The sequence below is a fragment of the Dipteris shenzhenensis genome, chromosome 1, assembly GCF_047967505.1.
Source record: "Dipteris shenzhenensis isolate YYH24624 ecotype China chromosome 1, Dip_SZ_1.0, whole genome shotgun sequence".
In the NCBI taxonomy this organism is placed as follows: domain Eukaryota; kingdom Viridiplantae; phylum Streptophyta; class Polypodiopsida; order Gleicheniales; family Dipteridaceae; genus Dipteris; species Dipteris shenzhenensis.
In genome coordinates, this window is record NC_141596.1 from 7,854,339 (window position 1) to 7,998,517 (window position 144,179).

The 144,179-nt window shown below is 43.6% G+C and overlaps 2 protein-coding genes across 3 annotated transcripts; both read left to right on the forward strand.

Moving 5' to 3' along the window:
* Window positions 1-30,272: 30,272 nt before the first annotated feature.
* LOC147905322 (Mitochondrial ATP synthase D chain-related protein) lies at window positions 30,273-102,758 on the forward strand. 2 transcript variants are annotated; one of them, XM_087379486.1, is made up of 8 exons: window positions 30,273-30,575; window positions 32,120-32,606; window positions 54,748-54,819; window positions 54,951-55,034; window positions 56,660-56,740; window positions 90,051-90,218; window positions 101,526-101,663; window positions 101,965-102,758. In XM_087379486.1, the coding sequence occupies exons 1-8, from the start codon at window positions 30,535-30,537 to the stop codon at window positions 102,472-102,474; spliced, it is 1,581 nt and encodes a 526-aa protein (XP_087235612.1). In that variant the 5' UTR covers window positions 30,273-30,534; the 3' UTR covers window positions 102,475-102,758. The 2 variants fall into 2 exon arrangements, with proteins under 2 accessions (XP_087235612.1, XP_087235619.1); XM_087379493.1 differs by lacking the exon at window positions 30,273-30,575 and having other exon boundaries at window positions 31,718-32,606.
* Window positions 102,759-122,471: 19,713 nt separating this feature from the next.
* On the forward strand, window positions 122,472-131,779 carry LOC147905323 (putative 26S proteasome non-ATPase regulatory subunit 3). The gene is made up of 8 exons (XM_087400449.1): window positions 122,472-122,673; window positions 122,769-122,959; window positions 129,206-129,349; window positions 129,446-129,582; window positions 129,666-129,720; window positions 129,844-129,954; window positions 130,051-130,290; window positions 131,008-131,779. The coding sequence occupies exons 1-8, from the start codon at window positions 122,574-122,576 to the stop codon at window positions 131,521-131,523; spliced, it is 1,494 nt and encodes a 497-aa protein (XP_087256575.1). The 5' UTR covers window positions 122,472-122,573; the 3' UTR covers window positions 131,524-131,779.
* The last annotated feature ends 12,400 nt before the right edge of the window (window positions 131,780-144,179 follow it).

The following is a 144,179-nucleotide window of genomic DNA, read 5'->3' on the forward strand; positions in this document are numbered from 1 at the left end:
GTGAGACTTATAGAAGACAAATACAGTATCCATGCAATTGGATTGCCACAACACTTGCTTAGCTAATAGTTTATTGAACTTGAATCATTATAGCCATCATATTTGTCAGAAATGGACCAACAAAGGGTATGCATGGCGGAAGATTGATAGAATTGCCTAGGAACTCACACAGTGTGGCATGGGGTGTGGAATCACAAACTTCTTAAACTTATATGCATATCCCGTTTTTCTTTTAGTTTCAAAAGAGAGTTTGATTGAGTATGCTTGTGCTTTCTAAGTTAGGAATGTAATTTTGCCTCTTTGTAGGAAGTAATACATATGTGTAAAGGGTAGTGAGTGAGAGACAGAAGAGAGAACGTTAATTCCAAAATTTTGGAAGATTTTGTTTTTTGTTTCTTGACTTGATTGTTTATTTTTGCTTAGTCATCTTCTTTCTTTCTTCTTTATTTTTTGTTTTCTTTCTCTTTTGTTTATCTGACGTATTTTAGTAAGCATTGGGTTTGGGTTTGTCTAAGAGACTCTGCGGGTCTTTAGAAACTTGGTATAGTTGTCTATGCTTGGGCACTGATGACGACATAAGTGTTGCTTTGCTTGATAAGTATGTCTTCCTTTTGTTTTTCATAAAAGTTTTTGTTTACCTCTTTTTTCTTCTCTTTTATTTTTTCTTTTATTTTTGGTGTATATTTTTTGTCTTTAGAACAACAAAAAATCTAAATTTGTATGATTGGACTTATTCTAGTCTTACAAAAGTATATAAACTTATGTGCATAGGATAAGATGTGCAGGCTCATCAATAGACAATGAGCCACCAGATTTAGAAGACACTATAATATATTTATGTTCAAAGCTATGGACACAATACAAAAGAGATAGATCTAGAGTCCCACCAATGGTGTGGTTCTGTGATCTACCACAAGGTCCTTTAGCCATCTGTTGGCTATCTCTAGACTTGAGCCCGCGTGCTCCATCTCGAGCACCTTTAAACTTTTTGTACAGAACAACCCTCTCCACCTTACTGTTTGGAAACCAGCCTAGGTGGGCTGTCACTCAAGCTCAGTCTGCAGCACCTTCACCTCCTATGGATAGACCCAAGGCTTGCCTTCTTGCTGCTCCTATCCGTTGTCACAGGGTTGCTCTAGATGATGAAATATGAGGGCACAAGGCCCTCCCTTTTATAGGCCTAAAGGGTTCAACTAACCGACTCAATTAGGCCCAAAATGGTCGACCTATTGGTCGCTCATTTTGCCTCCTCTAGCCTATCAAATGTGCCCCTTCTGGGGCTCAAAACATGAGCCCTCTGTTAGATATCAATGCTCCACTCTCGTGTAACTACACGGGAACCAGTTAACTCTACTTGTAAGCCCCCCATATGAGGAGAAGGTATTTGAGTAGCTCGGTTATTCGGTAGGTCCTAGTTTGGACACCAGATGGGGGCCATGTGTGGCCTGATGGTTGGACGGCTTCAAATAGAGTTGGCACACTGCCAACTAGGCCACATGCAAGTGCGGGAAGGTATCCCATGACTCGGATGGCTCTGGGTCGAACACAGACCGTAGGATAGTTGCTCTATTTTACGCCACGGTTCTATCGTGTGGTTAGTGGCCTATTTCGGGAACGACTCCCAGTCGATCGTTTTGGGCGGACTGGGTCGGTCACCCAATTGGGTCTAACCGACTATGACTGGTGGCTATATAAGAGCAAGCTCGTGAAGCCCATTTCATCACTGGCTATAGCAACCTTGATTCCTTCGCATCCAGCCTCTGTCCTCTATTGTTTCCAGCACACCATTGCAGCTTCTCTCACAGGAGTGCACGGTTGGGAGGCAGCGCCATCTATTGTATCAGTGTTACAGTGATCAAATTTTTTATTCTCCATACTATCTGTTTTTCTCTCTTGCGTACGAGATCATGTTATCTGTTGAGCACAGACGTTGTATTGTTTTCTTACATGGTATCAGAGCCTGGACTCTAGCAAGAAGATTTGGTAGTGTGTTTCTATTTGCGAGTAGATTGTGAGGGATGGCCCAGCCCGCATGACTGCGAATCCCACCGTTCGGCGAAAGCGAAAAGTTGGACGGCACTAACTATTCACTTTGGAAGTGCAAAATGAAGACCATCCTAAGTGCATATGAGCTTTGGGATACTGCTACTAGGGTGGACCTAAAGCCGGTTTCGAGATCGAATCCAGCCAATGTAGCACAACAGATAGTATCAACTGGAGATGAGATTCTCGCGTGGACAAGGAGAAATGTAGATGCGATGTGTTCTATTATCTGCAGTGTAAGTGATTCTGTCATGACATTAATTCAACATGTCACCACAACGAAAGAGGCATGGACGATCTTGAAAAATCAGTACGAGACCACGAATCAGACACAGATTTAGAATCTAGAGATTCAACTCGCGAACGAGAAACTGTCTGAGTCTGAAACAACAGAGAAGTTCATCCCTGGGGTGAAGAAGCGCGATCAGATGACTGCAACTGGCATCACCATCACCAGCGAGAATCTACTAGCACGAAGGTGCATACAGATTCTCCCACCAAAGTACGACGGTCTTGTTACGGCGTTGAATACGCAGATCAAAAATCTGTCCCTCAACTTTGAGGATTTCAATGCAATGCTTCTCGAGGAGGAGATGCATCAAAAGACGAGGACTGGAGAAGATTCGGCTTTCTCGGCTGGATCAAAGAAAGGCAAGGGTAAGGACTCTTGTAACCCATCTTCTTCTGATGATAAAAAGAGAAAGAGGAAGAGCAAGTGCTTCTATTGCAACAAGGCAGGGCACAAGGAGAATGAGTGCTAGAAGAAGTTTGCAGATGAGAAGAACGGAGTAAAGAAAGAATCCAGCAACAGCGCGCAGGCAGTACCAGTAGAGCTATTTGTAGCAATTGAGGAGATTTGCATGGAGGCAGTTCATGTACCTGCAGAAGAACCTTGGATTATTGAAAGTGGTGCATCGCGCCACATGACCGGTCGGAAGGATTGGTATACCTCTCTACAGCCAGTAGGGAATGACATCTTGATAGTAGTCAACAATGATGCAAAATGTCCAGCAAAAGGAAAAGGTATGATTGCTCTCAAGTCAGATGGAGTTGTAAAACAGTCTGATGTTCTTTATGTGCCAGATATCAAGAGGAACTTATTGTCCGTTTCTGCGATCACGGATCAGGATCTCAAAGTTTAATTCGATAAGAATGGTGCACAGATTTTGGATCTTCAAGGAAAGGTTGTTGGTAAAGGTACATGGCGCAACAACATCTACGAACTCTCATCTTTCAGTGCTCGCGCCGATGTGAAGAACACTAAGCTGTGGCATGAGAGGTTTGGTCATCTAAACCTTACTTCTTTAAAGGAGATGCATAAAAGTTGAATGATTGCAAACCTACTAGAAATTACAGATCTACCCGATGTATGTGAAGCTTGCATGATGGGCAAGCAGCATTGGCAGCCCTTTCCTAAAGAGGCCAACAAGGCAAAGGCTCCTCTAGAGCTCGTTCACACGGACCTCTGCAGAAAGATGGAGATGGAAGCTTTGGGTGGTTCCTACTACTTCATGACGCTGATCAACGACGACGACTACAGTAGAAGGATATGGATATACTTTTTAAAGACTAAAGACGAGGCTTTTAGTAAGTTCAAGGAATGGCATGTAATGGTCGAGAAAGAATCGGGGAGAAAGGTGAAAAAGTTGAGATCAGACAGAGGTGGAGAGTTCACATCAAGTGAATATGAAAGTTACTGCAAAAGTCACGGGATCAAGAGGCAAAAACCCCCGCCACATACATCACAGCAAAATGGACTAGCAGAACGCAAGATGTGCATCTTGTGCGAAATGGGCAGGAGTATGATGAAAGGGAAAGATTTGCCAAAGACTTTCTGGGCTGAAGCATGTAACACGGCAGTTTACATTCTGAATCGTAGCTACACGAAGGCCATGAATGGGATGACTCCACTGCAATCCTTTTTTGCTAAGAAACCTTTAGCTGCACATTTCAGAGTTTTTGGATGTGACCGTTTTGTGCATGTCCCTGATGCTAACAGGACCAAATGGGAACCGAAGAGCCAGAAGTGTATTTTCTTGGGCTATAGTGAAGAGGCGAAGGGTTACCATCTCTATAACCCTATTACCAAGTAGGTTATAGTAAGTCGCGATGTGGTCTTCTTAGAACAGCTGCATCAATTGAAGGAGGATGCTTCCTTTCCAGACAACCAGGACTAGGATATCCATCCAGTACAACCACAACAGCAGACCGAACTCCCCCAACGATGCTTGGGAGGATTCAAGATAAAGAAGATGAAGAAGAGCTTGCGGAACCACAATGGCAACAGCCATTCCTGAAGTGGGTAAAGCAGCTTTTGACGGCAACGAACCTCCTGTCGTTGAGGAGGAACCATCCGAACACTACTAGTCCAAGAGATTAGAGGAGCAAAGAAGGGCGCATGAACACTTGGTCAACTATGCTTGAATGACAAAGGTGATCCACGCTGATAAACCCAAGTGTCTTGAAGAGGCACAGGGTGATGATAGGTGGATGGAGGCTATGCAGTCGGAGTATCGCTCCATAATGAAGAACAACACTTGGGACCTTGTGGATCGTCCACCAAAATGCAAGGTAATCAGCACCAAGTGGGTGTACAAGACCAAGTACAAGTCCGACGGCACATTGGATAAGTACAAGGCTCGACTCGTGGAAAAAGGATTCGCATAAGTACGTGGTTTTGATTATCAGGATACTTTTGCTTCCACAGCTCGACTAACCACAATTCGCAGTGTTTTGGCTTTAGTAGCCAGGGAAGTTGGCATGTGTTTCAGATGGATGTCAAATCCATCTTTCTAAATGGAGATCTCAAGGAGGAGGTATACATGGAACAACCACCAGGTTTGCTGATCCCCGCTTCAGAAGGTAAAGTCTATAAACTAAAGAAGGCACTTTACAGGTTGAAACAGGCCCCACAAGCATGGTACCAACGAATTGATGCCTACTTTCTACAAAACGGGTTCAGGAGGAGCCCATCTGATGCAAATTTGTATATCTTCAGAGAAGGAGGCAGGTGTATGATCGTGGTCCTTTATGTGGACGACCTTGTCATAACAAGGAACCATGAAGAGAAGATCTCGTAGACAAAGCATTTGCTATGAAGAGAGTTTGAAATGACAGACCTCGAACTGATGCATTTCTGTTTGGGGATTGAAGTTTGGTAAGAGCCAAAGCAGATCTTCATTTCACAGCTGAAGTATGCTGGAGAGATACTAAAGGCATTTGGCATGGTTGAGTACAAGACAGTTGGTACCCCTATGGAGGTTGACGTGAAGCTCTCAAACGAGGATTCATCACCACTGGTGGACGAAGCGAAGTACAGAAGTCTTGTGGGGAGTTCGATTTACTCGTGCAACACACGGCCGGACATCAGTTTTGCAATTGGTGTACTAAGCAGGTTTTCCAATAAGCCCTGGGAGAACCATTGGAGAGTAGGGATGCGGGTGCTGAAATACATCAAAGGCACACTTGATTATGGCATCACCTATATCAAGGGCAACATCTTGACCTGATTCTGTGACTGGGATTGAGCAAGAGATGTGGACAGCAGGAGATCAGTGACAGGTTACTGTTTCTCACTTGGATCTGGAGCTGTGTCATGGGTTAGCAAGAAGCAACCCATAGTTGCTCTTTCTTCTACTGAGGCTGAGTATAAAAATTAGCATGTTTTGCTTCTTGTGAGGCAGTGTGGTTAAGGAGGATTTTAGGGGACATGGGTGCAGTGTAGAATAAGCCTATGCAGTTATCATGTGACAATCAGAGTTGCATGGCGATTGCAAAGAACCCTGTGTTCCATGCTCGCACAAAACACATTGAGATTCAATATCACTTTGTACACAAGCTCATCATGGATGGAGAGGTCGACTTGGTATATTGTTCGACTACAGAGAATGCTACGGACATCTTCACGAAGGCTCTTGGAAGAGACTTGTTGGGAAGGCATCTTCATCGACTTGGCATTGGGCCAAAAAAGTAAGTTCACTTGCGGGTGGACATTGAGGGGGGGTGTTAGATATCAATGCTCCACTCTCGTGTAACTACGCGGGAACCAGCTAACTCTACTTGTAAGCCCCCCATATGAGGAGAAGGTATTTGAGTAGCTCAGTTATCCGGTAGGTCCTTGTTTGGACACCAGATGGGGGCCATGTGTGGCCTAATGGCTGGATGGCTTCAGATAGAGTTGGCACACTACCAACTAGGCTACATGCAAGTGCAGGAAGGCATCCCATGACTAACCGCACTGAGGGTAGACGGAGCATTTCTCAGGGCAGCCCACCCTCAGGTTGCGGGGCTTGCTTGGAGCCTCAGATGATCCTGGATGGCTCTGGCCGAACGGACACCATAGGTGAGTTGCTCTATTTTGTGCCACGGTTCTATCGTGTGGTAGGTGGCCTGTTTCAAGACCGACCCTCAGTCGACCGTTTTGGGCATCAGTCACCCAATTGGGTCTAACCAACTACGACTGGTGGCTATATAAGAGCAAGCCCCTGAAGCCCATTTCATCACTGGCTACAACAACCCTAATTCCTTAGCATCAAACCTCTGTCCTCTACTGTTTCCAACATGCCATCGAAGCTTCTCTCACAGGAGCGCACGATTGGGAGGCAGCGCCATCTATTGTATTAGTTCTATAGTAATCAAATTTTTTATTCTCCATACTATATGTTTTTCTCTGTTGCATACGAGATCCTGTTATCTGTTGAGCACAGATGTTGTATTGTTTTCTTACACCCTCTTGGCCCACAAAACTAGGGTAGGAGCCCTCATTTCAAGGCAAGGGCCTAGCCCCTAGGTCTGCCCTATATAAGGCCTGGTTGGTTGTCCCCAAACAGCCTCGACCCATGTGCTAGTCTGTCTTGCCTCTACCGTGTCCTTTCTTAGCTCCCTGATCCTGCCCACACGTGTGCGCCTCAGCTTCGTATTGTTCGGTACTATTGTTGTCATCCGCGAGCTCATATCCTCTTCTCTTGGGTCCTTATTGCTGTCCTCTGCTCCACCTTATGCTCCTGCAGATCAGCCAGGTACCTTTCCAGCACCCCCTCTCATCGACACATCTCGGCCCAATGCCAACACGTCGATGATGATGCTCCATTAACTCCCTAGTCATAGTCATTTGGAACATTTTGATGATGTAATCTATTCTTGGCTTTTCATCCAGTGGTTCCTTCACCAGGTGTGGTTCTGCTTTTGCACGCCATCCTCCATCTCTGGTAGCACCTCCTGGCACCACTACCTCCAGTCACATTCCCGCCTTCGAACTCGAGCAATCCAACTACCACGATCTTCTAGTTGTCCACCTTATAATGAGTGAACAACCTTGAGTCTTCTACGCATCATACTCTGAGGGTCTATTTCAACCCGTCCTTCCTTTGGCAAGGTCTACAACAAATGAATATCTCCAGATTACCTGGACCACGAACTCTCATTGAGCTCTCAAATAGATACTCTTCCAGCTTCAGTACACCTCGTCCATCACCTTCCAGCAATTTGTGTCCAAATTTTGCAGAAGTCCCATACTTCCCCTTCTGCTTTCGAAGAAGGCCAATTCCTTTCAATCTCACATTACCTAAGACAAATGAAGAGCAGAGTCTCTCCACAGCATGCTATAAAGGCTCAAATGAAGAACTTCAAGCACATATCAGATCGTCGTACTGCTTGTGTGGTTGCTTTGAAAGCAAAGGATGCACCTCATCAAGGCACATACCAATAGCTTGTGTAATCATGTACTGTCCCCTTCTAAAGTATAGCATCCATCTGAACATGAAACCCCAAGGCACTCCACGGAATCCACCCTTGTTTCAGTACCAATAGCCATGCACCTGGAAGATACCAAGCACTCCATGCTAGCCTTTATCTTCACAAAGGCATCTGACTCCTCGTCGACCCACATCTCAATGTCATACATCATCACTGTGGTTTCTAGGTCAACATATCTGACCTGAGTAACACACGAAGATGTCACCAAGAACAACTCTTCAATTATCACATTTGCTTTGGCCTTTGTATCACCCTCTGAATCTGAGTCACGGACTCCTTCCTATTTTTTTGATCCGCCTTCTTCTTTCTGCAGTCCTTCACAAAATGACATGGCATGTCAGAATAGAATCACTTCTTCTTCTACTTCCTCTTGGAAGTGTCCTCATCATCAGAGTCATCCTTGGACTTGCCACCATTAGGCTTGTCCTTCCCTTTTCCAATGTAATCCTTCGCCAGTAGTGCCTTGTCATCTTTGTCAATGTTGATTATTTTATTTGTAGTCGTGTTGATTATGGTAAAATATACCATAGAACTGCATGAGACACAAGGGATCTCCCTAGCTTCTTCCTGTAGCTGTAATGGACCCAATTCCTCAAAAGTTAGAGGTTTGGTCCTCTGTCGTGATGTCACAGTCGTAACAAAGCTTTTGAAACTCCAAGGTAGCCTCCTAAGTACCATCAAGGCAAATGGCACGAGTCCACCTTCTAACCAATTGATGCCAATTGATCCCTCACCACCTTGACCTTTGTCCAGTGGTCATGTACCGAATCTCCCTCATCCATATCCAGGTTGTAGAGTTGATGTTGGAGAAGCAAGATCCGAGATGTGTTATCTGTCTTGTATAGATCCTTCAGAATGACCCACGCCTCTATTGACATCTCGGCCATCTGGATGTGAGGAAGCACAGAGTCCTCTATAGTCCCTATGATCAATGCCAAGGCATGGGCATCTTTGTCTTCCCAAGCTTCAAGCTCCTCTCCATCTACATGCATGAGTACCTTCCCCTCTTGTTTACCATATCCTCCGGCTTTGCCTCCACTCCCGTTGTCAGTTTCCATAACTTTCGAGGATTCCCAAGAGCTTCTGAATTAGCGTCATCCTTCAGCAAGGTCCCTACAATCAAGCTCCCACACCTGTGAGCCTCCTACTTGGGCTCCGATACCATGTTAGAAATGGACCAACAGAGGGTACGCACAGTGGAAGACTAATAGAATTGCCCAAGATCTCACAGTGTGTGGTGTGGGGTGTGGATCACAAACTTCTTAAACTTATGTGCATAGGATAGATGTGCAAACTCATCAATAAACAATGAATCAGCCAAATATAGAAGACACCAAAATAATATATTTCTGTCCAAAGCTATGGACACAATACAAAAGAGATACATCCAGAGTCCCACCAATGATGTGGTCCTCTAATCTTACCACAAGGTCCTTCTCCTATCTCCTGGCTATCTCTAGACTCAAGCCCACGTGCTCCACCTCGAGTGTCTGTACACTTTCCATCCAGAATGATCCTCTCCACCTTGCTGTTTGGAAACTAGCCTAGGTGGGTTGCCACTCAAGCTCAGTCTGCAGCTCCTTCAGGGTCACCTTCACCTCCTATGGATAGGCCCAAGGCTTGCCTTCTTGTTGCTCCAGTATGCTGTTAGAGGGCTGCTATACATGATGAAAAATGAGGGCACAAGGCCCTCCCTTTTATAGGCCTAGAGGGCTGGCCAACCAACCGACTCAATCAGGCCCAAAATGGCCGACTTGCTGGTCAGTCATTCTACCCCCTCTGGCCTATAAAAGTGCCCCTTATGGGGCACAAAACTAGGGTTGGCCACAAAACTAGGGCATGAGCCCTCATTTCAAGGCAAGGGCGCAACCCCTAGGTCTGCCTTATATAAGGCGTGGTTGGCTGCCTCCAAGTAGCCTAACCAACCTCTCTCCTCGTCGACCCATGTGTTGGTCTGTCCCACCTCTGCCCCTTCTCTTAGGTCCTTGTTGCTGTCCTCTTCTCCACCTTGTGCTCCTACAGATCAGCCAGGTACCCTCCTCTCTTCTTTTGGGCACATCCTGCCCTAGGTCTCCCTCCCCCACTCTCTCCTCATAATATGGGGCTTACAAATGGGGAGGTGACCTTTCCAACAATATTTGCACAACGTTTGCAATAAAGTGCCCTTTACTTTGAGCTCCCTTTGGCCAATGGGTCAAAGGTCATAAATTTACTTGACACTCCTAGCTATCTCAAAACTCTTGCACTAATCATGTAAGATACAGATTTATATTTTTCGCTTATTTTTGTATTCTATTATGAGGATGTGTCCCTTATTTATAGCAAGCCTTGGTAGAATGCTATAGTTTAACATGATCAATACCTAATTGCACAAAATGCGCCCCAAGGAGCAAATGGTGTGGGTTGGCTTAAAGCTCTAACCAAATTGCTTTTACGTGCTTTTAAGACTTCCGTCCTAACAAATGCACAATGCTCTATCCATCAAACAATTTCAATGACACCAATACATAATCTAAGCCAAGAAAATGATTAATGCATGTATTTAATCCTGGTTATCATATAGGCATGCTTTGCAATACCTTGTTTCATTGAATATCTATCATCGTTATATGGCACATGTTGATCACCATTGCAAGCACAATCACATGGTATCCTCTCGTGAGTAAATATCACCATTTCTTTTACTTCCAATCCCCCTTTAGAGTATGATATCTATCATCATTATATGGCACATGTTGATGATCACCATTGCAAGCACAATCACATGGTATCCTCTCATGAGTAAATACCACCATTGCTTTTGCTTCCAATTCCCCTTCAGAGTCCGAAGTTACAATATCTATCTTCATTATATGGCACATGTTGATGATCACCATTGCAAGCACAATCACATGGTATCCTCTCATGAGTAAATATCCACCATTGCTCTTTCTTTCAATTCCCCCTTAGAGTCAAAGGAGGGTACAATATATTTATAGGTTGCAGGCATCATATTAGTGTTGGAACAAGTTTTCAATATCAAGTGTGTTAGAGGCTTTACCTATAAAACAATGGTTGGAACAAGTATCTTAGAGGCTTACCTATAAAACAACACTTTCCTTATCTCATGAAAATCTCTTTGATTCTCAATCCATCCCCTCTTCCTCCAACCAACCCTCCACCACAAAGCTCATTTCTCTTCAAGATAGTCAAGGCACCACCAAGGCTCAAGCAAGGACACCATAGGTTTGGAGTAAGATGCAAGAATCCATGTTGCCTCCCCTTTTCATCATTTGTGCATTCCTCTATGGTCATTCATACATATTAAGGGTTGAATTATATCTTCCCTAGCACCTTCTTTGCTTCATCCTCATGAAAAAAGAAGGGAGTGTCATTTGAGCATAAATAGCCTCCACCTTTGGGTAGTTTGCTTGTTTTATAAGGGTTTTCATTCTTATACTTGCATTTTCCTCATTTTTGCACTTGTACAGGTTTTATCTTGTATGTTTGGGGTTAATTTTTCTCTTCCCCAACTTGATCCACTCTCTTTGCTTCATTTTCATGCACAAAACGAGAGGACCATTTTCCTTGTTGATAAGGATGTCTTTATCTATCTCACCTTTTTATCTTTTTTGCACTTGGCAAAACTCCTTGCAAATTTTCCACTAGTTTGGATCTCCTTCATTCAAGGCATGCAAGGAATATTCCACTAAGTCTTGGCTATTTTGCACCCTAGTGATCTTCTTAGAAGGAAAGGCCACCTCCCTTGTGTGATTTTCTTTCTTGAGAGTGGAGATAAGACAGCCGTAAACATGATTGTCGATTGCAAAAGCAATGTTTCTACTAACCTTATACAATCTATTAGGTCTATTCACTACTAGGAAAATAGAAATTGACTTCTACAAGGTGGTATGCTTGTTTGCTATGTGTCACCTAGCAATGGACTTCTGGAAGCTAGTAGGCCAAGTTAGATCTAATCCAAGTGGGGTTTCTTTATGTGGGTGAGTTCTTTCCACCACTAACATCTTCCTAATTTGGAGGATTGTGTAACTTTTTTGTGGCCCTAAGGGCCACCATTTTGTCTTTTGTTGTGAGTTAATTAGGTGGGGGCTCAATCCTTTAATGGATGAAACTCACAAGGAGTCATGCAAGGTACTTGTTGAGAAAATCACAAGAATGTCAAACTTGCAAGACTTTCTAAGATCCTTTCAAAGAATCACAAGGGCTTTGGAAATTAATGGATTTGTATTAGTTGCTTTGATGAAGAGGGGTTAGATAAGTTGGGAAAGAAATTTAAAGAGGGTAAGATAATCAAGTGGTGGTGATAAGTGGCTTACCTATGGTTTGATTAGGGAAATCATTGAGAAGAAGATAGTCATGATGAAATAGACCAAATACCCTATTTTTCACTCCTTTCATAAGGACAATGGATGGAAAAGGCTTTTTCTAGAGAGTTGGGAGGGCAATCGGTGAGGTCTGTAATAGTAGAGCAATGTAGCATAGAAGCAGGAGTGAAAAGTGTGAAGAGATCAAGGTGAATGAACTTGGGCATAAGAAGTGGAGGTAGCTTATGGATGGCTAAGGAGGAAGGATTAAGAGATGAGCTCTAGGAGATGGGCAACCAAATTTTGAGGAAAACTCTTATTTTTTAATTTTATTGTGGGAGGTTCATTTTTGGTTTAGGGTTAGGGATGGCCCCCATCATGTGTGACATGGAATGTTGAAATCTCGCATAAATTTGTGTGCATTTTTTAGTTGGAACAAACTCTCAAGATTTTAAACAACTTGGCAGATTTCTTTTGAGTGTTGTCTTCGAATAGAGTGCATTGTCAAACTCACAAGAAATCTTGCAAGTACCTTATCTTATGAAGATTTCTTCTTTTGAATTTTTGAGGGATCAATGTCGGTAGCATAGCCGTATATGGCTTCAACAATAACTTGCATGATTTTGTACAAGTTTCCATTTTAGCTTCTTTCAATGTAGTCCGTTCACAAGGGATAGGACTTAAGCTATTAATTTTGAGCTTTCTTGTGGGTTTCCTTGCAAACTAGTAGCATTTGTCTCTAGTGGTAGTCAGTCACTCTTTTCTTCTTTCTTTGTTGCTTCTAATGAAGGAAAATTACCAAAGGAATGTGAGGGTTTGGAGATAGAGAGAGCTCAAAAACATGGAGATCCATTGCAATGAGATTAATAATAAAGTACAAAAGGGTTGTCAACATTTAAAAACCCTAAAACCCTAGGGTGAGCCTAATGTGAGTCAAAAATAAGTGTACCACAATTATTAATTGTGGTTGGGGGGAAATACCTTAGAAGGAGGAACTGCCCCTAAACATCCTAACTAACTAGTACATTGGTCAATACCTTAAACATTACAATATTTCCAATACTCACTACATTGACAATGTCTTGGTGTACAAGTAGTGGTCTCAATTACCTAACAAAAGTCATCCCAAATCTTTGCAAAAAGATTCAAAATATTCTTTGGATATGGCCTCGAAAAAAGAATTTGCAACTAGTAGACTTCTCTTTCATGTACCTTGTGTCTGACATAATGATAGTGGATCTCAATGTGTTTCATGTGTATATGAAACACAAGATTCCATGCCACTACAATAACACTATGACTATCAATGAGGATGGGAGTAGATAGATGCAAAACAACATGAACATCTCTTGAGCCATACACATTAAACTATAGTTGTGAAGGTTGCCTTGTACTCAACTTCACAAGGTGAAGTTGACCTCTAGTTTGTTTCTTGCTCAACCATGAAATGCATGAACTACTAATAAAGAAAGGCTTTCCACTAGTGGAATGTCTAGTGTCATAATCATCTGCCCACTCTAAATCACTAAAATCATGCAAGTTATAGGGACCCCCTGGCATAGAGTAGACCAAGAGGTTGAGTACCCTACAAATATCTAAAAACATAGTTTACAATACACCAATGCCATGCCTTTCGGCTATGCATATACCTACTCCACTAGAAAACACCAAATTAAATATCCGAATGGATATTGCATAGATAAATAAGGCATCCAATAGCCTAAATGTATATAACAACATCAAAGGGTTCACCTACACCATGCATGGATAGCCTCAACCTAGGCTCCATGGGAGTTGGAATAGGCTTGCAATCCTAAAAGTTGAACCTTTGCAATAGTCCTGAATATATTTTGACTATTTGAGCATAATGCCTTCATTTGTTTGCATAAATTAAATACTCAAATAGTAATATAACTAATCCAAATCATACATCTAAAAACAAAGCTTCAAGATCCACCTTGAATTTTCATAAATTTTTCTTCATTTTAGCCTATGAGTAGCAGATTTTCCACAAACAAGATGGTAATCAGAAAATCCTTTTTGTGTTTCTTGACATAAAGGCTACTCTTAGTTGGGTTGTTCTATAGACCTTGATTGGTTGAACATGTGTGAATTTTCTCATACCAAGCCCATGCAGCTTGTTTCAACCCATAAAGTGCATTATGGAGTCTGCATACTTTATGATCCTGACTAGGCATATGAAAAATTACAGGATGACTCACATACACTTCCCGCAAGGACCCATTGAGAAAATTTATTTTCATATCGGATGTACTTTCTAACCAAAATGATCTACGACTAAAACAACACACCTAATGGTGGCTATCCTAGAAGTGGACGTAAATGTTTCATCATAATCCCTTATCTTGTATCCAATACAATATGCAATTTGTGGCTATCTTGTATCCAATACGATATGCCGATAGTGTTGTAGCGAGCTTATGCTCCCAATGATTATGGCTAGCTTTTACCATGTAGGTCAAGTGTTGCACAAGGTTTTGTTTGTGCTCTTGTCTTGACCATTGGCTTTATGATAATACAATGTGGACTTTATAGGTGATCATGAATTCACTCATTAGGACTACAATTGTCTTATTGATGAAATGAGATCCTCTATCACTAACAAGTTCAAAAGGTCATCCATGTGAAGAGAGTGGGAGAGAAGTAAGGAGTCTCACTTGCAGCTTTCTCACATACACAATGGGGGAATACACACAAAGGTGGAGGCTAAAAATAGTTTTCCTCTTCTTAGTTGTTAAAGCCAAAAGAATCTCTCTTAGTACAAAAGGAATAGGTGAACCCTATATGTGGGTCTTAAACCAAACTCAGCTAACCTAGGTGGCATACTAACTGAGCCACTAACTAGAGTACATAAAGATAGCAGTCATCTAGCTATTATTCATGGGTGGTGTACCAATTGCATCTGCAGCTAATAAGTCGGTGAAATAAATGCACAACAGTCACCTTGGCATAATTCCTGCACACCAAGCAGGTCTCTAAACTTGCATAGCTTCTCTATGCCCAATGCCTTCGTGAATATGTCAGCTACCTGATCCTCTTTGCTGACATAAACTAGACCAATAAAACCTACTAGAACCTTCTCCCACACATAGTGATAATGCACCTCAATGCGCTTTGTTCTAGCATGATAGACAAGGTTATTTGCTAAGTGTATACTGCTCATGTTGTCATAATAAATGACAACTAGCCCATCTATAGACTGATGCATATCATAAAGTAGCTTATGCAACCAAGCTCCCTCACATGCAACCACTGCCACACCCTTGTATTCAGCCTCTATGCTCGACAAGGCAATTGTAGGCTGTTTCTTGCTGCTCCAAGTGACTACAGCACTCCCAAAAGAGAACACATATCCACTAGTAGATCGTCTATGAAAAATACTACCAGCCCAATCAGCATCAGTGTATCCATGCAACTGTATCTGAACCCCAGTCTCATAAAATAGTCCATACTACAATGTGGACTTCACATAACTTAGTATGTGTCTAGCCGCATCCAAATGCAATTTCCTTGGAGCCTGCATAAACTGACTTACCAACCCAACAGCATAGCTCTGGCCTGGTAATAGTCATATAAATCAAACTTCCTACTATGCGTTTGTACATAGTAGGGTCTTCAAGAACTCACCTGCATCTACATTCAGCTTCACATTCTACTCCAAAGGAACTAAAAATAGGCTTACAGCCTGTCATCCCATATTTGGACAGCATGTCCAATCCATACTGCCTCTGCAAGAGCCATATCCCACTTCTGGATCTAATCACCTCTATGCCCAAGACGTAACGCAGCTCTCCCAAATCCTTCATCTCAAACTTCTACTTCAATAGCATTTTCACATGAAGGATATCTTCATCACTATCACCTGTGATGATCAAATCATCAATATAAATGACAAGCAGCATAATGCCTTTCTCTATTTTTCTCACATAAAGTGAGAAATCTGCCTCGGAAATCTGAAAGCCAATAGTGACAAGATATTGTCCTATCTTGTCTGACCATGCTCTGGGTGCTTGCTTCAAGCCATACAAGGCTTTCTTCAACCTGCAAACAAACTCAGGATGAACAGCATGAACATAACCTAGTGGCTGCTCCATATAGATCTTTGCTTGCAAATCACCATGCAAGAAGGCATTCTTTACATCCATCTGATGTAAATACCATCCCTTTGATGCAGCCATAGCAATGACTACTCTTATAGTTGCCATCCTTGCAACCGGACTGAATGTTTCTTCATAATCAATGCCATATATATGTGCATACCCGTTGACAACTAATCTTGCCTTGTATCTGCTCACAGAACCATTTGCATTGTGCTTCACCTTATAAACCCACTTGCAGCCATTTGCATTCTTGTCTTTAGGCATAGGCACCAATTCCCATGTAGCATTTGCTTCCAAGGCATCCATTTCTTCATCCATGGCTTTCTCCCATTTTTCTTTTCCCATGGCTTGCTCAAAAGAAGTGGGTTTTGGTTCATGTATCACTTTGACCATATAGGCATAGTGAATGGCTATAAATCCATCATATTTTAGCCTATCCATAGAATACTTAACTCTGGTAGACTTGCACAAGATAGGCTCACTACCAGGTGCTCTCAAAACATCCCTTGTCTTCCTTACTCCAGGTGTAACAATAGAAGGAATACCCCAACTCATCATCAAGGCTCTGTTCTGAGCCACTGGATTCACCATCCACATAAGAGTGACCTGCATTCACATCAACCATGAGCTGATCTACTTTGTCTTTCCTTTTGTGATACTTGCATACCACTATCTGCATTGCTTTGAGGAGATTCTCTTGATCTCAATCTGTGTGTCCACGGCAAAGTATGTGAACACTGCTAGAGGACACTATAGGTCCACTAATATTTTGTGATTGCTGCTATGAATTCTGTGCAGCATTACCATTTTGTGCATCTACATCATCAATCACATATACTAGTTTATACCAATTGCTCATCTCATCAAAAACAACATCTCTGCTCACTATAAACTTACGAGTAGAAGGGTTATAGCATCTATACCCTTTTTGCTGCAGAGAATAACCAATAAAGATGCACTTCTCAGCTTTTGGATCCAACTTGGATCTCAACTCATCTGGCACATGAACATAGGCAATGCAACCAAAAACTTTCAAATGAGAAATATCTGGTTTCCTACCAGTATACCTCTCCTCTAGCGTCATGCCATGTATTGCTGCAGTGGGAGTCCTGTTCATTGTGTAGACTGCTATAGCAACTGCTTCAACCCAATAATAATCTGGCAGGACTTTTTTGTTGAGCATGGCATGAGATACCTCTCCAATATGCATGTTTTTCCTTTCTTCAAGTCCATTTTGCTGTGGGGTATGACTGCATGAATATTACTACTTTATGCCATGCTCCTGCAGGAACCTTGCAAACTCATTTGAGAGATACTCTCCCCCTCCATCTGACCTTAGGCATTTTATTTGTAGGCCTGTTTCTTTCTCACTCATAGCTTTAAAAGCTTTGAAATTCCCAAATACGTCACTTTTCTTTTTCATGAAATACACCCAAACTTTTCTGCTATAGTCATCAATAAAAGTGACAAAATAATGACAGCTTCCAATAGATGCATTTTTAGTAGTCCACAAATCAAAGTGGATTAATTCCAATGGCCTCTTACTCTCTTGAACATGTCTAGGAAATGGTTTCTTTGCCTGTTTTCCAAATTGACAGGCTTCACATACCTTATGCATTTTTGCAACCTTGAACTTAGGCAATCCTGCAACAATATTTTGGGCCTGCATTAATTTAAGTCATCGTACATTAACATGACCAATGCGTTTATGCTAGATATCAATATCTGCAACTACACCAGTCCCATGTGCAAACATTGTTGCACTCAATTTAGGCATGTCCGCATCCAATGTAAACATCCTGCCCTTCTTCTTCACTTTTCCTATCAAGCGACCTTTATTTTTCATATCCTCAACAAAACATCCATGAGGATTAAATCTGACCTGCAAGCCCTGCTCAACCATTTGGCCAATAGAAACCAAGTTCTTGGTGATATTCGGGACATGAAATACATCAGACAGGTATTTCTTTTTCCCATCCTGCATAGACAACGGAATTTTACCAATCTGCACAATAGGATGTGCAGTATCATCACCAGTCTCCACAAATCTAGTCTTTCCATTTTCCTTGCCTCCTGCATCCATTCTGCATGAACTGTCATGTGGTTTGATGCACTTGAGTCAACATACCACACATCATTGCTTTCTTCTGCGCTTGTCATAGAATTGGTCATGTGCTACACCATAAACAAATGCTCATTTCTGTCATCACTCTGTGTACTAGAGGATGCATAATTGCCTTGCTGCAATTTTCTATTAGGGATGTCATTCTGCTTTTTGTAGCAGTCTTTAGCCATATGACCCATTTTACCACAATAGTAGCATTCAACATTACTGTTTGCATTTTGGCCTCTCTACCATCCACCATGACCTCTTTGGCTCCCCCTGCCTCTAAAGTTACCACATCCTCCTCCACTGAACTAGTTTTCTTGAATTTGCTACATATTTTGATTTCTGCCATGGCCTCCAGATCGGCCTGCTCTACCTCTTCCAGGATTTGAGTAGAAGATAGTTTCTTTTGAAGTTCCTCCTGAAGAAGATGCACCACCATTTCTCTGCTCTTCAAAAATTAGAAGAGCAATCAACTCCTCAAAATCAAGAAATTTTCACAGACGGCAATGGATGTCTAGAATTCTGCATAATCCTTTCCTAGACCATTCAAGGTCACAGAAACTAAATCATCATCTTCCACTGGTGACCCAAGGGAAGCAGGTGCATCTACAATCTTCTTCACCTTCATGTGGTAGTCATTGGTGCTCATATTTTCTCTCTGCACATTATGCAACTCCTACTTGAGCTGCATTTTCTTGGCTTACGTATTTGTGCTGTACATTTTTGTACATTTTTGTCAAAGTATCCCATGCCTCCTTGGACGTGCTTACATCCTGAATATGCATAATCATAGAATCTGAAATATTGATAGACAGCTAGTACATAACTTTTCTGGCTCTCTGATGCCATCCTTTAAATGCCTGCAACTCCTATCGATTGGGAACATTAGGAATAACTAGTTCTTGTTCAGCTCCAGTAATGAACTCCCAATAGCCTTTTCCCTTAAGGAAATTCGTCATTCTAAACTTCCATGCTTGGAAGTTGTTCTTATCAAGCTTTTTAATGACTATCTATGAAAGAGCATCAGACGCCATTACAGAACACTACAAAAATATTGTCACTGCAAAAAAAAAAACTTCTGTCTCACAAGGGCAAATCTGCAAAACTGACGAAAGTGGTATTTGACCACACAGTCACTTCCTAGTTACGATTTTGCATCAACATGCAATAAAAATGATTCTTTTACTCCCAATATCTCTGTGCACAGGCATACGATGCAATTTCTATAGCAACTTTCACCGACCTGTGGAACAATGGTCACACAGCAAAAAATAGTTGCCACCAAAACGAGCCCCGAAATGGCCTCGAATCAAAAAAATAATGTTGCTAAGGGCTTCTCTCTTGCCTGCAGCATATACTACCCTCTCACCACACCGCGAAGGGTGTCCCAATCTGAGACAGTGCACTCTTGCACTTTTCGACTATGCTACCTACAAAGATTTGCTCCCAAACTCGAAAAAGGAAAGCAACACTGATCCTCTTACCAAGACACTGTGAACTTGGTTTGCTTTCTTGAGCTCCTTACCATGAACCAAGCTCTGATACCATGTAAAGAGAGTGGGAGAGAAGTATGGAGTCTCACTTGTAGCTTTCTCACATACACAATGGGGGAATACACACAAAGGTGGAGGCTAAAAACAGTTTTCCTCTTCTTAGTTGTAAAAGCCAAAAGAATCTCTCTTAGTACAAAAGGAATAGGTGAATCCTATATGTGGGTCTCAAACCAAACTCAGCTAGCCTAGGTGGCATACTAACTGAGCCACTAACTAGAGTACATAAAGGTAGCTATCATCCAGCTATCATCCAGCTATTATTCATGGGCGGTGTACCAACCGCATCTGTAGCTAACAAGTCGGTGACATAAATGCACGATGGTCACCCTGGCATATCATGAGTGGAGCTCGATATCTCAACAATCCAAATCATGATATGACTTGTTCATACAAGAACATGTCTGTTGACCTAGCATCATACCTTTTTGTCACCTTAGCCTTCCCACTTAGTGAAATAATTAGTGGTGGTGACAATGATGTATCACACGTGTGTGCCATTCTTCAAAGGGTTGACTAATGAAAACACCAGTAAGGGACATTCTATTGTTTGTTGTGCTATAGGATTCAATAGAGTTGTTCAACAATCAGCTGATACTACATTGCATCCTTGATTAATGTACATGCCCTTTCCTTGTTGAGGGGCTTGTCTTGCCAAAACCCATTTTTCAAGAAGTGACCAATCTCCTCTGCCCATTCTAGTATTAAATCCACGGGAAATAATGGGGCATCTAGAAGATTGTCATCAATGCCAATTGGTGGCTCGCTATTGGGAATTTACAACATGTGATCAACCAAGACATGGGTTTTATCGTTGCAAAATATGATGGTAAAATCAAATTCCAATAAAATTAGCATCCATCATGTTATTTGCTCAGCCACGCAAGGCTTGTTCAATAAGTAAGGAATTACCTAATGATTTTTAAAAAACACAAACTTGTTAGTAGCAAGTAGTGATGAAACTTCTTAACAATGTAAACCATCTGAAGACCTTCCCTTTTTATGGTCATATAATTCATATCTTCTTTATTAAGTTGGTAGCTTGCTAAGTAGATCAAATGGAGTGAATTTCCATGCAAAATAGTCCTTGCATTGTAACAGAATGGAGATCAATGCTTCTTCCTATTTTTGCATGAGGTGACCAGTGATGTAGACCAGTTTAGGGCCTTCACCATCTTCTACTAGGTTCACTTCCTTGTCTTTAGCTTATCCTCTTTCAACACCTCTTTGGATGGTTGTTTGTCCTGGTTGGGGCCTCCTTGATCTTAGCATTGGTGGTTTTGACCTTTGGGGTCTCTTCCTTTTCCACATTAACAAATCTTACAAGGGCTTTTACTTGGCTTAGTAGTGGACCTTTAGCTCAATGAAAATTCATGTGATGAATTTTGGTTCCTCTAACATACATAAGCCAATGTAGGTTAGATTTTAGCTTGACTTCGCCCTTCCTATTCTTAGAAGCCTTGAGCATGTTGATCATGTTAAGTGATGTCTTGCACCTTCTGACCAGGCGTAGCAATCTATGTTTCACTCTTCTTCAATATGTTTATGGTTGCAAGTATATGCATCCAATTGTGAGAGGATTTGGATCTAGAAGTGGAGCATACCAATGATCATCCCGGTCCTCACCCTCGTCCCTCTCACTACATGCTTGGAATACATTAATTGAATTCAACCATTGAGTACTTTGGATAAAGAAATAGGCACCCTATAATGATCATTGTATTGTGTCACTTCCCAAATTTAATAGAAATCTTAGTACTTACTTGCACAGATTTTACCTACCCCATTAGGAAAAAAGGAAAATTGAGCCTAACCGACTACGACTGGTGCCTATATAAGAGCAAGTCCATGAAGCCCATTTCATCACTGGCTACAGCAACCCTGATTCCTTAGCATTCAGCCTCCATCTTCTACTATTTCTAGCACACCATTGTAGCTTCTTTCACAGGAGCGCACGGTTGGGAGGCAGCGCCATCTATTGTATCAGTTCTATAGTAATCAAATTTTTGATTCTTTATACTATCTTGTTTTCACTCTTGCGTACGAGATCTTGTTATCTGTTGAGCACAGATGTATTATTTTCTTACATGGTATCAGAGCCTAGACTCTAGCAAGAAGATTTGGTAGTGTGTTTCTATTTGCGAGCAGATTATGAGAGATGGCCCAGCCCGCAAGATTGCGAATCCCACCATTCGGCAAAAGCGGAAAGTTGGACGGTTCTAACTATCCACTCTCGAAGTTCAAGATAAAGACCATCCTAAGCGCATACGAGCTTTGAGACACTGCTACTAGGGTGGACGTGAGGTCGGTTGTGAGACTGGATCCAGCCAATGTAGGAGCAGGACAACAGATAGTACCAACTACGGATGATATTCTCGCATGGACAAGAAGAAATGCAGATGCACTGTGTTCTATTGTCTGCAGTGTTAGTGATTCCGTCATGGCGTTAATTCAACATGTCACCACAGCAGAGGAGGCATGGACGGTCTTGAAAAATCAATACGAGACCACGAATCAGACGTGGATTTAGAATCTGGAGACTAAACTCGCGAATGAGAAGTTGTCTGAGTCTAAAGTGGTAGAGAAGTTCATCACCAGGGTGAAGAATCTGCGTGATCAGATGACTCCAATTGGCATCACCATCACCAGCGAGAATCTAGCACGAAGGTGCATACGGATTCTCCCACCAAAGTACGACGGTCTTGTTACGGTGCTGAATATGCAGAATAGAAATCTGCCCCTAAACTTTGAGGATTTCAACGCGATGCTTCTGGAGGAGGAGATGCATCAAAAGACGAGGACTGGAGAAGATTCGGCTTTTGGAACCGGATCAAAGAAAGGTAAGGGTAAGGACTCTAGTAACCCATCTTCTTCTGATGATAAAAAGAGAAAGAAGAAGAACAAGTGCTTCTATTGCAACAAGGCAGGGCACAAGCAGAATGAGTGCCAAAAGAAGATTGCAGATGAGAAGAACGAAATAAAGAAAGAGTCCAGCAATAGCACGCAGGCAGTACCAATAGAGCTGTTCATCGCAATTGAGGAGATTTGCACGGAGGCAGTTCATGTACCTGCGGATGAACTGTGGATCATTGACAGTGGTGCATCACGCCACATGACCAGTCGGAAGGATTGGTTTACCTCTCTACAGCCAGTAGGGAATGACATCCTGGTAGCAGTCGGCAATGATGCAAAATGCCCAGCAAAAGGAAAAGGTACGATTGCTCTCAAGTCAGATGGAGTGGTAAAACAGTTGTCCGATGTTCTTTATGTGCCAGATATCAAGAGGAACTTGTTGTCCATTTCTACAATCACGGATCAGGACCTCAAAGATCAATTCGATAAGAATGGTGCACAGATCTTGGATCTTCAAGGAAAGGTCATTCGTAAAGGTACACGGCGCAACAACATTTACGAACTCTCAGCCTTCAGTGCTCGAGTGGATGTGAAGAGAACACTAACTTGTGGCATGAGAGGTTTGGTCATCTAAGCCTTAGTTCTTTGAAGGAGATGCATCAAAGTGGAATGATTGTAGACCTACCAGAAATTACAGATCTGCTTGATGTATGTGAAGCTTGCATGATGGGCAAGCAGCATCGATAGCCCTTTCCTAAAGAGGCCAACAGGGCAAAGGCTTCTCTAGAGCTCGTTCACACGGACCTCTGCGGAAAGATGGAGATGAAAGCTTTGGGTGGTTCCTTCTACTTCATGACGCTAATCGACGACTACAGTAGAAGGATATGGATATACTTCTTAAAGACGAAAGATGAGGTTTTTAGTAGGTTCAAGGAATGGCATGTAATGGTCGAGAAAGAATCGGGGAGGAAGGTGAAGAAGTTGAGATCAGACAGAGGTGGAGAGTTCGCATCGACTAAATTTGAAAGTTACTTCAAAAGTCACAAAATCAAGAGGTAGAAACCCCTGCCACATACATCACAGCAAAATGGAGTAGCAGAACACAAGATGCGCATCATCTGTGAAATGGGCCACAGTTGATGAAAGGGAAAGATTTGCCAAAGACTTTCTAGGCTAAAGCATGTAACACTACAGTTTACATCCTCAATCGTAGCTACACGAAGGCTGTGAACGGAATGACTCCACTGCAAGCCTTTTCTAGTAAGAAACCTTCAGCTGCATATTCCAGAGTTTTTCGATGTGACTGTTTTGTGCATGTCCCTGATGCTACCAGGACCAAATGGGAACCGAAGAGCCAAAAGTGTATTTTCTTGGGCTACAGTGAAGAGGCGAAGTGTTACCATCTCTATAACCCTATTACCAAGAAGGTAATTGTAGGTCGCGATGTGGTCTTCTCAGAACAGCCGCATCAATTGGAGGGAGATGCTTCCTTCCAAGACAACCACGACCAGGATATCCATCTAGTACTGCCACCAACAGCAGACCGAACTCCCCCAATAGTGCTTGGGAGGATTCAAGACAAAGAAGATGAAGAAGAGCCTGCAGAACCACAACGACAATGGCCATTCCCAAAGTGGGTAAAGTAGCTTTTGGACGGCAGAGAACCTCCAGCCATTAAGGAGGAACCATCTGAACACCACCGGTCTAAGAGATTAGAGGAGCAAAGAAGGGCGCAAGAACACTTGGTCAACTATGCTTTGATGATAGAAGTGATCCGTGCTGATGAACCCAAGTGTATTGAAGAGGCACAAGGCAATGATAGGTGGATGGAAGCTATGCAGTCGAAGTATGGCTCCGTAATGAAGAACAACACTTGGGACCTTGTGGATCGACCACCAAAATGCAAGGTAATCGGAACCAAGTGGGTGTACAATATCAAGTACAAGTCCGATGGCACATTGGATAAGTACAAGGCTCAGCTCGTGGCAAAAGGATTTGCATAGGTACATGGCTTTGATTATCAAGACTTTTGCTCCCACAACTCGACTAACCACAATTTGCAGTGTTTTGGCTTTAATTGCCCAAGGAAGTTGGCCCGTGTTTGAGATGGAGGTGAAATCCGCCTTTTTGAATGGAGATCTCAAGGAGGAGGTATATGTGGGACAACCACCAGGTTTTGAGATCCCCGGTTCAGAAGGTAAAGTCTGCAAACTGAAGAAGGCACTTTACGGGCTAAAACAAGCTCCACGAGCATGGTACCAGTGAATTGATGCCTACTTTCTGCAAAACGGGTTCAGGAGGAGCCCATCTCATGCAAATTTGTATATCTTCAGAGGAGGCAGGTGTATGATCGTGGTCCTTTATGTGGATGACCTTGTCATAACAGAGAACCATGAAGAGAAGATCTCGCAGATGAAGCATTTGCTAGGAAGAGAGTTTAAAATGACAGACCTCAGACTGATGCATGTTTGTTTGGGGATTGAAGTTTGGCAGGAGCCGAAACAGATCTTCATTTCATAGCTGAACTAAGCTGGAGAGATAGTGAAGGCATTTGGCATGGCTGAGTGCAAGACAATTGGTACCCCTATGGAGGTTGACGCGAAGCTCTCAAACCAGGATTCATCACCACTGGTGGATGAAGCGAAGTACAGAAGGCTTGTGGGTAGCTTGATTTACCTATGCAACACACGGCCGAACATCAGTTTTGCGATTGGTGTACTAAGCAGGTTTTCCAATAAGCCCCGGGAGAACCATTGGAGGGCAGGGATGCGGGTGCTGAAATACATCAAAGGCACACTTGATTATGGCATCACCTATACCAAGGGCAACATCTTGACCGGATTCTGTGACTTGGATTGGGCAAGAGATGTGGACAGTAGGAGATCAGTGACAAGGTACTGTTTCTCACTTGGATCTGGAGTTGTGTCATGGGTCAGCAAGAAGCAACCCACAATTGCTCTTTCTTCTACCGAGGCCGAGTACAAATCTGCATGCTTTGCTTCTTGCGAAGCAGTGTGGTTGAGGAGGATTTTGGGGGACATGGGTGCAGTGTAGAACAAGCCTACGCAGTTATCATGTGACAATCAGAGTTGCATGGCGATTGTAAAGAACCCGGTGTTCCACGCTCACATAAAACACATTGAGATTCAATATCACTTTGTACGCGAGCTCATCATGGATGGAGAGGTCGACTTGGAGTACTGTTCGACTACAGAGAATGCTGTGGACATCTTCATGAAGGCTCTTGGAGCTATTCATTGCAATTTCAAAGACTTGATGATTACATATTATATTTGGTTGAAATTCTTCCTCTCAAACTATGGAACTTTCTTCTCCTCTCCACATCGCCCCCGCTCGACCCCCCTACTCCCCCTTGATTGTTTCCCCCTTGCATCTCGCCCTTGCTTTCCCCTTTCGCTTATCTTACCTTGGCTTCATGCTACTGATTCCGGCCTCTCGCACAAGATCTTTGTGCTTCCTATATCATTTTTTTCTTGCTAAGGAAGGAAATCCTTCATAAAGTAAAAATTGAAGAGACATAAAATACTAAACAAGAAAACAATTGAAGGGTTCAAGGAGGGAGCAGTCCTAGCACTCAACCCACTTTGTCTCATGTTGAAATATTAAGGCATAGGGAAGTAGATTTAGGCTACTTTAGTCTATTAATTCTTAATCAACACTCCTATGGACAAACCCCATCCTTGTGTACATGTGACCCACATTAAATGTGTAGAAAAGCATACCAATCAATACAAGCACATTTGGGAGAACATATATGATATCCTTAAGCCTCTCTTTATTAATAATGCCTCCATGCTTTAGTGGAAGAATGATCTTCCTTTTGGGAAATTTCCATATGTAATATTTCAATTTTCTTATTCTATAATAATATGGCCAATGGCACTTTGGTTTTCTTTTCCTCTTAGGTGAAACCTCTATTCTTTTTATAGCAAATTCATCCTATTCTTATCATGATGTCAATATGAAATTTGTGTGACGCTCGCCTGATTGCATTATAATATGTAGAGCTCTAACGGAGACACTATTGATTGCATTTTGCTATAGCACCAACCTACTTTGGATCATCCTAAGTTGAAAGACTACTGTATTAAGGTCTAGTAGGTTGCTGGTAGAGAGACCTTAATCTGGTGTTAATATCAAATTCACTATTGTCTTGTCAACTCTTTATCTTATTGCAGTATAAGATTCCTACTCATGTGACACTCCTCTGATCGTATCATATCATGCAAAGCAAAATTGGAGTTACTATTGGATCATCTTAATGTGAAAAGCCACCAGATTAAGGTCTACTAGGTCAAACACACATTGCTTGATGAATCCATTAATATTAATTGACCGTGTGTTGAATATTATAATGTGCTATGGGTTTGAATTTTTCTTTCTTTCTTTGACACAAGTTGCTAACTTTATATCTTGGAGCATTTCTACAAGGATTTGCTCATATGGTATATCGATTGACCATGTGTTGAAGATTATAAAGTTGTGCTATGGTTTACTTTTCAAAAATAAAAAACTAAAAAAAATAAATAGAAAGTGCCGAATATATTAACAGTGGGGGAGGGGAGTCCCTTTAAAAAAGAACTGCCCAAGGCCTACACTCCTAGAGTAGGTAGAACTCACTTCAAAAGAGTGACATAAGCACCAGGCTAGATCACCCAAGCATTGGCTTTTCAAAGACTTAGTCTGGCCCAAGATCTCAGTGAGGTCAAACAAGGATGACTTAACAATGCCCATGATCACCCCCTCCTCATACCGCGGGGCAAGATCTTTCATGAACACAGCTTGGTTCCTGGCTGACCAAATCGACTAGCAAACGGCTCCTCGAATAAAAGTCTAGCAAGCCTCCAACCTGGAGGGTAGTCTAGTAGAGTCCCCTAGCAAACCCATCTTCTAGTTTTTGACCAGATAAAATTTAGTCATCAAGCCTACTTCCCTCACAGCTCTCTCGACTTTCTTCCAATACCCTTTGGTGACTGAGCAATGCCACATTAGGTGATGTATCGATTCCACTGCGTGACCACACAAAACACATAGGGGGAGACTTGGAAGATTTTTGCTAGCTTGTGTCTGACCACCGGGAGCCATTGATTTATGATCTTCCAAAGGATGAAATTGAACTTGCCCGCACAATAGGTTTGCCATACTTCCTTTAACTTGCTATGCCACCAACCGTGGGCACGATGGAGACCCCACTTTTTATTCAGACTCCAGACCAATAGATGGCTTTCCAGCAGCCCCTTATACACCGGTTTGGCAGAGATCTTCCTTAGTGGGGATCCTAGATTTAGGACCAAGATCCTAGTCCCTTTCAGAAAATGATGCGTGCGCACCTCAAATTTAGATATGCCAATGAGGCTCCGTTAAGCATTACAACCTTGCTCCACCAGATACTTTCGATCAGCCTTGCATCCCCTTTAAGCCCTCTTAGATTCCTCCATGAACATTTGTCAATTTTACTGTCCTCCAAGCTGAAACGAGTCTAGCCATTAGGTCAGAACCTTTAATCCGAAGAGGGAAGTTTGAAAACAGCCTGGCGAACCAAGGAAGCCCTTCCACGCTCCAACCTTAGGACTTATCCCTTTCTCAATGAGCCACCTAGCTACCTCCATCCACGAATTAGAGTCCTTAAAGAGGCAAGGGAGCCACTTACTAATGAGGGAGACATTTTTAATACCCATGTCAAGGATGTGCAGGCCCCCTTGCTGTTTGGGGCACTCCTTGGCTATACTTTACTTTTTTCTTTCTTTCTTTCTATTTTTACGCAAGGTGACAACTTTATACCTTGGAGTATTGCTACAAGTTTTGCTAATACAATATATCAATTGTCCACGTGTTGCATATCATAATAGAGAAGGATAAGACACCACCATGGACAAAGTATTGAAAGACAATATCTGAACTTGTCATTTTCTTTGTCTGTTGGCACACTATCATACATACTTGGCATTATACACTTGGAAATACTCGAACAATATTTCGATTAAAAAAACACATAAAATTGTTGCAAAGAAAGAAACCACTATGGACAAAGTATTGAAAGACAGATATTGTTATAGATACTTGAAAGTATGATATGAATTTCTCAGTTTCTTTGCCTATTGGCATGCTATCATCCATGTAGGGTATTATACACTTTGAAATACTTGAACAATAATTTCGATTACAAACATGTAAAGAATAGAGTACAAAAAGACACCAACATAGGCAAAGCATTGAAAGACAATACTATTACAGATACTCAAAGTAGTATGATATGAATTTCTAATTTTCTTTGCGTATGGGCATGCTACCATATATACATGGTATTGTACACTCAAAACTAATTTAGAAGTCTCAACTACATTTATTTGAGGAGCAAATACAAAATGAAAATGAATAAACGTACATCCTTTAATGTCTCCTAGACAAAAAGTAATTAAAGACAAACTTGATTACATTTATTCTAGCAACAACAGATACACAAATATTTATTGTACCCAATGAACGAGGAGGCAGTGTGTTAGGCAGTCTTGTTAATTTAAGGGCAAATGGAACCTTTGTTGGGGGTTTTCTGATTTTGAATTCTTTGCCACATGTTAAATGCTTATTTGATGCTTTACAAAAAGCGCCTAAAGATTATTATCCCTTGAACATGATATATTTTATTTGCACTGCCTCGTTATAGGGACTACTATAGTACTACCTCATTACACGGACTCCTACAGAACTGCCTAATTACATGATATATTTTGTTAGCACTGCCTCGTTACAAGGACTACTATAATGGAGGACTGAAACTCCTTTGTGAAATTCTACGTGTAGTTTTTCAAAAAAGAAACTAAGTTCTGTGTTTCAAATTGCCATTTACGGAGATCATTAAAGAACATATGCATTTTAATAGCCTAACTCCCTAGTTTGCTTTCCTTTTGGCCTACCCTCTCGGTAGATCTAAGTGGAGGTTCGCTTCTCTAAGAAGCGAAAATTCAGAATTTAATTTTATGATTGGTCCAACTCCCCACTTTCTATGTCTTTCCCTTGAGGTCTTTACACACCGCCCAAGTCCCCGCACGCCAAGCCTTTGTTGTAGGGGCATGCTGCCACATTCAAAAAGCTTATTGGATCCTTAAAAAAAGGAGGTTGGACAAAGTTGGGTAGCCAAGACCCCTTGCCCAAGAGCATGGGCGAGGGGTTTACATTGTTGCAAGCATTTATTGCTTAGGGGCTGGTGGGGCTTGAACCTCCCATACCTTGCCACATCTCCATGGTAGTGTGTAATGATCCCTGCCCGCCATGGAGGAAAAATAGCAACTTGGGCAGGTGAGGGCTTGGTTTGTAAAGACCTTAAAATCTTCCGCCTTTTCCTCTACTCTCTCCCCCCCCCTCTCTCTCTCTCTCCTTCCTTTATCTCCGGTAGTCCTACACATCATCTTTTTCGCTTTTGTGATCTTGTATGAATGATTAAATATCATTCACCTTCTTTAAACTAACAAGAGGTCAGGACTGAGCTTCCCTCTAAGAGGGGTTTTTTATCCAAAAGAGCTTGCTTTACCAGTATTCTAGGAGGGAGTGCTCTCTTGTTTGGTAAAAGGGAAAGCGTGAGAAAGGTCATTTTGGCATGGAGTGCATGCATGACACAGATAGATCTTGATTGTTTGAGAAAGTGTTGTCTATGGCTTCCTTGATTAGTCTGTTGCTTCTCTAATCAGTTCGCACTATTTCTGAACTTCTCGTAGCTCTGTTCCTTTCACATGATCCAGCTTCCCTGCCATCATATAAACTCGTAGCGCCCCTTCTTAGCCATGGAGGAGAAGAAACAAAGAAAATCTAAGAAGAAGCATATGTTACAGATACTTGAAAGTATTGAAAGACATATATTGTTACAAATACTTGAAAGTATGATTTGAATTTCTCAGTTTCTTTGCTTATTGGCACGCTATCATACATGCAGGGTATTATACACTTTGAAATACTTCAACAATAATTTCGATTTCAAAAACATGCAAAGAATAGAGTACAAAAAGACACTAACATAGGCAAAGTACTAAAAGACACCAACATAGGTAAAGTATTGAAAGACAATACTATTATAGATACTCAAAAGTAGTATGATATGAATTTCTAATTTTCTTTGCGGGTATGGCATGCTACCATATATACATGGTATTGTACACTCAAAACTAATTTAGGAGAGTCTCAACTACATTTATTTGAGGAGCAAATACAAAACGAAAATGAATAAACGTACAACTTTTAATGTATGTGTGTTCCTCTTAAACAAAAAGTAATCGAAGACAAACTTGATTACATTTATTCGAGCAACAACAGATACAAAAACATTTCTTGTACCCAATGATGAGGAGGCAGTGCGTTAGGCAGTCTTATTAATTTAAGTACAAATGGAACCTTTGTTGGGGGTTTTCTAATTTTGAATTCATTGCCACATGTTACTATTTGATGCTTTAAAAAAGCGCCTAAAGATTATTATCCCTTGAATTATATATTTTGTTTGCACTGCCTCATTATAGGGACTACTATAGTACTGCCTCGTTATAGGGACTCCTATAGAACTGCCTGATTACATGATATATTTTGTTAGCATTGCCTCGTTACAGGGACTACTATAATGGAGGACTGAAACTCCTTTGTGAAATTCTACGTGTAGTTTTTTAAAAAAGAAACTAAGTTTCGTGTTTCAAATTGCCATTTACGGAGATCATTAAAGAACATATGCATTTTAATAGCACAACTCCCTAGCTTGCTTTCCTTTTGGCCTACCCTCTCGATAGGTCTAAGTGGAGGTTCGCTTCTTTAAGAAGCAAAAATTCAGAATTTTCTTATTGCGAAAGTCCTAAATTTTATGATTGGTCGAACTCCCCACTTTCTATTTCTTTCCCTTAAAATCCCCCACCTTTTTCTCTACTCTCTCCCACCCCCCCTCTCTCTCTCTCTCTCCTCCAATAGTCCTAGAGATCATCTTCCTACACATCATCTCTCCATTGTATTCTTTTTGGCTTTTGTGATCTTGTATGAATGATTAAATATCATTCACCTTCTTTAAACTAACAAGAGGTGAGGACTGAGCTTCCCTGTAAGAGGGGGATAGGGGTTTTCAATCCAAAAGAGCTTGCTTTACGAGTATTCTAGGAGGGAGTGCTCTCTTGATTGGTAAAAGGGAAAGCCTGAGAAAGGCCATTTTGGCATGGAGTGCATGCATGACACAGACAGATCCTGATTGTCTGAGAAAGTGTTGACGATGGCTTCTTTGATCAGTCTGTTGCTTCTCTGATTAGTTCGCACTATTTCTCATCCTATCAACTCTTAGCGGCCCTTCTTAGCCTTAGCCATGGAGGAGAAGAAACGGAGAAAATCTAAGAAGAAGCATAGATCCGGTCATCCTGACGGCTCCCTCCCGCAGCCTCAGTCCTCCAACGCTGCTTTTTCTACGAGCGCAGATCACATTCAAGATATAGACTCTGACTCAAATGTTGTTCCCTTGGCAAACGGGGAGGCAGGTGATCAAGTTGTCTCTGTTGAAGATCTGAAGGATAAGACTGGCATTCGCCCCACACAAATCTTGGGTCCTGGGCGCATCGCTTGTATTTCAGGTTCAAAGCCACTTCAAAGTTCCGGTCCTGAAGATGTATTCGAAATTCCAACGGATTTTGAAAATAAAGGAAGAGAGAGCGCCGGCATGGTTTCTGATAACCTGAATAAAATGGAAAATCACCTGCTGGACGACCAACGCGAAGAATTAACTGCTAAAGAGCACCTTGTTGGCCAGTTGAGGGCAGCCTTGGCTGCAGAAACCGCAAATGCAGAAGCGCTTCGCGTTGCTTTTGATGAGCTTAGGGACGCCCATAGTATCTCTGAGGCAAGTGTGCGGAAACTTCGCTTCAAATTTCATTTCTTTGCAAACCGTCTCAGAGCATCGCTCCTTCAAATTCTTAGTCTTCGATTGCATTTTGAAATGCTCATGGACTGCTTGCAAGTTAATATTGCGTAGTTCCGACCTCCTTTCCGTGAACAACATTTTTTGATGCCTTTCTTTGACGAATGAAAGTAGTTTGTACATTTCGTTTTGAAATGGAATTAAAAGGCTTAAGAGAAAATGTGCCTCATTCGGAATCGGTCTAAAGGCTAGATCTTTTGTGAAACAAGTCTTTTTGCTCACTAATCACGACTGCTGTCATTGTGAAAGGCCTTTTACGATGGACTTATCTCCTTACAACCACCAAAATGTAGAGAGGCTTTTCCCCTCCCAATTATTGATCATTTTTTATGAATAGAAGAAAAATATACACGAAATCGTGCCTGGTTGCACAATATTGCTTTCAACCGTAGCAACCTAAGTATATACCGAACCAAATAGAAAGGCAGTAGTTGCCTGACAAATCCATTGTAATGACGTCCCAATTCTTGGTTGAGCCATGCATCTGTCCATAGGAGGAAGTATTAAATGCGTAGATAGTATAGTCATGTCTTTTGTTGTGAATTGGGGGTGTATGCTGTTCTAGCTGCATTCTTTCCAGACTATTCCCAGTTATGGCAAGTCTAGACGATATCCCCTTTTTATCCCAGGCAGAAGTATTCTTTTTCCCTACAGTCATCAAAGTTGTGAACACTGTTTCCCAATGTGATAGATCAATGCCGGAAGTTGATATCCAGAAATTGAATCAACAATCAAGAATTGCATTTCAAGGGGGCTTGACGATTTTCATAGGGACTGAACGAATCACCTTGGACTCCCTACTATGTTGCTTGAGATAGTGACCATCGTATTGAGATATTGAGACTATCTTGTTGTCCTCCAAGGCTCTGCTCCCTAAGATCTGCAAATGAGTGGAGGAAATTCTCCTTTGAGAGCACCCGTAATATATTATTGCTAACACACCAATGTGGCATGCACAAGTGTCTCTCTTTACCCCACCCTATCACCTACTAGATTGAGCTTTTGCGAATGTACTTTCTGTTGTCTGCCTCTTGGCCCACTCGGCTTGAATTGGATATGGAAATCTTTATAAGAAGATTTTATTATTTTGCAGATACTACTCTATCCCAATTCGTTTTGATACCAACTGCGATGACTCCATGTACCTAGGGGCTTACACTTCCAAGTCTGCGGTTCCAAGTAAGATAGATCCACCACTAGGATATCTGCAAAACACAAATCATAGAACATGTCCGTGAAGAAGAGTTGGCGGCTTCACCTCCCAGCCATAGGTGCATTGCATTGTTTCATTGCCAAGACTTGGGTCCATCGCGAGCCATCCGACTCTCTATAGTAAGAACACATAACTTAGGTTTCTTTATGGGCATAGATATGTCCGAGTACTAGGATTCCGGCGATGACGTGCCATGCCCTGCTGCAATTGTAATGTTTTTTTTGTTTTTGCCAGGAGCCCTTTTGGCCTTTTTGCAACAAGACTTGCAACAAAATGATTTTGTTTTGATCTACATGCAAATCCGATAGCTATTTTATAAAAAAAGGGGCAGGTGATTTGGTTTGCTGCAGCTGTCTCGCACATAGCTGAGTGAGCAAATGGCCCCTTTTAACTATTGGCTTAGCTGATTAATCAGATTGATAGCCAAGTCCTCCATGTTCATTCCTTTAGTGGCTGTGGCTATGTCCTTGGCTTCACTTGGATTGGCGGCCTTAAAAGTTTGTGAGGCCTCAGGTGAGGTGGATGGAGGCTTTTTCCGTTGAGCCTTTTCCTTCATATTATCGCCTAGACGTATTGCAGTCTTGCTACATAGCTCAAACGATGTGGGATTCATCGCAACTAGATGATAGCTTAGAGTCCATAAACCTATGCGAAAACGTGGCAATAGTTGTGCATCACTCATTCTCTCATGAGGTTCACATCGTGAGTTTAAATGTTTAATCTTGACGATGTAGTCTCTAAGAGACTCTGTTTCCTTTTGCTTGACCTCGTATAGCTGGTTGATAGACTCCATTTTGGTCCACTTGGGGCAAACCCCCTTGCGCAAGGTCTCCCAATTGATTTTCTCCTCTAGATTCAGTGCTCTAAACCATTGTCCAGCTTTGCCATCAAGGCTTAAGCCAAAAGCATTTATCTTGTCTAGATCCTCGCTATTTTCAAATGTCTACCGTTGGTTTGACGACGAGTGCAGAGATACGAGAGCCTACCTCACACATGAGCGGGCTTTGGGGCCACCTGACGTCACCTGAGGCGCATAGGATCTTTTGACGATTGCCACGTTGTAAGAGGCGATCTTTCCTCACACTTAGAATGGATGAGATTGTCAGATCTTTTTGAGACCTGATCACTGAATGGGGGTTTCTATTGGAAGGGAAGCCACCTATTTCCATCACTGACTCAGATATATGCCACACATATGCATGTTCCCTCTATGATGCCCAGATGCAGACACCATTGGATATGTCCTTCCACCACCTGTCACTTGTTCACCACACAGAATGTACGAGTTGCGGTTCGTCAGTTACATGAGAGCTCAGGACCATGGGGGCCTACAGACCAAGCACTTTGCACATGGACAGGAAGTCTTAGCTCTGGTCCTAGCACAGATGTTCAATTGGGCTGTCACGGCTTCCCACCTGCTTGGAGCACCACCACTATTGTGCTGGTACACAAAGCCGGAGATCCTATGGAGACTGGGAATTATCGAACCCTCATGATTGGCCATACGTTGGCCAAGATTTATGGATCAGTTCTAAAGAGGGAGATCAGCAGTCATACAGAGGCTCGGGGGTAGCGGGCACTAGGACATGCATGATTTCGGAGACAACATTCTACCCTAGATCACATCTTCACTCTGAGGGCTATCATCGAGGAGGCGAGACCTAGACACCAGAAGGTCTACACATGCTCTGTAGACTTTCGGAAGGCGTGACACTGTACCACGAACCCGCATGATCAGGAGATTACAGGTTTTGCAGATTCCAGAGACACTGATATGCGGAGTGATGAGCCTATATGAGTCAGTCAGAGGTAGAGTTCGTGCCCCATGTGGTCTATTGGATTGGGTCGAGAGTACGATCGGAGTGAAGCAGGACTGTCTCCTCTCACGACCCTTTTTGGGCTCTACATTGATGAGATCACTTCTTTCATAGACCGCTTGGAGGCCCTAGAGGTGGTTTGCAGAGAGAGAGACCTGACAGTCAACCTTGGGAAGACCAAGGTTATGGACTTCAACACCTCACATGCATTGCTTTGTCGATTCAGTTTCACGTATTGAGATGAGCCAATGGAGATAGTGCAGTCGTACACATATTTGGGAACAGTCTTCACAGGACCTCGTTTCACTATGACACATGCAGTCCAGGCACGACTCACACGGGGCAAGGTTCTTTGGCACGATTGCAGAGACAGTGCTTCTAGGCACACTTTCCGGACCCACCGATGAAGTGCTGGCTCTTCGATACATATATCTTTCTTTCTTTCTTTCTCATCTCATCAAGTTCCTCTCCCTCAGCCTCGTTTGCAACTGTCTCAAATGCATACAAATATGTAACAAGTGTTTGTGCTCTGTCGATCTCGGTGACATGTGGCCTCAATCCGTGCTGCTCTCTGGTCTGTCGCATCAGTATATCTCTCTGTCGTCGCATCTCAATCAGATAGAACTCAACACAGACCTGATCGGGAAAATGGATCAACCGTGTAAGTGGACCAAAGCCATGCCCCTCCTGGAAGAGGCAGTTATATAGTCTTTGTATCTCATAATAGACTGGGCAAACACATAGAAATTGCTCCTCTGTCTCGATCTCCTCCATCTGGCATAGTGTGCAAGTCCTCTGCTTTCTGGGTATGCCCGCAGCTCTCCCTGCCTCAAAATCCTTAGTTGATGTGACGAGACTCGCAAATGACTGATGGCGATGCTCAATGTGTGTGAGACTCTCATGTCCTCGAGAAACTGATGTCTGATGACAAGACCATGCTCTGAGACCCTGAGGAAGTGGTCATGGTAGAACTGGATCTTGGTGGGGAACTCCTCTTTCCCCCAAGCTCTAGATGTATGGAGCTAGAGGAGGTTTGGAGGAGGTCGATATGAGGAATTGGCCACACTTGAAGAACATCCATGAAGTACGTAGCTTTTAGGCTTGTGCTCGTACTACAGGAGATTTATCCGATAGTTTGCAGAGATTGCATCACCACTCCATGCCTTACAGAAGAAAGGGGTTACTTTCAGATGGGGTACCACTGAGATTGCAGCTTTTGAGAAGCTGAAAGAGAAATTTTGCTCCGATCCTGTTATCATATTGCCCGATCTTCGCAAACCCTTCGCTGTGCAAGCTGATGCATGTGGGAACAGCATAGGCGGAGTACTCATGCAAGACGGTAGAGTGGTTGCATATGAGAGTAGACTGCTCAATGATGCTGAAATGAATTTTGGTATCTACGAGAAAGAGATGTTGGCTGTCATACATGCTCTTTCGACTTGGATGCATTTTCTTTTAGGTACTGATTTTTATGTTCAGACTGATCACCAATCCTTGGGTACTTTGTCACCCAGAGAAAGCTGTCCGGAAAGCACATGAGGTGGGCCAACTTTCTTTCTATGTTCCATTTTCAGATTGTGCATGTCCTTGGAAAGCAAAATGTTGTTGCAGATGCACTGTCCTGAAAGCCCACCCCAGTTGCAGTGTCTGTGAAGCTGCAAGTTTCAGCCGTTACCATTGCATATCATGATGAGCTTGATGTCGTGAAGGATCAATATGCCAATGATGCTGGATTTGCACGGATTTATGATCAGTTGGTCGAGGGCTAGAGGCGTGAGCACTATACTCTCAAGGAGTGTTTTCTGATGATGCATGGCAAATTATGTGTCACACACCAGTTGAGGCCAAAAGTTTTGACTGAGAGTCATGTCCCACCTTATGCAGGACACATGGGCATTGATGCCACCATTAAAGTTGTGGAGCATTATTTCTTTGGCCGACATTGAGGCGTGATGTCGAGACATACGTTAGGACATGCATCACCTACCAGAATGTGAAATATGACAAAAAGAAGCCGGCTGGACTGCTGCAGCCTTTACCTACTCCTGATCAACCCTGGCAAAGCATTGCCATGGATTTCATCTTCGATCTTCCACATACATCATTGCGACATGATGGAATATGGACCATTATTTGCAGATTCAGCAAGCAGGCCCACTTTCTTCCCGTACGGAAGAAGATTACAGCAGACCAAATGGCGATAGTTTTTATGTCTCATGTGTTCAAACATCATGGGATGCCTCAATTGATTGTCAGTGTGATCGAGATGGAAAGTTTGGACGTTGCCTACGAGAAGGTCAAAACAGCCCTCCAAAAAAGCCAACGTAAGCACAAACGGGCAGGAGATAAACATCGCCACGAGCTGCTCTTGAAAGAGGGCGTTTGGGTGCTGCTGCGTCTCCAGAAAGTGTGACTCAGGAAGACAAAGGCAAGGACAAAGTGTACACAAAGCTGAACTACGTATCTGGAGATCGCTTTGTGACACCGATTGTCTCACCCGAGATGCTGCTTGAAAACAGTTGTTCTGTCATGGGGTCTCCATGATGGGTGTTCGCAATACTCCACACAACGGATGCATTGATGTATGGATGGATTCTTGAGTTCATATTATCATTGTAGGTTGTATCTTACAGATGATGTATATTTTGGTATGGGCTATTTCTGCCTAGTTTTCAGCAGCAACCTGGGTAGTTTGTTGTTTTAAGAGGAGGGTATGTCACGGGGATCTGAAAAGTCTAATGTAACTCAACCCGTGGATAACCTAGGGTTAACCAAGGTTAAGTCAAGTAATATTTGGCTATGAGGGACTGGCTAGAGGAAGTGCAAACTTCCTAGAAGTTCCTAGGGGCAAATTCTAGGTGCACCCACTAGGTCTTAGGGGCAAGGCAAAGGCATTAAAGAGGGGTTTTAAAGTTGGGCCCAAGGACAACCTACGATGTCCTTGGTCAGGTGGGTTAGGAATTTAATGAAGGGCCATTTGTCATGCATGTGTATTTATGTGCTCCTAGCACCTACCATCTCTCTCCCTCACCCTCTTGGATCATTCCCAGCTTGCAGAAGCCTCCTGTTGCTGATTTCGGTGCTTTTTCCTGCTCTTGCTTTGATTTCTTGCTGCTGCACATGCTTTCCTCTGCTGCACGCTCGTTGGTACAGCCTATACGTATTGCTTACGACACATCTATTGCGCTGTACGGCTCATTTATTGCAGGCCGTACAGCAGTACAGATCTGTACTGACCCGAAGCACACTTTTCAAGGAGCTGTATGAACATTTGGCACGCATTTCGAGGCAGTTGTATGCACTTTTTGGTGCAGATTTCAAGGTTTTTGCAGTGATGCCTGGAGCCCGAGGTAGGTCATCTCCAGGACATGCATTCTGGGTGCATTTCGGGGTAGATCTGTTGCCCAAAACCTCTATAGCTCTTTCTTGCCTTCCCTCCGCTCTCCGTTAGTTCATTTCTCTCTTTACCTGGAAGCTGGAAGACACCTGCACGCTGTTGGGAGCCTTAGACAGGGGATAGGTGTGAGGACTGAGCTCGCCCCTCTGTCACAAACAGCGCCTTTCCTTGGTTTGAAGCTATTTGTAGTGTTTTTCTTGTGTTTGGAGTCTTTTGTGGTTCCCACAGGCTCAAGCAAGCACTCAGAAGTAAGGGTTTGCCTGGGAAAGGTCAGAGGACAGTGTTGATGCACGTGAAAGCCTTGAGGCTCCCTTGAGCACAGTTTGCATGTTGGTTGGATGCTTTGATGCTTTCAATTGGGTTGAGTAAGAAGTGAATGCCTAAGTTTGCCTTGCCAGTTGGATCCTAGTGGTATACTGTGGAATAGATGCCCATAAGATAATGGGAGGAATTGCAAGAGGAACAGTGCAGGGTGAGCCCCCTGGTGTAAGGCATTCTCTATTCAAAGGAATTAAATAAATACCGAAAGGGGGCCAAGGCATTTGGGGCCAGTGGGTGTCTTGTGTACTGTTTTCATTGAGCAGGGGCACTCTAGCCTCCACACTGTTGTTATTCAGTTTATTTCTAAGTAAATTTAGGTAAAGGAAGTGCTTGGTGTGATGCATTGTGGCTGTATTTGAGACATTTGATCGTTGAGCAGAGGTTCACTGCCCTTTAGTTTCCTGAAGGCCGGTTGCAGCATGTGCGTGTGTATCTCGCTGATCCCAACGAATCTGTTCTTGTGTTGGAGGGTCGGCGGCAGGCACTGAGGGAGTAGTAGAAGAATAGAAGTGGAGATAGGTCTAGTCTCCGATCCAGATACAATTCTCCAAAAGTTCCTGGACACCAACATGTGGTGCACCAAGTACGACCATATGGGATAATTGGAGCCATCAAGCTTGTCTTCAGCAGCAAGCGTCCCAAAAGATTTATGGTTTGCCATTGCAAATGAAAATTTAAAATAAAAGTGTGCTGCAAATGTCACAGCTTCAAACACTAAGCAAAATGCACAAGTTTTCCCCAAAAAAGACTTGCAAGAAAATGTATTTCCAATCAAAGGACCCCCTGTAAAGTGAGTCTGCAAAGTGACTGCTCAAACAATGAGCAAATGCAAAAGATGTCTTGCAAAATGTGTCCCGCAAAGAAGTTCCTGCGAAAGGTCACCAGCCCAAATCAAAGGGTAAGTATATGCAAATCTGTCCAGTTTGAGTGCAACCTGTCACGAGGACGTGAAATTTTGGGACTTTTGATTTGCGACTCCCGTAATTTGCGTGTGACTGCCTTGAGCCTCTGGGACGTGAGGGTCCAGCCATGGGGCTGGACTTGGGGAATTAAAATTCCTAGTGGGGCACTTGTAAATAGTGAATGTGCGCCCAGTTACTAGGCAATTAATTCCTAGGGCCAAAGTGTGCAACAGGGGGGCCAAAAGAGTGGTGCAATTAAAAAACACTGCTTTTTGGAGCCTAGGGCTTTAAAAGGGGGAGGGAGCCCTTCTTTTGGATGCAGTTGGCCAAATCAGTTCAGAGGAGCCAGATCATCAGTTTGGAGCTTCCAGAGCTTGCTAGGGAAATTCGTTTTTTACCCAGGGGCCAGTTTCAGGTGATCCAGAGCTTGCCAGGGAAATTCGTTTTTACCCAGGGGCCAATTTCAGGTGATCCAGAGCCTGCCAGGGAAATTCGTTTTTACCCAAGGGCTAGTTTCAGGTGATCCAGAGCATGCTAGGGAAATTCGTTTTTACCCAGGAGTTCATGACTTGACCAGGCTGCTTCAGGTGAAATGCGACTTGCCTTTTCAGGCTTTCAGGCTCTGCAGGAGATTTTGACTTGATTTTCTAGAGCTTTCTGGGTGTTGTGACTCGTTTTGGTAACTTTCTAGGCGTGGGTGTTCGCTTCTAAGTTACTCTTGGGGCTGTGCTAGAGCAGAATCAGCTTATCTCCGCAGGATCTTGGTTTTCTAGCCAGGGTGACCTTTCTTCTGTGGATTCCAGGTAGAAGAAGGCTTGTCTTTGCTTGCTTTTGCCATTCCCAGGTTGGTTGCTGGCTAGTTTTTGCGTTTGGGTTTCTTTTCTTGCGAAGAAGGGTTGATTTATGCTGTTGGGCAGTGGCCAGGGAGGCTATAAACTGTGGCAACCCGCTGGGAAGTGTTTGGTTGTTTGATTGCACCAGAGCTCAGCTGTTGAGGGCTTTGTCTTGCAGTTGTACAGCCGCGTTGGCTGGTTGGGCACTTGGATGTGCGATTGCAAGAGTGGTTCAGACAGTGGATGCTATTGGGGTCTCTGTTGCATGCTTTGGTTGGCTGAGGATACAGGATTGTCTAGTGATTGGATGCCGTTCACCGTTTGAAGTTGAACAGGGAATTACAGGGTGGGTTGGACAGGGAGTCTGCGGGCGTTGGTTTGCCTGTGGTGCAGCTTCCTAGAGACCTTTGTAATCAGCCGCTTGGCTTCAAATGAATGTTAAATAAATACCGCAAGTGGCGCCAATGTTTGGGGCCAATCGGTGTCTTGTTTTTGAGTAGGAGCGCTCTAGCTCCCCTGTGATTTGTTCTGTGGTGCATATTTACTTGTCTATTTACTGTGTATGGTGTATTTAAGTGGATCCTACCACCCTTTCCGTTGTTGAGGCTGGTTTCACAACCTGCTTGCAAATGGTGGCGAAAAGTGCGTGTAATGCAACTTCCGGACCACGAGTGCCAAATGGAGTGCACAAGGGGGTAAAAGTCCCGAAATCTATACGGCAGAATAACCAAATCAAAGGACAAATGCAAGAAAATCCCAAATTTGGCTGTGCCAAGCAAATATCAGCAAATCTGGCAGAGGCCCCAAATTTTGAGAGGGCTTGTTAGAAATTACCCAACAGAGGGTACGCACAACGGAAGACTGATAGAATTGCCCAGGAGCTCACACTGTGGTGTGGGGTTAAACTTATGTGCATAGCATAGGTGTGTAGACTCATCAATAGACAATGAACCAGCCAGATATAGAAGACACCAAAATAATATATTTCCATCCAAAGCTATGGACACAATACAAAAGAGAGATCCAGAGTCCCACCAATGGTGTGGTCCTCTGATCTTACCACAAGATCCTTCTCCTATCTGCCGGCTATCTCTAGACTTAAGTCCACTTGCTCCACCTCGAGCTTCTGTAGACTTTCCGTCCAAATCCCTTCCACCTTGCTGTCTTGCACCAGCCTAGGTGGGCAGCACTCTTAGCTAAGTCTGCAGCTCCTGTGTGCTACCTTTACCTCCAGCGATGAGGCCTAAGGCAAGCTCCTTGCTGCTCCTTTCTGCTGGTACTTGTGCTGCTCCAAGTGATGATTATGGAGGCCCCTAGGGCCCCCTTTTATAGGGCAAAGCCCTACTCAAAATAGCCGACCCAAACTGGCCAACTTCAGGGTCTGGGCCAACCCTGGTCTGTAGGAATACATGCTGTAGGCAGCCCCTTTTAGGTCCCTTGTGGACCCCACCTAGCCACGTGGCTTTCAGCCATTGGCCCAAGCAATGCAGCCCTATATCCCGACCTGCAATGGTCCTCTTTTGCTGCCCAAAACCTGCCCATCTGTTGTGCCTTTTGCCGCACCTGTACAGGTCCGTACATCAGCTGACGTCAGTGCCACCTCATTGCAGCCTTTCCAGCCTGCAAACCCTGCTGGATTCCCTGCGCAGTCTTGCTCCAGCCAATCCCCGTTGGCCATGTGGCATACCCGCAGTCCTTCTGCCCTCCATGGAGGCTGATTACTGCCTGGTATTGTCCTTGGCAGCCGCCTCTCTTTGTTTTTTTCTCTGGGTGTGTTGCCCACATGGCATCCAATCAAACGCCCATTTGGCAACCCTAACCCTAGGTCCACCTCCCCCATGCTTTCCTCATATGAGGGCTTACAAATGGGGGGGTTACCTTTCCAACAAAATATGCCAAAAAGAGGGCAAAGGTGGAAAAGCCCCAAATTTTGCTGAAATACTGCAAATGTGACCAAATCTGCTGCAATTTCTTGCCAATGTCACTGAAAAACCCTAAATTTCAGATCAATGCAGCCAAAATGAGAAATTTCCCCTGTGGCCCAAATAGTGCAGGACATGGTCATGTGTATGTGGGCAGCTCAGAAATTTTGAAAAACGTTGAAATCGGACCTCAAAAAGTAAAAAACAGATGTCGGATTGTCTTTCTGCTCAAAAAACAGGTTTCTGGCGACAAAATGAGGCACCGGACTGAGTTGGAGAAAAATTGCAGGTAGGAGCAATGGCTGAGCACAAGGGTAGGCATGTAGGAGCAAGCTTCTGAGTGCTTGCTTAAGCCTGTGGGAAGCAGAAAGGACTCCACACAAAAAATATTCTGCAAATAGCTTCAAATCAAGAAATGGCAATCAAATGGAAGACAGAAACCAAATACCCGCTGTCTGTGGCAGAGGGGCGAGCTGTGTCCTCGTGCATATCCCCTGTCCAGGCTCCCAGCAGGGTGCAAGAGTCTTCCAGCTTCGAGGAAAAGAGAGAAATGAAGAGAGAGAGAGCGGAGAGGGGGCAAGAAAGAGTTGTAGAGGAAAAAGGCCAGCAGATCTGCCATGAACTGTCTGCCTCGGGTGTGCCAGGAAAACATCCTCGAGGAGTGAACCTGCCTCAAAATGCATGCTAAAAGTCCTTACAACTCCTCGAAATGCACGCCAGAAATTCATACAGCTCCTTGAAATGCATGCCTCAAGTCCGTACAATCCATACGACCTGCAATAAATGTGTTGTATAGCGCATTAAATGCGCCGTACAGCAGTCTGTACAAGCAATACGGACTGCCTTGCGAAGTGAAGCAGGAAGAATGCGTGAGCAGGAGCAGAAACAAGAAGCAGGTGCTAGGAAGATGCACCCAAAATCAGCCATGGAGGGCTTCTGCAAGCTAGGAGTGCTCCAAGAGGGTGAGGGAGAGAGATGGTAGGTGATGCATGACAAATGGCCCTTCATTAAAGTCCTAACCCACCTGACCAAGGACAACATTGATTGTCCTTGGGCCCAACTTTTAAATCCCTCTTTAATGCTTTTCCTTGCCCCTAGGACCTATTGGGTACACCTAGAATTTGCCCCTAGGAACTTCTAGGAAGTTTGCACTTCCTCTAGCCAGTCCCACACGGCCAAACTATTACTTAACCACAGCTAAACCCAAGTTGAGTTACATTAGAATTTTCACGTTCCTGTGACAATTTCAACTTCATTTTTAGGATGTTTTGGCTAGATCTCCCTCTGTTGGACACCTCTGAAAAACTTGGGAACATATGCTCTCATGTTGTGGTCACACATAGGCATCCTTGAAACAGGCATGTACCTTTTTATGACCAAACTAAGCAATTCCTAGTCCCTGCTATGTTTGATGAGTTCATAGTTTTCAACCTTGTGAGCAACTGCCATGACATTGAAACTCCACTATTTGTTGTGTTTTCGGAGATGAGTTTTGGCATGTTCCTGGATTCATATATATATTTATGTGTGTGTGTGTGTGCGTGTGTATAAAAGCATTCTTAAATTCTTTGATGTGGGCTGACTTTTCAGTCACTCCATTTAGCTCGAGGTTACCCTTGACATGGGAAGTTCTCCACATGGGAGACTCTCCTATGGCTTGTTTTCTATCATTGATGGTAATAACTCCGACTTACATCCTCAATGATTGACAAAAGTGGAAGGAGTTTTTTCGTAGTGTTAATTCTCCGATTCCTTTGCAGTCATCTGATGCAAGATGACTTGTACTTGCATCGCTGTAGGATGCATGCAATAGTTGCTTGGAGCTTTACTGCTAAGAAAAATAGGAACCTGTCAGAAATTACCCAATAGAGGGTACGCACGGCGGAAGACTAAGAGTAATGCCCAGGAGCTCACACAGTGTGGTGTGGGTGTGGAATCACAAACTTCTTTACTTAATGTGCATACAGTAGATGTGCAGACTCATCAATAGACAATGAACCAGCCAGATAGAGAAACCACCAAAATATATTTCCGTTCCAAAACTATGGACACTGTCATGACAAGAGAAATGATTATTTAGTTAATTAATAGTCATTAGAACTTTATTATTGTTAGGCGCCAATTTGATGGTGCGGTTATATGTTTGTATTTATGATAGATCAAGCGGTGTAAATAGTACCGCCAAAACTATGTAACATTGGCCAATGATTATTAATAAAGATGTGCACACACGTGTCTAGGTCCTAGGGGCAATAGGAAAGGGAAAGGGTGCATTAGAGTGCATTGAATGGTAGGTGCATGGGTCATAGGCTAAGGGTAGGTGTAAATGGGAAGATGGAACTTGAGTGATCTCAAGGGACATTAATGAAAGGGTATCACCCTTTCATTGTGAATCTCACGTAGCATTCTTTCTACCACATTGCATTCATCCGTCATCTCTCTCCCACCTTGCATGTAGGTCGAAAAAGAAACAAGTACTCTCACGAGGGCGCTCTTCCCCATTGGAGGGCCAATCGGCATTCAAATTCTGCATGCATTGCACACATTTGCATTTTCGAAAAGCGTGGATCTTCACATTTGGTATCAGAGCGGCGACGATCCACGAGCGGGACGAGAAGAGGGCGACAGTTGTGAACGACGGAAGTCGCAAGAGAGGTTGGCGGAAAAGGATCACGATCGACCGATCTCGAGGTTCTGAGACAAGGGGGTTTTTCTGAAAAATTTTGGCCTTCAACGGCGAACGGCGAACGGGGTGTTCTCTTTTGTCCCCCCCCCCCCCCCCCCACCCATGTGAATGTACCCTTAAACCGTGAGAAAAAGGGATTCCCGTTCTACCCAACCGGAAGTCGGATCGGAATAAGATTTTAAGGGAGTGATCCACCCATCAAGTAACCCCTATAACGGTATCTAGAGCTCCAATCCGCTCAAAACAAGTAGCCCAAACGGAGCGTACCAGTTTACAGCAGAAATACAAGAAGAAAAGCTTCAAAGAGAAGGGAAAGGAGGTCATTTTAAGTGTTTTCTCAACACAAACGAAGCGGGAGTCGGATAAGTACCACCACCTCTACAACACTTGAAGTTTGCTGTAAAATAAACCTTCTTTTTTGAAATTACAGCAAGACATTTTCTCTCTTGTATTAATAAAAGGAAAGAATGGAAGGGGAAGGGACATATAACAATGAACTTATTCCTTTTCCTCCATTACCCCAAGGAGAGAGAGAAAGAACACCTTCACCCCCTCTTGAAGAGGATGGATTAGGTGAGAGTTATACACATCTTGAGTATGATAACCCACAAATAGATTTACAGCAGTCTCTCCTTCAAGAACCTACTGATAGGGAGTTCTCCTTTCGTAATGAAAGAAGAAATGAGACCAGCCAAGAACAAGGTGATGAGTTCACGCCTTTAACTCAAAACCCAATACACATGGATTCTAATCCAAGTGCAAGAGGAAGAGAGGAGACTCCTGTTGATAAGCTGGTTTTCCAGCTTAGCAATATGATTGAGCAGTCCATTATGACAAGATTAGGGACTAAGAGGACTTTAAACTTCGGGGATGAAGAGTTGAGTAACCCTTCTAAGAGGTCCAAATTCCAACCGCGAGAGAGAATTGAGTTTCCCAAATATGATGGGGCAAGGGAGGCTGACAAAATCCTCAATTGGATTCGTCATTTTGAGCTATACTTTGCCCATCAAGACAAGACCGAGCAAGAGAAGCTTGCTCTTGCCACATTGCATCTGCAGAAGGATGCTCTAATGTGGTGGTCCTTGTCACAAACAGGAAAAGAGCCTATTCATGAATGGGCTAAATTTGTGGAGCAACTAAAAACCACTTTCATGCCACCGAGGCATGAAGAGAACCTAACCTTTCGTTGGGAGAGGTTTAGGCAGTTCGATAATGAGAGTAATGCAGATTTTACAGCCAGATTTTGGAAACTCTCTCTAGAGTTACCCGAAAAGAGTGAGGAAGATAGGAGAAAGAAGTATTTAGCAGCTTTAAGCCCAAAAGTAAGGTACGAGGTTGAAATGTTTAACCCGACCACGCTTAAGGACCTCACTAAGCTGGCTGAAATAGCCGAGAGAAAATTGAATCCTCGTAAACCCTTCAATAAGGAGTATGGGTCATCATCTAAGACCAATAATATACCCACTTTTAGGAAACCAAACCGGTTTAAGAATAATAAAGGGAAGGGTAAAGCTCTTGTAAGGAATGTGAATAGCCAATCACGTCCTGGATGGGTGCCATTTCCTTCTATGACTGACGAAGAGAAGAGGAAGTTGATTAAGGAAGGAAAATGTTTCGGTTGTAAGAAACATAAACCAGGGCACGTATGGCATAAGTGTCCCGTTCTCTTGGCTAAGATTGCCAAGACGAATTCAGTAAAAGGGAAAGCCAAGGCATCCAAGCAGGAGGGTGAGGCTTCTACCTTGTCACCCTCGAAATCTACTGTGACTATTAAGCCAATAGTGAATGCTGTCCATTCAGCCAATACCTTTGGGCCTCATGATCTTTTTAAGGTGTATGGATTCGTGAATGGACAGAGAATAGTGGTTCTCCTAGATGATGGATGTAATTATGACTTAGTAAGTGATAGATTGGCAAAATTACTCCATCTTAAACCAGAACCTATAAAAAACATGTCGCTTTCAGGAGCTTTTAGGGGACACAATGAAGAAGACACATCCATAGTACGAAATATTCCTTTTCGTATACAAAAATATGGAGATCGAAGGGATTTTCTAGTAGCCCCTTTACAAGACGTTGACATGATACTAGGTAAACCATGGCGGTATGATTTTAACCCTGCTATTCATCCTCATACTCATCATTGTTGCTTTGTACATAAGGATGAAAACATAAGGATCGTAGGGGATCGGGACGTGTATACAATTCCATTGATTACTCCTACCCAAGCCAAAAGATTGGTAAAAAGAGGGGTAGATTGTAATCTTGTGTATATACGGGATTCACGAGATCTTCATATCTCAAAAGAAGATCGGAAGAGAAATGAGTTCCTTAGAGCTTATGAGGATCGATTTTCAAGAGATGACTCATTCGAATTGCCCATGGAGAGAGAAGATGATCATGCCATAGACTTAGAGCCAGGAGCTTCCCCTCCATGTAGAGCCCCATATAGGATGAACAGGATAGAAATGGAGGAGGTAGAAAAACAAATTGAAGATCTGTTGCAAAAAGGCCTGATTCGACCAAGCAGTTCTCCATTTGGAGCACCTGTATTATTGGTTAAGAAGAAGGATGAATCATATCGTATGTGTATAGATTACCGTGCTTTGAATAAACTTACGATTAAGAACCGGTATCCGATTCCAAGAGTGGATGATTTATTGGATATGCTTAAAGGTGCTAAAGTTTTTAGCAAATTGGATTTGAAATCTGGTTATCATCAACTTCGTATGAAAGCTGGGCATGAACATAAGACAGCTTTTCGCACTCTCACTGGACATTATGAGTTTTTGGTCATGCCTTTTGGCCTAACTAATGCTCCAGCCACTTTTAGTAGGCTGATGAGAAGGGTTTTGCGACCCTACTTGGGAAAATTTGTCATAGTCTTTTTTGATGACATTTTAGTGTTCAGCCAGAATGAGGAAGAGCATAAGGATCACCTTGCTAAGGTGATGGAGCTCCTAAGGAAGGATCGATTGTTCCTAAATATCAAGAAGAGTGAGTTCTTCAAGACAGAAATAGAGTATTTGGGACACATTGTGTCTGCCGAGGGAATTCGGGTTGACCCTAAAAAGGTCAAGGCCATAATTGAATGGCCAATACCCAAAAACTTACATGAGCTGAGATCCTTCCTAGGGATGTGTAGTTATTATCGCAGATTCATTAAGAATTTTGCACGTCTTGCTTCCCCACTAACAGATTTGTTGAAGAAGCATTCCTTGTATGAGTGGGGAGAGGTTCACCAAGTAGCTTTTGAGGAGCTTAAGAGAACATTAGTGACTGCACCAATGTTAACACTTCCGGACATGGACAAAGAGTTCTTTGTTGTATGTACGGATGCTAGTGGTACCTCGATTGGGGCAGTGTTGATGCAAGGAGGGCATCCCATTGCTTTTGAGAGTAGAAAACTTCAAGGGGCTGAATTGAAATATATCACGTATGAGAAGGAGTTATTGGCAGTCATTCATGCTCTAAAGTTATGGAAGCATTATTTATATGGTTCTGCTTTCAAGATTAAGACTGACCATCAAAGTATCAAGCACTTGTTCTCTCAACCCATTGTCTCTTCAAGACAAATCAAATGGGCTGAATATATTCAATCCTTTGGGCAACCAAATATCGAATATCAGCCGGGAAAGGAGAATTTAGTAGCTGATGCTTTGAGTAGACGGGCCCAAGTTAATCACGTTTCTGTGATTAAGGAGAAATCATTAGGATCAATGGTTGAAGCTTATCCTTTAGATGAGGACTTCGCTGACATTTATGGGAAGATTCAACGTAATGAGGTTGGGGATTTAGAGGCTTATTCCATCGTGGATGGATACTTATTTTTGGGACGTGCCATATGTGTACCCAAAACATTTCGGTATCTAGTCATGAGTGAGTTACATGCGAGTCCATATTCTGGACATAGAGGTATTAGAGGAACCATTGACAATATTGAGAGATACTTCCATTGGCCTAAACTTCGCAAAGAAGTTTCGACCTTTGTTCAACAATGTGACGTATGTCAGCGCATTAAATCTGACACAAGTAAGACTGCTGGTCTTTTGCAGCCTTTGCCTATTCCTTCGGAAAGGTGGGAACACATTACAATGGATTTTGTGTCTGGTTTCCCCAAGGTTGGTCAGTTTGAGCAGATTTTCACTGTTATAGATAGGCTGAGTAAACAAGCTCATTTTATTCCCTGTAAAAAAGAGTTGTCTGCTCCTGAAACAGCAAGGTTATTCATTAGGGAAATCTTCAGGTTACATGGGTTACCAAAATCCATTGTATCCGATAATGATGGCCGTTTCATTAGCAACTTTTGGACAGCTCTATTAGAGAATCTCGGAACCAAACTGAAATTTACTACAGCCTTCCATCCTCAAGGAGATGGACAAAGTGAGAATGCCAATCAAACGATAATTACTTTACTTCGAGCTTATGTCCATGACCAACCTAGAAGGTGGCCAGAGTTCTTACCCATGTTAGAGTTTGCTTATAATAACACTGTACATACTTCCACCAAGAAAGCCCCATTTGAAATCATCTATGGGCAATGTTTACCCACTCCAATAACACACTTGGGGGAGCGAATTTTTGCTGCTGACCAGTTTGCTGAGGATATGTCATAGGTTATTGAGCAGGTAAAAGAACATATTAAGAAGGCCCAGGTTCAACAATCCAAGGCAGCCAATAAAAAAAGAAAAGAAGTTTATTACAAGGAGGATGATTGGGTTTTATTGAAGATTGATAAAAGAAGAATCAAGTCAGTGAGAGGAAGTACCAAACATGTCAAGCTAGCACCGAAGTTTTATGGTCCATTTCAGATTTCAGCAGCTTTATATCTAGAAGAAGGATCCAGAGCGTATGAGCTGAAGTTACCAGCCCACTGGCGTATGAAGAACATCTTTCATGTGAGCAATTTGAAGAGATACCGTGGCGATACTTCTGCGTTTTTGGATACTCAGCAGCAAGAAGAACCTGAACTTGAAGATGGGACTGAAGTTCTTACTCCGGAAGAGATCGTATACCATAAAGAGAAGAGTACTCGTGGAAAGAAGAGATATATGTATTTACTGAAGTTTAAAAACCAGCCAGCTAGTGATGCACAATGGATGGAAGAAGAGTTCTTTACAGATTTTCCACAGATACTCGCAGATTACAAAGAGGCGATGCAATGGCAGAAGTAACAAGAGAAAGTGCACATAAGAGGAAGAGACAAGCAATAATCCAGAAGAGGACTTCTGCTCATTCAAGCAGGAGGGAGTGTCATGACAAGAGAAATGATTATTTAGTTAATTAATAGTCATTAGAACTTTATTATTGTTAGGCGCCAATTTGATGGTGCGGTTATATGTTTGTATTTATGATAGATCAAGCGGTGTAAATAGTACCGCCAAAACTATGTAACATTGGCCAATGATTATTAATAAAGATGTGCACACACGTGTCTAGGTCCTAGGGGCAATAGGAAAGGGAAAGGGTGCATTAGAGTGCATTGAATGGTAGGTGCATGGGTCATAGGCTAAGGGTAGGTGTAAATGGGAAGATGGAACTTGAGTGATCTCAAGGGACATTAATGAAAGGGTATCACCCTTTCATTGTGAATCTCACGTAGCATTCTTTCTACCACATTGCATTCATCCGTCATCTCTCTCCCACCTTGCATGTAGGTCGAAAAAGAAACAAGTACTCTCACGAGGGCGCTCTTCCCCATTGGAGGGCCAATCGGCATTCAAATTCTGCATGCATTGCACACATTTGCATTTTCGAAAAGCGTGGATCTTCACAGACACAATACAAAATAGATAGATCCAAAGTCCCACCAATGGTGTGGTCCTCTGATCTAACCACAAGGTCCTTCTCCTATCTACTGGCTATCTCTAGACTCGAGCCCGCGTGCTCCACCTCGAGCGTAAGTAGACTTTCCGTCCAGTGTGTTCTTCTCCACCTTACTGCCTGTGAATCAGCCTAGGTGGGCAGCCCCTGCCAAGCTTTGTCTGCAGCACACAGGTCCCCTTGGTCCTCCTGAATGTAGGCCCCAAGATAGCTGTTCCACTGCTCCAACCTGCTTGTGAATAGCTGCTCCAGAAGGTGTGATGATCTCAGCACCTTGGTGCCCTAGAAGACAGCCAAGGTCCAGCCTCTCTTGCACTCTCTCACCTCCTGTAGATAGGCCCAGAGAGTAGGGTTCCTGCTGCTCCTTTCTGCCCTGGAACTGCTGGCTGCTGGATGATGAATGAGGCCAAGAGCCTCTCCTGATATAGGCCCTAAGGCCTGCTGAGAAAACCGACCAGTCTGTCCCAATCTGGGCCGACTGGACAGACCAGGTTGGCTGGCCCAACCAGCCCCAATAGGGCCCTTTACTGGCCCCACAAAATCGCCCTCCTAGGTTCTCTTTTCCAGGGCTTGCTGGCCCACGATTCTATGCAGGGGCTGAGCCCTTGGCCAGCCCTAGATAGGCCTGGTTGGCTGGCTTTGCCCAGCCCAACCAGCCCTCCATATGGGCTGCCATGTGCTGCCCCATCCCCCGCCATGTCAGTGCCTGTTCTCCCTGCTGGTTCTGCCCTCTGCCTGGCTCTCTCCAGCCACGTATGCAGCACCGTACTGTTCCATACATTGCTGATGTCATCGCGCCTTTTACCTGGGACACCCTGCCAACCATGAATGCTCCAGATCTGTCCCAGATCCACACATCCAGGTAATCTCTCTTTGGGCACATCCTGCCCTAGGTCTCCCTCCCCCATGCTCTCCTCATTTGGGGGCTTACAGATGGGGAGGTGACCTTTCCAACACCCCCCCTCACCGACACATCTCAGACCAATGCCAACACGTCGATGAAGAAGCTCCAGTAACTCCCTGGTCGTAGTCCTCTGAAACCTTTCGGTGTTGAAATCTTTTCCTGGCTTTTCATCCAGTGGCTCCTGCTCCACTAGGTCTGGTTCTGCTTCCGCACATCATCCTGGTACACAGGTCCATCTTTGGTAGCACCTTCTGGCACCACCTCCTTCAGTCACGTTCCCGCCTCTGAACTTGAGCAAACCAGCCGTCACGATCTTCCAGTTGTCCCCCTCATAATGAGTGAACAACCTGGAGTCTTCCAGGCACCATGCTCTGAGGTTTTGTTTCAACGCGTCCTTCCTTTGGGAAGGTCTGCAACAAAAGTACATCTCTAGATAACCTGGACCGCGAACTTTAAACGCACCTGACTGAACCTGAGTCACCCTCCTTCTCGCAAGGGTACAATCCTCCAGTCGTGGAAGTCGATTCCCTAGAGCTTCTGAATCAGGGTTGTCCTTCAGCAAGGTCCTTGCCTTCAGACTCCCACACCTGTGAGCCTCCTACTTGGGCTCTGATACCATGTTAGAAATTACCCAATAGAGGGTACGCACAGTGGAAGACAGACGGTAATGCTCAGGAGCTCACACAGTGTGGTGTGGGTGTGGAATCACAAACTTCTTTACTTAATGTGCATACAATAGATGTGTAGACTCATCAATAGACAATGAACCAGCCAGATAGAGAAACCACCAAAATATATTTCTGTCCAAAACTATGGACACAATACAAAATAGATAGATCCAGAGTCCCACCAATGGTGTGGTTCTCTGATCTAACCACAAGGTCCTTCTCCTATCTACTGGCTATCTCTAGACTCGAGTCCGCGTGCTCCACCTCGAGCGTAAGTAGACTTTCCGTCCAGTGTGTTCTTCTCCACCTTACTGCTTGTGAATCAGCCTAGGTGGGCAGCCCCTGCCAAGCTTTGTCTGCAGCACACAGGTCCCCTTGGTCCTCCTGAATGTAGGCCCCAAGATAGCTGTTCCACTGCTCCAACCTGCTTGTGAATAGCTGCTCCAGAAGGTGTGATGATCTCAGCACCTTGGTGCCCTAGAAGACAGCCAAGGTCCAGCCTCTCCCTAGAGCTAAGTCTGCAGCACCTGTTGCACTCTCTCACCTCCTGTAGATAGGCCTAGAGAGTAGGCTTCCTGCTGCTCCTTTCTGCCCTGGAACTGCTGGCTGCTGGATGATGAATGAGGCCAAGAGCCTCTCCTGATATAGGCCCTAAGGCCTGCTGAGAAAACCGACCAGTCTGTCCCAATCTGGGCCGACTGGACAGACCAGGTTGGCTGGCCCAACCGACCTGGTTGGCTCAGCCCAACCAGCCCCAATAGGGCCCTTTACTGGCCCCACAAAATCGCCCTCCTGGGCTCTCTTTTCCAGGGCTTGCTGGCCCACGATTCTATGCGGGGGCTGAGCCCTTGGCCAGCCCTAGATAGGGCCTGGTTGGCTGGCTTTGCCCAGCCCAACCAGCCCTCCATATGGGCTGCCATGTGCTGCCCCATCCCCCGCCATGTCAGCGCCTGTTCTCCCTGCTGGTTCTGCCCTCTGCCAGGCTCTCTCCAGCCACGTATGCAGCACCGTACTGTTCCATACATTGCTGATATCATCGCGCCTTTTACCTGGGACACCCAATGCTCCAGATCTGTCCCAGATCCACACATCCAGGTAATCTCTCTTTGGGCACATCCTGCCCTAGGTCTCCCTCCCCCACGCTCTCCTCATTTGGGGGCTTACGGATGGGGAGGTGACCTTTCCAACAGAACCTGTATGTGAGTGTTTGCAGTCGTTTTAAGGATTAAGTTGGCTTGACCTTCTTTGCATATGTATGACTCCATTGACAGATTATATGGATCGATTTGGTTTTGACTTTAGTCTACCATTTCACAAGGTTCTGAAACTGCACGTTCATTTTTAAGGAGGATAAAGTCTTTTCATGGCTGTACTACAAGTAGGCAATTTTTGCATGATTTAAATGTGAAACACCAGTAGATGCCTTGGAAGGGTGGGCCCTGTAACTGCATAGAGAAGAGAAAGGCTATCATAGCTCTGCATTGAGGTCATTGTATAGAATTTTAGTCAATATTTATCGATCATCGTTGTCTTGCCAAAATGTTGTTGCTTGATAGCTTTTGCATGCTCGCTCACAGAAACAGGTACAACAACTGAGAGCAGAAGCTGTTCAACTCAGAGAGGTGGAGTCTTATCAGCTGAAGAAGGAGGTGACGAGTCATGTTTGAAGCCCTTTTGATGTCTAGGTGTCTTCATTTAAATGAAAATTCTAGGTGTTCTGGAAGTCTGTATATTCTGAAACTTAATCCTCCATATGGCAATTTTTTTTGTGTTGGAGCAGGTTGGCTTAGAAGGAGAGATTGAACGTCTGAAACTAGAGACTGTCGAGCTGAGAGAGAGGCTGGATTTTCTATCACAGAAAGAGGTGAATACAATAAAGCAGAATATGCGATGTGTGTATCTCAATGAGGGTTGAGGTGTAAATGTGTAGTATTTTTCTATGTGCTTTTAAATTTTGAAGACATGCTTCTAGCAAGCTCTTTGGAAATATCAAAAAGATTTTTCTCAGTAATCTTATAGCTTTAAATCAATTTCTCTCAATGTATTGCATGTTCCTTGCATATAAACGACCCTTGGACCCTCCTCAGTTATCCCGCTAGCCTTTTTGGGAGACTGGGGAGGCATGTGTGGCTGGGAGGCGAGGGGATTTGGACCCTCTTGTACTCGGTGCCTTTGGTAGGTTGTCAAATGGTATCAGAGCAGTTTTGTCTTGTGGACTGTGCGTGGCTTTGACGCGGTTGTCGCATGAACGACACGTGGCAGGCGACGCTGCTTTTGGGACTGTGCACTGCAGAGTAGTCGCAATCTGCAGCAGGCTTTAAGTGCCACTTCACTGTTCATTTTGGCTGTGGCTGCGGCTGTTCCTGGTTGCTCACACGCGGCCGCCTCCCTGTGGTGTTTGGCGGCGGCGACTGGTTGCATACTGGCCTTTGTCTCCTTGTGTGCACCGTACTGCCCTCTCTACTGCTACCTACCTTCCTCTGCTCCGGATGGCTCGCTCCTTCCCACAGAGTGGTCATTGCACATAAAAAGTAGTCAATGATAACAGGAGCATAGCAAGTAATATGATGAGTAGCTCTGAAAAATAAAGCTGGTACATGCTTGTTTTGAGTATTTCTAGAATAACTTAGAGCTGCCTCACTTTTTCTTTTTCTGCGTATATTTAGCCTATGTGTGAGTGAAGCTCTTTGCCTGCCTAGATTGATGATGAACCAATGGTTGAGCAAAGTTCTTGGATGTTAAATATTGGATAGTACACAAATGATATCTCATTTGAAATAATTCTTCCTAGATACCAACACAGAATTTTGCTTGCCTCCAAGGTAGGGATACATTTTGTGTTTCAAGGAAACATATGATGTCTCATAGTCCTAAGCTGGATATCTAGTTTGGTCTATATGTCCTTGAGCTTGTAGCCCAAGTGGCTAAGACCCTTGCGTCTCTTTGGGAGGTCCTGGGTTCAAGTCTCAATGGACATTTAACGCGTGTTGCAAGTTATGTAGACACTTGTAGGACGCCATGCCAATATGTGAATTGCCTAATGACTTCAAAGCTCCATTTGCCTTCAAACACAGCCAATGTGTTTGACATCAAATACCTACAGACATGATGTTTTGATTGGCACATAGCTAACATGTTGTGTAGGGTCCGGTGCTAGACATTGTTGGTGGTCCTGATACATTGCTTGGCTAATTGGCAGTTATTTGGAGAGGATACCACCCTAAGTGTATCTAGAGTGAGTGATGGTGTGTGAGTATGTATGAGTGACTGTGAGGAGAGCTCACCGTGAAGGTGGGGGCTAGCAGTGTCTTCAACTTGGAAGTAAATTGTAATGTGTCTTTGCCTTGAACATGGATCTTTTAAGGTTATGCTAATGGTTGTCATCCATGGTTCTGATGTTCTTACCAGCAATTGTCTATTGGCGGTTCTTCCTGGGATGTGTCTATAATGCGGTCTGCTGTGCTCTGTATTCTGTGTCTTGTGGATCAGGGAGCCAGACAAGCAGAGACTTTGCAATTGAGAGATAAAAATGTTCAGCTGAGAGGAGAGCATGCTGAGCTAATTAAAGAGGTAAACCGGTATTTAAGCACAGTAGAAGCAAGCACGTATCTTGTACTATCTTTTGCTTATTTACAATGCTTGTGCACTACAAATATTGAATCATTCTTCTTGGGGAATTTGGCCAAAAATAAATCAATTGTTTGGGTAATCAAATGCAAGAATGAATTGCACAGTGGCAATAGAAACAGATGTAGGCTTTTGTAATGGAACCCTAAACCTAACCTAAATGAAATCCTAGAGTGATAGGAAGTATCATTGGGTGTTGCCATTTGTGAAACCTTAATGCTCTAGAGGACCGCAATACCTCAGCTTTACTGATGTTGAATTTTAAGCTTCCCGACGTTCCCTTGATAATGCAAATTGACTGTGATGACACATGTCACAGACTAGATTGAGACTGGTTTAAATTTTAAAGACATCATATGCATCAGGATCAATCCTCTTCTTTAGAATTAAATTATTATGAGTACCAGGAGATGCTTGGTGGATTGTCCTTTATAGCACAATAGAACATTTGAACCTGTTCATCTTCCACTCTCTTGTGAATGAAGCGGTATTTAATGTTTGGCTAAAGCAACGGAAGATTAGTTGTCGACTCTTTGAAACCCATGAAATTGTAAGAAATAGAATGAGTGAGAGAGAGCAAGAGAGAGTGAGAGAGCGGGAAGCTTGGAAGCTGAAGGCTTAGTTGCAATAGAATAGAGAGTACAACACACTGAAGGAAAAAGATAAGGTTTTGTCCTAGTGACAAAACCTTAGTAGTCACTAACAATAGTTAGTGAACTAATTGCGGTTAGGGGGAAAAACCTCTTAAAGAGGGAAAAGTGCCCCTAACTAGCTTATTATATTACATTGGTCACTGCTGAATTATGTCTATAATTCTAACACCCCCCTGCAGTGCCAATGTCATGTACAAGGCTGATCAATCACCAAACGGATATAAGTTCAGGGCACTGCGAAATGCCTCAAACTTTTCACGTGGTAGTGCTTTGGTGAAAATATTTGCAACGTTGTCATGTGTGGACACAAAGATCATACTGATCTCTCCTGCATGCAACTTCTCTCTGACGTAGTGATAGTGAACCTCAATGTGTTTCGTGCGAGCATGAAACACTGGATTCTTTGCCACTGCAATGGCACTCTGACTATCAGTGAGAATTGGAGAGGGACCCTCCAAAGACAGATGAAGATCAGCAAATAGACGTCGCAGCCAGACACATTCAACTGTTGCTGTGAAAGCTGCCCTGTACTCAGCTTCACATGATGAGGTAGCCACTGTAGATTGTTTCTTGCTCAGCCATGAAATACAAGATTTACCCAAAAAGAAACAATTGCCACTAGTGGACTGCCTAGTGTCATAATCACCAGCCCAATCTGAATCACTGTAGGCATGCATCTGCAAGTCACCCCCCCTGGGAAATAGTAAGCCAAAAGACTTTGTGCCTTGCAAATAACGGAAGATGCGCTTAACTGCCTGCCAATGCATAGTTTTTGGGCTGTGCATGTACCTGCTCACCTGAGATACTGCAAACTGAATATCAGGTCTAGTGTTGCAGAGATATATGAGGCATCCAACAGCCTGACTGTTAAGTGTGGCATCAACTGATTCTCCTGCATCATGCATTGTGAGTTTCAGCCCCGGTTCCATAGGAGTGGATATGGGCTTACACTCTTGCATGTTAAATCTGTCCAAGAGTTTCTGAACATACTTGGACTGAGACATAACAGTGCCACGTCTCTCATGAGAGAACTGGATCCCCAAATAAAAGTGAAGCAGCCCCAAATCTGACATGTCAAAGTTGGTCTGCAAATCAGCTTTGAAATCTGCAATTTTTTCTTCATTGGACCCTGTGAGCAGTAAGTCATCGACATAAAGAAGGATGACTAAGATTTCCCCCCCATCCATCTTGATGTAGAGGGTGCTCTCAGTAGGACTATTGTGTAGCGCCTTGCTGGTCAAAAAGGCATGTATCTTGGCATACCATGCACGAGGGGCCTGTTTCAGCCCATATAAAGCTTTATTGAGCTTGCATACTTGAAGTGCATTTGCTGTAATTTCAAAGCCTGGAGGTGGTTTGACATACACCTCTTCCAGCAAGTTCCCAATTAAGAAGGCTGTTTTTATGTCCAACTGATGAACATTCCACTCAAAATGTGCAGCCATTGCAATTACTGATCGAATGGTGGTCATCCGGGATGTAGGAGCAAATGTCTCCTCATAATCTATGCCCTTTTTCTGAGCATAGCCCTTAGCAACTAGCCTGGCCTTATATCTGTCAATGGAGCCATTTGGCTTCCGTTTGACTTTAAATACCCATCGTGTGCCAATGGCATGTTTACCCTCTGGCAAGTCCACAACATCCCAAGTCTGATTTTTTGCAATGGACTGCAACTCATCGTGCATGGCATTCATCCAATGCACATTATCCTTTGCCTCTTTAAATGTGGCAGGCTCCTCCTCATCAAGAAGAGTACCTGCATATGCTGATTCCACTGAATTAGCACCTTCCATGTGCCTTGCTGCACTGCGAGTCCTGCCAGGTAACGGAGCATCAAGTTTACTCTCCCTGAGAGTCTGTAACAGCCAGTTTGGGACTGTTTTTGCTGCATGTATGTTTGCAATTTCTTGCTGTACCACTTGTTCCACTGCCTGTGGAGGGGGTAAGACATCCTGTGGCGGAACTGAAGCATCAGGAGGTTGCTGTAAATTCTGATTTGGATCAGAAAAATCAGCAGGGGAACCCAAAGCAATGGGTAGCAATCCCTCAAAGACATCCTCTGAAGACGAAGGCATTTGAAATTCAGCCTGAGTGTGAGCTGAATTTTCAGAAAATATCACATCTCTACTTACTATGATTTTGCGTGTAGCAGGATTGTAGAGACGATACCCCTTGCTTTCTGCACTGTATCCAACAAATATACATTTGATGGCTTTATCTGACAATTTGTGCCTAAATTCAACTGGCACATGTGCATAGGCAAGGCATCCAAAGACTCGGAAGTGTTCCACTGAAGGCTTCCTGTCATTCCAGACCTCAAAAGGAGTTTTTGTTTTTAAAGCCTTAGTGGGAGCCCTGTTCAAAATGTAATTGGCACACATCAAACCCTCTAGTTAGAATTTATGAGGCATGTGTTTGCTTTTCAGCATACATCTGTCCATTTCCATGAGGGTTCTATTTTTCCTCTCAGCTTTGCCATTTTGCTGAGGGGTCAGCCTAACTGTGAGCTGATGCACAATACCCTTGCCCTTGAGAAAAGCATTAAATTCTGCAGATAGGTATTCTCCACCTCTATCCGTGCGTAATGTCTGTATCCTGAGTCCGGTTTCATTTTCAACCATGGCTGAAAAATGTTTAAACACCGTGAACACTTCAGATTTCTTTTTCAGCCCATACCAGGTAAAATTGGAGTAGTCATCAATAAATGTAACAAAGTAGAGATGACCACCCAAAGACGGAGTCCTCATGGGACCACAGACATCACTGTGTATAAGCTGCAATTTGCGAATAGCTTTAACTGAACCATCCTTCTTGAAGGGGAACCTATGCATCTTACCTAAAATGCACCCTTCACAGGCATGTGGAGGAGGTATCTCAAGAGGTGGCAATGCATCAACCATTGAAAACTTCTGCAGTGTCATCAAGCTGTTGTAATGCATGTGGCCATATCTGGCATGCCATAATTCTGCATTTTGCATGGCAGCTGTAGGGGTAGAAACTGCCAGAGCATGGGCTGCTCTTTTCTCAAAAATATCAAGCTGAAAAAGTCCACGCAGCAGAGTACCAGATAACCTTAAGGCATAGTTAGCTTCCCTGTCTCGGACAGCACATTTGTCATCCTCAAAGATGACCTGAAATCCCTTTCCGTTAAGAGTGGACACTGAAAGGAGATTTTTGGTTATGCCAGGCACATATAAGACATCAGAAAGTCTGAAAATGGAGCCATCAATGGCAGTGAGCTCAACCTCTCCTGTGCCATGTACTGAATATGAGGAGTTGTTGGCACAAGTGACTTTCTTACCAACAGGAGGTGGATACAAGGAAGTAAAAAGACACTTCCTAGAAGTGATGTTCTTGGATGCACCGCTGTCAAAATACCATGTGTTCAGTGTTTCATTAACACTGAAAGCAGATGCATCTGTAGAAGAGTCAAAGCTGCAAGTCAAAAATGCATATGTATCATCACTGCAAGAGACTGTACTATCCCGAGCATCTGGAACAGCCAATCTAGAATCTGAAATACAAGATAGAAAGGCATAATCTTGACCAACAAAGTTGGCTGCAGCATCCCCACTGTCAGATGTATGAGGGGCTGAATCTGAAACAGCCATACCTGAGCTGTTTTTCTTTTCTTTTGCAATCCTTTTCTTGCATTCTGCTATGTGATGACCTGGCTTTTTGCAGTAGTGACAAAAACCCTTCTTTTTGGGTTTACTTGCATCACTTTTAGCCTTTTGTGAAGGCTGTCCTGACCCACTGGAAGGCTGATTTGCTGCTGTCTTTGCCTGTCCCTTTGTTTTTTATTTAAATTTTGAGAGCATGGCTTGTTCACCTGCACGTGAAGCCAAATTTTTCGTGGTCTGCTCTTCTTGAAGCAGAAGTCCTATCAACTCATGAAAAGTGAGGGGATTTGCACCCCCCCTCATTGATAAGTTCAGCGAAGTGTGAAAGCTGAGATAAGACTCAGGAAGAGAATTCAGAGTGGTTGTAATCATCTCTGAATCAGGAATAATTTCATCTATGTTTAACAATTGCTCTCTGAGATCCTGTAGCTTTGTGAGGTGGACTGTCATGGAGTCACCCTCCTCCATATGTGTATTGCTCAACTCTCTTTTTAAGAAAGATACCCTGGCATCATTCCGTGCTGCATACATGCTTTCCAAGATATCCCACGCTGCCCTGGAGGTCTTACACGACCGGATATGCGGAATGATAGAATCTTTTCACTGAAAGAGAGATGCATGACAAAGCTAAGGCATCCCGTGAATCCCATCTCTTCTGCTCTGGAGTATTGACTGTAGCTGCACCAACAACTTGTCCTGCAGCTGCACCCTGTGCACGACCTCTTCCACCTCCTTGCTGAGGAAGGGTAGCAGGTGCAATATCTGCTGGTCGGATCTCATCCCCATTGACATAATCCCATAGATTCCGAGAAATCAGAATATTACGTACCATAAAACTCCAGAGGGAGTAGTTGGTACCATCCAACTTGTCTTCTTGTGAAAGACCACCAAATGGAAACTCATTCTGATTTTGATGGGCCATTCTTGAGAAAAATATTGAAGCAGATACAGAGCTGAATTCCCTTACTGGGAATGGAATGCACAACTTCCAAAGAACACAGCCAAGCACGGGCTGTATATGCAACTTAGATTTCTGTACTTGAGCTGTCAGAAATCTGTCCAAGCATCAAAAACTCTCCAAAATCTGCCAAAAGTGTTTCAAACACTCCAAGAAAGGCAGTATGTACTGAATACTCCAAAAAAAGCTCTCTCAACACAAAAGCCCCAATTTGTGGCTAGAAATTGCAGCCAGAAAGGGGCAAAATTACTAAAAGCCCCAAATCTGCAATTTTTAAACAAAAGCCCCAAATTTCAGACTAGATCTGCAGATCTGTCTGTAAAAGTCCCAAATTTTAAACAAAATCTGCAATTTTTGCTCCAGATGTAGCTCCAAAACTGCACAATGATTGCAATGTCTGCAATATACAAAATGCCCCAAATGTCCTCCAAAACAACTGCACCAAACTATGGTTTTCTGCAAGATGAGCCTGCCCAAGAACACCTGTGGCTGAAGGCAACCGGTGTAGATCTGCAAGTACAGATCTGAAAGTACAGAAGTGCACGCAAATCTAGGAAGGGTACAGGTGGTACGGTACAGTACGGACTGTACGGTACAGTGTGTACGGCAGTATGGTAAAGTTGTACGGATGCTCCTGCGTCAGGCACGACGACCTGTACGGCGTTGTACGGTAAGTGAACGAACGATGTACGGACACCTTTTCGGGATTGTACGGCGCTGCAACGAAGTGTGTACGGACACCTTTACGGGAGTGTACGGACACCTTTACGGGAGTGTACAGCGCTGCAACGGAAGATGTACGGACGCCTTTACGGGACTGTACTGTGCTGCAACGGAGGATGTACGGACGGTGTACGGCAGTAGTACGTCGAATTCCGTACAGTCGTACGGACTGTACGGACGAGTTGGAGCAGGCTGAAAACGTGAAGCAAAGGGGTGCCTTGAAGGGAGCAGGGAGCCCGAGGCTCTTGAACCCGCTCTGATACCAAATGTAAGAAATAGAATGAGTGAGAGAGAGCAAGAGAGAGTGAGAGAGTAGGAAGCTTGGAAGCTGAAGGCTTAGTTGCAATAGAATAGAGAGTACAACACACTGAAGGAAAAAGATAAGGTTTTGTCCTAGTGACAAAACCTTAGTAGTCACTAACCATAGTTAGTGAACTAACTACGGTTAGGGGAAAAAACCTCTTAAAGAGGGAAAAGTGCCCCTAACTAGCTTATTATATTACATTGGTCACTGCTGAATTGTGTCTATAATTCTAACAGAAATGATTATACTGCTGAGTGAAACGTTGTTGCCTATAGTGGACTACATTTTACGTAATCAGTGTGTCTGTAGAGTTCTGGACAAGATCCCAAAAATGCAAAATATCTTTGATGTATTTGAGGGTCGTTTTGGCTGCCTTCCAACTGTTGTTGGCTTTTGGATATGCTGTATACTGGCTGACATAATTCATTATATATGAAAAATTCATTGTATATAAAATATTGGGCCTAATTGTCATGATATAAAGCAAGCTAGACCTCCCTCTTCAACATTGGCATCCACTTCCAACCTTGTCTCCATTGTCAGAGTTGAAGGATCAATTCCCGTCATGTATGCCCTCATATGGGGAGGACAAAGGGGCTTGACACCTTGGGATTTAGGGGTGCATATATTTTTCATATGGGCAGATGCATGCCAATTAAAGTGGAATTACATGCCCATTATTGGATGTGTAGATCCATATGAGGGAAGGGAGTGCATGCTCGTGCAGGGGCTTTGCATACAGGTGCCTTTTGCTTGCACTAGAGCTACTACACCCCCCCCCCCCCCTCTGTTAGAAATACTTATATTTCCTAAGGCAGTGGCCAATGTTATGTAATAAGGAGCTAGGGGCACTTTTTTCCTTTATTAAGGTTTTTTGTCCCTAACCTCAGTTAGAGGTTGAAATTGTGGGTGATTGCTGCAATTCTATTCCAACTTGCTTCAGCTCCATTCTCTTGCGTTCTCTCGCTTCCATTTCCAACATTTGGTATCAGGGTAGGTTCCCCCTCACTCCCACACCTCTCCCCGCCTCTCCCACTACCGCTGACTTCAGTTCTGTCGTGCAAAACTTCACTTTTGTCATGAAGAACTTGGCCAAGACAGCTCGTTTTTGCGGCAGCCACCTCCTACAGGGTCCTCTTTCTTGGGTGCCACTTCTGGAGAAGTTCTAGTGCTGTTCTGGACCTGGGCGATCAGTTTTTGGAGGTTTTTTTGCTGATTTCGACTTGGTTTGGACCAACCACCACCTCCTATTGCAAGAGCTTCTTTTGTAATGAAGGGGGAAAAAGGGGCCAATTTAGAGGACCTTTAAAGGCCTCTTAGGTGGGAAATGTGGAGGGACTATATAAGTCCCCATCCACCCCTTATTGTACACTTTTGATGTGACATCTAATCCTATCTACTCCCACCTCCCTCCTATGTGCTGCCTACACTCTCCCAATCTCGCTCTCTCTCTTCCCCTCAACCCTTTTCTCTCTCTTCCTCTCCCTCTATCCCTTTCCCTCCTATCTCTCTCTCTTCTCTTCCTCTCCCCTATCCTCTTCCTCTTTTCTGCCATCTTTGGCCCTTCACCAAATCTGAACCTGCCCCCTTCATTGCATTTGTATCAGAGCCCTTTCCTTGGGCTTAGTGCCTTTCTCTTCTACCGTTGGTGACGTTTACTAGTGTCAGCACGTCTATCAATGAAAGATTGCACAGGGATTAGACGCACCTGGGCAGCTCCACAACGCCAACGCATAGTTTGGAGAGCTCCTCAGCTCCGGTTTCTTGCCCTTGCAGAAAAAACTTAATGCACGCTCAACGCCAACGCACATTCAACACCAACGTCAGCTCATAGCTTGGCAGAGAAGGCAACACGAACAAGCTTGGGGGAAGAAGCTGTTAGAAACTCACTGTGCCCACCTGTGAGCCCCCGATTTGAGGGGACAAGGGGCAGTGAGAGGTAGGGGGGCTGGGAGAGAGTGACTCAGGCCAGAAACAGAGGCAGAAAGAGGCGACCAGCACACGGGCTGGTCGCTGCCTGCAGCTGTTCAGACTGGCTGCCCAGGGCACCGCACCCTTAAATAGGGGCCTGTGGCAGGCCAAGTCGGCCCAACCAGGGCCAACCCTGGTCGGTTTTCTAGGTCCCACCTGGTCGGCCACCAGATAGGGTACCGACCCTGCTGGTCGGTCAACTCAAGGGGCCTGGGCAGTGCCTATAAAAGGGCCACTCCTTCAGTCATTCCAGCATCAAGTGCATAAACTGAAAGCCCCTCTCCAAGGCTGTGTTCAGCACTCAGAGCTGGTTCAGTTTGTGAGAGAGAGTCCATCAGTTTTCTCCAGCACTCCGCTGAGTTTTGTATTGCTCCTTTGGAGCCATTTTCTGCCCACCATCCGGTGGATGAATATACTCTCTCTCTCTCTCTCTCTCTCTCTCCACTTATATTTCTGAGTGTTAGTTTTGCACATCTGTGATCATCTATCTGAGTTGAGTGTGTAAGAGTTGGAGAGATCTTGGGTGGAGGTTTGAGTGATTCATTCCCTCCTTTTCTCTAACATGGTATCAGAGCCATAGGCTCTCAACTCTTCTTCATCAAAGCACTCTCTGAAGGAAGGAGTCCCTTGGCAGAAAGGCGATTCTGTTTTCAGCTCAGGCTAGCACGGGAGGTCAGTACATCTTTTTTTTGCTTCAGTTTTTCAGTTTGCTATTCATCGAGATGGATCAGCGTTCAAAAGCCTCTACACCCACTGCTCGTCCTTCCTCCTTCTCCAGTCATCTTCCTTCTTCATCTATTCCCAATTTTGGTGAAGTTGGAAAGCTCGATGGGACGAACTATCCAATCTGGAAAGTCAAGATCCGAAGCCATCTGTTGGCACGGAAGCTGTGGAAGATAGTGATTGGGACCGAGGAGAAGCCGGAGGACATTGTGGACAAAAGAGGTGAAGTTTTAGTTGAAGCAGATGCGGATGAACTCAATGCATGGGAGGAGAGGGATGCTCAAGCCTTAGCAATGCTAATTGGCACGACAGTAGATGCTGTGATTCCTCATATCCAGTTGGCAGAGACGTCTTCAGAGGTGTGGGCCATACTGAAGGAGCTGTATGAAACCGATAATACAGCCCGTATCATTACTCTTTAGCATCAGCTTTATAATCTTGATATGAATGAGGGTGATAGTGTGCATGACCATCTGACAAAGGTGAAAGTCGTGCGGGACCATTTCGCAGCGGTTGGTCAGAAGGTGGACTCGAGTCAATCGGCGTTGCTCACACTCCACAATTTGCCACGGAGTTTCAAAAGTTTTGTGACTACGGTCACTGCGGGTCAACGGACTAAGCCAATCACCTTTGAGGAGCTTGGCCCACTCTTGCTTCAGGAGGAGGCTCGAGAGAAACTCTTTACGCAAACTGACGAGAAGGCATTAGTGGCCAAAGACAAGCCTGGAAAAGGCAAGCCAAAGGTGTTCAAGAAGTCAGAGGACGCTGACCGAAAGAAGAAAATGAAGTGCTTTTACTCTGAAAAGCTTGGCCACTCCGCCAAAGAATGCCGAAAGAAGAAGGTAGATCAGAAGCGGAAGAGAGAAGCCAGGAATAAAGAAGAGCCTAAGAATGATTCTGTCAATGTGATGACTGGACAGTTGTTTTTAATCAGTGAACAGTGTTCAGCATATGCAGTCAGTGAAGGTAAAGAGGGTTGGTATGTTGACAGCGGTGCTTCCAAGCACATGTCCAAGAGAAGGACTTGGTTCAAAACCATGGAAAGTACACACCCGGATTCCAAAGTTTCTGTCGGGGATAGCCGGACATGTCCTGTGAAGGGCATTGGTAGCATTCCTTTCATTACGACCGCAGGTGAGGAGAAGGATATTTTTGGAGTACTTTATGTACCCAACCTTTGGAAGAACTTACTGTCTGTAAGTCAGATGGACAAAAACAACATGGCAGTTCTCTTTCAAGATGGCAAGGTCACCGTGACATCCAAAGCCAATGGACAGATGGTGGCTCAAGGAGTTGAAGAGAACGGATTGTACCGCCTCAGTGCAATGTTGGTTCATGAAGACAACGGAAAGTCCAAACTTTGGCATGAGCGCTTCGGTCACGTTAGCTATGGAACCTTGGCTGAAATGTCAAAGTCGGAGATGGTGGATGGACTTCCACCAATTACAGGCAAGGATGGTGTCTGTAGGGCTTGTTTAGAAGGCAAGCAGCACAGGGATAAGTTCCCACAAGAGGCCTCGTTTCGGGCCAGCAAACCACTTGAGTTGGTTCATGCCGACATTTGTGGCCCAATGTCTACAGCATCGTGGGCAGGATCCAGGTACTCACTTCTCTTTGTGGATGATTTCAGTAGAATGACATGGGTATATTGTTTGGCTAAAAAGTCACAGGCTTTCGAGAAGTTCAAGGACTGGAAGGCGAGAGTTGAAAAGGAGACAGGGGAGGATGTCAAGACGTTCCGCACAGACAGGGGGGGAGAATTCACCTCAAATCAAGCGACAACTCACCACAGCACATACTTCTCAGCAAAACGGGGTAGCCGAGAGGAAGCATAGAACCACCACAGAGACAGGGCTTGCTATGCTTCGAGGAAGGAACCTTTCTAAAGTGTATTGGAGTGAAGCTATCAATACAGCCGTACACATTCTCAACAGGACCAAGACGAAGGCCGTCAAGGACAAGACTCCATATGAGGCATTTTATGGTAAGAAGCCCTCTATCACTCATCTTCGCATTTTTGGTTCTAATGCATGGGTGCATGTGCACAAGGAAGACATGACCAAGCTTGATTCCCGGAGCAAAAAATGTATCTTTGTTGGGTATAGCGAAGAACCCAAGGCCTATCGACTCTTCGACCCAGTAAAGAAGCAGATCCCTATCAGTCGGGATGTTGTCTTCGAGGAAAAGGAACCTGAACCCCAAGAGGAGCCTCAGATTGAGGAGGAGGAGATTATTCAACCCCCAAACCCACCCCGCCCCAGGTTGACCATCCAAGAGGTGGCAAAATCGGAAGCTGATGTTCCACAAGATACTGAGGAAGAGCACGATGTTCCAGAAGCAGTTCCAGTTCCTCCTCCCATTGAGAAACAAAAAAGGTTGCCTCAATGGTACCTAAGGACATTGGAAGACTCTCGGGTCACCGAATTACCTGAGAGTAGCAGTTCCGGATTGCGTCGGTCCCAACGTCTTCAAAGACCCCATCCGTGAATTTTGTGTTGGTGGCTCAGCTTGACGAGCCAAGGACCTTCGCGGAGGCGAAGGGCAATCCAGAATGGCAGGCTGCCATGCAGGTAGAGATGGATGCTATCCTGAAGAACAATACCTGGGACTTAGTGGCCAGGCCCCCGCGACGGAAAGTCATCGGCACTAAATGGGTATACAAACTTAAATACAAATCAGACGGCAGCTTGGATAAGTATAAAGCAAGGTTAGTGGTCAAAGGTTTTGCTCAAACTGAAGGCATGGATTTTGATGAAACTTTTTCTCCCATAGCTCGCATGGTTACTATCCGAACAGTGATTGCCCTTGCTGCCCAATTCCAGTGGCCTATTTTTCAAATGGACGTTAAGTCCGCATTCCTTAATGGAACCTTGGAGGAGGAGGTATACGTGGAGCAGCCACCGGGCTTTCAAGATCTAGGGTCCCCATTAAAGGTCTGCAGGTTGAAAAAGGCGTTATGCGGGCTGAACCCTTCGTGGCTCCAAAATCTGGAGCTTCTTCCACGATTTGTGCACTCTCTGAATCACCATGAGTGACATCCAAAGTCTTAGAAGCATCCATTAAATCCTCATCATCCTATATCTCAATAATCATGCTGAGTTTTGCAGTACCATTGTTACGCATTTGCAAACTTCCTGATGCTCAGGAGTCCACTTCTCACCACAAATAAAGCATAAGTTTGCCCTCTTTCCGCTGTCCATAATAGCCCTTTTGTGTTGTTTAAATTCTGAATTTTCATGTTGAACACTTGGCTTAGCATCAAATGACCTGTATGGCTTAGCATATGGCATCTTGCTGCCTATAACTGTGGGAAACCTCGGAAATGGTGCTGCTGATGATTTTCTTTCATTCCAATCAGTCACCTTAGGCTTTTTCTCAGCCTCATTTGTATTCCCATATGCGCTGCCCGTTGTCATCTTATACTTGCTAGCATATTTAGGCTCAAACACCTCTGCCAAGTGGGCTGCACACTCAATTGTTTGAGGGTTATGTGCCTTCACATCTGTAGCAAGAGAAGCACTTAACCCATGGATGAAACGCAGTAGCTTTGCCTTTTCACATACGTTCTGCACAAACAGGGAAAGCCTCGAGAAGCGTTGCAAGTACTCTTGGACCGTACCGATCCAAACGAGTGGGGATATGAGGTCTGAGAGTTTGAGTGAGAGAGGAGGAGAGCACAGTGACACACAAGTTAGGGGATAAGCAATGAGTAATGTGTGTACCTCCCCAAGCACACGGTAGACCTTTTATATTAATGGATAAGGTTACAACCACTAAGTACACTGTACTTAGTGTACCTAGCAAACAAATGTACTAACTGTACTTAAGTGTACTAACTGTACCAGGGTGGCATTAGTGCCTTTACCCCCACAACCTCCCACTTAAAGGCAAAGTGCCCTTAAGTAAATAAAAAAAAACAGCATATACACAATGGAGTACATAGCCCAGTTGGGCTCATCCTATACCCATCAAGTGTCGACAGTGTGCTAACCGCTCTGCAGGCAAACCTTTTGTCAACAGATCTGCTGGATTGTCATCCGTATGAACCTTGACAAGCTGAATCAGCTTATCATCTATCACCTTTCTGATGAAGTGATACTTCACATCAATGTGCTTTGTCTTTGCATGGAAGACAGGGTTATGTGCCAACTGAATAGCACTCTGGCTGTCACAATGCAACAATGGAATATCACCTGTAATGCCCAAATCTCCCACTAGCCGAGATAGCCATAAGGCTTCCTTGCGTGCCTCTGTAGCTGCAATATATTCAGCTTCAGTGGTGGACAAAGCTATGCACTGCTGTATCCTTGATACCCACGACACTGCACCTCCTGTGAATGTATATACATAACCGGTAGTAGACTTTCGGTTATCGGGATGACCAGCATAATCTGAATCAACAAAACCATGCACCTTTGCATCCTGCTTGCCAAAGCATATGCACAACCCTTGTGTGCCCTTCAGGTATCTCATAATACCTTTCACTGCCTCCCAATGCTTCTTACCAGGGTTTGCCATATACCTGCTAACCATTCCCACTGCAAAAGCAATATCAGGTCTGGTAGCAACCATGGCATACATGAGACTGCCACAAGCTGAAGCATACGGAATTTTGGCCATCTCAGCCCTGTCAACATCTGACTGTGGGCTGTCCATTGCACTGAGTTTCACATATGGAGGCAATGGAGAACTAAGAGTCTTCCCCTTCTCCATGTGAAACCTTTGCAAAACCTTGCCAATATATTCTGACTGAGACAAGTACAACAACCGCTGTTTCCTGTCTCTCCGTATCCGCATGCCCAGTATGTGATTTGCATCACCAAGGTCCTTCATATCAAAGGCCTCATGCAATCTCCTTTTAAGATCATCAAGCTCTTTACGAGCTTTACCTGCAATAAGCATGTCATCCACATACAAGATAAGGATGAGTAAGCTGCCATTTGCAGCCCTTTTAGTATAAAGGCAGTGATCAATATCACTTCTCTTGAAACCTTGGGACCTCATGAAGGTATCAAACTTTTTATACCACTCCCTTGGTGCCTGTTTGAGCCCATAAAGACTCTTCTTTAACTTACATACAAGTGACTCCTTGTCCTTGACTGCAAATCCCTCTGGTTGCTGCATATAAATCTCCTCTTGAAGATCTCCGTGAAGAAAAGCTGTCTTCACATCCATTTGGCATAATTCCAAATCCTCACATGCAACCAAAGCAAGTACAGTCCTGAGTGTAGTCATCTTGACCACTGGAGAGAAGATCTCATCAAAATCTACACCATATTCCTGCTTAAATCCTTTGACTACCAACCTGGCTTTATACCTTGGCTTAGCATCAGGTGTGACTTTCAATCTGTATACCCACTTGCATGGTAGTACTTTCATACCCTTTGGCAGATGCACCAATTCCCAAGTACCATTTTTATGGAGACTGTCCATCTCGGACTTCATGGCTAGTTCCCATAGCCTTTTATCATGCATTTGCACAGCTTCCTTGTAACAGGAAGGCTCCCCACAATCAGTAAGCATTATAAAGTCTGCCCCTGGAACAAACCTTTGTGGCTGCCTTGTCCTCCGAGTGGACCTTCTGACCCATTGGTCTTGCTGTCCAGCCTGGTTTTCACCTAAAACAGGTGGCTGTTCCATCAAATTCTGTGGCAAAACAATGTCTGGAACATCTTCCACATGTGGTACATCATTTAAGATGTCTTCCGCCATAGCGGGCTGTCCATTTGGACCTGCTGCAGCCTGTTGTGGCTGATTTACAGCTTGCCTGAACTCTACAGAATGTCCCAAATCATCAATGTCAATATCTGACACATGTGAGGGCTGTTTTACAGCTTTAAACATGCATGATTCATCAAATAAGACATCATTGCTGCGTACAATTCTTCTACTGACTGGATCCCATAGGCGGTACCCCATCTCACCCTTGTCACCATATCCAAGAAATATGCATTTAAGAGACTTAGGATCTAGCTTGTTGCGCTCTTCTCTGCGTATGTGCACGTACGCAGTGCAACCAAAGACCCTTAAGTGCTTATAGGACGGAGATTTCCCTGTCCAAAGCTGTTCAGGCACTTCGCCTGCTAGCCTCTTATTAGGCGACCTATTTATGAGATGTACTGCTGTCTTCACAGCCTCAGCCCAAAATCCATAAGATAAAGCAGCATGTGACATCATAGAGCGGACCTTTTCCTGTATAGTTCTATTCATGTGCTCTGCTGTACCATTTTGCGGTGGACTGTAAGGAACAGGGAGTTCCCTTTGAATACCTCTAGCATCACAGAAATCACTGAATGCTTTAGATAAATACTCCCCTCCATTGTCTGAACGCAAAACCTTCAGTGTTTTGCCTGTCTGGTTCTCAACCATGGCAAGCCATTTCTGAAACACTGTAAAGACCTCACTCTTCAGCCGAAGAGGATACACCCACACCTTCCGTGTGGAGTCATCAATGAAAGAAACAAAATACCGTGCACCTCCAAGTGAAGGACTAGGCATCTCACACACATCTGTGTGTACAAGCTCAAGCTGAGCATCCTTATGTCCTATTTTCCTTTTATGAGGGCACTGTAATTGTCTGCCATAAATGCAATGCTCACAAAATTTAAGATCAGAAAATTTGAGAGACGGTAAGTAGCCAAGACGAGCCAACTGCTCCATTCCACTTATGCTCATATGTCCCAACCGGCTATGCCACATAGAAATATTCGGCAGCTCGGTTGCATAAATATCAGCATGATTACATACATTGGCATGAAGAGAATACATAGTGTCAACCTTGGGACCTTTGGCAATAACCAAGGCACCTTTGGTGACCTTCCATAAACCATGACCAAAGCTGGTCACAAAACCTTCATCATCCAACATACCAGTAGAAATCAGATTTTTCTTGACTTCAGGAACATGCCTGACATTGTGTAGCATAAGCTGAGTACCATCGGCAAATACAAGCCTCACATCTCCAATGCCAACAATATTGCATGCATGATTATCTCCCAGAAACACGACTCCATTACTGCCTCCTGTGTACCTGACAAACAACTCTCTGTAAGGTGTAACATGGAATGAGGCACCTGAGTCAATAATCCAAGAGTGCATATCTGCAAGACTGCCTGCATGAAGAGAATGAGCATCCAAAGTAGAGAGAAAGAGAACCTCTCCCTCACTGTCATCACCATGTGTAGAATGAATTTCTTCAATCTTCACTGTACTCTTGCCCTTGCTTACTGGTACTATTGCCTTTGCATCTGCATCAGATTCCTTGGCCTTGTCTCTCTTATCATTCTTCAGCTTATAGCATTGCTTCTTTGTATGTCCCTTCTTGCCACAGTAGTGGCACTCAATATCTTTGTTGGAGCGGGACTTGCTCCTACTCTTTCCCTTTTCCTGGGATTTACCCCTTTGCTGATTTCTTCCCCTTGCATTCAAGGCATTGTTAGGCTTTGACACATTCTGAGCTTTCAGCTTTTGCTCTTCCTGCATAATCAGCCCTGTAATATCTGCAAAACTTATAGAAGCATTTGCATTTGTAACAGCCGTGACGAACGTATCCCAACTCTCAGGAAGGGATATCAAGAGTGCCATACCCTTGGTTTCCTCGTCTACCACATACTTCTGATTTGCAAGCTGAGTTATGATAGAATTGAACTCATTCAGATGTGCATCAATGGAAGTGCCTTCCTTCATCTTCAGGTTGAAGAACTTCTTCAACCAATATATTTTTGTTGCTGCACTTTGCTGCTCATATGTGTCCTGTAACTTTTTCCACACACCCCAGGCAGTATTCTCACCATCAACATTCCAAACAACACTCTCATGGAGTGACAATTCAATGATGGATTTTGCTGACAAATCAGCCAGTGCCCAAGCATCATCTGTCATGCCCGTGGGCTTTACACCTTTGTGCACTATTGGAGCATGAAACTGCCTGAGAATAAGAACATTCAGGACCATCTTTTTCCACATAGGGTAGTTAGCAGCACCCTGCAACTTCTTGATGTTAAGAAGTGAAGACTCCGATGATGAAGCCATTATAATCAGCAAATAAACAATTCAACCCAAGTTTGGGTGCCTGACTCACTGCAAACCAAGTGCACACTTGCACTTGAACTGTGCTCAAATATTTAATTCCCGCAGCGGAATAAATAGGAACTGAAATGCACACAATATCTCCCACTTAAACAGAGATGTATCACTGTTTACTGCTTGCTGCAGTTTCAGTACAGCAACTCTGTTTGCATCATTTAATGCACTTTTGTACAACCAGCTTATCTCTGAAAAATCAGAAGCATTTGCCCTTGTAAAATCAGTAAAAAATAGCAATAATAAAAGCTTTTTGTACCGCTGTACGCTGACTGAATTCAGTCAAACCTGTTGACTTTTAACTGTCCTTGACTGTACCAGAAAGTACAGCAACAGATTTTCACTGTTTAACAGTTCAATGTCATGAATTTCAACCTCCTTGACACTCCTAAAACTGTATTTAACAGTTTAGGACAGAAATTGGGCAAAAGCCCCTTGACTGGAGGAAAAAAAAAATCACAATTTCACTGCATTACTGCTCTCCTGACATTTATAAGGCATATGCATAAGTCTCTGGCAAAAAAAAACATTCCCTTTGCAAAAGCCCCTTGTTTGACTAGCACATTCCGTGCTGAAGTCTGCATTCACTTCCTGTGTACCATTGGTCACAAATGCATTTAAATCTGCAAAATTCAATCTCCAATGTGGAGTCAGAGACGCAATTCCTGCGTACACAAGCCCAATGTAGGCTCTGGCTACAAAAGCCCCCTTGACTCTGCAAAGGAAATTGAGGATTTCCTCACACAGTGGCATACAAGCTCACTGTATTTGCATCTGACACTAAAGATGCTCAGTTAGAGCTCACAGGACCCTGTGGCTGTTCCTGCACCTGCAAGGACAATTTTGTACCTGCTGTACAACTGTACTACTGTCTGTACCTGCTTGCACGCATCCCAATGCAAAAAAAACTTCTGCTTCTATCTTGTCACTTGTTCTCTCAAATCACATTCTTATCCGCAAAGAACAAAGATGTACCTTGCTGTATTTCTGATTTTTTCAGACAAAGAATCTGATTTTCATTTTCTTTTTCTTCGTCAGGTGCGCTATGAAAGGGAAAAAGCCTCTATACCAGAGGAGGTGCGCAAGACGAGGATTGAAGAGGGAAGGCTAGTCGGAGGCAGATGGCTGTCGGCCCACAGCCGACAGTCGGCAGTCAGCTGTAGGTCGACTGTCGACCTGTTAGAGGTCGGCCCTGTCGGCCTTGCTCCTGGCCGACAGAGATGCGCGCGACAGCACGCCTGTATTGCGCGCTTGCCTGCAGTAGATGCGCGCGACAGCGCGCTTCGCTTGCGCGCTTATCTGCTCCTCCACACCTCCTGCTGGCAGTCCTTGCGCCCGCGTGCTGCTTCTGACCTTGCCTTAGGCCAAGACTAGTGGCCTTCGGCTGCTCTTGCAGATGTCCAGCCGCAGCTTAGCTGCCGGCTGCTGTTTGCCCTTGCCACAGCAGACGGCTGTTATGCAGCCGACCCCTGCTCAATCCCTCGCACGACCTGATGTGACAGCAAGCTGCACGCCTAGCTTCAAAACGCGCAATGAGGTAGATAGACTCGTGCGCAATGCAGCCGCCTCGATGGCTCCTGGAGAGCTACTCCTTCGAAGAAACAAGGACGAGCTGAAAAATGAGATAGACGGAGAGAAGAGCTAGAAGAACTCGGAGGGAGAAGGGGGATGGGCAACCCGGAGAGGGAGAGATTGTGTTCCTCGCTCTGATACCAGTTGAGAGTTTGAGTGAGAGAGGAGGAGAGCACAGTGACACACAAGTTAGGGGATAAGCAATGAGTAATGTGTGTACCTCCCCAAGCACACGGTAGACCTTTTATATTAATGGATAAGGTTACAACCACTAAGTACACTGTACTTAGTGTACCTAGCAAACAAATGTACTAACTGTACTTAAGTGTACTAACTGTACCAGGGTGGCATTAGTGCCTTTACCCCCACAAGGTCCAAGGTCGGAGCTCTGATACCAATGTAGAAAAGGGGGTACGGGCAGATTTGGAGAAAGGGGGATAGACTAGTAGAAGGGGAAGATAGATAGGAGAAGAAGGGAGGAGAAGGGGTAGGAGAGAGAGAATGAGGTAGGAAAGAGAGAGGGAAAGAATGAGAGGGAGTAGGGAAGAGAGAGTGAGTGTAGGCAGGAAGGAGGAAGGGAGAGTAGATAGGGTTAGATGTCACATCAAAAGGTACATAGTAGGGGGTGGATGGGGACTTATATACTTCCTCCACATTCCACCTAAAGGACCTCTAACTTGGCCCTTTCCCCCCTTCATTACAGTCTTGGGATAAATGGTTGGCAATTGCTGAATTTTGCCACAACAGTACCAAGCATCTCTCCATTGGCATGAGCCCGTTTGAGGCAATGTACGGATGCAAGGTCGGGATGCCTTCTTTAATTGCTGACATGGCTGTGAAAAATCAGCAAGCACGGAATGACTTGGAGAGGATGGATGCCCTTATGCAGTTGGCTAAAAAGAATATGCAGGATGCCCAAGCCAAGAAGAAGAAATATGCAGACGAAAGCAGGAGATATTTGTCTGTGTAGCTGCATCTCCATAAGAACTGTTGTGCCTCGCTGAAAGGTAATACCAACACAAAGCTTGCTCATAGGTATGACAGACCTTACAGGATCATCTGCAAGGCTGGAGACTCGAGAGGTAGCATATCAGTTGGAGCTACCCAATACCTCCAAGATCCATGATGTTTTCCATGTGTCCTTGCTGAAACCACATGTGGGACAACATGTCCATGTTCTTCTTGAGTTGCCACCTATGGATGAGGACGGCCACATCCTCTATGTTCCGGAGTGCATCATGGGTTTCAGAGACCCTGTACTCCGAAACAAGGTCTATATAGAGTATCTTATCAAGTGGTAGGGACTCCCTGAGGATGAGAATTCATGGCTAGAAAGCATTGTCCAGGACCACCCCCATCTCCTACCGGGCTGATTAGCAATTGCTGTTTGCTGCACTTTTTGGACAGCTGTATTGTGAAATTTAAAGGGCAAAATTCTATGGGAAGGTATGGCTGTAATGAAGGGGGAAAAAAGGGCCCATTTAGAGGACCTTTAGAGGCCTCTTAGGTGGGAGATGTGGAGGGACTATATAAGTCCCCATCCACCCCTTATTGTACGCTTTCGATATGACATCTAATCCTATCTACTCCGAGATAGATTGGGAGAGAAAGTGTAGGCAGCACGCAGGAGGAAGGAGGTGCCTTTTCTCTCTCTTCCTCTCCCTCTACCCCTTTCCCTCCTATCTCTCTCTCTCCTCCTTCCTCTCCCCTATGCTCTTCCCCTTTTATGCCATCTCTGGCCCTTTACCAAATCTGACCCTGCCCCCTTCATTGTGTCTTTAGGGCTAGGTGACCTCATTTTGGACCCGTTTTCGACATAAACAGCCAGTTGAACCTGTTTTTTGTGGGATTTGTTGCTATTTTTTGAATGCGTCAGTCATTCTTAGGCTGGGCACCTATTTCTTGAGGGCTGGACACAATTTTTGAGGTGTTTTTCTGGACTGTTTTGCTGTTTTGAAGCTTTTCCATCACTCTTGAGACTGTTTTGGGGCTTCTGGAGATCTCCCCTTGCTGTTTTGAACTTGTCTCAGGCAGTATTGTGCAAGGATAGCCCATATTTTGCACCTCTAGGTGCATTTTCAGTCCTTTCAGTTGGGGACTCGTTGTTTTTTTCAAAATCAGTCATTTATTACTTGCTAAGGCAATCTTACTTGAAGGAAAGAGCTTATAGTTTGTGGGAGATCATTTTCAATTCATCGTGGAGCTCTTTTTGGAGGCATTTTGCAGCCCATTTGCTTGGGTTTTGGTTTGGTGAACTTTAAGTTTTGTTACTGCTTGCATCGGGAGTTCTTTTTCCGCTCCATTGCTTGCATTTGTTGGCCCTTGTGCCGCTAGGGTTTTTGCCTCTGCACTGAGTGCCTTGTTGAGCCAAAGCTTTGGCTGGTCTTTGAGGGAAAGTTTTGAGATTGCAGCACATATTCCAGCACGGGATCTTTCTTGTATATTTGAGGGGCATCCTCAAGCGTAGTATAGGCTTTAGTAGTGATATTTGTTACTCGAGCAAGGTGTTCTACATTGCAACTCTAGAATAGATGATGAAAATGAGATTCAAATGAAACTCGGTAGAAGGCACAGATCGGAGAGATCAGCTTGAGCATTACGTGTATCTCATCTCCTTCACGCAGGAATATACTTGCAAGTGCTTGCCCAATCAGGACAGCTTGTTGTCCCTGTTGCCCACGACTTGCACCACCACCACGACTCCCCCCTTGCTATGGAGGAGCACTTGGCTCTATAGGACCGGGATGGGCCTCATCACCTGTAACATAATCCCAAACGCCCTTGGCAACCAACGGATTGCGAATCAAAATACTCCAAAGAGGGTAGTTGGTGCCATCCAAGTGATCCTCCTAGGCAAGCAATTGAAAGACATCAGTTGGATGTCGCTATGCCATTTGAGCAAACAAGAAGAGGCAAATAAATCTCAACAAAGTTTGGCTCCTTGTCCCTCATATCATATCCTGCCGGACTGCTAAAGATGCTGGGATATTTTGGAACATATGTATCAAGCTCGTAATGAGGCGAGAGTCTCATATTTGCGCAGAGAGCTTGATAGCATGCACATGGATGAGGGTGACTCTATATAGGAACATGTCACTAGGATTCAAGAGTTGCGAGAGAAACTCTTGAACATCGATGAGGTCATTCGAGACTCATAGCTTGTCACCATGACTATGAACTCCTTACCAAATTCTTATCTTTTCCTTTCATACGCCCCTCAACCTTTCGATGCGAGGGAATCAAAATCGCCTTACTTTTCAAGAGTTGGTAGCATCTTGTTGCAAAAGGAGCAGACACGAAAGAATATGGCTTCACGTTCTCATAGCGAAGAGCATGCTTTTTCAACAAAGGATAAGAGCACAAAGAAAGTTAAGCCGAGTCATGCCTCTAGTAGTGGTTCTAAGCATGCACATGCAGGTGGGAAAGATAAAGAGGATGCTTCAAAGCCTTTCAAGAAAGTCAAGTGCCATTATTGCAAAAAGCTTGGTCATCACATCAATGAATGCCCCAAGAGACTTGCAAAGGTGAAAAAGAGAGAGTGTGGTATGGCAGTTTCAGGCTCAGCTCATGATGCAGGTTCTGATGATACTTCTGCCCATTTTATTGAGCATGATTGGGCCTTCTTTACCTGCAGCTATGATGTTTCTTGGGAGTCGTGTATTTGCAGCATGAATGAGATGGCTAAGACATGGTACTTTGATAGCGGTGCTTCTTGCCATATTACCTCACATAAATCTTTCTTTGATAAGTTATCCAGTGCACTGGTTGGCAAGTCAGTTTCTTGTGCCAAAGATTCTTCTTATTTAGTCAAAGAGATAGGAGAACTTTCACTCACAACTGTGGATGGTTCAGATATTTGCGTCCATGATGTTTTATATGTCCCTGGGATTAAACTTTTCTATCTCCTCTGTCGAAGAGGTTACCAAGTCATCTTTGAGGATGACTGATGTACGGTCTGTGACAGGGAGAGAGATTATGCCTTGGTTTTCATTGGTACATTACTTAAGGGTTATTTCAGCTTGATGCCTATGAGAAAAGAGCATACTCAGCTTTTGTGGCTTCTACCTCTGCCATGCAAGATGTAGAGTTGTGGCATGTAAATTATGGCAGTCTTATGTTATTGCAGAAGCTTAATATAGTTGATGCCTCGCCTCGTTTGGAGACTTCTCCAAACAAAATATGTGAGGGCTGTATTTGGGTAAAATGCATCATTTTTCCTTTGCCAAGGATGGTGCAGTACGGGCTACACGAAATTTACAGATCGTCCATATTGTTATTTGTGGACCCATGCGCACTCCCATCTCTTTGAGGTCATCTTTATTATACTACATATCATAGATGACTTCACATGTTTTACTTGGGTCTTTGCTCTCAAGCAGATGTCTGAAGTTTGTAATGGGGTCAAAGCATGCATGCCTAAAGTAACTTTACTTTGTGTGGCAAGTTGCAACTCTTTGCCAAGTTTTGTTCAGCCATGCCATGCCTTTAGCGGGCCAGGTCTATCCACAAGATCTAGACCTCACCTATGCTAGCTCTAGCTTATTCCTTCCCCGAGCTAGACCATGTTATAACGTTATATCTAATCCTAGATCCTAGGTTAGTCAAGCCTAGGCTTTGGTGAGCTTATACCCTAGTTAGTCCAGTCATGGATCTCCTCGCACCCTCTCGGCCACCTTAGCTTCTACGCTCCCTCCTCCCACCCAACTTCTCCAGTTCCCCAGCACCCTTCTATGTCTAGGTCACATGGCGGGAGCATAGCTTCATTGTCATAGTCCCAACCCGGCCACTCACCAGCTCAACAATCGGCTTCTATAGAGCGGATATAGGCAGCCTCCCCATCCTTACAATCGCTAGGCTCAAAGCCTCTCCCAAGATAGTCCCTTTGAAGGAGTTCTGGAGGCTTGGGTCCTAGAAGTACCTTGATGTCCCAAACGATTACCCAAATTGGTTTGGAGATGTCGGTCCTGATCCTACAACCTTGTAAAATGGTTCCATTGGAGTACTTGGTGGCCCCTTGTCATGGGTCGTGAATTTCTAATTTTAGGAATTTATGGTGGCTGACCTGGCCTCAAATTGAGCAAATATGTAAAGGACACTTCAATGCAATTAATTTTATGGGCCAAGTCAAAGGATCTGAAGGTTAGAGAGGGGTAAAAATCCCTTTTGCTAAAAATAGCTCCAGGAGCCACGTTTGGCTAGCTGGCTTGGAAAGCAAGCAGAAAAGTTGAAATTTGCTTTTAGGGCTGTTTTCTGAACCACGGAAGAACAGGGAGAGGCAAGTCACAGGCTGGAAAAGTGCTCCAGGGCTATTCTATCACATTGCCTTGCTGATTTTTGACTGTGGGTCTGTAGGGTTGCCAGAAGCTCAAAAACGAAATTCGTTTTTGTGCCAGGAGTCTCTAGATCGGGCCCAAATCTGATTTGCACTTCTTCCAGGAGCTTTCCAGGCCATTAAAATCGCACTTTTCCAGGCAGTTTGGAGATTCCAAGCAACTCGATTTGCTTCGAGCCTTAGTGATTCCCTTCTAGCAAGTTTTCTAGGGCTGCTTTTGCTGACTTTCACCTGCCAGGGAATTTTGTTTTTCCATGTTTGCTGATTTCCCCCTGCTGCCTCAGAACCTTCAGATCCTTTGCTTTGTGCAGCTGGCCTTTCTGTTTGCCAGGAGTAGCCAGGTGTGGTTGTTTCGTTGGCCTCTGTCTTGCTAGGACTCCCTTGTTGGGAATTCAGAGCTACCAAGACTGATTGAGTTGTTTTGCTGGCCTTTGTCTTGCTAGAACTCCCTTGACGGGTATTCAGAGCTACCAAGATGGATTGGGCTGATTTCTCTCCTGCCAGTGGGTATCAAAGCTGCCGGGTTAGAATCCTCAGCTAGATTCAGAAGAAGGGGCGCTATGGAATGTTGCACCGGATTGGGAGGCCTTTTCTGAGATTGCATAGCAGGACGAAAGTGCTTGTGATCGGATTATTAGTTGGTTGTCTGTGGGCTGATGCACTGTGGTGCTATTCTTGTATTTGCAAGCCTTCTGAATAAAAGATAAAGAAATACCGAAAGAGGCGCTAAGTTTAGGGCCAATCTGGTGTCTGGTGCAAGATGCGGGGCGATCTAGCTCTGGAGTGTTGTGTTCTAAGTTGATTTGGTTAACGGTGGATAGTTCTAAGTGGCTGTAAATTCAGTATTTGATGGTTGTTATTTGTTCACTACCCTTTGGAGTTCTCGGAGGCCGGCAGTTGCAGTGGCTTCATTGCCGGTCGGTAGGGTGCTGATGTACCGATCCATAGTCCCCGCGAAGCTTTCGGTGAAGGGTAGTCTTGTGTGTAAGCATAGCATTTTTCGTCGAACCCGTGACCTATTTGGAATTGGTGGGATATCACCAACTTTCTGAAGGGGGTGAGATATGTGGTTGTTGTGAATGATGCTGGGATGGTGGATATCACATCTCTCTCAAGAGGCATGTGGCTGCTAAGAGAATTCATCCAAAAAAATCCAGCCAAGATGTTGTGCAGTGTAAGAACAGTATGTGCCAAAGTATGTGCCTCATGAGGAATAGCCAGAGTAATAGTAATAGGACGAGATCTTGATTCAAGAACAGTTATTGGCACACAGTGGTAGAGTTTCCTTGTCGCTATTTGGTTGTGATGTGGATGGAGGAGGGCGAACTGGCAGATTCACCTCAGTTGATGCAACTCTTCTTTTCAGTTTGAGCCGACTTCCGTTGTGGCTTTTAGGCTCAGCCGAGCGTTGGTCTGGAGCATTGCCTGATGCTCAAGAGGGGGTAGCACCTCCACTCCCTTGGTTCAGACTGCTCATGATATCTAGAGTCACTTGGTGACACTGTATGTCTCACCCGAGGTACTGCTTGCTGACGGTACATTTGCCGCTGGACTTCTAGATCAATGTACTAGTCACTATCAACTTTCTTTAGGATTTTCTTAGAGTTTTGTTTAGCATGCATGCTTCAAAGGAAATCTTCTAACCTTATTATTATTATGCTTCAATGAGTTTGCCTTGATGGCATTCAGTAAGCTGTGTATCAGTATAGCAGTGGACAAATTGCTATGGATGTTATGTGCAATACATTTTGACATCGATGGTGTAAATAGGGGTGTCCTAACACAGATTTTATTTCTTCTTCTTCTTCTTTTTCTTTTTGGTTCTCTTTTGTTTCTTGACTTGTTTGTCTAGTTTTGCTTAGTCACCTTCTTCCTATCTTCTTTATTTCTTGATATCTTTCCCTTTTGTTTAATTGACGTATTTTAGTAAGCACTCGGTTTGTCGAAGAGATTCCGTGGGTCTTTAGAAACCCAGTATAGCTGCTTATGCTTGGGCGTTGGTGACGACATAAGCATTGCTTTGCTTGCTGAGTATGTCTACCTTTTGTTTTTGTTAGCTTGATTTTAATTCTCTTTCGTTTTCTCTCCTTCTCAGTGTGGTGTGTGTGTGTGAGACGCTCTCTCTCTCTCTCTCTCTCTCTCTCTCCCCCCCCCTCGCTACCCCCTGCGCTACCCCTCGCTACTCCCTGCTCTCTCTCTCTCCTGCTACCCCCTGCTCTCCCCCCTGCGCTACCCCCTGCTCTCTCCACCCCGCTACCGCCTGCTCTCTCTGCTACCTCCTGTGTTACCCCTCGCTACCCCTTGCGCTACCCCCTACTCTCTCTCTCCCGCTACCCCCTGCTCTCTTTGCTACCCCCTCGCTACCCCCTCCGCTACCCCTCCGTACCCCCTCGCTACCCCCTCCACTACCCCCTCCGTACCCCCTCGTTATCCCCTCGCTACCCCTCTCTCTCCCCCGCTACCCCCTCGCTACCCCTCTGCTACCCCCCCCGCTAGCCCCACAAACCCCCCCCTCCCCCCTTCTCGTTAAAAAAAAAAAAAGGTCGAAGCTGCGAGCGGGGGTTCTCCAACAGCTCGGACCTATTGCAATCCCTTCTTTGCCCGCTGCCGCCTCCCCCATAACGAAGGGAACAAGGGGATGAGGACAGGAGACTAGGCGGGAGACCCTTCGGTTCAAATTTGCATACGCGTGGAGATGGGGAAGGGGAATTGTGACAAGGTGAAAACACAAAAGCAACTCAATCTGGACGACTTCAACAAACGCAGCATTTGACAGTAGACAGCACCGCGGCCCAGAAGAAAGGGGCCCACCCAAAGCCCATGCTGCTCACCACATCCTCGACCTCTACCACTATTTCACCACCATCATCTGCCTCATCATCTACGCCACCTCTCTCCTCCCCCTCCCATGCATCATCATCATAGGTCTCCTCTCCAGTAGCCTCACCATTGGTCCCAGCGGCCACGGCTCCATAGTACTTTCTCCTCGTATCACCTCTACCTCTTAGTCAGCCACCCTTCATCACCTCGTCCGGCCTCGCTACTCCTACATACCACTCCCCCGCCCAGATCATGCTGTCCCCATCCTCAGTACAACCTTAGCAACCCACCTTCATTCCAACCCCTCTCGAGATCCAGTTCCCACCTGGACCTCCCACCTGGACCAGGACATCTTAGGCCCCCACCAGATGCTTGGGACTCCCTATTGGTTGAGATACACAGCATCCGGGCCCGTCAGGCAGAGCTGACACATTACACCCAGGAGCAGGCCCACTACACCCAGGAGCGGGCCCACATAATACACGAGCAGGGCACCCTTATCCAGGGACTCAAGCACGACATCACACAGCTTCGAGAGGAGCTCGTGACCCTCAGAGTAGTGCCTGGAGGGACCCCAGTCACAGAGATGGAGGCACAGATAGCCACGATACAGTCGGCTATAACAGAGACGACTAGATGGGTGGACGTGGCGAAACGGGAGCCCGCAAAGGCAACTGTTACAGCTGCCATATAGGAGCAGCAGCAGAGGGCTTCGAAGGCCCTCAACATTTGGATACGAGGGATCACGCGAGACAGCACCAACACCACTATGACGCCCATGGAGGCGGCGATCACCTTTGTGACCACTACCATGGGGGTCCCCGACCATGGCATAGAGGGAGCATGGTGTGTTGGGAGAGATCCCAACCGAGAGCAGCCCCTAGTCATTCGCTTCAGAGATTCACATGCTCGACTAGCGACACTCCGACGTCGAGCCGCTCTACGAGAGCATCCCACCCTGTCCATGGACGAGGACTTGACACCACTGTAGATTGAGGAGCGACGAGTTCTTCTGCAGCAGCGGGATGTTGCCCGCAAGGAGGAAAAATGGACCGTGGTTCGAGATGGTAGGTTGTTGACTGACACCCGTCGGGCTCCCACCCGTACCCCCTAGAGGGACGAGGCCTATGAGACTCAGGTTTCCGAGACCCTAGATTGCACCATTTGGAACTGTAATGGTACCTTATGGTCAGACCCAGGGAACTTCTCGGAGTCTTATACAGGACGAGACATAGTCTTTTACACGGAGACACACCAGAGCCCAGAGCGTCCACTACCATGGTTGTAAGACACGTTAAGACACAACACATTAGACATGCTTTAGACACGAGTGTCTAAAGTGTCTTAAAGATAAGACACGTAAGACGCGTTTTTCAGTTATAATAATATTAAATAAATATTAAATTTAAAAATATAAGTATGTATAAGTACAACTTGGTAGCATGACTAGCTGCTAGTTTTAACATTTTAGAAGTACAATGTAGTTAAGAGTGAAGACTTCTCACTTGTCAATTAAGACTTGAAAGTTAAATGCCAAGACTCCGGGACTCGGGACTTCTTGCAAGTTAAAAGTCAAGACTCGAGACTTAAAAGTTAAAAGTTAAGACTCAAGACTCATGGGCTTGCAAGTCTTGACTCACAACTTTAAGGTTTAAAGTGCAAACCAACAATTTGATATTCAAAATTCCAAATTACAACTTAAAAAGAGCCTAGAGGGCTACATAGATGATAGTCAATCATCATAGATCAATAAAGTTTAAACGTATGTAATAAATAACTAGGCCAATGCCAACAATCTAGTAGTCACATGTGACATGAATGAAATCTGAATCCTTATAGATATAACTGAATGGGAAACTTTTGAATCTCAAGAGTCAAGTCTCTCAAGACTCATCCTAGTCTGAATCTGCTAGGTCACTGCCACTGTTGGATCCAAAGTCACCATCAGTGATAGTGTTACCCTCACTATCATACTGTGGCTCCTCAGGCACCTTATCCTCCTCCTCCTCCTCCTCCTCCTCCTCCTCCTCCCCCTCCTCCTGGTCCAAGGCAGACTAATAGTTTGTGGCTACACATGGGAGTCAGCCTTGAGAAATGAGACGAGGGATACAGGAGGAGTCCGAGGATCAGGCGGGGTCGCAGTATTGTACAGGTCTTCCCTCGCTCGAGCCATCTCCATTAAGAGGAAGGACGCACACTCCCGATTCATGTGGATCCGGATCCGACGCACAGACATCCGTGACCTTTTCATAGCAATATGCTACTTCTCGCCAGACACATCCCACTTTGCCAGAGTGGCACGAGAGGAGGGTGAGACATCGCCATATGCACCCTTACATCAGGATATCCCAGACATTTCAGTCCGCGGTGAAGTTCTCCTCGTTGGGGACTTCAACGCCAGGACGAGCACACACCAGACACCACTCCTGGACTTCTGAGACGACTCTATCATGCTACCAGACACGGACCTAGACGGAGCAGGTATGACCAAGACCTCATCGGACCGACACGGGCCTGTTACACCATATGGACACGCGCTCCTTGATCTGGGCAGGATGCATGATCTCATCATCTACAACGGGCTTGACATATGGCCCTCCTCAGGTGGCTTTACTTGCTTCTCACATGGGGGGGGGGCACTAGTGTAGTAGATTACATCATGGGATCCCCTACCTTCACTTCATGTATCAACAACTTCACCGTAGCACCACTCCTCCAGGAGCTGATCACACATACCTATTCTTCACTATCACCACCCCACGCTTAGCCACACCACACACCTCATAGGACGCACGACACCTACACGACATACACTTTGATCACAGCCTCTCACCGGCCTACTCTGGACGCCTAAACAGACTCCTAACCTACATCGATCACATACCACTCATAGAGGACCGTGCTGCCCTGATTAGTTGCACACTCCATGAGGCTGTTCTCCAAATGTTTCCCCACACCACATGGTTCACTAGACCACCACCTCTTGGTTCTGAACCCTGCAACAATTGGTACGATGCGGAGTGCAAGGCTTATCGCCGACAGCTCCGACTTGAAACCAAATGTCACCTCCCGAACACACCAGACACGGTACGCAAGTATCGATGTCCCGTACGTCAGGCATCTCTTCGTCGAAATGAGGAGGAGCTGCTGCACATCGGAGATTCCTTGAGCGTAGGTCTCCATCACCTCTCACCGACACGAGAGTCTGGCACACGTATGCACACCATCTTTATGATGTCCCACACCAGCCCACTCCAGATCTCATACACAGACTTCGCCCCACCACTTGCACGTTGTTCACCAGAGGGGGAGTCAAGGACGTGACATTGAAGCTGCACAATGGCTGAGCTAAGGATCATGAGGGGCTATGCATTGAGTTTATCACATGGGATCGACACGTTAGCCCCGATCCTAGCAAAGCTATTCGATGACGCTGTTTGCCTTGGCTTCCCCTGCACCTGGACACTCAACACCATCACCCCCATCCACAAGGTAGGGGATCCCATGGACCGGAGTAACTACAGGACTATCATGATTGGACATGTGATGCCCAAGATCTATGCAGCTGTATTGGATGCATCGGTCAGCCTGTTCGCAGAGATGAGTAGGCTCAGTGCAGAGGGTGAGGCCGGTTTCAGGCGAGACCATGGGACTATGGATCACATACTTACGCTAAGGAGTGTCATTGAGGAGGCCAGATCACGGAAGGAGAGGGTATATTGCTGCTTTGTGGATTTTCGAAAAGCCTTTGACACAGTAGCTCGAGCTCGTCTCATCACACGCCTACAGACACTGGGATTTGATCAGGAGATCATCTAGGCAGTCATGGCACTGTATGAGAGAGTCTCAGGTCGAGTTCCGACAGGCGCAGGTTGGACAGATGAGATCTTGAGTACCATAGGAGTCAAATAGGGTTGTCCCTTATCACCGACCCTGTTTGGCCTCTACATCGATGAGCTTGAGACTTTCATGGGGGGGTTCGGAGGGACCGGTTGCTCACTTGTCGGGATCATCATCAGGATTCTTCTTTATGCAAATGATGTGGCACTCTTGTCGTCCACACCCAAGGGGCTTCAACGACACTTGGATGCATTGCAGGCTTTTTGTTTATCCCTATGATTTGGAGGTTAACCGTGGCAAGACCAAGGTCATGATCTTTAACACCTCTCGAGCAAACATGCAACGGAAGCAGTTTACTTTTGCTTTCGGTGGGTCACCAGTTGAGATCGTATCCTTATACACTTACTTGGGGGTCATCTTCTCTAGCCCAATCTTCACGATGAGACCAGCGATGTAGGTTAGACTGAGCAGGGGATACGTCTCACTGGCTCGGCTGGAGAGACAATGCTTCCACTCCCACTTCCAGGATCCTTGGACCAAGGCTCTTCTCTTCGACTCCTTGGTCCGACCAACTGATATGTATGGCAGCCCTTGTTGGGGGCCTGACATGTCAGAGATAGAGTGGACACGGGTGGAGCGCCTGCAGATCCTCATGCTCTCATGGATGATCAGGGGGAAACCGTCTGTACCACATCACATCATTCAGGCCGAGTTTGGTGCTTCTCCACTCCAGCTAGATGCAGTCTTTCAGACCATTATATATCTACATCGGGTTAGATCATATGGGGATTGCACATGAGGGAGACAGAGGTTGCCATGGTTGGCTCTCAATTCCTCCATGAGGTTGGCAGCAGAGGGAGACCAGCGATGCTGGTATGCACGGACTCACAGATGGTTTGTGAGACTAGGGTTTCACATCGATAGGATACCTCCTTTTTAGTACAGTTTAGATGCCCCTCCGGTACTCCCACTTACCATCCGGATCGGGACACACACCAACTAGGTCATTCGTGAGGATCTCCTGTAGCTACACACCTTTAGGACTTGGTTGGAGCCGAGGGAGCTTCCAGTGAAGCTTAGTTTCTACAGAGATTACTTTCTTCGAATTTCGGAGGGATTCATCATACCACCGGGGTACATTGAGCTTCATATGCCTCACTCACTATGGATCTCCATCGGACAGTTTTGGGTATCATCAGACCGCCTCCGCATAGAGAGCGGCAGAGCAAAGGGGATTCCTAGGGAGCATCGCTTATGCATATTGTGCGATTGTGAGGAGGTCGAGTCGGAGGACCATTTGATTTTCAGGTGCCCAGTGTACTACGAGATCCGAGGTCGCTACCACTGCCTCTTCAGAGATAGCTCCGGGCTCCTTTCCAGATTCCTCGCCTACCCAGATTAGAGATGCCTCGCGGCCTTCATTCACGAGGGGGTCCGACACAGAGAGTACTTACTTAGGCGACGGGGCTTGGCCACATCATCAGACACCTCTTAGAGCAGGATCACAGAGTTCTTCCCATCGAGTGACATTGATCGTCCAATCTCTAGCCGCAGACGTGACAGAGACCCCGACCCGACGGCCGCAGCACGACACACGAGACATCGAGGGGACACACATATCACTCTGGGAGACCTCCCGTCATTGTTTAGACCTGGGATACGTCCCACGGGAGTCACGGTGGCTCTGGTCTTGTGTCGAGCCTCGTGCAGGAGACCGGGACGTATAGCACCCCTTGACGGGCACCAGCGTCCCATCATCGGCTATGCACCAGCTAGGGCGACATGACATACGGAGGATTCCGCTCCGCTCCAGTCCTTTTATGTTCATTGTTACATCCAGATGTATTTGATTTGATTATGTATGATCAGACTTAGGATTCAGCATGGGTGATGATGCTCGTTTCAGTAGCTCCACCCTTACTATGATTTGTATCAGGTTTTCTTTCAGTCTCATAGACCCATCAGTCTTCTGAAGACTCTAATAAAATTTCTTTCTTTCTTTCTTTCTTTCTCTTATTTTCATTGTAGAATTTTGGACTTCAGAACAACAAAAATCTGAATTTGTATGATTGGATATATTCTAGTTTTACAAAGGTATATATGTCCTATCACAGACTCCATTCTGAAGTTGTTTTGTGAGTAGACTCTTGGAAGTGAAGACTATATTCTTTTGTTTGTATTTATAATGCTAATTTTGGAATGAACTGGGGCTTTTTATCAGTATCGATGACAAATCTGGTCTCAGGCTGACTAGTCTGCATAACAGAAGTCAAGGGCAGTTGCAAGTTGTCGTTTTGGTGCCAAGATAAAAAATTTTGAGGGCTTGCTTCAATGCCTAAGCTGTGTATCCTTAAAGGTGCTGTAGACAAGTAAAACTGTTAATCTAAACTGTGAACTCTGGATTATTAGAAGGTTAGGTCCACATCTCCAACTTTTTTTTTGTAAATGGATAAGGGTATTAACTCAAAAAGATGGATAGTATAAACAACATTGTAAATGCTGCTTCCATGGTAATGTGAGAGTGCTTTGTACATGTCTTGCCATTTTCAGTGAAATTTATCGTGATTTTTAAAATGTGATCGTCAAATCAATCACATTAGATAAGAGGGGGACTGGGGCTGATGGAAAGTGGTGGTGTGTGAAGCCTGACAGGTTGAAGAGATGAAGGAAATGATCGAGCGACTTCTGCTAGAGCGCCGACAGCTGACAGCTAAGATGGTAGCAATTCAAAGGGGCATGCATCAGCTTGAACGCGAGGCTACTATACGCGCCCGTGTTGAAGACGAACTTGCTGTGGCGACCACTCCAGATTCTACTAAGGTTTAAGTCTTCAACATGTTTATATTGATCTTGTTTAAGAACCTTAATGTCAAATAGGCTTTTCCCCATTTTGGCTGTACGGCTTTTAATTATAAACACTGATTTAGAGCCTTCTTATTGTGCACCATATCCAGCTGTAATGAGTTCTGATCTTTGCTGCTTGCTTCCTGTTATCGGTGAGCTTTATCTGTACGTGGAATTTGCATTGTTTCATTCATTGGCGCAAGGGCTTTCAATTATATTGAATCAACTTATATTTAATGGGAGTTGCATGCACCTTTTTAAAAATAATACACGCAATTGCACATCAGTATGCCATTGAACATATGCCATTCTCCTCAGATTCCTGCAAGGGAGGATGTATATCTGATAGATAAGGGATATTTAATATCAATGTTTTTAGTCCTAGAAGAGCCATCTGGATTCTGGCTAGAGCGATACACGATTGATTATTGAACCAATGGGGAGTGAACCCTCCTAGGCTATGCCAACATCACCAAGCAATTCTTGATGCTCGTTGGGAAGAGACTAAAATGAAAACGTTTATAGACTTCACAAGCAGTTGTAGCTTGAATGAAGAGATTTTGGACTACCTTTTGATTAGCCTTCTCCTTTAGTGCTAGCCTTCGTCATGGCTGAGTGTGCCCTTCACCTTCGGAGTGCCGACAGAAACTCAGTACGAAGACTTTGTATAAATGGATGCTCAAGTATGTGTGGGTGTGTGGATTTGTATGTGTGAGAGCATATTTTTATACTATGGTCTACACCCACTGTTGGGCGCTGATGACGTCAGTGGGGATGTCATAGTAGCTAGTCCCTGCTATGCATTATGGAGTTTATGGTTTTCAACCTTGTGAGTGACTATCATGAGATTGAAACTGCATTATGTTGTGTTTTTAGAGGATGAGTTTGCGAATGTTCCTGGATTCATCCAGGTATATGCTTCTACCGTATTAGCGGACATGCAAACTTCACCTTGTGAAGTTTTCGTCCAAGTTGCGGCGTGCTGGTATTTTGATAATTTTTTCTATCTTAAATGGTGCATTGCCCTATCAGATAGATTTAGATTTAGATGCTCGTTGGGGAGAGACTAAAATGAAAACGTTTATAGACTTCACAAGCAGTTGTAGCTTGAATGAAGAGATTTTGGACTACCTTTTGATTAGCCTTCTCCTTTAGTGCTAGTCTTCGTCATGGCTGAGTCTGCCCTTCACCTCCGGAGTGCCGACAGAAACTCAGTACGAAGACTTTGTATAAATGGATGCTCAAGTATGTGTGGGTGTGTGGATTTGTATGTGTGAGAGCATATTTTTATACTATGGTCTACACCCACTGTTGGGCGCTGATGACGTCAGTGGGGATGTCATAGTAGCTAGTCCTTGCTATGCATGATGGAGTTTATGGTTTTCAACCTTGTGAGTGACTATCATGAGATTGAAACTGCACTATGTTGTGTTTTTAGAGGATGAGTTTGGGAATGTTCCTGGATTCATCTAGGTATAAGCAATTCTTGAAGCCAAATGTCATATCGTTGCAGTAGCTGCCATGTTCTCAACCTTGTGGAAAAAGCTCGTGGACTTTAAGCCAGATGTCATATTGCTCCAGTAGCTGCCACGTTCTTAACCGTGTGGACTTTTTGTTGTCACCATTGCATTTTCTGGAGTTTTGGACTGCATTTTCTCCAAACCAATTAGATTTGGAGAAGCCTATTGAGAGACTGATATTTTTTTGATTTAATTAGATTCGGTGGGATGTACCCCAAATTCTTGCAGCTGCTTTGAGATAGCATAGAGAGATACATATTCCAGATTTCTTTGGATCCGGATTCGGCACCTAGACAGCCGGGATCTGTTTGTCGCAGTTTGCTACTTCCCCCTGAGACCTCCCACTTTGCCAGAGATATCGGAGGTGATGATGAGACATCCCCATTTGCTACTCTTTATCAGTCCATCGTTGACTTCTCTAGCCGCGGAGAAGTCCTCCTAGTGGGGGACTTCAATGCAAGGACAAGGGCCTGTCAGGTACCACTTCTTGACTTCAGAGATGATTCTACTCTACTGCTAGATATTGACCTTGAGGAGGCAGGTATGCTACGGGTTTCGGCTGATAGGCGAGGTCCATTCTCATCTTATGGGCAGGCCCTATTAGACCTTGGCAGGATACATGATCTCATTATCTACAATGGTTTTGACAGGTGGCCCGCCTCAGGTGGTTTCACATGCTTTCCACATGGGGGGGCTCCAGCGTTGTTGATTACATCATGGGATCCCTTGCCTTCACATCTCGCATCACTGACTTCACTGTAGCACCTCTCCCCCCGGGGGCTGATCATACATACCTTTTCTTTAGCATCTCCACCTCTTCGCACAACACCTTCCACCCCACTCAGTTCTTACTCCACCTAACACGATATACGCTTTGATCGGGATACTCTGGCCGTCTGTACATACTTCTCGCTTATATTGACTTCATACCCCTTTTAGAGGATCGTGCTGCTCTTGTCACCCGCTCACTACACGAGGCTGCCATTCATGCTTTCCCCCACACCACCCGCTCCACCCGTCCACCACCCCTGGGAACTTTGTAATAGTTGGTACGATGATGAGTGTAAGGCTTTACGTCGTCAGCTCAGATTCGACAAAAAAAAATAGTCTTCCGAGCACCAGCCAGGGCGACATGACATACGGAGGATTCTGCTCTGCTCCAGTCCTTTTCTTTTCATTGTTACATCCAGATGTATTTGATTATGTATGATCAGACTTAGGATTCAGCACGGGTGATGATGCTCGTTTTAGTAGCTCCACCCTTACTATGATTTGTATCAGGTTTTCTTTCAGTCTCATAGACCCATCGGTCTTCCGAAGACTCTAATAAAATTTCTTTCTTTCTTTCTCTCTCTCTCTCTCTCTCTCTCACACACACACACACACACACACACGCACGCACACACTTTTTTTAGTAAAGCTTTTATTAGATGGGTCTTCCAAAGACTAATAAAATTTATTTATTTATTTCTCTCTCTCTCTCTCTCTATAGCAGCATAGGGCCAATAAGGCTCTCAAAATCAGGATCCGTGGGATCCCACGGACAGAGGTTACATCGATGGATGATGCGACCATCTTTGTTGCGACCACTTCAGGGATTCCTGATCGTGCTATTGTGGGAGCATGGTGAGTGGGGAGAGATCCCAACAGAGAGCAGCCCCTCATTATACAATTAAGAGACACTCAGGCACGCCTGGCAGCATTGCATCGCAGATTGACCTTATGAGATCACCCCTCGATATTTATCGATGAGGACCTGACACCTCTATAGATAGAGAAGAGATGCGTTCTCTTAGTGTGGGCCGGATGTCTCATCACCGGTCCCGGTCGGACATCTAACCACCCTCCCACGTAGGGGGGGGGGATCTATGAGGCGCGAGATACCGAGACCCTCCCTTATATCATCTGGAATTGTAATGGTACCTTATGGTCAGAGCCTGGGAATTCCTCGGAGTTTCTCGGAGTCCTACATAAGACGAGATGGTGTTTTTAATATAGAGACACATCAGAGCCCAGAGCGTCCCCTTCCGATAGTCAGGGAGTATACTTGGGAATCAGCCTTTAGGGAGGAGACGTGGGAGACAGGTGGAGTACAGAGATTCGGTATCACTACCTGACATGGATCTTGTTGACGTTGGCATATCACGAGTGTCTGCTAACGGGCGGGGCCCCAGCACCTCATAAAACATGTGCTCCTTGATCTGGGTACAATACATGATCTCATTCTTTACAATGGTCTTGAGCGATGGCCCTCCTCTGGTAGCTTTACCTGTTTTCCACATGGAAGAGGGTCTAATGGTCTTGGGATCCCCTACCTTCATACCACACATCACATACTTCTTTGTGTCACCACCTCCACTTGGAGCTGATCACACTAATCTCTTCTTTAGCATCACCACTCCTCGCCTCGTGACACCAACCACCTACACCACCTACCAAGATATACACTTTGATCACAACTTCTCACAAAATACTCCGCACGGCTTTATACATTGCTCACTTACATTGACCACATGCCCCTTCTGCCCCTTATAGAGGACCGTGCCACACTTATTAGTCGTTCATTGCACGACATTGCCCTTCACGCTTTTTCGTACATCACACGCTCTACTCATCCACCACTGCCTCTTGGTTCTTTACCATGTAATAGCTGGTATGATGAAGAGTGCTCTTCGCTAACAACTCCGATTCAAGACCAAGCATGGCCTTCTGAGCGAACCAAACACGATATGTGAGTATCGTCGTCTAGTCCGCCGGAAGAAACAAGCCTTTGTTTGTTGAAATGAGGAATTATTGAACATTTTGTTTAGTAACAACTCCAAGGACCTTTGGCAGAGGTTGAGAGAGAGAGAGAGAGAGAGAGAGAGAGAGAGAGAGAGAAATAAATTTTACGTCTTCGGAAGACCGATGGGTCTATGAGATTGAAAGAAAACCTGATACAAATCACAGTAAGGGTGGAGCTATTGAAACGAGCATCATCACCTGTGCTGAACCCTAAGTTTGATCATACATAATCAAATACATTTGGATGTAACAATGAAAAGAAAAGGACTGGAGCGGAGCGGAATCTTCTGTATGTCATGTCGCCCTAGTTGGTGCATAGCTGGTGATGGGACGTTGGCACCCATCAAGGGGTGCCGCGCGTGTCGGTCTCCTAGACGAGGCTCAACACAAGACCAGAGCCACCGTGACTCCCATGGGACGTATCCCGGGTCTAAACAATGACGGGAGGCTTCCCAGAGTGATTTGTGTGTCCCCTCGATGTCTCGTGCATCGTGCTACGGTTGTCGGGTCGGGGTCTCTGTCACGTCTACGGCTAGAGACTGGACGATCGATGTTACTCGATGGAAAGAACTCTGTGATCTTGCTCTGAGAGGTGTCTGATGATGTGGCCAAGCCTCGTTGCCTGAGTAAGTACTCTCTGTGTCGGACCCCCTCGTGAATGAAGGCCGTGAGGCATCTCTGATCTGAGTAGGCGAGGAATGTGGAAAGCAGCCCGGAGCCGTCTCTGAAGAGGCAATGGTAGTGACCTCGGATCTCATAGTACACTGGGCACCTGAAAATAAAATGCTCCTCCGATTCAACCTCCTGACAGTCGCACAATATGCATAAGCGATGCTCCCTAGGAATCCCCTCTGCTCTGCCACTCTCTATGCGGAGGCGGTGTGATGATACCTGAAACTGTCCGATGGAGATCCGTAGTGAGTGTACCCCGGTGGTGTGATGAATCCCTCCTCCGAAATACGAAGACAGTAATCTCTGTAGAAACTCAGCTTCACTGGAAGCTCCCTCGGCTCCAACTAGGTCCTAAAGGTGTGTAGTTGTAGGAGATTCTCTCGAATGACCTAGTTGGTGTGTGGCCAATCAGGATGGTGGGTGGGAGTACCGGAGGGGCATCTAAACTGTACTGAAAAGGAGGTATTCTATTGATGTGGAACCCTAGTCTCACAAACCATCTGTGAGTCCGTGCATACCAGCATCGCTCGTCTCCCTCTGCTGCCAACCTCATGGAGGAATCGAGAGCCAACCATGGCAACCTCTGTCTCCCTGATGTGCAGTCCCCATATGATCTAACCCGGTGTAGATATGTGATGGTCTGAAAGGCTGCATCTAGCTGGAGTGGAGAAGCACCAAACTTGGCTTGAATGATGTGATGTGGTACAGACGGTTTCCCCCGGATCATCCATGAGAGCATGAGGATCTGCAGGCGCTCCGTCCGTGTCCACTCTATCTCTGACATGTCAGGCCCCCAACAAGGGCTGCCATACATACCGGTTGGTCGGACCAAGGAGTTGAAGAGAAGAGCCTTGGTCCGAGGGTCCTGGAAGTGGGAGTGAAAGCATGGTCTCTCTAGTCGAGCCAGTGAGGCGTATCCCCTGCTCAGTCTGGCCTGCATCGTTGGTCTCATCATGAAGATCGGGCCGGAGAAGATGACCCCCAAGTAAGTGTATGAGGATACGATCTCAACTGATGACCCACCGAAAGTAAAAGTAACCTGCTTCCGTTGCATGTTTGCTCGAGAGGTGTTAAAGATCATGACCTTGGTCTTACTAAGGTTGACCTCCAAATCATGGGATAAACAAAAAACCTGTAGTGCATCCAGGTGTCGCTGGAGCCCCTCGGGTGTGGACGACAAGAATGCCACGTCATTTGCATAAAGAAGAATCTCGGCAAGTGAGCAACCGGTCCCTCCGAACGCCCCCATGAAAGTCTCAAGCTCATCGATGTAGAGGCCAAACAGGGTCAGTGATAAGGGACAACCCTGTTTGACTCCTATGGTACTCAAGATCTCATCTGTCCAACCTGCGCCTGTCCGAACTCGGCCTGAGACTCTCTCATACAGTGCCATGACTGCCCAGATGATCTCCTGATCAAATCCGAGTGTCTGTAGGTGTGTGATGAGACGAGCTCGAGGTACTGTGTCAAAGGCTTTGTGGAAATCCACAAAGCAACAATATACCCTCTCCTTCCACTGGTGTGGGACATCATAAAGATGGTGTGCATACGTGTGCCAAACTCTCGTGTCGGTGAGGGGTGATGATGACCTACGCTCAAGGAATCTCCGCCAAAAATCCTTAGAGTTGCTGTTGTACAAGATGTGCAGCAGCTCCTCCTCATTTCGACGAAGAAATGCCTGCTTCTTTCGACGTACGAGACGTGTTTACTTGCGTACTATGTCTGGTGTGTTCGGGAGTTGACATCTGAGTTCAAGTCGGAGTTGTCGGCGATAAGCCTTGCACTCCGCATCGTACCAATTGTTGCAGGGTATAGAACCAAGAGGTGGTGGTCGAGTGGACCGTGTGGTGTGGGAAAGATTTGGAGGGCAGCCTCGTGGAGTGTGCGACTAATCAGGGCAGCACGGTCCTCTATGAGTGGTATGTGATCGATGTAGGTTAGGAGTCTGTTTAGGCGTCAGTGGGGATGTCATAGTAGCTAGTCCCTGCTATGCATGATGGAGTTTATGGTTTTCAACCTTGTGAGTGACTATCATGAGATTGAAACTACACTATGTTGTGTTTTTAGAGGATGAGTTTGGGAATGTTCCTGGATTCATCTAGGTATATGCTACTGCCGTATTAGCGGACATGCAAATTTCACCTTGTGAAGTTTTCGTCCAAGTTGCGGCCTGCTGGTATTGTGATAATTATTTCTATCTTAAATGGTGCGTTGCCCTATCAGCTAGATTTAGATTTAGATGATCCTTGGGGAGAGACTAAAATGAAAATGTTTAGACTTCACAAGCAGTTGTAGCTTGAATGAAGAGATTTTGGACTACCTTTTGATTAGCCTTCTCCTTTAGTGCTAGCCTTCATCATGGCTGAGTCTGCCCTTCACCTCCGGAGTGCCGACAGAAACTCAGTACGAAGTTTGTATAAATGGATGCTCAAGTATGTGTGGGTGCGTGGATTTGTATGTGTGAGAGCATATTTTTATACTATGGTCTACACCCACTGTTGGGTGCTGATGACGTCAGTGGGGATGTCATAGTAGCTAGTCCCTGCTATGCATGATGTAGTTTATGGTTTTCAACCTTGTGAGTGACTATCATGAGATTGAAAGTGCACTATGTTGTGTTTTTAGAGGATGAGTTTGGGAATGTTCCTGGATTCATCTAGGTATAGGAGTCTGTTTAGGCGTCCAGAGTAGGCCGGTGAGAGGCTGTGATCAAAGTGTATGTCGTGGTAGGTGTCGTGCTTTGTATGTGGTGTGTGTGGTTTGGCGATAGTAAAGAATAGGTATGTGTGATCAGCTCTTGGAGGGAGTGGTGCTACGGTGAAGTTGGTGATACATGAAGTGAAGGTAGGGGATCCCATGATGTAATCTACTAGTAACACTAGTGCGCCCCCCCCCCCCGTGTGGGAAGCAAGTAAAACCACGTGAGGAGGGCCATAGGTCGAGTCCGTTGTAGATGATGAGATCATGCATCTTGCCCAGATCAAGGAGCGCGTGTCCATATGGTGTAACAGGCCCGTGTCGGTCCGATGAGGTCCTGGTCATACCTGCTCCGTCTAGGGCCATTTCTGGCATGATAGAGTCGTCTCGGAAGTTTAGGAGTGGTGCCTGGCGCGTGCTTGTCCTAGCGTTGAAGTCCCCAACGAGGAGAACTTCCCCGCAGGCTGAAAGGTCTGGGATATCCTGATGTAAGGGTGCATATGGCGATGTCTCACCCTCCTCTCGTGCCACTCTGGCGAAGTGGGATGTGTCTGGCAAGAAGTAGCATATTGCTATGAAAAGGTGACGGGTGTCTGTGAGTCGGATCCGGATCCACATGAATCGAGAGTGTGCGTCCTTCCTCTCAATGGAGATGGCTCCAACGAGGGAAGACCTGTACAATACTGTGACCCTGCTTGATCCTCGGACTCCTCCTATATCCGTCGTCTATTAACGTCCACGGAAGACCAAAGGTCTATGGGACAATAGAAAAACCATCTCCTTTCAGCTTGTAAGACTATCGTAGAACTTTCAATCATGAATTGAATGTAATGACAGCATATCCTTTACATTTACCAATACGAACTGCTCTAGCTTCACCATCTTCATTAGGGCTGTTAGGCTTGTCGTCCTCGTTTGCTGTCCAGTCAATGTTAGGCATGGCTGATTTGACATGTGCTAAGGTATCATCAAATGAGTCCTCCTCATTGTACTATCCATCTGGAAGTCCCTCAATTCTGATTTTTAATGCATTATCATGTCTGGCTTCATGTTCTTTTATCTCTTCTTGAATATCAACTTTGTTTGCCTTTGCTTCAAACTCTGGAGACTAACTCGGGGGTAGGGGGGGAAGCTGTGCAAGACTTTACAACCTCATCTATTACTTCCTGCTTACCAGGTCCTTCAAGCACCTAGATTGTAGTTATTGCATCCGCCAGTTGCATCTTCAACTCTCTCACCTAATCTTGTAGGAACAAAATACATTCATGATACCCAATGATGGGTCGGTGAAAAAGGCCTCCTCATTCATAGACTTATGTATATGGAGAGGGTGTTTGAGCTGCAATCATGGCATATCTGGCTCTATTGGTCGGTGTTGTTGGAGTTGAGGGGGTTTTTGAGGAAGAGGAAGAAAGGCTGGGCCACTCTTTGCTGGCCATTCTCTTGCTACCCCCTAGTTGCGTTGGGGGTTCAGTCCAGCTATGGGTGCTCTCTTCAAATAATAACCGGCTGGAGCTTGGCGTTGCTGCTGTCTATACCCCCCTCGACCTAAGGAGCTGAGCGGGAGAGGTAAGCTGAGCGGAGAGCTAACGGGATAGGTGAGCGCTGAGTGGAGAGGCGAGCGGGAGAGTTGAGCGGAGCGCTGAGCGGAGAGGTGTGCGGGGGGGGTGAACACAGAGAGAGAGAGAGAGAGAGAGAGAGAGAGAGAGAGAGAGAGAGAGTTATAGTCAAAGGGTCTATGAGATTGAGAAAACGAGATATAGCAGAGAAAAGCTAAAGAGTGGAGCCACTAAGCAGGCATCCGCTCCCAAAACTACCTACATCAGTTTGACTGAGAGTCTTTAGGTTTGAATTTGAAATCCCTAATGAGAGCCTTGCCTTCACGATAAACAGCCCACTTACCCTCCTTTCTGGCTGCCTTCACCTTCGATAATTCAGTGGTCTTTTTGGGTTCTAGTGGGTTCTTTTGATATAATACACACACACACACACACATATATATATGTGTGTATGTGCGTGCGTGCGTGTGCGTGAGCTCGGATGTGTGTGTGTGTGTGTGTAGAGAGAGAAGGGGGGGGAGGGGGGCGGCACTACGTGCACGCGCGCTCGGATGTGTGTGTGTGTGTGTGGAGAGAGAGAGGGGGGGGGGGGCGGCACTAGGGCATCCATACCCAAGGCTGATTCTGTGACGAGAAAAGACTACTACATCGCGCTGTCGTTGCGAGAGAAACCCAAAAGGTAAAACATCAAGGAGGCATCCCCTGACCGCCTACCTACCGGTCAGCTGTCCATTGGATCGGCTGGACCTATGCATGTGAGAGAAGAGAGAGAGGAATGGCTGCCTTGCGGCATGCTTCTCAAGGGTTTAAGGCATTGCCTAAGGTAACCTTGGAGCAGGTGCCAAGAGTCAATGTGGTGGGTAACCTTGGAGCAGGTGCCAAGAGTCAATGTGGTGGGTTATGTATAATCTATGGATTTTACAGGCCAAGCCTTTAGAATTCTGATGACATTCTGAGATCTTACTTAGAGCCCTCATTACCTTGCTCACTGATAGATGGCTTAGGTATTTTATATCAAGTTAGATGTTGACAAGGATGACTGCAAGTCAGTTTTGCAGCCTCCCCATCACAAGACTGCATTGCACAACCTAGATAGCGATGTTGTGATGCTGGCCATTGTCTCCCAAACATCATCCTTTGGTAAGCAAAAGGGGTGTTGCTTGGGAGTTGGTGCAACATGGTGAATCACCCAGAGCATTGCTGCCTCTCCACTCATCTGTAAATGAGGAACATTGCCTCAATTTGGAAGGCATACCACCCCTTTGTGAGACAAGATACCATTCGTCAAGCTACCCTCAAGTGAGGACCCATCGAACACCAGTGCATGGTAGTATATACCTCTTCTTGAGCCTCAAGTCTGAAGACTCAATAGCCGAGGCATTTATGGGTCTAATTGATGTAAATTTCCAATATTTGCAGTATTTTGATTATTATTTTCACTATTTTGCCTTGGTATGGATATTTTGCAGTATTTCTTCTTAATATAGATATTTGGTATTCCTGGGGGCAGGGAAAAACTACTTGAGAATGTATTGCAACTCATTTTGGACTGATTCTGGCGACAATGAGGAGGCTAGGTGGAGGGAGCGTAGTACTAGGTTTCATATAGAGTTGTATGATTGCTCAGGTCAGTGGTGTGATTATATTTTTCTGGCAAAATTTTTCAATCCTAGGCTATAGCTTAAATTTTTTAAGAGCCAAATCAAAGCTACGTCCACTGCACTAGCGGTTGGCAAATGTTAAGGCTTTTGTATTGATTGCACCATGGCCATATAAAATCAGTCTTAGCCAGCCTACATCTGTACATTAATATAGAATTTTGCTCTGTTTTTTGAGATGTAAAATTGATGACTCAATTGGTTGTTGTTGCCATGCCCAATGATGCAACCAGCTGGAGCTTTCTTGCTGAGAGATCGGTAGACTTCAATTAGACCCAAGGAAAATAATAAATGCTCTGACCCTTTATGCAATGGTACAATATGGAGAACCTCGTGTACTTTTGGATCTCTCAATTCTCTATAAATATTACTTACTTAATTAATCTTTGATAGGGATGGCTCAGCTGGGGTTCATCTAAAGACTCAGTTGCAGAGGCAGCAGCAGTTGCAGAGGAATCTCGAATACAAATGGAGGCTGCAGCCACTATGGTGAACAAGCTTGTTACTGAGAATGCAGAACTGGTTGAAAAAGTAAGGCAAATTCACACTCTAAGAATGTGTGTTCATACTTGTTGAAATATTGTCAGAATCTAGTGCAAGCGTGAGGGATAAGGCAAATTCACACCCTAAGAATGTGTGTGTTCATACTTGTTGAAATATTGTCAGAATCTAGTGCAAGCGTGAGGGATTAACTTTATGTTTCAGTCGGAATGATTATTTTGAAAGTGTGTTCATGCTAGTAAAGTTAGTGTCAGAGTCTAGTGTAAGTGTGAGAGACTAACTCTATGTTCCAGTCAGAATGATGATTATGAATCCAAATTTTGATTTTCAGGTGAATGAGCAGAGCGCTCTAATTGATCGCCTTACTGAAAAATACAGTTCTGTTCTGGAATTGCAAAGCAATGGCCCCTTGGAGAGTCCTAGGTATGAAAGAGAAAATGAAGTAGTAAGATCAGACACTCAAGAGGTTGTAATAGAACATATTGTAGCAGAAGCATTGCATGAGGTGTTGCCACCGAAGGTCGAGATAGTGTCAAATCCTTGCAATGATGAATCTGAAGCACACAGGGACGTTGTTCAAGATGTAGCATTGGCGGATAGCACTGGAAACGCTGTACTGGGTGTCGAACACGATCAATTGAGACTAGAATCGGCAGACATAATTGATCATCCATCAGATGAAGTTGTGAACCCAGGAAATTCACATCAAGTTGCCTTCATGAAGCCTATTGAGTCAAAACCTTTCTCTGATGCTCCCATTATGGGTGCTCCTATTCGGATTTTCTCTTTCATAGCAAAATATGTGAGTGGTGCTGATCTTGTGAGAGTAGAAAGCTCCTAGTAAGCATTTTCCTGCATGCAATCATGTGCAACTCCTTTGGAAGCATTGATCCTTTGTTCATGTAAAACTCATGTAACGACCTCAAAAGGTCAAAGCAGAATTCACCATTTAATAATCGACTAATGTTGTGCATCATTCACAATATCTTTTTGAGCAGAATCTGATACATTCTGCTCTGCAAGGTACACACCAAAGGCTAGCTTCTCTCAGCTATTTCATGGAAGGCTTATGTGGCTTTGATTTTTCGCTTTACATAGCAAGCAGTATTACCTTGGTTTTAAATTGTCGTGTAGTATGAAATTAGAATTGCTTTTGTCAGCTGAAAAATCATTCTAAATCACAGGCAGTTTTTGTATTTGCGTATTGTATGGGTGAAACAATCCTCAAGTTAAACATTTATAAAATTGAAGTAAATTATGAAGATTGCACCATTACATTCATCCATTGATTTTGGCATCATGTCATTGTTCTTATAAGATGGGTATAGTGGTTTCGAAGGTTTAGAAGCCTTGTGTACAAAGTTAGAGCATTGAGTTTAACTCAAGAGCATGGGTTTATTGTCATTCAGAAAATGTGGCTGCAGTTGGATAGTTGATATTAGACATTGGGACTTGCCAAGTTCCAAGGTGAAGGCGAAGGATGAGAGGGGGATTGGAAAGAAATGTCAGCCAAAATGTGGAAGCCTTCCTAGTTGTGTACATTGTGGCATTTTGTAAGTATGTATATGCATGTGTATCCCCTCTTGGGGGCTTCCCCCCACCAATAAAAAGAAAAAGAATCCCTAGTGCGCGAACTCACACACACATCCTCACCTTGCCCACGCATAAAGATGTGTAATGCATATGGGAAAGTTCTACATTGAAATAGAACATGATAGTGCTATAGATAATTTATGTAGAGCCTATCAAAGCAACGTTCGTGAACATATGCTTGTCGATGTGCCCAAAGAAGCAAGATTAAGAGGCTTGGGGCATCTTTGGCTTGCATGTTTGCCATCCCATGCCACAAGGAATAAATATCACGCATAGCCCTAACCATTGTTGATAGTGATGGTATCTCCTTTAGAGCCTTGCCTTAGTATGTAGGAAAACTTTGGGCGTAGTATCAAAGAGAAAATACCCAATGTTGAATGGGAGTTTGATGACATGTGGAGTCTATTAGATGTGGTTACATGCTCAAATTGCTTGTAGAAACAAGATAGCAAAAGGTATAGATTCTAAGGAAAACTCACAAATGAAAAGGTACTCGAATTTGGATATTAGAAGTGCTTATTCCAAATCAAAACTCACCAGGGAAGCCAAGGAGGGGGGTAAATGGACTATTTACAAAAGAAAAACCACTCTATAAGGAATCAAAATTTGAGTATGAAGGCTCAATCTTAAACCGATGTGATGAAAGTTGTACTATGTTAGCATTAGAAAATAGTTGTGCACGGTGGAAATCCTTCATACACTCACTATTTTGGGGATTTGATATACAAGCTACTTACTAGTCCAATAGTATCTTTCCGGTCTTTTGCGGATGTAAATAGAGCTTCTTCATTATATTGTCCATCTAATAGCCTCTCAATATGCAAGGTTAAGGAAATATTGAATCTTGCTAAAGGTTGATTGTTGTCCGCTTTTGTTGCATCTCTTCTTTCATGGACTTCATCTGAGTGTTGTTTATTTGTTGACACTAGAGAACTTGTGGTTCAAGAGTAGACATATTGTGTTTTTGTATTACCTCTTTGGCAAATTCTTGCTTGTCGATACTTTTTGTCTCATGGACTTCTTCTCCATTGTTACAAGTTGAAGCTCAAGATTTCTAATCTCTTGTTGTAGCTAGAAGATGTGCTCATGTAGTCTTAAAATGCTTGTAGGCTTCTTCTTCGGTATGTCTTCTAAAATTGATTGGTGTAGGAGTAGAGGCAATGGTAGAATATGAGTATATGCTTGTTGAGGTTGAAGCAACAAAGACCTTTGTATTTGATTTCTTGCTCCATGTTCGCCTTCCTAGGTATCCCTTGGTTGGAACCAACCTTTGAATTGGGTTAGGGAGTCGACCTAACTTAGAGTGATTGAGGAAAAAAGGGGGACACCCCCCTAGGCCTAGTTTAAGGCCTAAAGGTTGAAGATGAGCAGGTTGGAAAGAAGCTAAGTGGGCTTGAATTGGTGTGTGTAGGCGAACATACAATAGATGTAGGGTTTGGAACAAAGTCATAGTTTGAAATTGAGCAGGTTTATAGAGGAGATATTGGGTTGGAGCGGGGTTATACGAGCTGAGGAGAAACTTTATGGGATGGAGTGGAGATGCAGCTATCTGGTTAGAACGAAACACTTAACCTTAAATAACAGAATCAATGTAGTACTAGTTGAGAGAAATATTTCAATCACCCATTTCATAGAATAAGAGCTAGTCCAAATGGATGGATTGTCGATATGGATGAAACAAATGTATTGCATTTGCATGTGATATATTATGTCCATAATCCAAGAGGCTAGTAGATAGCTTTTTAGAATAGTAACGTATTGTCACATGCATATTACAATTTAATGTATGCTTGCTTATATAAGTTTAGATGCTAGTATTGATACTATTTTTAGAGTATTGTCGTTAGTGTGTATAAAGTAAACTAGATAACTTTTAGTATATTGATGTTGAATGTGAAAGCTTTTGCCTTTGATCATAGTGTTTTGTTGAGCAATGCACTTATGCTATCAATTTGTATTTCCTTTTGATGAAAAATGTAGTCATGTTCCAATGAAACAATAAAATCTACTATATACACATGTTACCCACATGGTAATAAAAAGGTCAAAATCTCGAACAATGGGCATTATGGAAGAGGCAACTGAGATTTGAGGACTATTGTAGGTCTTCATTCTCTTGTTTCTCAATGGGCTTTACACTTTAGTGGAACTATGAATCACGAAGATCTCTCGCATCTCTCTAGAGTTATATGCCACGTGGCAATGCATGAGTCTTAGATTAAATAGACATTAACTAAACGTGGATTAGGAAGAGGGTTGAATAATATATTGTAAGATGTCAACCTAGGGTGATTTAAAGACTCGTGATAAATGTATATCGTTGTTGCGCTTTGGGTTGCCTTGGTGAGATGGTCAATTTAGTCTATGATGCATATTTCTATGCCACTACTTCGACTATGGTAGATCTTCAGTTCATATTTGGTGGTTGATTTGCAATGAATGCTCACATACCTCAGCTTATGCATGGGTTTGATATAGCTTCCCCTTCTTTGTTATCTAATGCACTCAATGGTTCTTGGCCTAGAGATCCTATTTAGTTCATAGGGCATACATCATTACATGTTGTAATTAGACACCAAGAAACCACCTTCCTAGGTGGGATGATGGTGAAGAATGAGCACTCGTTCATGTCTTATAGGAGCATTGGTTATACACATGAAAATAGTGCTTTGCCATAGGTTTTAATAATTGAGTTGGTTGATCCAATGTGGAGGACCGGTGGATATTCACGATCAAGAGTTTTTTGGCATGCTCCATTCTTTGGGATTCTTCATTTTTGTAGTTTGAAATAAATGGAAGCCAAAAATGTATTGTCTCCCCTTTGAATTTCTTGCATGGAAGGATGGGATCCCTCTTACCCTTCCTCCACTTTGCAAATCAACACTCGAGTTCTAACACATGCATAGAGCCTCACCTTTAAGGGGAAAATGTAGACAAGAGCTACTATGAAGGGGCTTCTCAAAAGGTAGAGCTGTGGATTTTAGGAAGAGATTGCCTTAAAGTGGGCCCCCTGGTTGTTTTTTCAGAGATGGCGTGGTCGCCTCTCATCTAGCATTTGTTGTGCTTTTCTTGACCCATTTTGTGGGTTGGTTGTCCAACCCTCGTAGTTTTATAGAATCTCTGAGAAAAGTTCAAACATTGATTAGCCCTTTTAGCCATGTGTCATTACAATGAGTGCCATGTACCATATTCACGATTTATTATTTATAGGTGCATTTTTCTTTTTGTGGGTCTTGTATTGCATGCTAATATTGAAGGATTGAATATTATGGACATTATTATGTACATATAGAGTACAGTATTATGGAAGAGTGCCATTCAACACTTGCCAAATACTTTGTGGGTGAGTGTCATGACCTACTATTAGCAATCTTCACACACGTGTGTACAATCTGAATTAAATGTACTAAGTGAAGAAGGTTTGAAGCATTTTTCATGCATAATTAATTGTTAAACTGAGACTAAGTGCACATATAGTCACACTTTTCTAATTTTTTATTTGAAAGGTGCACGTGTATGTAGTCAAGATGCATTACATTTAATCAAGATTGTGGTTGCTTGAATAAATTGGAATTGCAACATAAAAAGAATCCAAGTATCACAATGCAAAGAATGTTAAGGTGAAGAATAAATATGATGCAGTCAATAATTAACTTTCCATAATTTAGTTGTGATTCCATGTTAAAACCTTTAGAAATTGGAAAAACTATCTGAGTTATGTTTTCCCATTGTATGAAATCATCCTTGTTTTGTTGAAATTCATGGGAGCATGCCCATAACATTAAACTCCTTCAAGGCAGAGCGACCATTGTGGTTAATACCCATGGCTAATGCATCTCGCCCTCCCACCCTGTGCCAACTATGCTGCTCACCCATGCCAACTTGTTGCTCACCCATGCCATAGCCCGTTGCCCCATCAGCATCATGCCCTACTATTCACCCTTTCCATAGCCTCCTGCTGCTTTGCACACGTCTTATTGCTCACCTGCCTTGCTGTCCCATTGCGCCATAGCCTGTTGTGCCTCTCCTCCCCTTTGCCTAGCTGTTGCTCATCTCTAACCTTTGGTTTGCCCCTTTTCGCCATTGCCTCTGTTGCCTTTTCACTCAACGTATTGCTTCCCTCTAGTCGTTGCACTCGCATCTCCATTTTGCTCGTGGCTATTTTGTGCCGCTTTACAGTTACTGTGAGCCAGTTTAGCCCCCCCCCAAACTTACATTTGTAACCTCTCTCTTAAGCCCAACCTCCTCCCTTCCTCTTGGAATTTCCTCATAATTCTTTCCTTGTGACATTGGCTACCCTTGATCTTTAGTGATGGAGGGTTGTGTGCCCTTTTTCCCACCATAATTTCAATAAGAAACATGCAAGGAGAAAAACAAGGTAAAAAGAGAAACAATAAGCAATATGGAAAAAGGAGAGGAGGAAGAAAAGGAGGAAGAGAAGTCAAGAAGCCAACAACTCAAATAGCCCACTTAAGGGAGAGATAGTGATGTCAACAACTACCACAATTGTACTAGTATGAAGATATCTAGTGTGTTTGTGCAGAAGCTTGTAGCCCCAATAGTCTCAGTTTTAGCCTTAGTTTCAACCTCAACCTTAGCATCAGCATCATTTGCTTCCGACATCATCATCATAATCATGGTCCACAGTGCACATCAGCCTCGGCCTTAGCATCATCATTGACATTAGCATCTGCATCAATACCAACCCTAACTTACGTAGCTAGTATGACCTCTACAGTGCCCCCTATGCATCCTCACAATACTCTCTCTTTTTGTCACCCCTACCCCTCATCCAACCATCGTTCCCTGCTATTGTTGGGCTCATCTCAGCTACATCCATACGTCTCCCCACCATTCTTAGTCTTATGCCATTCCCACCCCTCTGCCCCTATCTCAGATGTCCCCACCACTCTCAGTCTTCTGCCATCCCCAACCCTCTACCCCTATCCCCTATCACTCAAACTCCATTTATGCCTTATCCATGTTCATCACTTTGGGCACATCTGATTCCTCTCGAGGCTTAGGAGCAGCTGGTCATGGAGGTTCATCATGTATGTGCATGAGGGATAAAGTAGGATCACTTCATAACCTCAATGTAGCTCCATAAGGAGATTGTGGTCGTACAACAGCCCTGAGCTATGGTTTAGTAGGTGGAGGCACATATAATTATCATACTGGCGAGTCGTAGACTTTTAGATGGGCAGATGTCATGAAATAGGAGCCTATGAAGGCCACCATTTTAGCCACCATCTTGGAGAAGTAGTAGAAGCTAGTAAAGTTCTCTCACAAAATCACCACTCCCATTGAGGATGCGACGACCAACTTCATGGATTCCACCCTGGGAGTCCTAGAGCATCAGATTGAGGGCAACTGGCACATAGGACGAGACCTTACTCGAGAGTAGCCACTTAACATTTAATTAAGAGACACTCAAGCTTGCCTTGTAGCAATACATAGGCATATGTGACGTCTTCATGCATTCCACCCTGGGAGTCCCAAAGCATCAGATTGAGGGCGATTGGCACATAGGACAGGACCTTACTTGAGAGTAGCCACTTAAAACTTGATTTATAGACACTTAGGCTTGCCTTGTTGCCTTTTGATGGAGATATGATCTGTATACTACACGGATTTGTATAGCACTACCATCGAAAGGCATGACACACTTTAGATTTCTATGGATTTTGATGTGACACCTATCTTGATAGGACCTCTTCACTCCAGTATGCCTACTTCCCCTTCAAGACCTCACACTTTTCTAGAGACCTATGTGAGAATAGTGAGACTTCCTTGTACGTATACCTATATGTGGACATCATGGATTTCTTGAGTTGTGGGGAAGTCCACCTTGTTGGAGACATGGGGAAAATACACGATCATGTCATTTCAAATGTTATGGATCATTGGACCTCCTCGGGTGGATTCACTTGCTTTTCACATTGGGAGCGAGGGGTCTAGCGTAGTTGACTATCTCATGGGATCCCATGCCTTCACCTCATACATCATTGACTTCTCTCTCTCTCGCCACCATTAGCAAGAGTTGATCACACCTATCTCTTCTTTAGTATATCCATCCCTTGTCGCACTATGCATACCATGATATTGCCTACACACATTACATATCATGGTGTAGACTTTGATCATAGCCTCTCCCCTAAGTACTTTGCATTCCTTTCCACTTACTCATAGATCTTGAGGAATATATCTCCTAAAAGATCGAGGTGCTCTAATTAGCCACTCCCTCCATCAAGCCACCCTACACACCTTCATGGACATCACCCATCCACTTGCCTCCTACCTCTTGGCTCATTACCCTACAATAGCTGGTAACGATCACAATAGTAAGGTTCTACATTGTCAACTCAAATTTGATACTAAGCATCACCTTTCAAATGAGGCAGAGATGACACTTGAGTATTGCCACTTGGTCCACTGGAAGAAGTAATCTTTCATTTTTTAAAATGAGGAGGAGCCATCAAACATTCTATTTAGTAACAACTCTAAGGATTTCTGGTAGAATTTTCTCAAGCTACGATCCCATCCCCTCTCACAGACAATACACTATGGCACTCTTATGCACACACACTGTACATAAACCTCATCTCTCACAGTTACCTTGTCTCACCTCGTGCACACTTTTCAGTGCCAGTGGCATCGAACACATAGCTTTGAAGCTTCATAATGGATGCAAATTATATTTTGAGTGGCTGCACTTTGAATAAATTGCATATTAGTCCACCAAGGTCTATGCATCAATGCTCGACACAGAGGTTTCACTAGTTTACAGAGCTCTAGGGACTCAGGTCACGAGACAAGCAAGCTTTTAGGCTGGTCATGTGACTCTAGATCACACTCACACTCAAAGGTATCATTGAGGAGGCCAGAGCATGGAGACAAAGGGTTTATTGCTACTTATATGGATTTTCACAAAGCCTTGGGTATAGTGCCAAGAGCTTGCCTCATCAGATGTTTGTAGGATCGAGGGTACGATCATGATATCAATGGGTAGTCATGGCATTTTATGAGCGAGTCTTAGGTAGTGTTAGAATGGGTACATGTTGGAAAAAGGAGATCATGAGCATTATCAGGGTCAAATAGGGTTGTCTGTTATCTCCACACCAACGAGCTTGAGACTTTCATCTCAGCACACTAGGGGATAGGCTGCTCTCTAGTTGGCTCCTTGATCCATATCCTCCAATATGTAGACAATGTGGTCTACTTGGGGTAGGCTACTCTCTAGTTAGCTCCTTGATGCATATCCTCCGATAAGTAAACAATGTGGTCTTTACTCTCATCTTCGGCAAAGAGCGTCCAATGACACTTGGATGCACTCCATTACTTCTACTTGGCAAAACCAAGGTCATGATCTTCAACACATCTTGAGAAATGATGCATAGAGTGTAGTTCATGCTACATGGAGTATTGGTGGAGGTCATTGCAGCCTACACATAGTTGGGGGTTCTTTTCTCTAGCTCAGTTGGGGGTTCTTTTCTCTAGCTCAATTTTCATTATGCAACCCACGATGTAGGCTTGATTGAGCAAAGGTCAATCAGAGATGTTTTGTGACTTTCCTTCATGAGGCAATCCGCCACCAAGACCATCTCCTCCAGGCACAATGATGAGATCACGGTGCTCAACTAGATTCCACTTAGGTTGTCAAAAGTAGGTTCTCTATCCAGTTAGCACATACGAGCGGCGGACCTTGGAGAGATGGTGTAGCTGAGGCTTAGAGCGAGAGACATGATAGATGCACTAATGGGTAGATACATAGATCAGGCTCTTTCCTCGATGTTCACCACACACAAGAGACACAATTGACTAGTGTGATAGTGGCACTTGTCTAGCATAAGGCCACAGCTAGGCGAGTGTAATGGATTGCACACACTGATCATGCCAATGCTCTGTCACATGCTTTAAGCCCCACCGCAACCTTGTACATCGCTAGGAATTGCTTGTAGGCTTGACCCCTCCACTACCATCCAGAGGACCAAATGCATTGATGCCACACCACAACTTCTTTCCTCTCCATGGGAATCATACATTTGATGTATTAGTGTTTCTATTTTTATGTTACATGTGTCGGGTGTAGATGCCCATCTACAGACTCCACCCATTAAGGTCATTGTATCTAGTTCTCAGTCTCATAGACCCTTTGGTCAAAGACATTTAGTTAACTCTCTCTCTCTCTCTCTCTCCCCACCCCCCAATCGGTCCTTTTTTTTAATTGCTTGTTGTATCTCTCAGTATTTTCACAAATTGGGTGGTCCTGCAAAGAGACAACATGCCCAACCAACACTTCCTACATTGGTTTTACCACTTGCTCATTAGAGCTCCCCTCGACAACCCCCCTTAATTTCCCTAATTTCTTTTCCCTCAAACTCCCTTATTCTCCCCTACACATACACTTACACACACTTCCTATTCATTCCCCCTTTACTTTTACCTTATTTTTTCCTTCTCGCCCCCCCCTTTTTTCTCCTAATTCTCTAATATCTATTCTCCCTATAGTTCTTTTTTTTGGAAAAAAAACCCCCTTCTTTTTTAATTTCACCTGACTTTACCTTGACTTCTTCCCCCCTCTTTTCCCTAATTTTCTCCCCCTAAATTTTTCTATTTTACTCTAATCTCCCTAAAAACACCTTCCTAAGTTTCCCCTATTCCCCCTAAGTTCCCCTAATTTTCTCCCTACTTTCCCCTATCTCCCTCTAATTTTTCCTAGTTCTTAACTATGTGTTACAATCTTTTCTATTTTTCTCCTTTTATTTTACCTTGTTTCTCGATTTTTCACTAATTACCCTACTCTACTTTTCACTAAATTACCCTACTCCTTTTTGTACTATGTCCTCTATTTCTCCTTTTTTCCCTTATTAATTCTTTCACCAACTTCTCCCCTATTTTCGCTATTAAACTAATTCTCCCCTATTAGTCCCAAGGCTCTCTAAAGCCCTTTTTGTCCCCTATGCTAGGCCTACCTATGACCTTTCTACACACTAGCAGCCCTTAATGCTACTCACCACCTGTGCGCTCACGTGCATCTCCTACCATCCTTCTCTCTTCAGCTTCCTCGGGCTCTTCACCTCCCCGACTTCCCCTGCCCCGACTAGCCTAGCTTTCCCTTTAAATTAAACCCTCTCCTTCCACTCACCACCTACCCACTACTCTCAGATCTCGCTGCCCATGTTCGCCTTGCCTCACTTCCGTCATTCCTCAAGCCTAGAGCCTCTACACCACCTTATACTAACTTGCCCGCTCCCCAAAGTCCCCCCAACTGTTAAGCACCCTGGCAAAACCTACTCTATCCTTCACCTCTGCCCACTCCTCTACTCACTGTGCACAAACCCTCCCCCCCACTCCTCTATTCTTTACCTCTACATCATCACCCACCCCCTAGCTGCGGCTCATGACTCGAAAGCTTTCTCAAGCCCTGTGCGAGACACACGTGCAACTTGACTCGCCACCCTTCATGACTATGGACTCACAGGTCCAGGGCCTTTTCATCTTTTTTGAAACCACCCCCCCCAAACTTTCCCTCTTATTTCAAAAACACCCCCTTAAACTTTCCCTCTTATTTCCCTCTTATCACTCTTATTTCAAACCCCCCCCCCAAACTTTCCCTCTCCCTTCTTTTATAGTTAATTTTGGCTCTTTCTTTCAAATCTTTTCCCACTTTAATTTTTTATCCAAACCCCTAATCCCAAAGTACCCTTAGTGCCTTTCTCTAACCTTTTTCTTCCCTCCTTATCCTTAAATTTTCTCTTTTTTTTGGGCATTTTTTCCACTTTATTTAATCCTAACTTTTCTTTCCTTGTTCTAAATGTCCCCCTCCCAATTTTTAAATAAAGTGTCAACCTATTTTCTTTCCCTCCCTTAATTTTTCTTCTAAAAATCCCCCTCTAATTTATTTAAATACATATCCCCTAACTTTCTCCTTATCTTTCTATTTCTTTATGCTTTAAATTGTCTCTTTTAACCTTCCTCTCCTTCCTTTCATTTCTTATCTCCTTACAAATAAACCCTCGGTCTTTCCCACCTATCACACTTTCACCTAACCCCTCCATTTCACCATCCCTCCCCTTATTTTTATCTAAAGGATCTCTATTAACACCTTTTTCCCATATCTTTATTTTTTCATAAAACTTAAATTGCTCTTCCGTCTGCGAAAATGCCTCACTAATCAATTTTGCAACTTGCTTTGTAAAGTGCGTTGTTATGTAGATATTTTTTTGTGACTCTAATAACAAGGGAGGGGTGTTTATGACACTTGCCTTCCCAACTAAGCTTTAACTAGTTCTTACCACGTTTTTCTTGTTGGATGGTGGCAGGCAGGTAGGCAGACTCCCATCTTCAATAAAAGTGATGCTGCCAATGACTTATCAAAGCTTTACTGTTCACATTTTCTCTTTTGGGAGAAATTGTTCGTCCTTTAATGATGCTACTTCATTGTTTTTGTGATGTTTATTGCAAAGTAAATCTATTAAACATTTCTCTTTCCTACTCTAAATTTATCTACTCTTCACTATGGAAGGGGGTGTTGTAAATGTCTACTACACACACATACTTTCCTTTGCAACTTTGGATGGTTGCACATAGGACCTTTAAGTCATCAAGGTCGTTTTTTGGCTTTTTGACTCCGTGATTTGACTTGGTTTTCCTCTTTACTTCCATATTGTTCACCTACCTCACTCAAGTACTTCTTCCATTTCCATTATTTTAAATTGCACTTCTCAATACTTCTTATTCTCTTCGGGTAGACAGTCGGTTATCACACTCGGTTATCACACTATGTGGTGACCTATTGTCTCACCTAGTGTGTTGTATCCTACTAGGGCAAAGGTGGGTACACACACACACACACACTCTCTCTTACTATCCCTACCTACATTGGTTTTACCACTTGCTTATTAGAGCTCCCCTTGACAACCCCCCTTAATTTCCCTAATTTATTTTCCCTTAAACTGCCTTTTTCTCCCCTACACATACACTCACACACACACTTCCTATTCATTCCCCCTTTACTTTTACCTTATTTTTTCCTTCTCCCCCCCCCCCCCCTTTTTTCTCCTAATTCTCTAATATTTCTTCTCCTTGTAGTTCCTTTTTTTGGGAAAAAAAGCCCCCTTCTTTTTTTATTTCACCTGACTTTACCTTAACTTCTTCCCTCCTCTTTTCCCTAATTTTCTCCCCCTAATTTTTCCTATTTTACTCTACTCTCCCTATCATCCTTCTCTCTTCAGCTTCCTCGGGCTCTTCACCTTCCCAACTTCCCCTACCCCGACTAGCCTAGCTTTGCCTTTAATTGAACCCTCTCCTTCCACTCACTACCTACCCAATACTCTCAGATCCCGCTTCCCCACGCTCCCTGCGCCCTGCCTCACTTCTGTCATTCCCCAAGCTCGCAGCCTCTGCACCACCTTATACTTTCTTGGCCGCTCCCCAAAGTCCCCCCCACTATCCGGCGCCCCTGCAAAACCCGCTCTATCCTTCACCTCTGCCCACTCCTCTGCTCACTGTGTGCTAACCCTCCCCCCCGCTCCTCTATTCTTTGCCTCTACATCATCACCCCATCACTCTGGCTACAGGCTGACAACTGCAAAGCTTTCTCGAGCCCTGTGGGACATAGATGCGATTTGACTCGCTGCCCTTCACGACTACGGACTTAGAGGTCTAGTGGCCTTTTCATCTTTTTTGAGACCAACCCCCCCCCCCCCAAACTTTCCCTCTTATTTCAAAAACCCCACTTAAACTTTCCCTCTTATTACTCTTATTTCAACCCCCGCCCCCCAAACTTTCCCTCTCCCTTCTTTTAGAGTCACTTTTGGCTCTTTCTTTCAAATCTTTTCCCACTTTAATTTCTTCTCCAAACCCCTTATCCCAAAGTACACTTAGCGCCTTTGTCTAACCTTTTTTCTCCCTCATTCTTAAATTTTCTCCTTTTTTTGGTCATTTTTTCCACTTTATTTAATCTTAACTTTTCTTTCCTTGTTCTAAATGGGCCCCTCCCAATTTTCAAATAAAGTGTCCACCTATTTTCTTTCGCTCCCTTAATTTTTCTTCTAAAACTCCCCCTCTAATTTTTTTAAATACCTATCCCCCAACTATCTCCTTATCTTTCTATTTCTTTATGCTTTAAATTGTCTGTTTTCAACTTCCTCCCCTTCCTTTCATTTCTTATCTCCTTACAAATAAACCCCCGGTCTTTCCCACCTGTCACACTTAACCCCTCCATTTCACTATCCCTCCCCTTATTTTTACCTAAAGGATCTCTATTAACACCTATTTCCCATATCTTTAAATTTTCATAAAACTTAAATTGCTCTTCCATCTGCGAAAATGCCTCACTAATCATTTTTACAACTTGCTTTGTAAAGTCCTTTGTTATGTGGATATTTTTCTTATGACTCCGATAACAAGGGAGGGGTGTTTATGACACCTGCCTTCCCAACTAAGCTTTAACTAGTTCTTACCACATTTTTCTTGTTGGATGGTGGTATAGGTAGGTAGACTCCCCTCTTCAATAAAAGTGATGTTGCCAACGACTTATCAAAGCTTTACTGTTCACATTTTCTCTTTGGGGAAATGATGATTTTTTTGGTGATGTTTATTGCAAAGTTTATCTATTAACCATTTCTCTTTCCTACTCCAAATTTGTCTAATCTTCACTATGGAAAGGGGTGTTGTAAATGTCTACTACACACACATGCTTTCCCCTGCAACTTTGGACAGTTGCACATAGGACCTTTAAGTCATCAAGACCGTTTTTGGGCTTTTTAACTCCCTGATCTAACTTGGTTTACCTCTTTACTTCCATACTGTTCACCTACCTCACTCAAGTACTTCTCTTTCATTTCCATTACTTTAAATTGCACTTCTCAATACTTCTTATTCTCTTTAGGTAGATAGTAGGTCATCACACTAGGTGATGACCTATCTCACCTAGTGTGTTGTATCCTACTAGGGCAAAGGTGGGTACACACACACACACACACACACACACACACATGCGCACGCACTTAGTATCCCTTCCTACATTGGTTTTACCACTTGCTCATTAGAGCTCCCCTTGACAACCCCCCCTAATTTCCCTAATTTCTTTTCCCTCAAACTCCCTTATTCTCCCCTATGAATACACTCAACACACTTCCTATTCATTCCCCCTTTACCTTCACCTTATTTTTTCCTTCTTTCCCTGCCCCCCCCTTTTTTCTCCTAATTCTCTAATATCTATTCTCCCTATAGTTCCTTTTTTTGGGAAAAAAAACCCCCTTCTTTTTTAATTTCACCTGACTTTACCTTAACTTCTTCCCCCCTCTTTTCCCTAATTTTCTCCCCCTAATTTTTTCTATTTTACTCTACTCTCCCTAATTCCCCCCAATTTTCTCCTAAAAACACCTTCCCTAAGTTTCCCCTATTCCCCCTAATTTCCTCTAATTTTCTCCCTACTTTCCCTCCTCTCCCTCTAATATTTCCTATTTCTTAACTGTGTTACAACTTTTTCTATTTTTCTCTTTTTATTTTACTTTATTTTTCTCTTTTTATCTTAATTGTGTTACAACTACCTACCCACTGCTCTCAGATCCTGCTGCCCATGCTCCCTGCGCCTTGCCTCACTTCCATCATTCCCCAAGCCCGCAGCCTCTGTACCACCTTATACTTTCTTGCCCGCTCCCCAAAGTCCCCCCACTGTTCGGCGCCTCCGCAAAACCCGCTCTATCCTTCACCTCTACCCACTCCTCTGCTCACTATGCATGCCCTCCCCCCCGCTCCTCTATTCTTTACCTCTGCATCATCACCCCAGCCCCCTGGCTACGGCTGACAACTGCAAAGCTTTCTCGAGCCCTATTCAACTTGCCACCCTTCACGACTATGGACTTGCAGGTCTAGTGGCCCGTTCATCTTTTTGGAAACCACCCCCCCCCCCCCCCAAACTTTCCCTCTTATTTTAAAAACCCCCCTTAAACTTTCCCTCTTATTACTCTTATTTCAACACCCCCCCCCCTCCCCCCCCAAACTTTCCCTCTCCTTTCTTTTATAATTAATTTTGGCTCTTTCTTTTAAATCTTTTACCACTTTAATTTTTCCTCCAAACCCCTAATTCCGAAGTACACTTAGCGCCTTTCTCTAACCTTTTTCCTCCCTCCTTATCCTTAAATTTTCTCCTTTTTTTTGGCGTTTTTCCCACTTTATTTAATCCTAACTTTTATTTCCTTGTTTTAGATGTCCCCCTCCCAATTTTTAAATAAAGTGTCCTTAACCTATTTTCTTTCCCTCCCTTAAATTTTCTTCTAAAAATCCCCCTCTAATTTATTTAAATACCTATCCCCCAACTTTCTCCTTATCTTTCTATTTCTTTATGCTTTAAATTGTCTCTTTTCAACTTCCTCCCCTTCCTTTCATTTCTTATCTCCTTACAAATAAACCCCCAGTCCTTTCCACCTATCACACTTTCACCTAACCCCTCCATTTCACTATCCCTCCCCTTATTTTTATATAAAGGATCTCTATTAACACCTTTTTCCCATATCTTTAATTTTTCATAAAGCTTAAATTGCTCTTCCGTCTGCGAAAGTGCCTCACTAATCATTTTTACAACTTGCTTTTAAAGTCCGTTGTTATCTGGATATTTCTATTATGACTCCCATAATAAGGGAGGGGTGTTTATGACACTTGCCTTCCCAACTAAGCTTTAACTAGTTCTTACTACGTTTTTCTTGTTGGATGGTGGCAGGTAGGCAGACTCCCCTCTTCCATAAAAGTGATGCTGCCAACGACTTATCAAAGCTTTACTATTCACATTTTCTCTTTTGGGAAAAATTGTTCATCCTTTAATGATGCAATTTCATTTTTTTTGTGATGTTTATTGCAAAGTTGATCTATTAAACATTTCTCTTTCCTACTCCAAATTTGTCTACTCTTCATTATGGAAAGGGGTGTTGTAAATGTCTACTACACACACACACATGCACGCGTGCACGCGCACACATCCCAATTGCACTATATAATAATTGATGAATTCCTTAATTAACTTCCAATATTTTCTTATTGGAGTGCATACCACATACATGTGGAAGTCATCTCTTTGATGCTTTATCCACCTTTGGCTAAACCTATTTGATTTTTTATTTTAGTGGGATCTTGCATTTGACTAGACTACATGATCATTGGTCATCCACCTCAATTTTTCATGCATTTAAAAAAGGAGAGCTCAAACATCCTCCCCCACCTTGCACGTCCATCCCTCTTTCTCTCCTTGGTATTGAGTTAGCTAGTCAATAGTTTATTATCTTTAGGAGAAAAAAGCAACTGCACATTGAGCGAGTCAAGCAAGAGTTTATTATCTTGGGAATAATAAGAAATAATTCCTAAGGTCCCATCAAGACTTCCAAATGCTGATAGCAATTTTTCCCTACATTGAGTCCTACCTGTGCCACCTATCAAGGTGCTCATTATTCCCTTGAGGTTTGGAGGAAGCCTTGGAGGGAAGAAAGCCCATTAGCAAGAAAATATGTATCGATGTGGATTCATTGATTGTGGGTAGTGAGATCCAACAAAGCACTTAAAGTTTGATCACTACTCATCATACTCAAGCCAGGCAGTTTTGATATCTTGTTTACTACTCATCATACTCAAGCTAATCAGTTTGGATATCTTGTTTACTAGTCCATTATACATAAGACATCATTTCCAAATGATGAAATTGTGCATTCCAACACTATAGAAATTAGATCTCCAACCATTCCATTGCATTCATATATACACGGAAGAGATATATAGAGCATACATTACTAAATCAACCTCCCATAAAAAGTCTTTCCAGGGCATCTGACACAAGCATGAAACTATAGCCTGACATTGACCATTATGTATCCCAATCTCCAGCCCAGTTTGAATCATAGAACCCACCAAGCTCGCACACCAAGCTCTCTCATAGTGCAGTAAATGATCCCACTCACAGTGCAGTAAATGATCCCATAACTATGTGTACCACCTTCAGGTGATTCTTTCTTGGCTTCAATGTGAATTGATAGAGTAACCCCACACAAAAGCTACATTCAATCGAGTATTAGCTAGATACAATAAGCTTTCAACCAAAGGCTGTATAAATCGACTAAGACGCATCCTCTTTTGCTCATTTTTGTCCTGAACTCATTGGGGCTAGTGCTTCCTTAGCAATACTTCTCTTGACAAATGAAAATATAGTCATTTTTATATTAGAGTTCTTTTCTAAGAGAGTAGTGAAGAAGTCCTAGCTCTATCATCTCAAACTTTTGCGTCAAGAGTCGTTTGACTTCCTAGATCTTCCTCCTATGATCACATGTGACAATTAAGTCATTAACATAAAGGATTATAATCATGGTCTTACCTCCTTCCAGGAAAAGTTATAGGTTGGCATCAGATGGACTACAAGATAAGCCTTTCTCAACAAAGTAGTGATCTATGATCTATCATCTAGTACCACACTCTTGGGGCCTATTTGACCCCATAAACTTACTCACAAACCATGTATACCTACTTTCCTTCATCTTGATACCAAAAACCGTCTTGTTACTCAACATAAACTTCCTCCTAAGGTTCTCCATTTGGAAAAGTCAGCCTTTGTGTCCAATTGAAAGATTGGCCCCACTTATGGTAGGCAATCAAAGCTATGTCCATATATATTGTAGTCATCCTAGATATAAGAGCGAACATCTCCCTGTAATCAACTCCCTTGGCTTATGATGAATAGCCTTTGATGACAAGTCTTAAATTGTACTTATCAAGGTCCCATCAATTTGTACTTGTTGTAATAAACCCACTTGGTTTCTACAACTTGCTCTTCTGAGGTTTATAAACTAGGTACCATGTGTGGTTCTTTGAAATGGCCTCCTTTGAAATTCCCTTTGCTTCCTCAAAGGTTTTTGGTTACACACTTTTTTCAATATGAAGCATTAGGGAATAGTTCACTATTGAAATTTTCATTTGATATCTCTGTACCTCTGAATCATTTCACGAGTGTGTGTGGCTCTAGACTACTACTCCAGGATCTTGAAGTACCATCTTGACAACTTCCTCTCCTTTTTTGGTGTTCATCTTGTTGGCTTAGGTGCCTCTAACTTTGACTCTAAATCTCGAGTCTCTAGATCCTTCATCTCCTTTTCTTGCATGTGAGGAAGCCTAGGTCTCTGAAGAGGAAGTGGAGCCTCTCATCTAGATGCTTGTGGCTTGGACTCTATCTCCTTGAAATACTACACGAGCTTCTTTGTCTCTAGGTCATATAGTAGGAAGTCTTTTGATTCCTCATTGTAACCTATAGAGATGCACCACTTGGTCCTATTGTCTAACTTTGTTCTATTTCATATGTTCACATTTACATAAGCATTAGAACCAAATACTCTCAAATGGGAAACAATGGGTCTCTTACCATAGTGCCTCATAATGCGGTTTTCCCCTCAATTGCCTCGGTCTTTGTCTTGTTTAGGATGTGAATTGCCACATGGACTACCTCACCCCAAAAGGATCAAGGAAGCTTCCTCCCCCTCAAGGTATATAGCCGCTCTCTATGGTTACTTGATTCTTTGGTTTTGTCTTGGTTAGGATGTGAACTGCCACATGAATTGCCTCACCCCAAAAGGAAGCTTCTTCCCCCTCTGCATACATAGCCCCATCTTTGTAAATAATCGATTCTTCCTTTCTGCCACCCCGTTTTGATGGGATGTGTGTGTAGTGGTCATGTATCTCTTGATCCTAGAGTAGGCATTGAAAGCCTTTAATGTGGCTCTCCCTCTTTGTTGGTTCATAATATTTTGACTTTCTTTCCCAATTCTTTCTTGACTCTGCCCTTCCATTCCTTGAACTTATTGAATGCAACCATATTGGGTTAATAAAACCTCATTGTATTTGAATGTGATGAGCACGTAGTGTCTTAGGTAACTCAAAGTTAAAGTTAGGTCAAGTTATAACCTTTGTGACGAGCAGTAGCTATCCCTTGCCTTATTAGAAAAGGCACATGGCTATCCATTACATTTGTTTGAGTGGCATTGGATCAAGGTGAACAATCCATAAGAGGCCTTGCCAGGAGGACCTACCCTTAGCCTTATGGATAAAGATAATGACCCTTTTTGCAAAGACGAGTGCATGCATGCATCTAGGAATTGGTTATGCTTGGACTATGACTTAGTTATTAAGTTTAGTCAGACAAGCATGCAAATAGAGACTTAGTTACATCTTGCCTTATACTTAGGTTTGCTTATGCCTTATTGGGTATAAGATTCACGATGTTGCCTTTGTTTAGATGAAGGGAAGGTAAACTTGTACGAGAGAAATCCTTGCATTGTAGCATGATCGAAGCCTTTTATATGTCTGAATTACTTAGTATGTATTCCCATTGACAATGAAGGAGAGCAAGTAGCTAAGGTTGGCAACAAAATGCACACACCCATTGAGATGTGATGGTAGTTATGTTAAATGCCTTTGTGGCTTGTGGCTTGTGGCTTGTTTTGTAAACTTAACTCTCCTTAATAAAACATGCAAAAAACGTAAAGATGCAATGATACATAATTTTGACAGTAAAGATCAACTCAAAACTATACAAAGTTTGAAAAGTCTTTCTTTAAAATAACTAATGTAATTTTAAGGTTATAATGGCCATTCTAGCTGTAAGATTATAATGTACCTTGTAACATGGAAATGATTAATCTAACATGAAAGTCCCTTTGTAGACTACTTATGCTAAGCTCACCAACACAACTTGATGGGTAGGTGGGAACCCTAAGACAAGCAAGTCTATACCACATGGCTTGCTCCTTCCCATAATGTGAGCCCTTTAAGCGATAGCAAGAGTCTCTCTCTCTCTCTCTCTCTCTCTCTCGCAGAGAGGGTTAAATAAGGAGGAACATAGGAGTTAATATGCAAGGCCAACTTAATGAGATGCCCACTCCTTTTAGACGTTACTACTAGTAATGCAACGCTGAGCCTAGCAAGGTTGAACTTTTAGGGTTCCAGGTTTTTGTGTCGGTAGGAGGTTTCAGATAAGAGGCCGAGGCATACACCAATCACACACTCTAAAGGTGAGAAGAATGACTCTGCTAGATTGTCGACCAAGGGTGGGAGCTGAGAAGCGCAGCGTCCTGGGAATCAATGGAAGGAGATGCGTTGGTAGAGCTGAGGTGTTAGGCAAGGGATCTTGGGAAGAGTACTTAGCGTGAGAGAGAGATTTTCTTTCATGTGTCTTTGCTTGGGACTATTAATCTTCTCTTTTCCAAACAAAGGAACACTGTAAATAAAAGCAAAAGGAGAGTTCTTCTACCTCATTTAGACAAAGCCTTTTTTTTCTTGGTTCTCAGCAGCTCCCTCCTCCTCCCCGGAGCTTCCATGGCCGTCATCACCACAGAGGATGTTGTCATGAAGGACTCCACAGCTCCCCCAGATCTGCCAGAGCCCTCCCCTCCCCCTCCTCCCCCTCTTCTTCAGCGTAATATTCTCTTTCGCTTTGCCCTTTGATCGCTGCTTCCTCGGTCTTTTGAACAGCTCCCCTCATTCCCTCCGTTTTGGCTTTTTGCTTCTCAGACTTGAAGAGCGTCGCTTCCCTTGTCGAACGCGGAGTTGCCACCAAGGAGATGCGGCTCATCGGCCGCGCTCTGCGTCAAATGTTTTCTTTGAGGCGACGGCTCAAAGGTTCCATCGTCGCTGCGTTTCTCAAACATGTGCTTCCTGTCGGGTCGGATACGTTGTCACGGTTGTTGCCCTATGTGATGAAGGTTGGAAATTATATCCTGGCCATATGATGCTAAGCTTGCTATCGCACAAAAAAGGTTTACATTCTTTTGCTGGAATTTGACGCCTGTGAACGAACAGTGAGTGTTAAAGGGCTACAATTAGGTCTTGCCCTGCAATCTTTAAAAGAGCGTGATCTTGTTCAATTAGCTTTCTAGGTCAACCCACCAGTCAAACTGGATCGATGATCGTCAGTACTACAAGAAGCCTGCAGTGTTTCTTCTGCCGGTTCTGAGAAGACGTATATAACCGGGTAGGTCCACCGCCTTCAGTAGAATGCCAAATGACAAATTTTAATGCAGAGAGAATACGGTGTCTCCAAAATGTAGGTATCTACATGAACGCTAGGTGGGGAAGGATACAACAAAGCCTGGCTTTTCAGGGGATCGTTACTTTCATTAAATGTATAAGTTTTTAGGCAAGCGCGGGTTTTTTCTTGAACAGAATCGTATCCTTTGTGTCAGGGCTAACGAGTTATTGCAAAGAGCTATGAATCGATTCTTGAGGAACATGCTAACTGGAAGAGAGACGGGTTTTATTGCACTGTGGAATAGTGGTTCTATTGGATGATGCGGACACTTTCTTTAGGTGCATTGATTGGAACTTTGGAGGCCACCGGATGTTTTCTCCATGCAAGATGAAGGTTTCTGTATACTGCAGAGTGCACCAGAAATTATTATTCATCCCATCAATCTATGCCCGCGAGAGTTCATATTGTAATTTGCGCAGTCTGCTGTGGGGCTTTATGCTCTGAGATAAGTATAGTCTAATGTATCTCTAAGTCTTTCAACGCTCAGGGTTACCTTCTTTTACCTGGTTCAGTGAAGACGTTTCAAAAAAGTTGGATTTTCAGTATCCATTGTGGTGAACTGGCTAGCTGCTAATCTTGTTTGTCATTTTGATTTTGCTGTCACACTCAGGGTGCTTCAGTTTTGTCCTCTTCAGTTTCAAAGCCCTTGTAGCTTACATATTTCTGGCTCCTTAGCCTCATTGGTGACCTTAGCAATGGGAAGGGTAGGACTGTTGTGGAAATGGCAAGTTTTGACTGAGAGTTGTCAGATAAGCTTGGTAAGCATTAGCTAGGATGATGGACATGGAAGCTAGTTATACAAAGATCTTCGTCCTCATCTATCCTATCTACTTCCCCTCCTTGCTGCCTGTTGCCTACTCTCTCTCTCTCTCTCTCTCTCTCTCTCTCTCTCTCTCTCTCTCTCTCTCTCTCTCTCCCCCCTCCCCTTCTGCGCCCTTCTTCCTCTCTCTCCCTCCCTTATGCTATTCTATCCCTCTTTCACTTGTTTTGATATTTTTAGGGCATAGTCCGTCTCTTCAAATTGCCTTTCTAGAGAACCTTGAACAAATAGCAATGCCAAGGTGTTTGTCCCGCGATTGGATTTACCTCATCCCCGAGGGCAAAGACCAACAACATATTCAATAGTGGCAAATACCAAACCAAATCTTAGCTAAGATCTTGAGCCCTCGCCTTTGCCCTCTCCTCCAAACTTAATAGGCAAACAAGTCTGCTTAAGAAACACTATAACATGGATGTCATCTTCACATGTTTAGAGATCACATATTCAACACACCATCAATCCAAGTATCCCATGGCTTTTGACTTCAGGAAGACTTATAGTGGACTTCTCACTAGGGACGCTTTCTCGGACTCTAGATCACTTCGGCAAGGCTGCCCCTTTACCATATTTTCATTCCTTTTTACAACAAAACCCATGGATACTTACTACACTCACAAGACTATCCTAGTGATTATGAGGGCTTGGGACTCCTATGTTGTTAAGAGTAAGATATTTGCATTCAGGGTTTGGCCTTGTGTTTAAATGACAATATTCCCTATTTGAGGGGGTTACGTCCTCGGATGAGAAATTCTAGCACATTCTCAGTCAGATTCTAGATAGACCTAAAGGGATACCTTAGAGTGTGGACTCCCACAGTTAGAAGAGGGGCACATTCAGCATGGGACGTGTAAGGTGGTAGCTAGCTATCTCCAAAGACTTCCCCAAAGTGTGAGACAAGAAAAGATGCCCATACCCATTGGGAGGCAAATCGATGCAGCTACTTCCTTGCAGGTGTATAATTGCTCCAATAATGGTATCTGAGCAAAAAATTGGGGGCTCCCAAAAAATAACCATGCAAGTAAAGAAAAACACTTTGCATCGGCATTCATCATTGACAATGATGCACATTGATTGTTTTCAGCTCACAAAGTGATGAAACCCACAAGGACTTTTGACACCAACAAGATTACTCTTGACTAAAGCAATCACTCAATAGCATGATCAAGCACTTCAACAATGGATACATACCTTTGTAAGACTACAATATATGCAGTCATATAAATTCAGATTTTCGTTAATCTAAAGTCCAAAATTCTACAATGAAAATGAAAACGAAAGTGAAAGAAACAAAAAATGAGCTAACACAAAAAATTTGTAAAACAAAAGGTGCCAGGCATAGCTAGTAAGCAAAAGCAACTTGCTTGAAGATCTATTGGGAGCAAATTTCAACAGGGCTCCAATCACGATTAAACATGTAGATATGCATTTCAACATCACATCCTTCAACTTTTAGAGTGTAGCTTCCATAGGGCGTAGAAAGGTTCTCTATCTCCTTTTGTCTATGTACAATGATGTAAGGCCTGAACGGTTGTTCAAAGTTTGAAATTGTCAAGGCATAAGTTTATGCAAGTTGATGAGAATCTATCAATGAAAATTCTATCTTAAGGAAATCTCACTACAAAACTTGGTTTTCCATCACCAAAAAACTATTTTTGGAGCTGTGAATATGTAGAGAACATGCCTTGTATTTATGGTGAAAAGCCCATTTCTCAAAATCACTTGTGTTCTGTAGGAAAAGGGGGGTAGGGGCAGATTTAGAGGAAGGGGGATAGAATAGCATAAGCTAGGGAGAGAGAGGAAGAAGGGAGTAGAAGGGGAGGAGAGAGAGAGAGAGAGAGAGAGAGAGAGAGAGAGAGAGAGAGAGAGAGTAGGTAGCAGGAAGGAGGGGAAGTAGATAGGATTAGATGTCACATCAAAAAGTATCCTTGTATATGAGAGGATGGTACTTATATAGTACCACCTTAGCCCTTTCGACCCTTTGCAAACACCCTGCTCCATGGCTGTTACCAAGTCCATGTCAAAATACTAATTATCGAACCGCCACTAACTTGACCCACTTTTGGGCTGCATTACAACCATCCCTCCTTTAAAGTAATAATTTTGTCCTCAAAATTGCAGGTGATGGGCCCCCTGCTGTAAAGAGGACATACGTCGTCATGCATACCACCAGGGTCAAAAGGAAATGTAATATATGCTTGTGCCTTGGGTGTTTTGGCACCTCCGGGGTCATGTGGGTGGTAATCCCTCTTGCCACGATCATTATCATGAAACTCCATAATCACATGAGTTCCGGCTCAATGGCAGCGTAAGCAATCCGATGACTGCCTGCTGCTTGGCTCGCTTGAAGCCTTAATACCTACTAGGTTGATGCTCGGTTCGGTATTTGGTCAGGGGTGCCCATCGTTCACTTCCGTGCATGTCTATCATGAGCAGGACGAGAATACCCAGTTGCCCTTCCGATCTGTCTGCTGAAATATTTGACTAGCTGCTGTGGCTGACATTGGTGCTGCTATCTGCTGGAATACAGAAATGAAGGTGAAAGGGAAACGGGGAGAGCACCAGTGCCAGAGTCGAGGCTCTTTGTCTTGCGTGCAGGTCGCTGGGCTGTCTTGCAAATAATTGTTGTCTGCTTGCTCTGGTCCTCTGCGTGAAAGATTGTGTTGGTGTTGGCTATGGCAATGCCCTACGTTGTGGAAGGGCCCAGGATGAAGGTGAAATGGGGAAGCTATGGTGCCACTCTGATACGGAGGCTTGCACGCTGTGTACAGATTGCCTATCTCATGTGTACGCTGTTGGTGTACAGTTCACCATAGTACGGACAGCAGGGTATGGTCCTCGTACAGATTAAGTCGAGAGGCTGTATGGAAGGCTAACGGCCTATGCATGGGATACTGTATGGGGACCAGTGTACGGAAACTGACAGGCCCTTGAATGATTGAGTGTGTACGATTATGCCCGAATAGTCGCAATTAATGATGATTTCGCAAGGAACTGGTTAAGCATTTATTTGCTCTTGTTGTGTAGAAGAACTTCCAGATGGAAGCCTGTCTCTGTCAAGTGTCCTTGGTTATGGACCTTGTTTATGCTTTCTCCCCTTTGCTCTAGAGTATGTGAATGGCTAAGTGGACACTTGGGTCAGCTATGGAGGTTTTGTGACCACGCATTGGTTACTAGCAACAAACCTAGGCTGAGAGTAAGCCTTTTGGAGCTGAAGTGGATGCTTTTTTGCTCTGCTTGATGGAGGACAATTTCAGTAGTGGTTATTCTATGGTTTGCCCAAGAGACAGTGTATATACAGGAAGTGGTTGCTAGGCAGAGGGCATCTTTGGTACAGCCTCGTTGCTGAGTAGGCAAGGGTCGGGAATCCATGCTTGGAATGGGAAGTATCCCTGGAACCCCGAGAGGGATGGTATAGGTGTGACTACCATAGTGTTTGTTGTGTTGTGATGCCAGTTCTCTTATGGGAAACAAGTTGATGTATCAGGATATGTGCGACCCATAGGGTGAGAGACTATTGGTCATGGCAATCTTGGTCAGTGGAGAAAGCTCTTGTATGCTTTCTTTCTCTGCTTTGAGCAGATGGATGACTAATGGGGCACTAGGGACAGCTGTGGGGAACTGAGTGGCTGAGTGGGCTGCTAGTAACAGTTCCAGGATGAGTGCAGTCAATCTGGAATAGAGATGGATGCTTATTGCTAGGTTTAGTGAGAGCGGTGAACAGTAAAGGCTATGCAGGGTATGCAGATGCCCACTGGGATGTGGAATGCCCCAGTTGTAGGAAGGAATGTATCCTTTATGTAGCCTGGAATTCTAGGCCTCTCACTTAATTAAAGAAATACCGAAAGGGGCGTGCCTTTGTCTTGGTGTAGGGGCACTCTAGCTCCCAATCTGCCAGCTATACTTTTGCTGAATTGTTAATGTAACAGTGTTGACTAGTTACTTTTTAGTTTTACTGCCCTTTAAATTATTGAAGCCGGTTTCAGCGGCAGCCTTTGTTGGCACTAACCTTAGGTGTGGCCATGCCCTCTTTTAAGTCCATTTGCTTCTATGGATTCTCTCTCCAAGTCCCTTGGTCCATTTAAGGATAACCCCAAAGATTTTATAGCTTAATAAGCACTGGGTTTATCCAAGAGCTTCTGAAAACTTTCCAAACCGAGTTGGCAGCTTATTCTTGGATACTGATGAGAACATAATGGTAGCTTTGCTTACCAAGCTCTACCTTTTGCTCTTCCTTTGGCTCTTTTTCTCTCTCCTTTGTTCTTGTGCTCATTTTACAAAAAATTAATTTGTAAGGTTGGATGTATTTTAGTCGTATGAAGGTTTACATATCACCTAAGGACTTGTCTTAGACCTCCTAGGCTAAAATTTAGCTTCAGAATGTGATGCCCTTGCTAACGGCATACTTCCATTATGGTTGACATAATAAGCAGTCAATGGGTTCCGGGGGGGGGGGGGGGGGGGGGTTGTGTTCTGGACAAAACTCTAGACTTTCTGGGGTGGCTTTGGGGAGCTGGAGGAGGGGGAGATGCAGGTTGGAGCAAGAATTTAAGGGCATCTGTGGCTGGCGAAGGCTCTGCAATCAGGACCAAAGTTGATGGAGCCTCAATGTATCTAGGTTTCTCTGCACTCTGCAATGGGCATCTATGGCAAGTGGCCATACTTAGAGATCAGGCCTGGTAATCCAGTTGCATCCATCCTCTGTTGGGACTTGGTTCTGCTTAATGTCTCCAAGATGGGCTGATGGGAGGTTGTTCGGGTTCTCCAGAAGGAGCAGGAGAGGAGGGAATAGAAGTGGAGTGTTGGAGAGGAGGGCAAGGCTGGCGAGGGTTAAGGGATTGGGGAAGAGAGGTAGTGAGAAGGGGACTCAAGAGCTGAAGCCATCAGCAATATTTCCACCTGAGAATCTCTCTCTCTCTCTCTCTCTCTCATACATCCTTGTCTCATGAAAGTTAAACGTACACTTGCAAATGTCGTCTCTGTTTAGAATATAGTCCTTTTGCACTTCTCAGCTGCTGTATTCAGGTAAGTTTAATGTTGAAGAGGCCTATGGGTTTGGAAGGAAGTGTCTGCAGCAGCTTGACTTAAGCCTTTATTGTGCAGGATGATGAAAAAGATATGGAAACTGACAGTCCAGCAACAGCTTTTCCAGCTACCTCATACAAGCATTCTTCGCTTCCTGAACTAGAAGTATTAAGTTACCTGCTAGTACTAGTCTTCTTAATTGATCAGAAGCAGTACAAAGAAGTAAGTTTTATTTTTTGTCGGTGCGTTAAATTTTTTAAGGCTTAGAAAATGGAGACTTTTATTGGGGCATCTGACATGGTTTTTTCATTGAGGCAGGCCAAAACGTGCTCTTCTGCTGCAATGAACCGGTTAAAGAGCCTTAATCGTAGGACAGTTGACGTCATTGCTGCAAGGCTGTACTTCTATTACTCTTATAGCTATGAGTTGACTAACTCTCTTGTTGAGATAAGGGGGTAAGAATCTTCTTTCATAACGCCTCGAAACAGTATCACTGACTGAGGGTAACTTTTCTAAATTATCTCCTTGGTGTCTTCAGCACCTTGCTTGCACTACATCGGACTGCTACCTTGCGTCGTGATGAGCTGGGCCAGGTATGAAAACTAATCGACATACTTGTGTCCTTAGCTTATTTAAATTGTGATAGGGTTAACTTCCGCTTGGTTTATTTATCAAAAGGAGCTTGACAGAGTTGGGACTTTTTTTTCTGTGCACAGGAAACTCTGCTAAATCTTTTGCTGAGAAACTACTTGCAGTATAACCTGTATGACCAGGCAGAAAAGCTGCGTTCCAAGACACAGCGACTAGAGTCTCATTCTAATCAGCAGGTCTCTAATTTGGAGCATCTAAACATTCTCTGCTTTGTCTACTTTTATTCGTGAGACACGTCTTGCATATATCTTAGTTAAAGGTGTATTTTACAGCTCTGTCGTTACCTGTATTACTTGGGAAGAATTCGCACCATACAGCTTGAATACACAGATGCCAAGGAAAGCCTCCTACAAGCGGCTCGTAAAGCTCCTGTGAAGGCAAGAGGTTTTCGCATCCAATGCAATAAATGGGCTGCCATTGTGCGCCTTCTGTTGGGAGAGATTCCTGAACGGACAACATTTATGCAGCCTGGCATGAAGAAAGCTCTTAAGCCATACTTCGAGCTAACAAATGTAAGTTTTAAATGTGTTAGTGATACATGGTAAGGTCATACACACAGGCATGCAGATCGATCTATCTATCTACGCGTGAGTGCACGTGCGACTCTCTGTCTGTCTCTGTCTCTCACTCTCCCCCCCCCCCCCCCAAATACACGCACAGACACATGCATGCACATACCTACCTATCTACATACATATATAGATACATACATACCTGTCTATCTATTACTTATCTATCTTAAGTACGTATGTATGTGTACATATATATTAGTATGTACATATGGATGCAGGCATGTACGCACATACCTATGAACATATCTACCTAATCTACCTACATAGATACAATTGTACATACTTATACACATGTGCACACATGTATAGATAGATACATACAAACATACATATATTATGTATGTGTGTAGGTGTAGGTGTAGGTATGTATGTGTATCTCTGTGGGGCGATGTATTCAGGCGACAGGAATGGATGCATCTAGGTAGATGGGAATGGATGCATGCTTGTGCGCCTGTGTGACGACAACATATGCGTTTATTGGACAAATGAGAAAAGGATGTTGTGCGCTTCTTTTTTTCTGTTAAGATACTTGATTTGGTTGGTTTGCTGCGTGAACCATCTGTATACATGAGGGTATAAAAATCATTAAAAAAAAAATCTCCACTTTTGGGAATATTGTTTTACCTTTTGAGCAAACAATTGATTTTATATATGCAGGCTGTCCGCATTGGAGATCTTGAACTCTTCCGCACGGTTGCGGATAAAAATTCCAGCACATTTCATGCTGACCGGACTCACAATTTGATTGTACGCTTGCGGCACAATGTGATCAGAACTGGCCTGAGAAATATCAGCATCTCCTATTCATGCATTTCTCTTGCTGATGTGGCAGCCAAGCTCAGGTTAAATTCTGCAACGGCAGTAGCAGACGCCGAAAGCATTGTGGCCAAGGCCATACGAGATGGTGGAATAGAAGCTTGTATAGATCATGCAAACGGATGGATGCAATCTAAAGAGACTGGTGATATCTACTCATCCAATGAGCCTCAGCTTGCATTTCACACTCGGATTGCATTCTGTCTCAACACTCACAATGAAGCGGTCAGAGCTCTTCGTTTTCCACCAAATGCTCACAAGAAGGAGCTTGAAAGTGCAGAAAAGCGGCGTGAGCGGCAGCAACAGGAACAGGAACTAGCAAAGCATATTGCAGAGGAAGACGAGGGTGATTTTTAGTAGCCAAAATAAATGTCATTTCCTGGATAGTTGGCCAATTTTCTGGTATGCTTTTTCATGAGGAAATTCAGCGGGATTCTTTCATCAGGTCTCAAGATGTTTTAGCTTTCAGCTACCCACTTCTGTCTGGAGGATGTTATTGCTGAAAAATGTATCTTGTCATAGAGATGCCTTTGATATGCGGTTTCTTGTTCTTAAGGCCACTTTCATAAATGAAATAATGCTGTTCCTGCTAGAAATTGGACACACTCACATCTGCCTTCTACAGAATGTTTGTGAAAATCATTTCGAATTTTGTACCCACGCCACATGCATGCCTGAAATTAAAAAGATCTTGGAATCATTTTATCTGTCTTATTGTTTCCTCAACTAATATTTGCAGGTGACTGAATTTGAACTTTACTTCTGAATCTTAAATGTATTGGTAGAGGTGCTGTCTATGAATTGAGTCTTTGCCTTTCTTAAGGTCACCTGTTTTTGTGAATGAAAAGCTGAAAACTTAACAGAAATTGATGGAGATTTCTGTGATGTGCTATTCCTGATGAAGTTTGGATATTATTTGTTCTGTCCTATACCTGGAGATTCTGAACAAAGGCAGAAACTGTGGAGTCTTTTAATTTCGAGGAGCCCAGATTTATCACTTGGACGTGCATATGCAGTTGTGCAACTGAATATGAACAAATGTTCAATGAGTTCTGTAATACAGAATTTGTCTTGCACATTTTGCCTGTGTTAGTAATCCATGTAAAACAGGCAAAATTTTACCTGTTAGCAAAAGTCAACATTTATACAGGAATCGATGTAATCATACAGTAAAACTATATTTTGAATGCAGATGCCTTATTAGCATTGTACTTTGTATCAATACCATCTAATGTGCGTGCAACAGAAAGAGCAATGCTGAAGCGTGGACTCTGGTACACGGTTTGTTCGAGAGGGTTTTAGATGTCATGTATGCAGCAGAGGCAAATGGAAAAAGGTTTTGTTTAGGTATTTACTGGCGGCGTCGGCCCATATAAGGTTATAGATTAAATGCCCTGTGCAAGTTCATTCTTCATATTATCAAACCTCAACAAAGTTATGTCGTTGCTTAGGCGTGAATAGCCAACACATTAAAGATTATGTGTACTATTCTGGATGTTTAGGCCTGTAGTAAGAATAAGTAGCCTTCATACCAGTTCTTCTTGCAAATTGCTAAACTTGAACAAGATAGTTGCTGCCTTGTCAACAACAATGTTCTACTTAATGGCATGGCCAAAGGACCTTAATAGGAGTTAGAATGAAGTTTAGATTGTTCAGCTTGATCAAGGTTACTAGAAACTGGTAAAGGTGTTTGGCAGGGGCAAAAGGACCTGATTCATACTAGTGGTAGCTAAGTAATTGCTTCGTGCTCATTGACCTTGTAGAGCCTTTGCATGGCATGGATCTATGACATTGATACTCGTTAGTACTGGCTGTATGAGTTTGTTGTGTCACTGAAATTTGTTTTAATTAATGGCTGTGAGTAGGCAAGGATTGCGGCAGATAGTCTCTTGGAACAACCTTGGGCAGGATGTGCTTCAGTTATGTTACGTAGCGTGCATACGCACATACGCGCATGAGTAGGCGTGTGTCATGTGCACTAGAAATTGCAAATCGACCTTGGGTTAGATTGAAAATTGAAAGGACATGGTGATGAGCACAATGGCTCACTCCTGCCCATATACACAATAAAATTTCTACTAGCTTTAATTAGTATATTGTATCGTACTTCTCGTTCAGTTATGGTACAACAAATGTCATGTATTCTATGGATTTATCTTGGGTTCACTCGCTCTTGCTTCTAAGCTAGGGCTCACGTGCTTGGGTTTTGAATTGTCATGGTGTGATCTTCACGTTCATGTTTTCTGTCTTCTCTACATTCTGAAATGTGAGCTTGGGTTCATAGAGATGGAGAGCTATAGAGCTGTAAGGAGTCCTATTTCATCATTTCCCCTTGTTTCCCTTGCTTTGGAGTGGAGAGTGGCTTCATCCTTTCCATCTCACGAATTGGTGTATTCTTTATGTTATGGATCAAGCATTATTGCATGCTTGCTTTTTTTAATGTATGTAGGATAACTTTGATAATGTTAGATTGCTATCTTTTTTGTGTGCATGGTTTTGGGGTCCTGATGTGCTTCTTGAGTTTCTCTTCCAATAAACTTACATGAGCAACTAACTTGGATTCCGTTTTCACATTCCCACTCTAAATTCTCTTATTTTGGTTCCGTCAGAGTCCTATGCTTGCTTGTTCAAATTTTCAGATCCGAGTCACCCATTCTAGTTCGCTAGTTCTTAGACCTACCTATTTTGGGTTCAAGATATACTTGTTCCAGCTTCAAGATCATGTCCTTCCAAATTTGGTTCATTTGTTTTGATATCAATTTTCTCGACTTTGAATTTTGGGATCACAAATTTCGGATACACTTGATGCGAATTTTCGGTCCACCAATTTTGGTGTACATCCTTGATACTTTGTACCTCTTAGAAAATGCTACCTCTATTGGGCAAATTGATGTCATTAGGATAGAGCTATGGGACACATGATGTGTATGTGAACATGTATGTGTGTGGATCTAAATTTGATGAGTCATAGTCAATCCACGGTGGAGACTTGGCCAAGTATTTAATGACCTCACCCATGAGGTGAACATCTATTGTACTTTGGCTATACAAGGCTACTATCAAACTTGGAAGGAGCTTTTCTAAGAAATAGGAACAAACTTGGCACCTACCACAGCCCAGAAGAGTACTTGACACAATTTTTCTTTGAGACACAAAAGTCTTGGGATAAATGGTTGTAGTGGGTAGAATTTTTTTATAACTCTACTAAGCACACTTCTATTGGCATGTCTCTTTGTATCGATGCCAAGTTCAATCACCTTCTACAATTAGAGATGAAATCCTTCTTAATCAACATACTTAGGATGAAGTGGACAGAATGCAAGCCATTCCATAACAGGCCAAAGATAATCTTCTCAATAAACAATCTTGAATGAAGGAGTACACTGATCAGAAAAGAAGGCTTGGTTTGAATTTTGGGAGGGAGAGTGTATCTCAGATTGCACACACATAGATATGCCATAGGTTTTAGGACCCCTACAAAATTCTTAAAAGCGTTAGTGATCTAGCCTATTAGCTGAAATTGCCTTCTACCACCAATATTCGAATGTATTCCATGTATCCATGCTTAAGAAGCATGTGGGATAAAACTTGTAGTTGGATGAATTAGTGCAAATAGAGTACATATCAGAAAGGATATTGGGCTACAGAGACAAATCCTCAGAAATAAGGTTTCGCTGGAGTACTGCATCAGTTGGAAAGGGTTACCAGAGGACTCCACATGGTAGCTTGAGAGCATTTGGTAGGAGTTTCCATATCTATTGAGCTGAATTTGAAGTCTTTCTGCTCATGATAGAAAGTACCCATACAATCTTCTTTTGAATCAATTATATCAGTTGTACTCATTGAGGACAAATTTTTTATAAGTAGGTAGGGATTGTAATAGTAGTGAAAGCTAGATAGGAAATAGCTAGTTAATGGGTCCTGATAGCCAATAAAGGGTTCCCCTATTTGTAGTTACTTTAGTTTTGTTCTTGTACAAATATTTAGTACTATTTTTAGTATTGATTGTGGGCTTGCCACATGGCAAGCCTATTGTAATATCTCATAAGAAATGGTGGTGCCCTTATTTTCTAAAAGTATATAAGGGGCTCATCTTTACTTTCTAAAAGTATATAAGGGGCTTCATCTTTACTTTTAGCATTCATTCAACATTAATGTAATCACATTCTACTCTATGATTGTTGTCTTTACATCTTGAAATTTGGGTAACACATGAAAAAGTTACATTAATTTGAAAGGAGATGGGTTTTCATATTTTAGTGTATTTTTTGTTTTACCCCTCTCATCCAAAGACCCTCCTCTTGGGCCTCACATATTATGAAAAATATGTACAAATCTTAAAATCTTGCAGCACACAAGGCACAAGGTGGTGAACAGTGCACAGGGCCAACAAGGAAGCAAGAGAACCTGGGGCGCCAACTTCCTTAGTAAGAAAACCTATCCAAATCTTGAGTATAAGATGAATTTAACAATATGCCATGAGTAGAAAGTATTCAAATTAATGTGGTCGTGCTCTATACTAAAAGACCTTCAAATACGTCTTTACATCTTGAAATTTGGGTAACACATGAAAAAGGTATATTAATTTGAAAGGAGATGGGTTTTCATATTTTAGTGTATTTTTTGTTTTACCCCCCCTCATCCAAAGACCCCTCCCTTGGGCCTCACATATTATGAAAAATATGTACAAATCTTAAAATTTTGCAGCACACAAGGCACAATAAGGTGAACAGTGCATAGGGCTAGCAATGAAGCAAGAGAACCTAGGGCGCCAACTTCCTTTAGTAAGAAAACCTATCAAAATCATGAGTATGAGATGAATTTAACAATATGCCATGAGTAGAAATTATTCAAATTAATGTGGTTGTGTTCTACACTAAAAGACCTTTAAATATGTCTTTACATCTTGAAATTTGGGTAACACATGAAAAAGGTACATTAATTTGAAAGGAGATGGGTTTTCATATTTTAGTGTATTTTTTGTTTTACCCCCCCTCATCCAAAGACCCCCCCCTTGGGCCTCACATTTTATGAAAAATATGTACAAATCTTAAAATTTTGCATATTTTTCAAGGTATACACCTTATATTTTGTGGGAGGGGGGACATGAAATTTATATATTTTTCCCTTGCATATTTGAAAAATTTTAGGGAAATCCATGCATATTATATATGGACCTTGTCCCCCCATATTGTGGATTTTGGATGAGGGTAGTAACATATTACATATTGAGTTGGTACCTAAGGCAAGAGAATAGGCGATAATTGAGCGATTGCAACCATTTGCATGAGAGAGAGAGAGAGATAGAGAGAGAGAGAGAGAGAGAGAGAGAGAGAGAGAGAGAGAGAGAGAGAGAGAGAGAGGAGGGGGGGGGAGCACCTACAAGTGTCTGTTTGCAGGAGCATGTTTTACTTGGAAAGATAGTTCAGTAGTCATGACCAAAGAAGCGGCTCTCTCTGCGCATATGTCCTCCACGCAATGATGCATTCATTTCAATTTTGTGGATATCTATTTGCATCCGTGGAGTTTGATTATTACCCACTTTTCCCGACAGGTCATTTCATAGGCAACCATGAATAGTAGGTGTCCTTATCACGAGCAACAAGGAGATACAAGAGCTCATATTTAATGGACTCATCACGAGGGAGTGCCTTTCTTAGATGGGGCAACGATAATGTTATATGTTCATCACAAAAGATGGAAAGTTGGAAAAATAAAAATTAAAGTGGTGAGTGGACTTTGGTTTCACACAAGCATCATCTTTGGTGGTCTTGTCCAAATGGTAGCTCGTTTTTATTTATTTTGCCAATGATACATTGTGTTCTTCTCACTAGGAATCTTTGACAAACTCTAGTCTTGGTTTTCATCCGGCTATAAATATTCTATCCGTTTTCTTGTTTTCCATGTTAAAAGTATTGAATCTCTATTTCTTGTTACCTATGTGTTTAGGTGAGGGTCTAGCATAAAGAGAGTAAAGGCAACAATCAACAATGTAACATGATTGCTGATACATCTCACCTAAAAACCAAAAGCAAAAAGCCCATCATTTCACGTCCTTGAATGAATTCCATAATGCACAATGCACCATCAGAGTGTGGTTGTGAATTCTCATACTTTACAAGAAAATCACATCTGAATGAGATTGAAAGAAGTAGAAGACAAAATTTAAAATTTTTTTAAAGTAGAAGACATTTTAGCCGATATGCATCCCAAAAAAATTATACTAGTACGAGGACTTGAGGGGTGAGAAGAAGCATGGGGAAGAAGCTAGGTTTCCCAAGGGTGGGTGGAGATATGATGAGAGGAGGTCTGGTCTGAGCTATACCTACCATGGCGGATTAAAACTCGGGGGATTATACGTTTTTGTTACTAGAAGCATCGACCCTAGTCCCCCTCCTAGAAATGGAGCGCCAAACATCAATGTGAATGCTCCATCTCCTACCCTAGCAGGATATGGGTGATTGGTGTGGCACCTATTGTATGAATGTATGTGTAGGGGGGGGGGTCTTACATCTCTAGAGTGGTTGTGCAATACGCTAGTTCTATGGACAAAAAATAGGTTCCTACATATCCCATTGTTTGATATTTGTGGATAGTGTTTCAGATGTAAGACCTTGCAAATTTTATACAGCCTATGCCTAAATGTGGGATCACTCGTCTGATAGTGTAAGGGAGACTAGAAGGCACCCACTGTAGTCTACCGATGTGTAGCTAGATGAGGTATTGGTTAATGTAATTATCCATATACTTTATGACATCACTGAAATGTTCACACTGTTTTGATAAAGTCTATGATTAATAATCTTTCATAAGTCCTCTCTAATCACATAAGGAGTGGCTGTTGCCACAAAGTTATGGTATGCTTTGCCATCAGAGGTGTCCATGAAAGGCAGTATGAGATGAAGGTTGAGGAAGGTGTTCTGTATGTGATAAATGAAATAAAGGCTACACGAAGCCCTAATCCCTTTAAATAAGGCTCTGGACGCATTAAAAAATACATTGGTCTCATAAAAAGTCAAAAGAGCTTTATATACAATATTTTTTTGGATAATGTCTTGAGTTACTTTAGAAAATTTAAACACTCTAAAGCTAATTGGAAAAAAATTGGGCAATAAACTGTATTAACTTGTCCATAAAAAATTTAAGAATAAAAAATTCAAAATAATCGTCAGATTTCATGTTCACAAGAGGTGTCACACTTTAAATCTATTAAATTTATTCAATTACAGTATGAATGGACAAGGTACAAGGACGTTTCCATTCCTTCTTTCCATTTTATGTGAAGAGAAAGTCAAAGTCATAAAAGGTAATAGCAATGTATTCTCGATTGTCTATCTCTGTGGTGTCCACTATATCACAATCCATAAGAATCCATGTGCTTGACTATTTTTCCAATGCCTATAACCATACGTCATATAACAAATTCCACATACAACTTGATAATTTGTTATGAAACTTTACTTACTACACGTCTAAAATGGTCGCCCTATTGAAAATCTTCTCTGACATCCCAGATTTGGTATATCAGATTATCATGGAATTTGTTTGCCAAGTTTTTGCATATCCACATGATCTATGTTTTGTGAAAGAAGATTACAATTAAGGGCATGAGCCAACTTACACCCACATATTTTGTCCAAAAGTTAATTGAAATGGTGATTGAATATCCTCATTGGCATCCTAAATATATCTATAGTGAATGGATCAAGAAGAGCTCATTTGGACTATCAAAGTTAGGAAGAGGAATCAAACGGAGGTTTCCATATTTAGTGTCTCTTTAAGGTACTTGGGAGATTGCATTATAGAAATAAACACTTGACTTTGTTAAGGAGAGGGGACTGAATGGAAAGCTTGAAATGTTCTTGTGAGACTCTCTAAAGGTTGGATTTTGACTTTGATGGAAGGGTATATCTTTACACAATAACCAAGCAATGATAAGCAAGATGGCAATATGTGAATCTCTCTCTCTCTCTCTCTCTCCCAAAAAAAAAAAAGTATTACCAAAATTGTTTTACAAATGGCCACATAGTAGCCATATGATGTACAAACTTTCCCTCACTTACTATGAACCACTAGTGTAGCTCAAAGTCCCTCATCCAATGCATAGTCATACCATTCTCCACCAAATGAGCTAACCATCAAAAAGAAACTTGCCACAAGTGGAGCCCTTTGATTTGAACTATGTGAGATTTGATACCAACTTTTGCATCAAGTTATGAAGGCATTCATCATTAACCAGATATGCCACAAGCCTATCCACCTAAAAACCTAAAAGAATATTAAATGTCTTGGGTTATCCGACCCATGTGGAATGTTGCCAAAACCTTAGTCTTTAACCTTTATGGGCTTATTTATCATGGAATCTAGATGCGAGAAATGAAATTTGAAACCTGCTTTGCCCCCATTAGACATGAAAAGAAAAGATGTGGAGAAGTTTCCAAGCATGTAGTACAAAAACAAACAATTACCAAAAGCAATTTGCCACTTTTGCAACTAGTCCCCCATTGGTATTAGGCCTCCAACTAGCATTCGCTAGAGGAATTCTTTGCCTTGATATGAAATCTTAGACTACCATCCCTACAAAAATACTTCCTGCCACTAGGACCTACCCTTCCTAGTGGTACATACCCTAGTAGCCTTCTCGGTAATCCAGTGCTTATCTGTCACCATCACATTGGTACACTTGATTTTTTGTACATTGGACAATATTTGAAGCCTTTATAAATGTCACCAAATTATGTAAGTACTACCTAACCTTCTCCCATAACTATACATGTCCACGAGGAATCGAAATATATTGACATATTTTTTTAAAAGACCCACTTGTCCCAACCGTACTGTTCTATTGAATTTTGGCCCCTCAACTATTTTTTAGACCAATCCAAAAGTTGGAAAATAGACAACACCTCACCTATCATAGAATTCAACTATAATTAATGAGTTGGACGATCCCATTTTAGTGTGTGTGCCAACACCTCGTTTCTTGAGATCATCAAATGGGAAAGGAGAGGTGAAGCCACCACTTGAATTTGTTGGGAGACCATTCAGCAAGATCTCAATATGCCAATCTCTCTCTCTCTCTCACGCACAGACACACACACACACACACACACACACACACACACACACACACACACACACACACACACACACACACACACACACACACACACACACACACACACACACACACACACACACGCATGCACACACGCACGCCTGCACGCCCGCGCACATGCATGCACACACACACGTGCATGTGCATGTGCACACGCATGGGCACACATGTACACGCACATGCGCACACACATGCACATGCACATGCACATGCACACGTGCACACAAGCACACGTGCATGCACGGCCACACATGTGTACGTGCGTGCGTGCTCACACACACACACATATCGTGTTTGGCCTCTATATAGATGTGCTCAATAATTTCTTTGGGACTCTAGGAGAAGTTGGCTACTCTCTAGATGGACCCTTTCTCTAGATTGTACTATATGTGGATGACATGGCCCTACTCTCATCCTTGGGAAAGGGCCTCTAGCAACAATTGGATGCACTTCATACTTTTTGTGAGACACATGACTTGAAGATTAACCTTGGTAAATCCAAGGTCATGATCTTCGATACATCTCTAGCAACCATGCATTGAGACAACTTTACAATAGATGGATTACCGATGGAGGTTGTTCCATCGTATGCATACTTGAGGGTTCTTTTCTCCATCCTAATTTTCATGATGCAATCAAATTTGTAGGCCCGACTAAGTAGGAGATACATTGCACATGCTAGATTCAAGCGATAGTGCTTTCACTCTCATTTCCAGGATCCCTAGACCAATTCTTTTCTCTTTGGTTCTTTGTCCATCCAATAGGTATGTATCGCAACCCTGTTTGGGTTAGACCTATCAGAGATAGATTGGGCATGAGTGGAGAGGATTCAAGTTCTCTTGCTTTCATAGATGATCTACAATAATCCTTCATGCCCACATCAGCTGGTCCTAGCCGAGTTTGGAGTATCCCCACTATAGCTTATAATAGAATTCTAGATCATCATGTATCTCTATTGTGTTAGGGGGTATGGATCTCGCACTACACAGCAACACAAGCTATCGTAATTGGCCCTATCTTCATCCATGGCTCTGGCAATTGAGGGTGACCACAGGTATTGGTATGAGATGGAGACTCCACGTAAACAAACTAGCCCCATTTTAGCACAACATTGAGGCCCCCTTTGTCCCACTCACATATCGCGAGGTGAATCAGGATATTTGATAGGATCTCTTATAGGTATACACATTCAAGAAAATCCAAACTACGTGATGAGCAGGCACTCTGGTGGTGGACCTCCCGTTGTTAGAGCTAGTGCAAATATCTCCATTCCCAACCAGATGTGATGTGAGCTCTACTCTACAAGGAGACCTAGTTGGCACCTATCGAGCTTCCTATGAAGCTCAGCTATAGACACCATTGCACATTCAGGACCTAGTTGGCACCTAGCAAGCTTCCTATGAAGCTCAGCTTCTATAACTTGTAGATTCAAGTAGAGGGTTTCATTGATCCACCTTGATACACATGGATCCATCCCCCCACTCTTTGAGCATATCGATTTGGTAATTTTGTGTTTTATCACATTGACTTCACATTGAGAGTGGACAAGCTGAGGGTAGACCTAGAGAGGGTTGCATCTACACTTTATGTGATCACAGTAGGAGATTGAGTTAGAGGAGCACTTCGCTTTCAAATGCCCTAAATACTATGAGATCCCAAGGTGTCACCGTATCTTCAAGGATGGTTTTAGACCTCTATCTCATTTCTCATCCTACCTAAATCAGAGATGCTTGGTGACTTTCATCCATGAGGCTATCTAACATAGGAAGTGGGTACCTGCCAATTCAATAAATGCCCCAAGTGGTGGGGATAAGAGGGAGGCTAGTGGGAGGGAATGGGGAGCAAGGGAGTTCTCTCCCAAAAATGAGAGGCCAATATGGAATCCTCCATTCTTTTAATGCTCAAGCCTTCCTATTGGCTAGTTTCCTAATCTTGCGATTAGATATTTCTTAAAGGGCCAATTCAAGAGGCCATTTTTGAGTCTAAATATCCCCTAATGGGTTATTTTAAAGTGACTACAATTCTTGCTATAGGCTATAGATATCTTTCTCTAGCTTTTTGCTTGTTTACATGGATTAACTCTAGTTTATCCTTCCATTCATTTTGTTCATTACCTAGGAATTTTAGGTGAGACTTCAATGACCTATATTTGATCTCAAGCCATATTCTAACAACTCTATTGCCTTGATCATCAACATGGCTAATTCTAAGGTATAGTTCCTCGTTAATTTTTACCATTGTATTTGGAGCCCTCAATAGACCTATTTCTTCTCTCATTGTTGGCCAACTACTTAGTTATCTAGAATGTCATCTTAGAAAGTTTTTCATTTTTGTGTCCTGTAGTTTCTTATTGTTAGCAACCTCCACCCGTAATAGCTATTTGAAAGAATCTAGCTCTACTTCTATTCTATCGTGGAGATCTTTGTAGTAGTTTGAGGACCTTTTGTACTTGGGCAATTGTGACCTAACCACATAATCTTGATGTCTTATTCTCCATATGGTGTATAGGTAATGTATTGCTAACTGGAAATTGAGGGTGGTTGGCTAGGGGGACTTCATGGTATAATGTAGGCAACCCAGAGGTTTCAAGCAATGATGCTAGACACTATCCTCTAGAAAAACAAAGATGCTTTTGAGAAGGAGGAGAAGGGTCCTATACCACAATCCAAAATACCTCTACTCATGGATCCTATCGGTTTGAGTTGTTCGGGTTGATGCAAAAGGTGTGACCCCCCCCTCGCTAGTCACACTGCCCATACCTTAAGTGAAGTTGCACTACATCATTGTGTCTTGGCTATGAATTTAAAGGGTCCAAATCATTTGTGTTGTAGAACAACAGCTCCGTAGACCATGTGAAATCATCTCTATATTACTATTTGTGTAGAGGTGGCACCTTCGATCAACGTGCATCTCCGCCAACCAAGGGAAGATGGGAAATCCTCCATGGCCAAACATCTACAAGAAAATATGTAATCTTCCATGGCCAATGGATGGCCTACAAATGCAACCAAAATTTGGAGATGACCTCTCAGGACACCTCTTGCTCAACCCAGTGCCCCTCTTTAGAAGGAGTCCTTCTAGGGGTCACTCATGAACATGTAACATAGCAGGTTCATGCACGAAGTAGTATTTTTAAATATAGGACCAACATAAATTTACACACGAGGGGATTTATAAAATAGAAACTATGTGATTTATATGTGTAGATTTATGGATGGGTGTCTAAATTTTAACATTAAACTCTAATCCATTTTGTATCTAAAAATCCATTGACATTCCCTAACAAACGCACATTCAAGCTGTAAGCAATGGTGGTTGGATCATGAATAAATTTCCTTAGTTTCCTATTTGGTGGATAGACTATAATAACATGAAAAACATCCTCATGATTGCAGCATATGATGCAATGGCCATCCTGCTTTCCAATGCAAGAAAGTCTCAGGTTGGTCCAAATAGCCTAATGTGATTTTGAGAAATCATCCATCACAAAGTCCCATGTTTTTTTTAAACATTTCGGTCCTAGGGTATTTTCCATACGTGCTTGCTTGCACATGCTAGAGTGCCCCCCCCCTTCCCTGGAGAAGGAGTGCAAGCTACTCCCTCTAGCTAGAGATGATCACCATGTACAAGCAGAAGGGCACCTCAACACATCTCTCTTAGTGCCTGTTCATGAAGGCCAAAACCACATTATCGGATCCCACTACACCTGGTGAAGTGGACGGCCCTCCCAAAACCAGAGATGCCATCATGATCCATCTTAACCCATCTTGGCCCACTATGATTAGTACTAGATAAATGGTCTATCCTTGCCGAAGAGGCCTATTATCTTGGTCCTTTGCCACTATAGCAAATCTAGAGATCCATTCATCTTTGGTTGTCCATCTATCTTTCATTG

Excerpts from the sequence above, each read along its gene's own strand:
- LOC147905322 (XM_087379486.1), top strand. The coding sequence starts at position 30,535 with ATGGAGGAGAAGAAACAAAGAAAATCTAAGAAGAAGCATAT. Across the intron at positions 55,035-56,659 it reads ATTTTCTATCACAGAAAGAG|GGAGCCAGACAAGCAGAGAC; the intron begins GTGAATACAATA and ends CTTGTGGATCAG. Across the intron at positions 101,664-101,964 it reads ATGCAGAACTGGTTGAAAAA|GTGAATGAGCAGAGCGCTCT; the intron begins GTAAGGCAAATT and ends TTTGATTTTCAG.
- LOC147905323 (XM_087400449.1), top strand. The coding sequence starts at position 122,574 with ATGGCCGTCATCACCACAGAGGATGTTGTCATGAAGGACTCCACAGCT. Across the intron at positions 129,583-129,665 it reads TCTCTTGTTGAGATAAGGGG|CACCTTGCTTGCACTACATC; the intron begins GTAAGAATCTTC and ends TGGTGTCTTCAG. Across the intron at positions 129,721-129,843 it reads GTCGTGATGAGCTGGGCCAG|GAAACTCTGCTAAATCTTTT; the intron begins GTATGAAAACTA and ends TTCTGTGCACAG.